Here is a 144,179-nt window from a genome sequence, read left to right on the forward strand (position 1 = left end):
CACTGCCAGAGTGTGGGATACCTCATTAGCAGCAGCACGATGCATAACACGAGAGCCATGGCATGGCTGTAAGATTGATATTGTTTTTCTGAGCGCAGACTAGCAATACGCTTGTACAAAGCCGCCGCTGCCCGACTGAAGCCTCCGGATGCGGACATCACCGCCTACTTATAAAGCCTCTTGTATGGGCAAAAATAAATAGATCGTGAAATCAATGTGAAAATCAATAGTGATGAAAACTACAACGCAAAGAGCAAGCAGAACACAATGTCATTGGTCCGTCTAACCAGCCACGGTAGTTAGAGCACATTAAACTTTATGTACACCAATACAGCATGGGCGTACAACAGCAAACCAGCTGTGCAAATAACGTTTAATACCACCATAAGGACCACTTAATGCTCCAGACATCACCCGACAATCATGCACAAAACTGTATCGACGTGACCGGTATGATGTCCGAGAGCCTCGCCGGCAGGTTATTCACCACCGAAGCAAACACAACGAAAGGCGGCATTGCAACTGGCTCACAACAACAGAATATGCTAAATCAGCATTCTTCTCCAAAATCTGGCACACCAAGGCCTTCAGGAAGATGGAGTATTCCTTGCCAAGCATGCCGCCTACTACTACTACTAGCAATAACCCCAAGAGTGTGCAACTTTTTATTTATTTTTTTGAAAAATAAATAAAAAGTTGCACACTCTTGGGGTTATTTCCTTATTTAAATATTCGACGAGGAGACAACAATAAGGAGGACGAGCTGAAGTGACATTTGGATTACTTTATTAAACAATGTTTTAAGTGACGGGGACGATGCGAAAACGATCTACATGTAAGGAGAATACAATGTAAGAAGAAAAAGCGATGGAAAATAAAGATGATTCGAATAAGTTTCCGTACAACACTCTTCAGGAATCACCCTTGTACTAAAGAACAAATAAGAACAAAGGAAATAATAATCATAGCAATCAAGCTAGAGTAGCAGGGTTCAATGTCAGCACTAAAATATCAAAGTGTGATACGTCTCACAAAGGTGTGCTCAAAACAAGGGTATGAGAATTACTTCAAGTATAAGCGTGGCGTGTGTGTATCAACAACAAAAGAAGGTGAGAATGAATAATACTAGTAATAATTTTAACCTACCGTTTCACACCGAGTATATCCACAACAAAATTCATAAATTACTCCGGAAGTACAAGATAAATGCCCAGCTGATTTACAGGAACCGCCGACTAAGTTCTATGATTTGCACGTCTGCCCTCGGCAAACCACCATGCCGCAGGTATGTAGACCCGTCCAGGCCCCGTAAACGGGGGCGGCCCAAAGCTGCTTGTGTCGCCTGCATGTCCGGTTCAGGGGCATGCACGGAGCGAAATGTTGTATACCACCTCGAGTGCAGGTGTGGTGATAAATATGTCGGAGAGACGTACCGCAGCCTCGCTACCAGGACAAAAGAACACAACGACGACGCACGCAACACAGTGAGCGGCACCGCGCTGGGTGAGCATTTCGCGGCCAAGCATGCATCTGACCCATTGCCATTGGGAGCAACGGCTTTCTCAGGTATCCGGGTTCTCGGTTCTGAGCGTGACCGCCCCAGGAGGAGGATCCGGGAGGCCATCAATATCAGGGAGCGATCCCCGGAAATTAACAATAACAGTGGCTGGGATCTGCTATAACACCACCTTACTGCGAGTGGCGCGGGGCTCTAGACACCTCACTGGTGGTGTGAGACTGGAACTGGGCTGTTATCACTGCTGTAGCGCAGTATCTACTTTCCTCACCGTTTGTGCTTGTGTTGTCATGTATATGTAGTAATGCACACCCGCCATGACGCGCTTTGCACTTCTCTACGCGCGCTGTCACTATGTACCGCGCTTTGCTTGCTTGCCTCCTTCTTTTATACTGCTGTTCTTTCCATGTCCACTTCATTCCTGATGATGGTCATAAAGACCGAAACGTTGTAACGATACCAATGGATTTGTGTGAAATGCAGTGCTCTCTTGAGTGTAGGCAGGTTGCCTGCAAACAATTCAAGTACAAGTATAATGAAGCTGCGTGAAGCGTCCTTCAAAATTTTGAAATAATTTTAACATGGCAATAAGTAGGACGAGCTGAAGCGACATTTGGATTACTTTATTAAACAATGTAAGCAATGGAGACGATGCAAAAACAATCTAAAGGGTAAGGCTAAATACATGCACGATCATACCCAAACAAATTGACGGGTTCGCGTACCAGGCAGGTTGTTTTTTTTGTTATTGTTTTTTTATTTGAATTCGCAATACCAAACCGGCAATAAGCCCAATTACATGGAAGCGAATAAAATAATGCTAAGAATGAGGCATTGGGGTGGATGTTATTTCAAGTGGAAAATACCCCACACCCCTCTACTCTGTTATCGGCCCTCTTAAGAGTTGTGTTCATCACTGTTGAGGCTTCCGATGGAAAATAAAAGAATACTACTACTACTACTACTACTACTGATCCCGGGAGGTACTACAAATAGGTACAATGAAAATCTGAAAAGGCCATGGTACTGTCGTGTACCATGCTGGAAGCAGCTACATGGAGAAGGAAAAACAACAAGAAAGACGTTTTATCTCATGTATTGGACAAACAGAGCTAACAGGAAAAGACCGTTCGTTATATCCCTATACATACTGTCCGTGTGTGTGTGTGGGGGGGGGGGGCATGTCACTGTTTCTCTTCTTTTAAAAACGTTTATGGCCTGAGAGTGTACGGGTACACGGCTGCTGCGAAATCGGCCACGGCTTTGCAGGAACGTACACTGGCTGGCAGAGTGTTCCACAGCGCAGGTCCACGGAAGAACGGTCGGCGAGTGCCTGTATTCGTCCTGGCCAGCGGGAGAATGAGCCCGGCGTTGGCTTGATGTCGAGTTGGGGCCGTGGTTGCGGGCGTCAGCTGCTTTGAAAGCGCTGTACTACATTGGCCGTTCAGGCCGCGCCAGATGAGATCGAGGAGTCGGTGGTGTTGTGTCTCCTCGATTTTCCGGAGGAATATGCTCTCCCTTTGGTGGCTTACCGAAGATGTGGGTGGTAGGCTGAACACAGCGCGGATGGCACGGTTCTGAAGACGTTGGAGTTTCCCTAGAGCGAAAGCTGAGAGGGACGTGCTATAGGCCACACTTCCATATAATAGGTCGGGCATCACAACGGATTTTAGGTATTGGACCCTGGCCTTCTGGGAAAGGGATCACCGGGCTCGCCACAATGCTCCGACTTTCCTGTTCACCTTCGCTGTAACATCGTGGATATGATGGTCCCAGGTCAGTTGCTCGGTGATGGTTAAAGGGGAAGTGCATCGATTTTTCGAGTAGGGTCCAGAAGAAAGACAATTTGATATCGGTTCGAATGGCATATCTCTCGTTTCCACACGATAAGCCAAACTTGCCAAATCGCCAATTGTATGCTCACGTTGCCATAGCGACCAGCGGAGTGATGACGTACGAAAGGCTTAGCTCCTCCACAGAGAAGGTCGATCACTGCAGAATTTGGTCATTTTCAATTGGTTTATTGTATTCACGATGTGAAAGAAGTGCTGTGTTCAATGCTGTTAGTGCCGTGAACTATTTGTCGCCCTTCTCATGCATTTCCCAAGGCTGACTGTGCCTAGGAAATGGTTTCCTCCAGGACAAGATGCTTGGAAGTCGCCGTCTCTCCTGAGACATTTTCAGCAAACTTTCAAACCTACTACATTATTTCATTCGTCAATCTCCACCACCCGTCGTCTCACCTGGCTTCAGAAGATGTTACGAAAGATAGGGAAGTCGCCAGGAAGCATCACAATCATCTTCAGGAAGTGGAAAGAGCAAACGGCATGGTCCTTGGTTGGGGGAAATGCTGAACGTCTGATTTGTCCCAACCAAGATTTCAGCATTTTGTTCGTCACTATTTTCGCTTGTTTGCTGGTGTCTCCGCGCTCCAGCTTTCTCCTGTCGGTGTCACGTCCAAGTACACAACCGAGAGGACTACTAACAAACAGTTCACTGCACTTACAGCATTGAACACAGCCCTTCTTTCACTTCGTGAATACAATAAACCAATTGAAAATGACCAAATTCTGCAGTGATCGACCTTCTCTGTGGTGGAGCTAAGCCTTTCGTACGTCATCACTGCGCTGGTCGCTATGGCAACGTGAGTATACAATTGGCGATTTGGCAAGTTTGGCTTATCGTATGGAAGCGAGAGATATGCCATTCGAACCGATATCAAATTGTCTTTCTTCTGGACCATACTCGAAAAATCGATGCACTTCCCCTTTAAACCCAAGTACTTGGCCGCAGTACAAGCAGGTAAGCGGGTCTGATGGCAATTTACAGCGATACTGGTTTGCGCATCCCTCCCACAGATGGACAGAACTTGACTTTTGCGTTCATTCAATATCAGGCCGCGGTTTTCGAGCCAGTCGGCCAGCGCAGTGACGGATGACGAGAGTCCCAGTGAAATAGTTGCCGTGTTGGAACCACTTTGGTACAGTGCAATATCGTCAGCAAATTGTATGCTAGGGGTCGGGTGAGCTACTGCAGCTACCGCTCGGGTGTATGATGGGCCCCAATACAGATCCCTGGGGTACTCCACTTGTGCATACTGTGATGTTGCTCAGTTCGCTACCGATGCGGACTTGTTGTGTCCGGTTTGTAAGGTAGCTAACGAGCCATTTCATCACCGTACCGCCAACTCCAATTTCAAAGCAGTCCTGGATCATACTTGGTCCGACTTATTAAAATGTGCGTTTCGCTTCGAACGTCAACCAAACAAATTCAAATAATCTCAGGATGGAATAAACTTCACAGCTACCTAACACTATCCTTCAGTTGTCAATTTGTGATGTTGAAGAAGAAATGGCTTCAACTCCAACGGAGGCAGCGGCTCGGGATCCTAGTCGACTCGAGAATTTTGCGTCCAAATTTTGTCGTCAGAGGACTCCTGTTGCTTCTCGCGCAACACAGAGAAGGCCTGGTGCTGAAATCAACACCCCGCTGCGATGGGGGATTGTCACGGAGTACCAGAACCTCCTGGACGATCGTGCTCGAGTGCCTCCTGGCGGATTGAAATCGCTGCAATCGCTGTTTCCTTGGCAGAATTTCAGCAAACGCGTCATCCAGAAACTCGTGCAGAAAGCACCAGCATCGCTCCGTCCAGTTTGCTGATCTGTCTCGCAGTCGTTCACGATGTGGCGGCCGACGAATCAAGATCACAGAAGTGATCGTCGAGAAGTTGATCGAAAAAAAATAACCGGCCTTGAGGTCGACTTTCAGGCGACAACCTGGCTGGAAAACTGAAGCGCAGAAAGGGTGAATTATCCGGCGGATACGGTGAAGAGTCCTCGGAGCCGCGATCGCGATGCGTCACAACTTACACAAGATCGCCAGTCTCCGGGGCCAGTGGATTCGTGAAACAGGCAGGGAAGAGCACGCATGGTCTGACTGCATGACAAGTCGACACAGATCAGACTCATGATCAGTAGACCTACGCGCGCGGTACACGGTGGTCAGAAGTGATTTTTTATGCGTGGTGGTTTACTTGTTCGCCTCATTTGAAGGTGTCGTGAGAGCTTCAGACGAAAACACCTACAGCCATCATTCTGGTAGTCGTACTGCACGAGGAGGAGGCGAAGTCGATCGTCTAAATCGTGCCTATGGAGTGAAACAATCAAAGAAGCGCAGTGTAGCTTGGAGGAGATGAAAAAAATGTCGACGTTTTGCAGGTTGACGCACTTGCAGATGCGCCCTGAGACACCAGCAGCGATGAAAACTAGAAGGTCAGGCCAAGAAACGACAGAGTAGTTATCTATCTAACGTCTCTTGGTTGATTTGTTAGTACAGGTGCTCCTTTGTACACATGCTTGAGTTTTGAAGTGAAGCGCACATTTTAATAAGTCGGACCAAGTAATTGCATGCCGCACTTTGTCAAAGGCCTTCGATATGTCAAGGAAGCACACTCCAGAGGAGTCCTTCTTGTCGCGAGCCATTTGCAGCTGATCAACCAGTAAGGCTAGTGCATCACCCGTCGAGTGCTGCCGGCGAAATTCAAACTGAGTTTCCGGGATAGCGTCGGTGTGGTCGAGGTGCCGTACAAGCTGCCGCTGGACCAGCTTTTCCAGCAACTTTGACAAAATCGGAAGTAGCGACACTGGCCTATAGTTTGTCGGCTGAGACGGATCCCCAGACTTGAACAGCGGGCTTACAGCCGCCAACTTGAAACCGGCAGGCACTGCACCAGATTTCAGTGACAGGTTGAAGAGTGTGGTGACAGATGGTGTGAGGACCTCGGCACAGGACTTCAGGAGGAATCCTGGGACACCGTCGCTGCCCGTTGCTTTCGCAGGGTTGACTTGACTTAGTAGACGGTAGATTACGGAACAAGAGGCTGGCTGGAACGTGTGCAGGCTACCCGATGGAAGTGGGCCGACGGGAGAGGCTAGGCATGATGGGCGCTTTGGATCCGTCACAATGTCATGAAACACGTTGGCTACCTCTTCGATGTTGCAGGTTGGTTCGGTTTTCTGCTTCCCGCGTCCGGTGACGGTATTGATGACTTTCCAAATCTGGCGGGGGTTTCTGGAATGTTCTTGGCATTGACGTGCGAAGTACTCATTCCTACAACGGCGATACATGTTCGTTGCCTGAGTTCGAACCTTCCGGTACTGCTGGTGGAGTTGAACATTTCCTTTGTCGGCCAGCCAAAGGCGATGATACCTTTTCTTCTTCTTGTCCAGCTGATAAATGTCGCGGTTTGACCAAGGCACAGGTTCTGCAGATTTCATTGCCCCTTGTACAAGCGGGGCATGTGTGTCCAACACAGTCATAAACCGATCGTGCCAGAGCTCCCAGTAAGTGTCGACATCGGCATCGGAGGGGAAGTCTTGCGCAAAGCAATATTTAAGGTCCTCGCGAAGGTCAAGAGCAAGGAGTCATACAACTCCCTGGTCAAGACCCACCTTTCCGCTTCCGTGGGACGCCACCACCCCATGATCAGGCGTCAGATGCGGCTCCTAAACGGTGGGGGAGGATAGATCAGATCCACCAACCATAGGCCAAAGGCCTAAATCCCATTTGCCTCATCCATGTTTTACTCATGCCAGGCCACGAGTTCCCAATTAACTGTGGGTCGCAGCACGGCAGGAAAAAATCCTTCCGCTTCCAAGCAGTACTTGAACCTGGTACCTCTCATTTCTCAATCATGGTCTTAGACCAACCCACTGTGCCTGCCTGCTGACGACGATCATACAAGTACATGTAATAATAATAACAAACAAAAATGTGACAAAAACACATTTAGGCGCAAATGGCAACAACTTTGCCACACTACAACACAAACATAATTTGAACAATTTTAGGATAATGATACTATCTTTCTGGACACACATAATGTTTATGAATACGCTGACAAATACGCCACTTCACACTCTTCCACCCAGCGCACGATCTAAGAGGCCCAAACGCTGGAGACCCAGGAAACAACCAATATTGTGTTGCATTGTGAAAAAATACCTCGAAAAAATGGAAGAAACATGCACAGTGTCATAGAATGTGTAAATGACATCGTTGACTGAGGCATTACGCACGAACAAGATCTATCCAGACAGCTCGAATCCTAGTTTCCAATGCACAAATGTGCAGAGCAGTATACACATGCGAGACAGCCACTGGTACTCGGCAACAGATTCCCTGTAATTTTCGAGCTCGTCGTTTGCCAGACCCGTTAACCGGCGTACCCGGCCTTGCTCAGCTGTGTTTTGCATACATGTACATGGTACATCCATCCAAACACTGATACAGTAATTCACAATCTCTTTGTATCTTGTCTTTTTCTCCCATCGCTTAGGAGCTTCATCTGCGCCTTTATCCTAGAGGGTGGTGGGCCTGGTGGCATTCCTACGGATACGGAAAACTCGGCCGAGTCTCACGAGAAACGTGATTTTTTCTTAACACAAACCCTCACATTTACCCATTCTCCTTCCCCAAAGCTAGATTTAGCTAGATCTAGCTAGATTTAGCCACGCTTTACATCTCTGTTTCTTTTTTCCTGGTGCGTGCTTGTGGTATTGAAGCCGAGACCTTTGGTCGGTGGAGCCCCTGGTACGTCACCATCACTGCTGCCCAGTGCAGGCCCTACTCAGTAGCTGTTTGTTTTTGTCCACCTACATTGTAATTATTTTTTACGAGTTTGGTTTGTGAATAATAGTAAAAAACAAAAGAACATGTACCATAATCAATATTGAACATCAACAGAATGTCAGGTCGGTAAACTGAAATGAAGAGATAACGTTGAATGTAAAATTTATTCTTCACTAGTTTGAGGGAAAGAGACGAACGGGAAAAGTCTGAAGAAAAAATTGACTGTCACCACCAGGACTCGAACCAGGGATCCTCGCTTGTAGCTAGCGATGCTCTAACCACTGAGCTATGGTGTAGTCGTTGGTTGTTGGTTGGTTGGTCGTCATCCCAGCAGAGACTGTTCAACATTTTCTTCAGACTTCGTAACTCCCACTTCCTGTAAAATTAATTATTGATAATCATGGAATATGGTTACGTTGGTAGACAGTTAGTTATACCTCGTAACATTCTGTCCTTCTTCTTTTTTACCGAAATGAAAAGATACGCCAGATATACTGCTAGCTGGTGATAGTCACCAAATGAATTATTGGCGTGGTAGCAAATTTTTCAGGCAGGCATAGCGGGATGGTCTAAGACCATGATTGAGAAACAGAGGGTACCAGATTCAAGTACTGCTTGGAAGCGGAAGTATTTTTCCAGTCGTGCTGCGACCCACAGTTAATGGGGAACTCGTGGCCTGGCACGAGGAGAACATGGATGCAGTGAATGTGATTTTCGGTCTTTGACCACTTGCTGGTGAGCTGATCTACTCACCTCCCACCGCTTCAGGAGCTGCATCTGCGTCTTGGTCCTTGAAGGGTGATGGCGTTTCTACGGATGCGGAAAACTCGGTTTCCAGCCGAGACTCACGCAAATCGTGAATGTTAATTTAGCAATTTATTGTTGTTGTTTTCTTTATATGAATTTGCAAAACCAAATGGACACAACTGTCTCCAGTGACAAGAGAACGAAGGATGAGCATCAGATCACTATGCAATAAAGGATTTCAGGGCAAAATGGGACAGAATTCTAAGAATAGAAAGAGGGTTTGTACAACGATAGTGCAGAGAGGGGAGTACGAGAGCGAGGGAGTTTAGGGACTCTAGGCAGGAAAGCAACAACCCCTTGAGTTGTTCTTGTGTACCAAACAATCAGTGAGAGGGAGAGAGAGAGAGAAATCGGGAAGAAAAGCAAGAGAGAAAGCGATAGCGCGAGAGAGGGAGAGAGTAAGTTACATTGAATTTGACAAAGTCTAGCAAATGAGGACTGAGACGTCTGCAACATGGTTTCACGCCCGACGGCAGGTGCATGACTTAACAAGAAGGTTGTCAGAGGCTGCGTTTACACGGAGACGAAACGAAACGAAACGAAAGAAAACGGAATGAAAACGGGCTGGCCTCGAATCGTTTTCAAACCGTTTACACGAGAACGGCAAAATTGTTTTGAACCGTTCACACGAAAACGGAAACGGGCGATCAGGCTGGAGTTAGCACGTGCTGGCTTGGCGCAAGGGCGGGAAGTAACACGTTAGTTGGAGTTGGTACGTGCTGGTGGTCGCAAAGGTCAGGTATTTCCCGCGAAATATAGTCCCGCGCGGAATGGTTTCCATGACCGCGCTCCCTTTCCAATCGTTTTCACTGTTTTCACCGTTCACACGAGAACGAAAACGTTTTGAAAACGTTTTGAAAACATTTCAAAACACGTTTCCATTTCGTTCCGTTTAGGTATCGTTTTCGGGCGTTGTCGTGTAAATGATAGTAGTAAACGCAACGATTTCGTTCCGTTTAGGTCCTACTTCGTTGTCGTGTAAACGCAAATCGTTTTCAATCGTTGTCGTGTAAACGCAGCCAGAGGCTGCGTTTACACGGAGACGAAACGAAACGAAACGGAACGAAACGGATCGAAAACGGGCTGGCCTCGAATCGTTTTCAAACCGTTTACACGAGAACGGCAAATCGTTTTGAACCGTTCACACGAAAACGGAAAACGGGCGAGCAGGCTGGAGTTAGTACGTGCTGGCTTGGCGCAAGGGCGGGAAGTAACACGTTAGTTGGAGTTGGTACGCGCTGGTGGTCGCAAAGGTCAGGTATTTCCCGCGAAATATAGTCCCGCGCGGAATGGTTTCCATGACCGCGCTCCGTTTCCAATCGTTTTCACTGTTTTCACCGTTTACACGAGAACGAAAACGTTTTGAAAACGTTTTGAAAACGTTTCAAAACACTTTGAAGTGCGTTTCCATTTCGTTCCGTTTAGGTATCGTTTTCGGGCGTTGTCGTGTAAACGATAGTAGTAAACGCAACGATTTCGTTCCGTTTAGGTCCTACTTCGTTGTCGTGTAAACGCAAATCGTTTTCAATCGTTGTCGTGTAAACGCAGCCTGAGAGACAGGGAGAGATACAGGCCGGCATGCCGACAGATCGACATAATAAATATAATGAGAATATGGCGATACAGTCAACTTCGCTAATAACGACTGCGGATATAACGACAATTCGCGAATAACGACATAATTTTCATGCCCGGAGCAAAGTCCCATCTAACTGTGACTCATAATAATGAGACTTCGGATATAACGACACTTCGCGAATAACGACACTTTTCTGATGCCCCGCCGAGTGTCGTTATAAGCGAAGTTGACTGTAGTGATCGGATTGATCTCAAAAATGTATGCTGTGTGGCATAGCTGCAGTCTATGAAATTGGGCTGGTTGGGTTATGGCCTGTACCCTGCTGCATGGTCAACACATTCTAGAGCCTAGCTCAATGGAGGGCGAGACCATCCTTTCCCAGCTCAGTGTGGGTTGGCGGTGGTCTCAGGGGCCGTTTACATGACAAAAATAAGTCCGAACTTGTTCGCCTCGGGCTTGTTTTTCAACCGTTTACATGAAGGATGTACGGCGCTGAGTTCAGGTGAGTGACTGCGAGTTCTGCGCGCATTTTATTATTTTTCAAATCGCACATGAATGCAGTGGTAAATGTTCGTGTATGATGAACTTGGGATCAACAAGTGCCAACTGTCTTCCGATAGTCGCTTATTCTTCGAGAAGGGGAAGCATTGGCCAGGACCTTCCACTGAAAGACAAATCAGAAGAAAAAATGCCAAGGAAGAAACAAAGGAGACGCACTGTCCACGGCGACATCCTCTCTGGTTCTCGAGGCAAAATCGAAAAATACGGAAAAACTCGCGTATAAGCCCTGGAGGTTGAATAATCTCGGGGTTCAAGGGTAGGGCTAGGGACGAGCTTAATAAACCCGCCTCAACATTTCATTTTACCTAATCCGTATTGCGATAGGCAATCACTAGCTGTAGTAGCTGTGAGGCGTCTTACATCCGGAGGATGGTCGAGAGCTTCATTTTAGCGCGTTGTCGCCGGCTATGTTTCTTTCAGGAGGAGTGTGGTCCCCTTTGCACATCAGTGCTACAATAGTGGCACTTCGTGCTCGAAAGTAGTTAGGCCCTGGCGGATAATGCCGGCAGAATTTCGAGCAGAATATGGGTTATTTTAGAAAAGGAGCAGAATGAGCAGAATTCGGCAGAAAAGTGCAGAAGAAGGAGCAGATACTCTGCAGAACCAGCTACGAAGTGCGGAGAGGGCTGCTGGCGCCTATTTATGGCTCCATTGTGTTCACAAGACACAAGCACGTGAACTCACTGGCACAAGGTCCCTTTTTGATACCTTATGGCCGCATTTGATAATTTCGCGTCGTCGGATAATGCCGGCAGAATTTCGAGCAGAATATGGGTTATTTTAGAAAAGGAGCAGAATTCGGCAGAAAAGTGCAGAAGAAGGAGCAGATACTCTGCAGAACCAGCTACGAAGTGCGGAGACTCGGGGGAAAGGGCTGCTTGCGCCTATTTACGGCTCCATTGTGTTCGCAAGCACGTGAGAATCCGGCAGAATACGAGCAGAATGGGGCAGAACATCAGCAGAATACGAGCAGAATGTGGAGCAGAAAACGCTACTTTTCCGAGCATTACCCGCCAGGGCCTAACCGTAGTACAGATTCTAGCTGCCTTTATCAATTCTTGGCAATGTACACGCGCGTGCTGGGTTTTGATATTGTGCGCTCGCCAAGATGTGGTCTGGTCAAACAACAACACCAACAACAACAACAACAACAACAACAACAACAACAACAACAACAACAACAACAACAACAACAACAACAACAACAACAACAACAACAACAACAACAACAACAACAACAACAACAACAACAACAACAACAACAACAACAACAACAACAACAACAACAACAACAACAACAACAACAACAACAACAACAACAACAACAACAACAACAACAACAACAACAACAACAACAACAACAACAACAACAACAACAACAACAACAACAACAACAACAACAACAACAACAACAACAACAACAACAACAACAACAACAACAGCAACAGCAACAACAACAACAACAACAACAACAACAACAACAACAACAACAACAACAACAACAACAACAACAACAACAACAACAACAACAACAACAACAACAACAACAACAACAACAACAACAACAACAACAACAACAACAACAACAACAACAACAACAACAACAACAACAACAACAACAACAACAACAACAACAACAACAACAACAACAACAACAACAACAACAACAACAACAACAACAACAACAACAGCGACGAAAAATGTTTCTTCTGGAGCGAAAAACTGACCAGCTAGGCCAGCATTAGCCACGTTAATTCTCGTTCTTGCTTTCTGCGAAGAATTCAAAAACAGCATGTGTCACCCGGAAACATTATCTTCTTCTTCTAGACGGCAGTGTGACAACATGTTTAGAACAATATCCAAACAGCAATGGATATTGGGAAGGACAACGAGTTTTGAATGTTATTATGACTAGCTGGCCACCAATGTAAACAGATATTGTACAGTCATCTTGAGTTCATACATGTTGCGATTTTCTTCCCCTTAAAAAAAAATCTTTCCTGAACCTTTCCTAACCTGAGGGTTCCAAGCCTTCCTTTCTCGGAGACGTGTTGGAGATAGGTGTCAGTTCATTGAATGGCTGGGTAATCCTTGTCAGTTTTGTGCCATTATGTTGCATCAGCGGACCGTATATTATTATTATTATTATAATTATTATATTAACTGGTTTGAGGGAAAGAGACAATTATTATTATTAATTATTATTATAGGCTTTTCCGCGTTGGCATCGCCAAGCAAGCTTGACTAGCCTTCGCATAAGCTGCTCTATAATGATGAGACGAAACAATGAATGCATGTATAATTATGATCTAGGACAGAACCAAGGGACCGTATAACGATCTGTTTTCATTGGTGGACAGGTCATAAAATTTGACTTCCGTTTATCCATTACAGTCAACTTCGCTAATAATGACTGCGGATATAACGACAATTCGCGAATAACGACAGAATTCCCATGCCCAGAGTAAAGTTCCATCTCACTGTAATACATTATAATGAGACTTCAGGTATAAGGACACTTCGCGAATATGGGCACATTTCTGATGCCCCGCCGAGTGTCGTTACGCGCGAAGTTGACTGTATTACACTGGTTCAACATGCGAGTTCAAACAGCAATGCTGCTACCAAGTCTTTCTGTGCCGTTACTCCGCGTGTCCTGCCTACATCACCGAGAGCATGTGAAGGATTGTGCTACTGACTATCATTCGGATATACAGAGCACTACCGTATACGCACCAGACATCTGACACTTTGTTATGATAGCCACTGCCAGCAGCAGGCAAAGCAGCCGATCAAGTCAACTCTACGTCTCTTCTATATATTATTCGGTTATTGTGCGCTCATTGTTATTCTCAACTTTGATAAATGTGGGAAAAGAAGCAAATGTAGCTGGTGTATTCTACTTCTTCAATTGTATTACCCACTAAGAAGTAGATCCGTTCCTATCTATAGATATGGCGAGTACTTCTCGGGTTAGTATGGCGTCTGTCGCACAGGACCAATACCATCGATTTGGTAATGCTGTGCGCGTATCCTCTGTGCCGAGTACCCTTGCTCGAGATGTGGAAGCAGACGCGCTTGTCTGCCCGAGCGATACTCCGCTGGTTGGGCTGGACGCAGAGCGGTGCGATTACAGCGAGGTGCTGGAGTGTGCGCCCAGTCCCCAGGCGAATCCCATTCTGCGATACAGCTTCGCGATGGCGTTCGGCACCGGCTGGAAAGTCAGGCGATGCCATCCACTGAGTGTAATGTTGTTGTTCCTGATGCTGGTTGGCTATGCCGTGTGGATACGAATAGCTGTGTACAATGTTCAGTGCGAATGGACAGAGACCATAGCCCGTCATGGGAACAGCATCAAAGCTACAGCTGCATCTCTGCTCCTCTGGGCGTCAAAGTTCTTGGCAGTGACCGTGTTGCTGTGGTCGTTCACATGCTCCGTACTCTACATCCACCTAAAGAGATACTCATATTGTCCATTTTCCAGTCGTTTCCACACGTCGCACTTGCGACGTGGGTGCAGTACGTCAAATCGGGTGTCTGGCATCAACACCCAGCATTCATCTGGTCACACGAAGTGGTGTTGGCTTCACGCTTTACCGGATGTTATTTCTCTTTGGAGTCTGGCCATTACGGTAGCTATCTCTTGGGATTACATCTGTCGTATGGACATGAGCAATGTCCGCTTTCCCGAGACAGGGCGTTGGTGGAAAGTCTTGGAATCTGTGTTCTACGTGCATCAAATCTGGTTATCGCTTGGTGCATTCTCTGGCTTGGCGGTATTCGCCGCAATTTGCAATGACGTCATCGTAGTCATCCGAAGCAACGGGCAGGTTCTCTTGGGCATGGCGTCATTGGATACGGTGATAGCACGATCGGGGGTGCTGGAGAGCGGGCAATACCATCCCGGGCTGCTTGACTCGATGGGCGGCCGACCATGGCCTACAGTGTGTGATCCATCTCGGCCACTGTCCCCGTCTGCTAGACCACCTGAGCCTTGTTCCGGCCTTGTCAACTGCACATCTCGATGCCAGGAGGCAAACACTTCTCTCGACCTGGTCCATCCAGTTTCCGAAAGCATCGTACGACTTTTGACCTTGCAGCGATACGTAGAGGATGCGACTAAGCTACCGTGTCACTGGTTCGCAGTGCACTTCTGCCTGTGTGTGTTATCCTTCGCGTCGTATGTTGGTGGGCAGCTACTGTTTTACCTGGCACGTGAAAAGAGAACGGAAGGAGGAGACTACGTGTTCGTCGGCATACTCATGCTGGGGATGATGGCTTCTTTCTGCATGCCTCTGTTTGCAGCTTCGCGCGTCACTAACACTATGGATGACTTGGTGAGGGACATGCAGCGAAGCTTACTGCTGGCCCGCTGCCTCAAGGCTGACGACCACACACGCCTGCTCACCTTCCTGCATACGTTCCGCCGCGGCCTGTATGTATGCGGTGCGCGAATCACGACCCTGCGCACACTGGAGGCTTTGGTTGTGGTGGCGGGCGCTATTGGCCTGACCCGATCCATATGATTTTACTTGGGTAGTATGCACGAGAATATCTGCAAGTAAGTTCATTGGCTGCGCCCTATCGTATTCTGGGAACACAATGTAAAGTTCAATATCCTGTGTGCGTTTATTTGCTACAGCATTCGATCTACATGTACATCTTCCGCATCCATCCTTTTTGGCCGATTTTAATGATTTGATTTTAGTATAGCTGAATGCTGTGTGTGACCGTCTCATATCGTTGAGACACCATATCGGGTGCCCTTAGGAAGAAAGAGAGAGAGTACTGTTTAGGGTGCAGAAAAGGAAATTGCCTGAAGGTAAAATTGAGTGTCACCGCTTGTCAGCATGTACGATTCAATTGTTATTTTCGCAATTAGTGTTCATACATGTAGATGGTTACGTAATTTACGTCCATACAGGTCAACCACTTTGACGAGGTGTGTTGTGTTCCATTAGCCTTTCTATGCTTGCATGCACTGGCGAATGTTCCTCCTCTCAGTATATGTTTGTTTTGCGAATGACTCAATCTCTACTAATAGTATTAGACAGAAAAAGGACTGAGAAAGAGAAGAAAAGATAACGACGAACGACTGTCTGTACAGGCAGCTAGGGTATCAGAATGAGAAGTGCAGGCGGGGTGTAGTGGGCTCCCCTTTCCACTTATCTCGGGTTCCTGGCCGTACTACTCGCACCCAAGATGATAATGATAGTAGTAATGGAGTACAGGAAATAAGAAAGATCGTTCTTAGAAGTACATGTATAGGTGGTCTCTATTAATAATAATATCTTTATTAGGATGACCGAGAGGCTTGTCGCCTATCAAGGGGTTCACGATGATGACAGCAATGAGGGAGAAAGAAAACGAACTGTGAAACGGTGACGGGCACTAGTATGTAGGTGGGTCCACAGGCATACTGTTCATGCAATCTGCTACAACAACTGTGTTCTTTATTCAATGTTCGCTGTGACGAGCATGAAATACCTGAACCTGTTCCACTAATCAGTGCGAGAACGTGGTGAATTAGAACAACGAAGGCTGCGAATATTACGCCACCCATTTCTTAACCTCACACCGCATGGCGATATGCTTCACGAAGCATAGCCGCGCTGTGTTTCCAGACGCGCCTTTTCACGATAGCAAGCAACCAACAGATGCGTCGAACGCATTGCCTGGCAGCAAGGTGTTCTTCTGTGTCCGTTCGTACTTCAAGCCGCTCCCGTTCAAGTGTCTCTGTACTGGACGGAACTTGCGAAGGTGATAATTATCATCATTATGCTAGCCTGCTCACTTTACCTGCAGACCCAGAAAATACAATACGATTGCAATTACAATTACCGGTTCTACGAGTCTGAAGGATCCGATCTACGAGCCATGTCCTACATCCTAGACGGGGTTCGGTTGGCAGATTCACAAAGTTCGTTATGATCCACGAGAGAATTCACCCATCATCTTTTCTACGAGAGGGACTCTGCGGGCACAAAGAATACAGTATTGGGTGCGTTGAAGGGATAAAAGGGCCCTTGCGTGACTAGACTACCGACAGTGCACTTATCATCTAATGAAGAAGGCTACCCTAGACTCTCCGAACGTAGATTGATCTAAGATGTTACGGTAACCAGGGAAGAAAGTGGCTTCTCAAAACCTAATAATGACTGACTCACTACTGCGTCTGGAGCACAAGTGAAGCCCGTCAAACCTTCCACTGGATTGGTTACATTTATCCCGCTGACGAGATCTAAAAAAGATCGACACAGTTAGCTGTATGGAGATTGAGTGTTAAGCTTCACGTACTGTGATCGCCACATCACTTCCCAGACAGCAAAGCTGCACGTCTAGCCCAGGATCAAGCTATCACTCGGATGACCACCGCCATTGCAGCACCTGTGGACCCGAGTGTCGATCACAGCGATAGTGAGGCAGTGGGTGCCCAGCGATTGAGCGATGTCGACGGGTCGGCACCGCAGTCCATTACAACCTGCGACCCTCGTAGCGTGCTCGAGTGTGCTCCTTCTCCGGAATCTCATCGTTGTGTGCGCTACTGCTTTGCCTTGGCCCTCGGCGCCGGCTTGAAGAGAGGTCGTGTGTACCCGTTGAGCCTGCTGATTATTCTTCTCATTCTGTTCGGACTGGCAGTTTGGATTCACGTAGCCATTTGGTCTTGCAGCCACGTCTGGTCACAGAAGCGAGAAAAGCACTGGTTAAGGTCGACCATTGCGTACCTGTTACTGTGGGTGTCGAAAGGATGTATCGAAGTGGCTTTTACCTGGGCGACGGTCTGCGCCGTGATCTACATACACCATCGCGGGTTCAACTATGACCCATTTGCCAACACATTCACCACATGCCCAGATCGCCTGACTACTATCGACTGTGTGATCAGACCGCACCGTGGGCAACGTCGGCTGGGAGATCGTCTACATGCGTTTTGGCCCGACACTCTAGCACTATTGTCCGTTTTCTTCAGCGCTGCGCTAGCATGGGACTATATACAGCGATATCACATGAGTATGACCCACTTTCCGCCCGGCAAGATGTCGACGGTTTGGAAGGTTGTTTTCTACACGCAGCAGGTGTGGCTGGCCTTCGCCGCCGTGAATGGGATTGCCGTTTTCGCCGCCCTATGTGAGGACACAGTGAGCGTCATACGATGCAATTCAGAAAGGCTGATGCATAGAGTTGCACAGACTGCGTCTTCTGTCCGCACGGAGGAAGGAGTCTCCAGTCCGTGCCAGAACCGCATCGCTCCGAGAGTCATGATCGAGAGTTTGATGGTTCTGCAGCACTATATTGACTTTTCCATGTGTCTGCCCCTACGTTGGTTCGCTGGAAATGTTGTTCTGTGTGTTATAGCAATGCTTTCTTACGTCGCTGGACAAATTCTGTATGTGCTGGCGGGAGAAAAGGAACTGGAAGGGGGAGACTACGTATTTGTCGCTTTGATTATGCTTCTGGGTATCATGGCTACTTTCTTTGCTCCGATGTATTCAGCCAGTCGTGTTACCAGCACAATGGAACAACTCCGAAGAGACCTTCAGGAAAACATTCAGCTCCCCCGCAGCTTATCCACAACTGAATACACCTGTTTGCTGACATTTTTGCAGTCCTTTCGCTGCGGACTGCATATTTTCGGTGCCAAGGTGACCAACCGGCGAAGCATTCAGTTTATTGCACTTGTGTTTACCGCGGTTAGCGTGGGGCGCTCACTGTGAGCGTAGCCCCTTTCGAGATAAGAGTAGGGGCTAGCCACCACCCATATCCATAATATAATATTGGACGACCAGATGCCGGCAGATGTACTTTCCTTATAACCCGTATTTAATCTGGCATTTCGTTTCCATGCGCTGACACGGAGGCTGGACGTCGTTGGCGAAAAGAAAAGAAGAAGAAAAATATAACAATCGGAAATCAGACCAGCTGCTCCATTTTTTCAAAATAAAGCAGTAATATCGAAAGGTGATGGTTTTTGGTTATCTTGTAAAAAAAAAAATACATAATGATGTATTATGTATCATGTCCTTCTTGTACTGATTTCCCTATACATGCTTATACGTGCGTAAGAACTTTATCACTATCTTAAAGGCGATATGGCCGAGTGTTAGGTAGAGTCACAACTCATACAAAGTGTTCGTGTTTCACACTAGTAGTACATGTATACAATTTTTGCGCTCCAAATCGAAGCTGAGATCTGCCGGTAAATAGTTAGACGGGAATGGTTCCTTTGCACCCTAAATCCTATCGGATTGTTTTAACAATAGTTCTCTGCCAGGTTGTAAGGAATTGACTGCTTCGACACATCATCGGTCATTTACACTTCATGTGTTTGGTTTTCCAACAGGTTTTTCAGTTACCTTCCATGATTTCTTTCTCTTGTCATTTTACCTTATCCCCTCCACAGTACTATTATTAGTATACATTTTTATGTAGCTCACATGTATAAAAGGAGGCGCCATTGCCTGTGTGTTTCGAATTTTGAATAAAATTCAGCAACAACACAACAGCAACACCTGTGAAGCTTCATTAACCTCGCTATTCATGCTCCGAAATATGGTATGGCCAGTTGTGCTCGTTGTTCGAAAAGTGTTCAGCAGCCTCCAGTACCATCCAGTGCCATGTTGGAACAACTCTCGTTGTGGATGTACATTCATGTTGCAGTCAGTCGCTGTGGTAGGTTGCCGCTTAATTTCCGTCACCATTTTTCGTACATTTGCATTGACGTCATCCGCATTTAAATTAGCTGCACTGAAAAAATTGAGGGTGGTTGCTGACGCCATGACATCCTTCTGCGACAGATACGAACGGCTGGTTTTAGCCATTTATTCCGGAAAGTCAAACACACATTATCATTGATGTACATAATGCTTTACATTACATTTACACAAGCACCAAGTCATTCCTAGGGTTCCCAGTAAAAAGGCAACACCTGTTGGGAGTTCCCTAGTAAAATTATAAATTCTACTACTACTACTACTACTACTACTACTACTACTACTGAAATGTGTCATGCCTTGGTTGCATTCAACTGTACTTGATCAACTCAAGCACTGATGCAGGGAACAGAGTTGTTGGGAGCATCGCGAATGTCTCTGACCTGACACAGGTATCTGGACGGCCTTTATCGCAGAAGGCATCGACTGCATTCGAGACTCTTTGAAGCACATACATGTACATGTACGTGTCGTCCGGATGGAATTATTATTATTTTTATTATTACGCAAACACTCATGGCCAAGGCCAATCATTGGCAATCAAGGAGGTGTCGAGGGCGATTATAGCCAGCCATGGCAAAAAAACACAAAAACAAAACAAGAAAGTGGAAAGAAATGGTTTGCTCCCCACACCGGAGCTCGCGCTATTCCGCCGACTTTACTTGTTGTTGTTGTTGTTTGGCTTTATTTAAAGTGGAGTTCCAAAACAGGCCTAAACCTAATGACAATGGTCCCACTGATAATAAGAGAAAAGAAAATATAATAATAAGCGGACAAACAGAACCAAGAAGAAGATACAGCTGTAGTTAGATAACTAATATGAGCACGGCAGCAGGGGAAAAAAAGTCTTGACACTTGACTGACTCACGACTGCCATCCAGAGCACACGAGAAGTCCATCGAACCTTCGACTCGGCAAACCTGCAAGAAAGCACCACTCCCTGCTCAATACACAGTGTTTCGGGGAATTCACCCCTCATCAGTTGAGCTTGAGTAGGCTGAGGAAGATTGTGCCTGAAGAGCACCACTTATATAGTGCTCTCCAGGCACAAACATCACCAGGGATACAAACTTACAGAGACGCTCCATTTCAAGCGCGACAAACACCTCGTGAACACCAGATAGCAGCGTGAGTCAGTGTCGCTCCTGGACGGTGGGACAGACGTCGAGGACCCTCGGTCATTCGCAACGCTGTCACCTCCAAACCAACTAGTCGCAAGCCCGCGCTGGGCACAACAGTACGAAGTAGTGGTTGCGACTTCGGCGGAAGAAAGTGGAAATCAGAACAACAACAATAAAAGAACTATCTTCCCATATCCCTTCTCTCAACGATATCAAAGCTGTGTGAGCGAATAATATATGACAAGTTATATGCACATGTAGATCCATATCTCCATCAATCACAGTCCGGATTCCGTCGAGGTGATTCAACAGCCTGGCAGCTATTTCGAGTTGTTCAATCCCTGCATGACAATCGCCATCGTAGCGAGTACAGCCTAGTCTGCTTCTTCGATTTATCTAAAGCCTTTGGTACTGTGTGGCACCGTGGGCTGATGGCTAAGATAGCATCATTCTCGATTCAAGGACGCATACTGCGGTGGCTTGAGAGTTACCTGTGTGGCCGCTCACAGCAAGTATATATCTCGTGTCAATTGTCCCACCCTGAACGCGTGTGGTCTGGTGTCCCCCAGGGATCAATTCTCTGGCCCCTGCTTTTTCTAATGTATGTGAATGATATCGGTGCAATTCCCAACACCTCGCTATATGCGGACGACACCACTCTGCTGGCTAGTCACGGGGTCGCTCCCCGTCGCGTGTCAAGACCTGCAGGTAGGAATAGACTGTGTGGTCAAGTGGATGCGAAGGTGGAAACTCCGGCCGAACTCCGCCAAGACCGAGGTCATGTGTGTCGTCCCCAACGCGTCATCAGATGTTGCACATCTCCAAACTTTTATTTTCCATTTCCCCGATGATCCTACCCCGATACCTATAACCTCTCGTCACAAGCACCTTGGCGTTACATTTGATAGCAAATTGGACTGGTCCCACCATTTCCAGAATCTGGAAAAGCGGGCAAGCTCAGTCGTCGGTATTCTTTGTGGCCATCTCCCCTACATTTCACCAGAATGCCGAAAGACCTTTTATCATACATACGTTTTGCCTATTTTTTTGTTTTGCTGTGTGGTGTGGCGCTGGTAATGGCCTCTTTGCAAAGCTGGAGATTGTGCATCGACGGATTCTCCGGGCAATACTTCGTTTGCCGCCCGAGACCAACATAGCCGTTCTCTATGAAAATTGCTGTACATTTCCTCTGAAACATTACATTGACCGATCCTCCTGCGTATACATTCACAAAATCAAACTTATCACTGCCCCTCAGCATGTGCAGCATTCCTTAAACTGGTTCAATGAATCCTCAACAAGCCGGAACTCGCTTCGTTTCCCGATTGCAAGAAACAATTCCATGAGCAAACCGCCTGTATTCCTAGCATTCTAATTATGGGATTCTCTTCCTCAGCAATTAAAGTCCAGCAACACCCTCAATGCGTGTTTAAAAGCTTAATATACACGTACGTCGATCTTCATTTACTAATCATTGATTTTCATTCTCTTTGTGTATTACTTCAAGCTCCAAAGTAAATCACATACGCTACCTGTACAATTCATTTGGGTTTTGGATTGATTTTTAAAATTGATTTTGGTTTTGGATTGATTTACTTTTTATTTCATTTTCATTTTCATTTAGCTTGCCATATTTTGCGTGTGCATTTTTGCCTCTTCTTGTTTTTTTATTCCATGGCTGGTAGCGCTCATTCATAATATTGGTTGACACCATGTCATCCATGAATTGAGAATAATAATCATAATAATAATAATAAAAAGAAGAGATTGGGCTGCAAATCAAGTTGTATTATTAGGTTTACGGGAAATGGTCCGAGAGATCACGAACAAAGGCAGAAATGTTTTCACATGATTTCAGTTTTTGGGGAAGCGAGTTCCAGACACAATAGCTAATGAAAACAGAATCCTTCTCGGGGAAGTAGACAATTTTTGACTCCGTGTCGAAGCACAACAGCATAGTAATGTACAGACCTACATGTACTTACAGGATAGTATTTCAATGCTAGGATTTTAGTATGGCTGTACCCAGTGTGTAACCGCCCCCCTGATGTTCGGACACCATTCCTGGTGTACTCAGCGAGAGAGACTTGATGGTGCAGAAAATGGAATGGCATGCAGAAAATATTGAGTATCATCGCTTTTTCCTAATATGTTTGATTCAATTGTTATCTTCGCAAACAGTGTTTACAAAATAATTCTGAATTTACGTACATATACGAAGTAGTGGGTGCGACTTCGGCGATGATTTTTATATTGCAGGTTTGCCGAGTCGAAGGTTCGATGGACGTTTCGTGTGCTCTAGATGGCAGTTGTGAGTCAGTCAAGTGTCAAGTCAAGTCGGCGCAATAGCGCGAGCTCCAGTGTGGGAGCAAACACATCCCCATGTACATATACGTTGATCATTGTTTACTTTGGCACCGTATTATGATCTGTGCGATTACTCTCTCGATGCTGGCATGTACTGGTGTATATTCCTCACTGCATGTTCATGCCATTTCCTACCGGAATTGTGCTCTTCATTCAAGGTTGGCTGTGATACTCCTGAAATACCGTACTCGCGCGATTAGAGCCCTCTCTTGAATAGTGCCCTATCTCGAATAGTGCCCTAGTCTCCAAGAGCCAGTGAAAAATAAAGCCTTCTCTTTAATAGTGCCCCCCCCCCGGTCTTGTAACCAAGCCCATGTGCAAGTTTGGTGTTCTTTTGCTAATGTTCTTGGCCATTGCTTTGCACTGGTGTTTTCAGGTACAAAATCGCAGGTATTGTTCCCGTTTCTGTGGAGTCGTGAGCGTTTACAGTACACTTAAGGTGGCAGACTACCCAAAAATTCGCTGAAGAATCGAATTTGTAAATTCATATTGAGTGCAACGTCAGTTGAAAGAGCATGAATAGCTGCAAAGTCTCTGAAAATTGTGTTTCGATCTGACAAGCCGTTCAAGAGTTATGGCCGAAAATGTGCCCTTGCAAGGAAAGATTTTTTGTTGCACGCTGTCATTTGTTGGCAGCAATGTATTTGAATGTGAGCAGACCGTGCGCAACTTGTCGTATCATGGAAACACGCGGAAGTGTGCAGAATTTTGCTCCAAGTCCAAAAAAGTCCAAAAAATCACGTTAAAAACCACGTATTGGGCTGTACGGCGCGGGCGAAGCCCGCCGCCGTGCAGCAGGACCTTTGCCAGCACCCTCGTGACGTTGCAGATATGCGTCTTGATTATTGATTGATTGATTGATTTTATTTGGATTCGCGAGACCAAACGAGCAGGAGTGCTCAATAACAGGGTAGAGAATGGTTGAGTTGTGCTATGTGACAATGTAGTGTGTGCGTGGAGGGGGGGGGGGGAGCTGCGGAGGCCCAATACAATGTAAGGGGATGGGAGGAGAGAAGGCCAGCGGAGAGTCAAATTCAGAAGAGGGAGGAGAGAATAGCTGAAGTACACGTTACTGAGCGAATTCAAATAAACCAAACAAACAGCAAAACAAGTACACAGCTCACGAGAATAAAGAGGACTGGAGCACAGAATTGAACTGCTGATGTACACAGCTGACGAGAATAAAGACAGGAGCACAGAAATGAACGGGAGGCAGTCTACGAAGTGGTGGTACCATCGGTGCATGCACCACGGTACATTATCATATTATCGGCGCGGCTTTGCAAAGTTCGTGGGTACTGAATACCATGGTATGACCAACTGTGTAGCAGTCCACAACGTGTAGGGAATGACAGCTCGGCGGAATGCTGGGATGTTGCCCATGGCTCGCACTGTGTCAGGTATATGGTTCCATAACAGGCAACCGCGAGATGCCGGTCGGCATTGGCCTGCTCGGCTTCTGGCTATTGGTTGTTGCAGGCCCAGACTGCGCTGAAGGCGAGTTGCTCCGCAGTTGCTGACAAACAGTGCCTGCAGAGCAGGACTGGCACGGTTATGAACGCACCGCCATACCAGCACGAGCAGGTTCTGGCGATATACCTCGTCCACGCGATGAACAGAGAGCCTCTCCAAGAGGTCACTGGCCCTGGTAAACCGTGGTCGTCCGAACACCGCCCTTGCTGCGCGGTTTTGGGCTACCTGCAAGCGGTTTAGCTGGTTGTGGGTCAAGCCAGAGCCATAGGCGGACGATCCATATATCAAATCCGGCATGATGACAGATAGGAAGTACTTTCTTCGACTAGCTAGAGTGAGGCAACGTCGCGCCCGCCACAGACTACCAATCTTCCTAGCAGTGCGTGAGATGCACCGGTCAACTTGCGGTTGCCAGGCCATTCGTTCATCGATCAAGATGCCGAGGTATTTCGCGCTGGTGGTGTGCGGAAGGACATCATTACGACAGCGTACAACCACGTCCGGCTGCTGCCTACTGTTGCTGGTAAAAACCAATACATTGCTCTTCTTTGCATTTAGTACAAGACCGCGAGCGTCCAGCCAACTTGAGAGGGAGGTAACCGCCAAGCTGAGCGCATCAGAGACCTCTTGCGCTGTCCGTCTTGCACATGTCAGGGCGATGTCGTCCGCAAACTGCAGTGATGATGCCGGCATAGATTCAGAGGGGACATCTCTGGTGTATATGGAGAACAGCATGGGTCCTAGTACAGAGCCCTGTGGCACACCACAAGTGCACGGTACAGTTCTGCCCAGTCGGGAGCCCATACGAACGCGTTGATGGCGCCCAGACAAATAGTCCCGAAACCATTTCAGGGCTGTGCCGGAGATACCGATGCTGAACAAGTCCTGGATGAGGGTGGCATGCTTCACCTTGTCGAAGGCTTTACTCATATCTAACAGGCATGTTGCTACAACAGAACCATTGTCTCTTGCTTGGAGGACGGTGTCCGAGAGCAGTGCCAGTGCATCTTCGGTCGAGTGTCCAGGGCGGAATGCAAACTGGGTGTTAGGGAGAGCTGGGTCGACGAAGTCAACCAGGGCTTTCTGCACCAGCTTTTCGAGTAGCTCAGAGATCACGGGTAACAGCGACACAGGGCGGTAGTTTGTGGGCACGGATGGGTCTCTAGCCTTGAACAGGGGTGTGACGTGTGCTAGCTTGAAACCTCTTGGCACTTCCCCGCTGGATTATTGTAGTTGATGTTGATTTAGTAATTTGGCAAGTTTAAGTCGTGTCAAGAACCCAGGTAGGATTCAGTACTAGGCAGTAGTGGAACGTGAGTGGCAGTCTTTGCCGATTTGCGAGGGTCTCCTGGATTTGGTGTGCAGCGCTGTGGAAATGGCTTGCTGTGGACGTCCCAGCACTGGATGTTGTATCACAGGTACGACCTCGTAGCACGTACTTAACCTAAAAAAATTCAAAAATTAACTTGCGTCTGTGGGAGTCTGTGACAGAACGCCCACTCCTGCCGTTGTGACAGATTGCAGGGCCACGTTGAGGGGCCCTACCCCACCACCCATGGCTGCTTCTGGACTTGTTTTAGGTTTGGGTCCCGCGCACGGACAGAATGGGCACGAAAATGTGAAAAATTTGTAAATGCATTTGTTTGGCTCCTGGGTGGCTCGCACACCGTGACATTATGCCGGAAATTGTTTGAGTTTTTGGCACTATGCCGGAAATTTGAGTTTTCCCGGAAAAACTCAAATTTCCGGCATAGTGCCACGGTGTGCGAGCCACCAAGGAGCAAAACAAATGCATTTACCATTTTTTCACATTTTCGTGCCCATTCTGTCCGTGCGCGGGACCCAAACCTAAAACAAGTCCAGAAGCAGCCATGGGTGGTATCCTACCTGACTTCTTGACACGACTCAAACTCGCCAAAGTCACTAAATCAACGTCAACTACAATAATCAAGCCACATATCTGCAACGTCACGAGGGTGCTGGCAAAAGTCCTGCTGCACGGCGGCGGGCAAAGCCCGCCGCCGTGCAGCCCAATACGTGTCTCAAAAACGTGACTTTTTGGACTTGGAGCAAAATTCTGCACACTTTCGCGTGTTTCCGTGATACGACAAGTTGCGCACGGTCTGCTCACATTCAAATACAGTGCTGCCAACAAATGACAGCGTGCAACAAAAAATCTTTCCTTGCAAGGGCACATTTTCGGCCATAACTCTTGAACGGCTTGTCAGATCGGGACACAATTTTCAGAGAATTTGCAGCTATTCAAGCTCTTTCAACTGACGTAGCACTCGATATGAATTTACAGATTCGATTTTTCCAGCGAATTTTTGGGTAGTCTGCCACCTTAAGGCTCTGTTTTTCTTGGTTTTATGCTGGATGACGCAAACGTACCAGCAATGAAAAAATAGTGCCCTCTCTTGAATACTGCCTCATCTGTGATGGACATTGAAAACATTGTGCTCCATGGGCACTAATCGCGCGAGTACAGTAACTGAAACTGTCATTTAGAGTGATGATGTGTTAAATCAAAACAACGAAGGGAAACGAATATCATGCTCTCTTTTTTTCAACCTCACACCGCATGGCGATATGCTTCACGTAGGATCGCCGTGCTGTGTTTTCAGATGCAGCACTCAACGATACTAGGCAAACAACAGATGAATCGAACGTTCTGTCTGGCGGCACGGTGTTCCTCTGTGTCCATTCGCACTTTCAACCGTTCCCACGCAGGTGCTTCTACTGAACGGAACTTCCCAAGGCGATATAACAGCTTGCCAACTTTACGTTCACGCCGGTGCTAAGAGTTTGTGGGATCCGATCTGCCATCCATACCTTGCTTCCTGGACGGGGTTCGGTGGGCAGATTCACAGAGTTCGGCAATATGCACGAGAAATTTCACCCATCAATATCATTCTGCTCTAAGAGCGAGGTTCCCTGCGGGCACAAAGCCTATAGTATTGGGTGTGATAAACGTATAAAAGAGCACCTAGGTGACTAGACTACCGACAGTGGACTTCACATGAAATGAAGAAGGCTATCCTAGATTCTCCCAAACTAGATTGAACTAAGATGTTACGACATCAGCGGTAATTGGTAAAGAAAGTGGCTGCTCAGAAGCTGACTTGACCCTGGACTCACTGATGATTGTGTCTGGAGCAAAGGTGAATCTTGTCCAACTTTCCTAGATTGGTTTCATTCATCACGCTGACGAAATCTAAAAGGATTAACACATTTGAGTGGTCCGGAGATCGAGTATTACATTTCACGTACCGTGATGAACAGCAAATCTCCTCCCAGACAGCAAAGCAGCTCAACTAGCCCAGGGCCAAGCTATCTGATCACCTACAAAGTCGCAGAACCTGTGCAGTTGGTTGTCCAGCCCAGCGACGGTGACGTAGAGGCTGCACATCGACTGAGCGATGTCGATGGGTCGAAACTGCAGGCCTTTGAAACCGGCGATCTTCGTAGTGTGCTAGCTTGTGCTCCTTCACCACAATCTCATCGCTGTGTGTGCTACTGCTTCGCTCTGGCCCTCGGAGCGGGCTTGAGGAGAGGTCGTGTGTACCCGTTGACTCTGCTGATTCTTCTGTTCATGCTGTTCGGACTGGCAGTTTGGATTCACGTAGCTGTTTGGTCTTGTAGCCAGGTCTGGTCGCAGAGGCAAGGAAAGCATTGGTTAAGGTCGACCCTGCCGTACCTGCTTCTGTGGGTGGCGAAAGGATGTGTCGAAGTGGCTTTCACCTGGGCGACGGTGTGCGCCGTGATCTACATACACCATCGCGGGTTCAACTATGACCCATTTGCCAACACATTCCGCACATCCCGAGCTCGCCTGACTGCTATGGAGAGTGTGATCAGACTGTATCGTCAGCAACGTCGGCTGGGAGATCGTCTACATGCGTTGTGGCCCGACGCTCTAGCACTATTGTCTGTGCTGCTCGGCGCTGGACTAGCATGGGACTATATACAGCGACAGGACATGACTACAACCCACTTTCCGCCGGGCAAGTTGTCGACGGTTTGGAAGGTTGTTTTCTACAGCAGCAGGTTTGGCTGTCATTCGCCGCCGTGAATGCGATTGCCGTTTTTGCCACCCTGTGCGAGGAGACAGTGAGCGTCATACGATGTTATTCAGAAAGGCTGATGCACGGAATTGCACAAACTGCGTCTTCTGTCCCCACGGAGGAAGGGATCTCGAGTACGTGCCAGAATAGAATCTCTAGGAGAGTCGTGATCGAGAGTTTGATGGTTTTGCAACAATCCATCGACTTTTCCATGTGTCTGCCCCTACGTTGGTTCGTTGGAAATGTTGTTCTGTGTGTTATAGCAATGTTCTCTTACGTCGCTGGTCAAATTCTGTATTTGCTGGCGGGAGAAAAGGAACTGGAAGAGGGAGACTACGTATTTGTCGCTTTGATTATGCTCGTGGGTATCATGGCTACTTTCTTTGCTCCGATGTATTCAGCCAGTCGCGTTACCAGCACAATGGAAGAACTCCGAAGAGACCTTCAGGAAAACATTCAGCTCCCCCGCAGCTTTTCCACAACTGAATACACCTGTTTGCTGACATTTTTGCAGTCCTTTCGCTGCGGACTGCATATTTTCGGTGCCAAGGTGACCAACCGGCGAAGCATTCAGTTTATTGCACTTGTATTTACCGCGGTTAGCGTGGGGCACTCACTGTAAGCGTAGCTCCTTTCGAGATAAGAGTAGGGGCTAGCGAGCACCGATATCCTGTAGTGGACGACCAGATGCCGGCAGCTGCACTTTCTTTTTAATACTTATTCAATCTTGCATTTCGTTTCCATGCGCTGACACGGAGGCTGGACGTCGTTGGCGAAAAGAAAAGAAAAAAACCAAGAATTGGAAACCAAACCAGCTGCTCCATTTTCTCAACACAGGGCAGTAGTATCGAAAGGAGAACATGTGTATCATGTCCTTCTTGTACTGATTTCCCAAAACATGCTTAGACGTGCGTATGAACTTTATCACTATCTTAAAAGTGATATTGCCGAGACATCAGTGTTAGGAGCACACTTTTCGTACACCGTGTGCGTGTTTCACACTGTAAAGTAAAAAAGTAAATTATCGTGCCCGTTCCCGAAGCTGGGAACTCACGACGGCCGCTAACACCCGGTAAACCCTGGACTGTAGTTGTATGCAATTTTTGCACTCCAAGTCAAAGCTGAGATCTGCCGGTAAACAGTTAGAAGGAAAATTGGTTTCTTTGCACCTCAAATCCTATCGGGTTGTTTCAACAATAATGCTCTGTCAGGTTGTAAGGAATTGACTGCATCGACACCTCATCGGTCATTTAGACTCCATGTGTTTGGTTTGTCAACAGGTTTTCAGTTTCCTTCGATAATTTCACTTGTCATTTTTGCCTCATCCCTCCACAGCACTATTACTGATATACTTTTTTTATATATGTATACACGTACCTCACATCTACATGTATAAGGAGGCGCCATCGCCTGTTTGTGCTTCGACTTTGAATAAAATTCAACAAAAACACAACAGCAACACCTGTGAAGCTTCATTAACCTCGCTATTCATGCTCGGAAGTATGGTGTGGCCAGTTGAGCTCGTTGCTCGAAAAGTGTTCAGCAACCTCCAGTTCCATCCAGTGCCATGTTGAAACAACTCTCGTTGTGGATGTACGTGCATGTTGCAGTCAGTCGCTGTGGTAGGCTGCCGCTTAATTTCCGTCACCATTTTTCGTACATTTGCATTGACGTCATCCGCATTTAAAGTAGCTGCACTGAAAAAATTGAGGGTGGTTCCTGACGTCATAACATCCTTCTGCGACAGATGCGAACGGCTGGCTTTAGCCATTTATTCCGGAAAGTCAAACAAACATTATCATTGATCTACATAATGCTTTACATAACATTTACATTCACACCAATCAGAGTGATTTTGTTTACAGCCAACAGTATCTCCTGTACCCGGTGCGTGAAGCACTGTATGAGTATTGGAAAACAATATTTCTTATTACACTACCCGTTTTTTTTCTGTGCACGTCACGTGCCTACAGTCATACCTTGGTCGCATTCAGCTGTACTTGACTCGAGCACTGATGCAGGGAACAGAGTTGTTGGGAGCATCTCGAATGTCTCTGACCTGTCACAGGCATCTGGAAGGCCTTTATCGCAGAAGGCATCGACTGCATTCGAGACCTTTTGAAGCCAACACGTGTCGTCCGAGTGGAATCCTTCTTGGGGACGTAGACAATTCTGACTCCGTGTCAACCACAACAGCGTAATAATGTATAGACCTACTTACAGGTAGATAATCAGCAACAAGTTAGTAATCAAGTCAAATGAAATAATAATTATACATAAGGAACGTAAACCTGAAAAATCCGCTCCTGCCGTGTAATATTTCCACGATAGGATTTTAGTATGGCGGAACCCAGTGTGTAACCGTCCCCTGAGGTTCAGACACCATTTCGGGTGTCCTCAGCGAGAGAGGCTTGATGGTGCAGAAAAGTGAATGGCCTGCAGAAGATATTGAGTATCATGGCTTTTCCATGATATGTTAAATTCAATTGTTATCTTCGCAACCTGTGTGTGCAAAAGACTTCTATTTACGTGCATAGAGGAAGATAATAGCTATGAAAAGTATGAATGCCGCAGACATCACCACGCAACATGACAATTTGTTCAAGGTTTGGTTTTGTGTGTTTCCAAAATCGATTTTCACGCTCCGATCATCAGTGGAAATACGGAACTAAAGAGATCAAGGGAAAAACAAAGGTATGTATTTGCATACCTTGCATTTGTTATCTCGTCCCGATTGTTTGAGTGTGTATGATGATTCCCACTTCTCTGTACTGTGTCGTGCCCGTTATGTCCAACAGTTGAAGGTCCTAGAAGCTGTTTGTATTCGTACGCATAAGCCCGATTTGTGTAAGCAAAAAGAACATGTTTTAGCACTTAGGTTATTTTCGTGAGTTTGCACCCCGTGTTCATGAGTTGTTTCTGCACTGTTCATGCCCGTTTGTCACACTTACTCTTTATTTTAGTTCTCACTTTTTGTAATACTTACCACAAGTTACCCGTCATGTGTCACACTTCTTTGGATTTTTAACCTTTGTTTTTCCCTTGATCTCTTTAGTTCCGTATTTCCACTGATGATCGGAGCGTGAAAATCGATTTTGGAAACACACAAAACCAAACCTTGAACAAATTGTCATGTTGCGTGGTGATGTCTGCGGCATTCATACTTTTCATAGCTATTATTGAACTTTTATCTCCACGTAGATTATTTGTATAGAGGAAGATCATTGTTTATTTTGGCACCCTCTCATCTCTGTGCGAGTAGTGTTTCAATGCTATATTCAATGTTGACTGTGATAAGCGTGCAATAACTGAGCCTGTTCCACAGTGCAGTGTGAGCGTGTGTTAAAAATCAAAACAAAGAATGGGAAACGAATGTCACGCTACCCATTGTTCAACCTCACAGTGTATGGCGACATGCTTCACGCAGCATAGCAGCATAGTGTTTCCAGACACAGCACTCAACGATACTAGGTAGTAAGCAAACAACAGATGAATCGAACGTATTGTCTGGCGGCAAGGTGTTCCTTTGTGTCCATTCGCACTTTAAACCGTTCCCGCGCAGGTGCCCCTACTGGACGGAACTTGCCAAGGCGATATAACAGTTTGCACGCTTTACGTGCACGTCGGTGCTTAGAGTCCGTAGAATCCGACCTTCCATCCATACCTTACTTCCTGGACGGGGTTCGGTGGGCAAATTCACAAAGTTCGGTAGGATCCACGAGGGAACTCACCCATCAATATCTTTTCTAAGAACGAGGCTCTCTGTGGGCACAAAAGCTGTAGTATTGGGCGTGATACACGTATAAAATACCAGCTAGATGACTAGACTACCGACAGTAGACTTCACATGAAAATAATGAAAAAGACTATCCTAGACTCTTCGAAACTAGATTGAACTAAGATGTTACGACATCAGCGGTAATTGGTAAAGAAAGTGGCTGACTTGACACTGGAATCACTAATGATTGTGTCTGGAGAACAGGTGAATCTCGTCCAACTTTCCACTAGATTTGTTTCGTTTATCACGCTGCTGCCATCGAGATCTAAAAGGATTGACACAGTTAGCTGGTCCGGAGATCGAGTACCACGCTTCACGTACTGTGATGAACAGCAAATCTCTTCCCAGACAGCAAAGCAGCTCATCTAGTCTAGGGCGAAGCTATCTGATGACGACCAAAGTCGCAGCAACCGTGGAGTTGGTTGTGCAGCCCAGCGACGGTGACGTAGAGGCTGCACATCGACTGAGCGATGTCGATGGGTCGAAACTGCAGGCCTTTGAAACCAGCGATCTTCGCAGCGTGCTAGCTTGTGCACCTTCACCACAATCTCATCGTTGTGTGCGCTACTGCTTCGCCCTGGCCCTCGGAGCGGGCTTGAGGAGAGGTCGTGCGTACCCGTTGAGCCTGCTGATTCTTCTGTTCATGGTGTTCGGACTGGCAGTTTGGATTCACGTAGCTGCTTGGTCTTGTAGCCAGGTCTGGTCGCAGAGGCAAGGAAAGCACTGGTTAAGGTCGACCCTGGCATACCTGCTTCTGTGGGTGGCGAAGGGATGTGCCGAATTGGCTTACGTCTGGGCGACAGTGTGTGCTGTGATCTACATACACCATCGTGGGTTCAACTATGACCCATTTTCCAACACATTCACCACCTCCTCAGCTCGCCTAACTGCTATAGACTGTGCAATCAGACCGCACCGTCAGCAACGTCGGCTGCGAGCTCGTCTACATGCGTTGTGGCCCGACGCTCTAGCACTATTGTCCGTGTTTTTCAGCGTAGCGCTAGCATGGGACTACATAGAGCGACATCACCTGACTATCACCCACTTTCCGCCCGGCAAGATGTCAACTGTTTGGATGGTTGTATTCTACACGCAGCAGGTCTGGCTGGTCTTTGCCTCCGTGGCTGCGTTTGCCGTTTTCGCCGCACTATGCGAGGACACTGTGATCGTCATACGAAGCAATTCAAAAAGGCTGATGCATAGAATTGCACAGACTGCATCTTCTGTCCGCACAGAGGAAGGAGTCTCCAGTCCGTGCCAGAACCGCATCGCTCCGAGAGTCATGATCGAGAGTTTGATGGTTCTGCAGCAATGCATTGAATTTTCCATGTGTCTGCCCCTACGTTGGTTCGCTGGAAATGTTGTTCTGTGCGTTCTGACAATGCTCTTTTACGTCGCTGGTCAGATTCTCTATGTGCTGGCGGGCGAAAAGGAATTGGAAGGGGGAGACCACGTATTTGTCGCGTTGATACTCCTGGGCATCATGACTACTTTCTTTGCTCCGATGTATTCAGCCAGTCGCGTTACCAGCACAATGGAACAGCTCAGAGGAGACCTTCAGGCGAACATTCAGCTCGCCCGCAGCTTATCCACAACTGAATACACCTGTCTGCTGACATTTCTGCAGTCCTTTCGCTGCGGACTGCACGTTTTCGGTGCCAAGGTGACCAATCGGCGAAGCATACAGTTTCTTGCACTTGTATTTACCGCGGTTAGCGTGGTGCGCTCACTGTGAGGGTAGTCCTTTTCAGCATAAGAACACGGGCTAATAAGCACCGATATCCTGCAGTGGACACCCATCAACCGGCAGTTCTACTTTTGTATGATTAATATTCAATCCTTCATATCCTGTCCATACGCTAAATACACGGAAGCTTGACGGCATTTGACAAAAGAAAACAAATGGAAGCCCAATCTCCTACTCCGTTTCCTCAACAAAAGACAACAGCTTTGGTTGGAGTAGGTGTCCTCTTTGACTGATTTTGTTTTGCATGCTTGGACGTGCGTATGAACTTTACCACTAATCACCATTACTTATAAAATTGATAATACCTAGACGTCAGTATTATTTTTAGTGCCCACACTTCCCGCAACTTGTACGTGTCTCACACTGCTAGTACATGTATACCATTTGGACACTCCAGCTCAAAGTCGACATATGCCGGTAAATAGTTGGAAGGAAATGTTTTCTTCGCACCTGTGAAGCTTCATTACCCTCGCCGATCGTGCACAGAAATGTGGCGGGGTCAGTTGTGACCGTTGTTCTAAAAAAATTTCAGCAACCTCCCATGCCATGTTGAGACAGTCCTTGTTGTGGGTGTATGCTGCAGTCAGACGCTGAGACAGGTTGCGCTTGATTTCCATCACCATTTTTATTCGCATTGGCGTCATGAAAATGTAAAGTAAAAGTTGCCGTTTCATATTGCACTAGCTGCACCTGAAAAACTGCTGGGGGTGCTTTCGTCAAGAAGTCCCTTTGCGACAGACACGTTGAACGCCTGACGTTAGCCATATTCCCCTGAAATTCAAACTCACCACAGCATTGATCTACATCTGCTTTACATTGTCAGTTACACAGATAAAACACACGGTAATCAGACAACAATTATCTAGGCTGTACCCGGACTGTGCGGCACAGTGTGAGCACTGGAAAGCAAAATTAGTTACGTGTATTCGTCCGTTTGTGAGCAGGGGAAGCCTGCTGTACAAGTTGAATTCAAATTAAAATCATTTTTTAAACTGTGCAACATATCCTTGCACTCTACTCCGCTGCCTGTTTCCTTCTGTGCACGAAACGTACCTACCTAATGTCACGTTTCGCGTTACGCGGAGTCAGAATTGTCTACGTCCCTGGGAAGGCTTTCAAACGAACGATCCATTTAGGTTTCTAAAAAGTCTCAAACGCAGTCGATGCCTTCTGCGACAAAAGAAATCGAGCAGTACCTGTGTCAGCTCAGCTCCCAAGATAGGTACAATACATGTCTTGGTCGCATACAGCTGTACTTGACGCGGGCACTGAAGTAGGCAACACATTTGCTGGTACATGTACCATCGCGAACGTCTCTGAGCTGACACAGGTACCGCTTCCTTTTGTCGCAGAAGGCATCAACTGCGTTTGAGGTGTTTTAGAAACTTAAAAGGATCGTCTGGTTGTTAGCCTTCCCAGGGACGTAGACAATTCTGACTCCGCGTCACGCGAAACGTGAAATTCTAAATGCAGTCCCTGTTGAACTGCATCTCTGTGGCAATTCACGGGTGGTTATAATGTGAGAACCTGATAAGAAACTCTACGACTCGTAGTTGTGCATTACGTAATGGTACGTGGTTTTTGTCCCATTTCACTTTTTGCATTGGAAAGATAATGCCTACTAATGGACTCGTGGTTTTGGATCAATAAAAATGTATTGAAGTTGTACATGTACGTGTCGATTTCCACCTCTGATGTAGCCATTTGAACACGAATGCCTAAGTTTGAAATGATGAAAGCAGAATGCTTTTATCTGGGTGCACTACAAAAGCTTTTGAGCATGTGTTTTTGTAGTTAACCAAGCATTGCCGCTCTCGGCAAAAGCATGATCGCGAAGGGAATTAGGGCATGTTAGCACATCACCAGCCTACTGGTTTGCTGTGGCTTCTTGAAAATCTCCATGAAAGCAACCACGACTGTCCTGCATGGCTGTCACTTTGGGAATCCTTTCAGTCACGCCACCACTCCCCTTATTCATGGCTCACACATGACGGGTTTACGTGGCTCTAGTAAAAAATGAAATAAAATAAAGAAAGTCAGAAGTATGGCCAGCTAAGTTTTACAGGCACGTTTGACGGGTTTGTTAGAATACGAAATCTAAGGAAATCAATTCTAAGCCCATAAGCAGTATTGTTCTCAGGTGTGACCCATGATGTTGAGACTAGCCAGCTCCTCCTTTTTGAATTTTGAACATGATTCCTAAACAGCATTTCAAAAGAAAGATGAAGAACGCTCGAACTGTCACAAAAATACTGTCAGGACAAGCTCAAAAAGAGACATGACATGATTGTATCAACATCAAAAATGTTCCGTCACTATTCAAAAGTGAAAACTGTTTCATCACGTAAGGGCAGGGTTTATTCGCTTTTTTGTCTTTGTCCTGGTGCAATTGGCTGTATCTGAACTGAACTGAAACTGAACTCACACTGCTCAAGTGAATAGCATAGATTCTAAGCAGACCACGTGAATATGCAATGAACATGATTGTGCCTGTCACATGATTACGCCATTTATTCGTGTCCAACGTTCATAAATGAAGAACTTGCAGCTGAGGATCACACTTTACTGTGAGCTGCAGTAACACATACATGTACATGTACATGTACATGTGCATATCATTAATTTTATATTTAGCTAGTTTTGACAACTCACATTATACATGTGGTTTAGCAAAATTAGTTCAACATACGAGTGGGGGATCAATCCCTTTGCAGCACACTGCATGAACTCATTCATTGCATATCAAAAAATGGGGAATAGACGTTGACTCAATGCTGCTTGAATCTTAGGAGAAGAACATAATTTAAATTATGGAGCTACTGACAACATTCTTGCCAAGATTGACTGCATGCACTGATATAATTATGGCACTGATGCACTGCATGCACATTTGTACCTCCCCTTTAGAAACAAAGTTTCCAAATGCCCTGTAGCCCAATGGACAAGCCAGCAGTCTTGACATCAGACACTGCTAGCCGTTGCAGTGCTGGTCCAGCTACTTGTACATGTACGTAACTACAGTACAGCCTTGACTAGAAACACTTGAAGGTATGGTAATTTGTTGCAATATTCTCAAGTGATTCAAGTGCATCCTCACAGACCTACACTCATCAAGCAGTGCAGGAGTATCACTTGCAGTACATATACGCCCAACAAGTCACACTATTGTAGTATTCACTCTTACCTATGGTATAGCTAGCTGCACTCATGTCATACCTACAGTGAAACCTCGTTAAGAAGAACACTGATAAGACAAACTTTCGCTTTAGAACAACTAGTGTTCATAGCTCTATTGGATAAATCACTGTGTATTCACTGGGTATAAAATATGGATAAGAAGAACTCCCGTTATTACGAACAAATACCATCGGTCCCTTGGTGTTCGTCCTAAAGAGGTTTGACTGCATTTCTCCTGGCAGAGGATACGTAGTGTGTGTGTTTCTGAACATTCAAGCGATGCCAATGCGAATCCCGCGAATTATTATTATTATTTAGACGATACGTCTCGGTACTGTTTGCCAACGCTACAGAACTCTCAGTCATATCAGGACGATGCGAAAACAATAGTGGAATCAATTTTTTATTACTTGGACAGACTTGGAAAAAAATTCGCTGCCTGGCTGCTACGAGCTAAAACAGTTCTGCAAACTACAAAGCAATCACTGGACACGGGTGGGATACATTTCTCTCAGGTCCTGACGACTATGTAGTCACTTGAGAACTCGTACCTCCGTGGATGAAGAGGCTACTTGACAACTCGACTACTTTCCCAAACATCAGTATTGTCAACGAGCGACATTTTTTCCAACCATTGCTAGCTTGTCCTTGGTGCCCAACGTCTTGACGAAGTGCAGGGGAATAACTGAAGCCATTCCTCCTCCCAGCACACACCTCCAGCACTTGGGCGCGGCACAGATGTCCAAAAGGGAGAAGGATAACTGCAAAACCTAATCTGAAAAGAACAAGCACGAAGGCTACTTGAAGCGAAAAAGTGACAAAGCATTCTGATACCGGATACCACGGCCCCGATGGCCGCGGACTCTGCAAAGACAAGACTGGTACTTAGTTTGTCGATCGTGATGCGCAATAAACTGCGCAGTGGATTGGGGAAGCACGCCTCGTATAAATAGACTGTACATCAATGCTTCATACCATGTACTGCATGCAGGAAATGTCCTGCTTGCTCTTGATTCTATTCTGATGTGTGTGAGTCCTGTCTGAAAATCTCCCCGCGCCTCCTAAGACAGTCCTGGAAAGGCTTGTGTAAGGGAAGCACCTGTGTTCCACGAGTCACAGGCTGTAATTCCCTTCTCTCATTGCTATATAATTTGCCACGTAGTGTAGTCGAGTGAACATGAGAGCAGTGCTCTAACGAGTATAATTATGCCGTGAATCTAGGAAAATCATCTCCGGCGGATCATTGCGCCTCCATCACCGCCCGTACCTTACACGAGATGGACAGTTCTCCCGAGCGGCCAGACAACCATCTCAACATCGCCAGTTATCAGGTGAATGGCGCAGTCATGCCGCTGGAGCTAACGGCCCCTGCCCTGTACAAGGACGGTGAACATGAAGAAGACGAGGCGACACCTAGCTTAGTTGAAGCGTACGATTATCGAAGAGTGCTGAGTTTTGTACCAAGTCCGAAGTCTCACCATTGCGTTCGCTATTGCTTTGCCTTGGCTGCAGGAACAGGAATAAAGTTCAGAAGCATATTCCCGTTGAGCATTTTCCTGCTTGTCCTTATGCTGTTCGGATTCGCTGGGTGGATTTACGTAGCCGTTTGGTCCTGCGCCCAAACGTTATACAACGCGCAAGACAAGCAGTGGACAAAGACGACGACAGCATACATCCTGCTCTGGCTGGCCAAGGGCTGCGCTGAATTGGCGTATCTCTGGAGTTTCCTGTGCTCCGTGATCTACGCTCATCATGTCAGGTATAACTATAGCCCTTTTCGAAGCAGTTTCTGCGCATCTTCACTGCGTCTAAATGCTGGTGGCTGCAATGTAGAAAGCAGGCTCTATAGGTCAACATTCGGAGGTCGAGTGCACTCCTTCTTGCCCGACGCCATAGCATTGTCCTCCATCATTTTCTCTGCTGCACTTGCTTGGGACTACACCTGTCGCCTGTACTTGACTAGCACGTACTTTCCGCCGGGCAGTTTCTGGAATATCCTGTTCCACACGTATCAGGTGTGGCTTCTCTTCGCTGGTGTGTCTGGAGTCAGTTTGTTCACCGTGCTGTGTGACGATACCGTCTTCGTCATTCACTCCAATCAACAGAAGCTGATGCACGGCATTGCGCTTAAGGCAGCAGCCGTGGAAAACGGAGGCGATGCTTCTGGATGCTGTTGCCAGACCGCCATCACAAATCCGAGAGCCATTATAGAGCATATGCTGACCTTGCAGCGCTACGTGGAGGTGAGCATGAAGGCACCAATGCGATGGCTGGTTGGAAACACTGTCCTGTGTGTATTGGGCATGCTGATTGATGTGGCCGGGCAGATTATGTACCTGCTGTCGGGCGACAAGCAAGCAGAAGGTGGTGACAGCGCGTTCGTCCTGTTGATGCTCCTGGGAATAGTCGCCACGTTCTTCGTTCCAATGTACTGTGCTAGTCGTGTCACCAATGCCATCGAGCGACTCCGGGCGAACCTTCAAGCCAACATCCACCTGGCGCGGCTCCTCTCCGCTGCCGACCATAGCTATCTGTTGCTGTTCCTGCAGTCGTATCGCTGTGGTCTGCATGTGTTCGGGGCTAGAGTGAGTCACCGGCAAAGTGTCCAGTTAATGGCGCTGATATTGACTGTCGCTAGTCTGCGGCGCTCGTTGTAAAGCACTTGGGTCTCCAACTACCCTCTGGACCACGGTCATACATGTAGGAAGGAAGCACAGTCGCCAGAAATCCCCCCCCCCCCCCGCCACAGAAGTTGCGGATATGCGCCCAGATTTTCCGCTAGCCGCCACCTGTGCTATGCCCTGTTCCTTACATGCAGAGGAACTTCACAATAGCCCATGCACCATGTACATGTACATGGTGGCTGGAGGTTAAGCGTGTATCACTCAACAACATTGTTTACCAATTCCAATGCACCTTAACTCCCGCAGGGACTTGATAGCTCGGCAAAATTGTCATGAGCTCGAACTGGGTGCATTTGAATCGTATAAAATGAAGTCTGCGATCGTACGCTGCACAAACATCCCAATGCTGGATGTGGCACTGAGCACAACAATCCTGTAGAGGACGAGCAGTTATACTTGTCGCTACTGTACAAGGAACTCAGAGTTTCCCCGTAGAGGGTTCATTAGACTATCTACACCCTTCCTGGTGCGCGCATCCACTGCTGACTCCCAGACCTCTGGTCGGACTCGCTGGACTCGCCTCACCTGAACCTTGCTTTTGCATGCCCTACCTCTTTGGTCTGTTTGTCCTAGTCGTCTGTCCCAGTTTACTGTTACCCCACATCATCAGTAGGACCGTGTGCTTTAAACAAAACAATATTAATTTTAAAACATGTATCAATAATTACTAAAGTATATGTACTTTTTTTTTGTTGTTTTTTTTTGGTTTCCCGTTCTCGGGGCCTTCTATTCGGTACTCTTTGTAGTTGTACTTCTGTACTGTTGAGCTATCCGAATTCAAATAAACATTAAAAAAAAAAAAAATGTACATCTGCAGTGTCTAATAGCCCATGGCGGATAATGCCGGCAGGAAATTGGCAAAATTTGTATGTCATGTTTTGGTATTTGTTTCATGGATTTTGGTATGTGGATAAAGATATGAAGCCGAATTCAAAAAGTGCCTAGTCAAAACGTTTGTATGGTTCTGCCAATTTCACTGGTTTTCGAGCGGAATCTGCCAATTCCTCCAGCATTATCTGCCTAGGGCTGGTGTCAGTGGGCCTGCATTATGCATGCACATGTACATGTACGTACATGTACATGTACATGTACATGTACATGTACGTACATGTACATGTACATGTAGGTCTACATGAATGTCGGTGAAAAAAAGTGCATGTACAATGTACAGTGCTGGCAACTGAAATCCGACCCCCTAGCGGTCCGCTAGCCGCGTTAGCGATTCGTACGAGACGGTAGGGGGTCGGATTTCAGTTGCCAACACTGTAGGTTGAGGATGTTTTTTATTTTTTTTAATTTATTTTTTTTATTTTTATTTTTTACTATGTTCACACTCCCAGCTCGAAAATAATAAAGAAAGACAATGATACTGAGACTAGGACGAACGTGACAACTATTGAGCAGGGGCTGCACCGAGGCGCAGCAGTGATGGTGGGGCATTGATGGCTCTGCCGACCTGAGGTCTCCGCATCAAGGCCAAAAACACGCACCAAAAACAAAAGATAGAGCTGTACGAGTCAGCAAAATGAAAAGAAAGGAAGGGTTAACATCAGCGAGTGTGCGGGAGAAACTGTGAGACTATTAACAAATTACAAGGGCTGTTACTGAGAGGAGCATCATCATGGCTGATCATGGCGAGTCGGTTGTCTGAGCCAGTTGTGGTGCATAGATAGGGATAGAGGAGAACGACGAGAGCATCATCATAGCGAGTCGACTGCCCAGAGCCAGTTTGTGCTTCGCAGATGGCGATAAACATTAGTTTTGAATGCTTGCATTCCCTTGCTGTGGGGAGGCTGGGACAGAAGAGCGGCGGGGAGGGAGTTCCAGTCATTAATACTGCAGTGTGGGAACGAGCGCTTTAATGCCAGCGGGACAGATGCAAGCAGCTGGTGTTGGAGCCGGTGGTCATGGCCAATGACGTTACCATGCTCGCTGCGAGTTCTGGGGCTGGATGAGGGGAAATGGCGCGGTGGCAAAACAGAGAGCAGCTGTGTAGGGCCAGGCAGGTAATGCAGCTTGTATAGGCAGGCAAGCGAGGCAACAGTACGACGGATGGCCAGGCTAGGTAATAGTGCACCTGGACCGATGATTCGCTGAGCACAGCGTTGGATATGATCCAGGCGTTGCAGGTAGCTGGGCGGAGCACCTATCCAGACGAGGGGGGCATACTCCATAACTGGTCGAACAAATGCCTTGTATACTGTGGTGCGGCCGGCTGGAGAGAGAATGTGCGCTGCACGGCGCAGGAAGCCCAGGCGTTGTTTGGCTCGAGTGGCAACCTTCCGGAGATGAGTGCTGAATGACAGCTTCGAGTCAAAGGTCACTCCAAGTAAAGAGAGAGCCTTCTCCTCAAGGACAGGAGTGCCGCCGAAGACAATGCGAGGCAAATTGATGGGGGATCTGCGGATGTACATTGTACATGTAGGTTGAGTTGTATTAGATAACATGGTTGAGTTGTTCTAGACTACAGCACCGGGTGTTAGCGGCCGTCGTGAGTTCCCTTCGGGAACGGACACGATAATTTACTTTTTTAATTTTTAATTTTACAGCACTGGGAGTCCTCTAATGATAATAATAATTACTAGTATACGTACATGTATGCCTGTGACAACATGGTTGAGTTGTTCTACAGCACTGTGGGTCCCCTTAACTATGCCTGTGTATGACACATCTAAACAATCGTACACATGATGTACATCTCTGGCCAGAGAAGTCCGACCACATGAGTAGCGCCGCGCTCAAGTGAGTAGAGCTAGAGGGGAGGCTAGGCCTATGCTAGAACGGTGTAGCCCTCGGCGCTATTATGAGTAAAAAAGATATAAGTCATACATGTACGGTTGGATTTCTCTGACCAGAACTGTCATTCTACCACAATTATGCATGTCCAATTATGCATGTCCAATCATGCATGTCCAATTATGCATGTCCAATCATGCATGTCCAATTATGCATGTGCACACACGTGCACGTCCAATTATGCATGTCCATACATGTACATGTGCATGTCTATGGCATTGCCAACGCTGCTGATGCATTAGCTGATCACGCACAATAATAATAATTATTATTATTGGATACCTCCAGGGGGAGCGCCGTACAAAACATGAATTCCTACGCTGTATGGCCTACTCACTACTCCTAGTACTAGTACGGTGACTACTGAGTACTGCTAGTATTGTGAAACGATTTGCCCAGTTGCGGTGTTATAATGATAAACCCTAGGCGAAGTGCTACGTGCCAAGCAATATAAACTATCCTCGAGTCCATACCACTTAGCGCATGTGACGAATCCTAAGACTTAGTGATATCTGTCCAGCCTGAGCTTCAGTGGCAACGTTTTGTGCAACGAACCATCTGTGATAGACAGTAAGGATCCTAAGGACCGCTCGCCAGGACTGTCATCTTTGAAGTCGAGTGTGTGATCGTCTTTGACGATCACAGGTTTCGCCCGAGATCAAAACCAAAAAACTCGTTGCTTCGAAATCTCCAGCATTACTATTGATTACAGTAAAGTGCAGGTGAATAGGTTCGTGCTGTATGCATGTACAATGCACGCATATACAATGACAACAAAATACATGTACATGTACATGTACATACATTTGTTAGATTGACAGCATGAAACAAGGAGGAGGACACTGTGTTCGAAAACAGTGACCTTACTACAACCTTCCGCAGTGGGCAGAGCCCCGGTCCCTGCGGACCATTTAAACCATATGGGTATCGCACCCGGAACTTCTGACCATCGTTATGCTTGGGGGTTAGGAGACTACTCCTGATGTCGTCTTGTTATCTTCGCTCTTTTTAACTTGTATAAAAACAAAACTTTTTTTTCTTTCCAACTTTTGGCCGAAAAAGAGCGAAGACAACAAGACGACATCAGGAGTAGTCTCCTAACCCCCTAGCATAACGAGGGTCAGACCAGGGTGCGATACCCATAATTATGGTTCAAATGGTCCGCTGGGACCGGGGCTCTGCCAACCGCGGAAGGTTGTAGTAAGGTCACTGTTTTCGAACACAGTGTCCTCCTCCTTGTTTCAGGCTGTCAATCTAACAATTGCGTGAACTACAACAAGATTAATCTAATACTGGTTTACCAGTTTTTGGATTATATCATATGTACATACATGTACGTACAATGTACATACATGTACACCCACATGCGCCAGAACGACCCAGAAGCCAGATTCGCCCGGATGGCTCACTTGTTGACGAACACACACCTACCTTGTACATGACATGTAGACGGCAGAACAGTTTCGGATTGTTACCTTGATTTTGAGCTAGAGCGGCCATTATACTAGGAATCATAATTATAATTCCTACCGCAGTTGGGGCCCACTGGAATCCGACCCTCGTTTCATAGCGAATAGCTCCGCGGCCGGGCCAAGTGCAGCAGAGCAAACTCCCACAATGACGCCACAACTCCCCCAAAAGTCAAAAAGTGCCTAAATCTAACACTGGAGAGCGCATAACAATCATGACATTGTAATAGCATTGAGGCATCATTCTACAGCTTCACAATTCCATGGAAAATGGCGAGCACACAGGATCCTTCCCTGGCCACTGAAAATTCACAACTCAGTTCGATGATAATGATACAGTTGAACATCGATTATCCGACCACCTCTGGGCAGACAACTGTCAGGCGGTGTTCAGATAAGGCAAATGTTCCGGATAAGAAAACACACTGTAAATACATGGTCATGTACATTGTAAATAGAATAGAGTGCTACTTTTCAAAATTTTCGTATTTTTGAATGGCTCACTACATGCACAGTGCGTACTCTACGGCACGTGCGCCCAAAAAACTGTTACGGATAATCGAATGGTCGGATAGTCGACGTGCGGATAATCGATGTTCAACTGTAAAATAATAATAATACTCAGTAACCAGGTAACTGTCATGTACAGTGAACTGAGTTGTGAATTTGCAGTGCCCGGGGAAGGAGCATGACTGTTTTCTCATTGAAGCGGATAATACTTCAGAATTGTCATCAATATGAATGTTGCATGGCAACGGGGGGCTGGAGTTTATTGGCACTGCACATGGCCAAAATTCTGCTGCAGTACTTTCACGACAAGTAAAACCACATTTTGTTTAAATCGTATGATGGTCAGCAAAGCAAACCAAGCAACGTCGTTGAATCCTGCCGGTCTGCTACTGCTTCAATACAGTGCATTGACCCACGCAAGCACCATATAGCCGCGAACTACTAAAAGTCCGCTCGTACTCTCCAATTCAACCGTTCATGGATTTTACAGGTCCCCCAGTACTCAATTCTGCTAATCAACCTCAACAAGTCTGACCCTGGGAAAACTGGTTTTGCTCCGCGCACTGTCGGGCTACGCCGCACATTTCGCAATCCTTGTGTATAGAAATACAATGTGCACTCAGAAGCGTAATGGAAGCGGCAGTGCCATACTCCTATCTAGCATAATTCACAGGCAACCAGTGAGCCATTTTCTACGGTTTATCAAAGAGCAGGATTCCAGGCGTAGACGACTACCCTACAAAACCAACCAACTGCTCTGCGCTATCCTCGAGCTGTAATGGCATGCTGCAGACCCTGGTAAACTCTGTTGTTGTTGTGTTGTGTGTCGTGATTGTGTAGCGCCGTGCATGCTTGAATCGCGTGAGCTTCCGTGACTGCAGCGTGACATGCACTTTGCGGTACGGTGTACGGTGCAGTGAGGGGACCGGCGGTGTGGAAACGTTGCTAGCTGCAACGCAAAGTGCGCTAGTCACACAAGGTCAAGCACCAGGCACGGTTCACCTAGGTCACATCCAAGGCAGGTATACGCACGAGGAGTGTAGATTTACGCTCTTGCACTTTGCAGCCGAGGATCCTTCGCCGAAAAGACTAGTAGTAGAATCTACGATCCAAAGGAAGGTATGGCTTGCTGGATACTAGTACTGTAGTGTAGTGGAGCGTCGACTACCAGTGCCAACACTCGACCGCGGTACCGAGGTGTCGCATGTGTTCATTCGTGGTCGGGAGTGCAGCGGACATCCTCGGTGTCTTGAGGCGGCATCAGTACCTAGCGTCACTTCCACAACAAGGAAGCTGCGTGTCAGCAGTGTTTTCTTGGCTTATTGAACCACGAGACTCTCTGGGGCTACCGTAACACACTATTGATAGCCGTTCTACTGCTGGGATTGCCAGTGAATGCCTGCATCTTTACATCTGAATTAGAACGGTAAGCGAAGAAAGGAAGAAAGCTCGAGGGTTGCTCTCCAAGTAAACCTCGCCATGGATCGACAAAAAACTGGTGAGCTTTTCAGGCGAATTGCCAGCAACGAGGCAAGCCGTGAAGAGCTGGACGAGATGCTGCAGAGCTTCCCCAGCGACGCGACCATTGTGGACGGATTTGGCTTTCCCGCCATCAACTCAGCGGCCATGCATGGCAATCACACTGCCATCGCTGCACTACTCGACTGTGGAGTTGACCCGCACACCAGAGATCCGAATGGACACACGCCACTGATGATCGCGCTGCGAGGCAGAGGCGACGGGTTCACACGGACAGTGGATGCCATTCTGGAGGCCTCTACTAAAAAAAGCAGTGAAGAGAGCAGTGATAGTGGAGATTGGATTCACCTGACGGACAACCAGGATATGACTGCGCTGCACTTCGCTGCTAGGTCAGGCGACTCGAACACTGTGGAGAGGCTTGTGGCTCTGGGAGCTGACTTACAGAGAAAGGATAGCAAGCGACGCACGCCACTGCACTACGCCGCACTGAAGGCCCGCTTCCATGCCGTACAGACTCTGCTCCGCCTGGGCTCCAAGGTGGACGCTACGGATAACGAGGGCAACACGGCCGCAGTGTGCTGTGCCTTGGAGCTGCCGCACGTACACGAGGCGGCTTATCGTCGGCGCCTGAGCAGTGTCGGCGATATGAACATGCCCGCTGGCATCGGTCTCACTTCCGAAGACAAACGCGAAGAGGACTGGAGAAGGGCAGTCGTGGAGGTCCTACTTGCCGCTGGTACGGAAGTTGACCGGGCGAACAAGTGGGGACAGTCGCTGGAGCTCCTCGGCAAACGCCACCGCTGGGTTCGTGTTGCACTAGGGGAGGAGAATGAGGATAGCTGCTCATCCCAGGACAGCGAGAACGGCACCCCGAACAAGCTGCGGAGACGAAGCCGGCGAGGCAGTAGCAATGTTGCCTCTCTGAGTGTTCCTCAGCTGCGGAAACGCCACGGAAAGCTCTCCGGCGGTGGATCTGGTGTGCAAGAAGTCGGAACGGACACACGCAATACGCCAACGCCACTGCGAGACAGCTCTGTGGAAGACGATGCATTTGATGAGGTCACAAACTCTGATGAGAAGCCAGCAGAAGCGGATACTACGCCCAGCCTACAAGAAGAGGAAAGTGCTGAAAAGCCAAAAAAGCTGTCGTGGGAGGATATAAAGCGCACTGTGAAGATTGTCGCTTTCTTTGTTGCTGCTCGCTACATTGCTTTTCATGTGGTTGGCTGGTGGCATTCAAGTAGTGGAGAAAGCAACTCAACCCCAATTGAGGCCATGGAGTGATTTATCTCTCCCTCTTTGGTCAACATTCTCTCAACGCCCCTATTTATCATTTCCCAGATATGAGGAAGAATATAGAGACTTTACCGACCCTTACTTCAAAACAATGTTTTCACCATTGAATGTTGATTTTATGTATACTATTATTTTCGATGTTGCTGATCTGATCAGAAGGTAGAGAGAATGTGGATACTCTGCCCTTGCTAAAGCATAGATAACTATTCGCAACAACTATCCTGGACACGTTGGCAAAGAGCATGTGCGTCACACCAATTCACCCTTAGGTTCTCACCAAACATTAGATATATGTACATCATATCAATGCTATGACTGGACTTGTTCATTATCAATTTTTAGAAAAAACACACTCGCGATTGTGGCACAACATGGTGCAGTTTCGAATCTATGATTTAGTAGCAAGCCTGCAACAGAGTCAAACACCACTTCTAGTCATTTCTCCAACCTTGAGCACACGCTCTCAGAACAGAGAGCAGTGGCGGTTCACTGAATTTGTATCATTCAGGTGATTGAGATACTCGCACAATACGTCTATAAACATTTTTTAACTCCTTCCAGGATTGTAGATGAACTCTGAAACCTTCATGCCAACAATGGCATTTTGATGAACTCTGCGTAAAGTCACTCTTGACATGATCGTTTGTGTGTGCGTACGTGTCCTATTGTATGTGTCGGGGGGGGGGGGGGGATTTCAGGATTATCCGAACCCTGCCGCCCATTGAATGGGGGGATCAATCCCATAGATAATGATCGTGTGAAACCGAAAATGGGGACCGGGGGGGGGGCTTGTGAGGTGAAGAGCAAGACCAAAGATTTCATACATAGGGTGGTGTGTACACATACATGTACAATGTTTTCAATGAGTGATGTGTCGCTTTGTTTTGCTTTAATTGGTGCTTTCCTCCAATGTCATGCAGTCGTATTTATTCAGCTTTTATTTCTTGTGTACTTGTATACTGGTATTAGTTTAGTCCCACAACTTGCGATAAAATGATCAGCTGCAGCACCTACTCCACTTTTATGTTTATGTATCTATGTCATTCGGATCTTCCCAAGTTGTACAATGTACTGTTGAGATCATACCGAATTCAAATACATCAATACCAATACAATACAATGTACGTCGAGCACTTTCAACTAAAGGATTCCACAGTACAGATATCCGTACCCAAGAGGAACTGAACCAATAGGCAATACTACTTTGCCACTATTTGATCATGTACTGGTTGGTTTTACCTAGAACGTACCTGTCTATGAAAACCATGCCTAGGGGAGATCACTACTCCTTTTCTTCTTGTCGACGATGCACTTACTTGTTTCGGAGAATGGCTTGGTGTTTTATTTTATTTTTGTTATTTTTACAAAGACCACTTAAATGCCAAACATGAGATGCAGCTAGGGGAAGCACGCACAACCTGAATCGTGGCAGTGGTGGTGAGGTTTAGGGAGCTCTGCCGACCTAGGGTCTCGACTTCATGGCCACCTAGACGCACCAAGAGTTGCTCGTTGCATGCTGTTATGGAGAGGTGGGTAGCTCGAAACGCTGAATTGGAATGTCCCATTCTTGTACAGGAAGAGCACGAATGACCTGTCAAGCCTGCTTGCTGGATGGCCAAAACACCTTGTTAGCAGGCAATTGAGAGTACACGGATCCACGCAAGATGTTGTAGTACGATCATGGTTGGAAATACGGTGCAGCTCAATGAAATCCGAGCGACGGAGTGAATGCCACCAAGGGCGCTCTGCATCCCTAGACCTGAGAGCACTGCCGGGCCTGGGTTGGTGAACTGGTGCAGAACGCTAACCTGACTCACACGATCGGATTTCATTGAGCAGCACTTTACTGAAATCCTATGAACCAAGGAACGGATGAGCGCCTTTTTACCAGCACACTTACCGAGATCAGGCTCGAGATCGTCGATGATGACAGGGATAAAACCGGTTTCTTGTTCACTTTCCTCGACGACTTGATGTAAACAAAACGCTCCCTAACGATTCCAGTGCCCTCAGCTCGAAGTGACTTGCATTTGCCTACCTCCGGCCACAACTCACAAGGGTGACTTGCAGCGGAGAGCCTGTGCACGGGACACAATTGAGAATGAGTACCGTGCAGGCAGAGGGACCCCAGCTTCATCCAAACGATCATGATCTTTGAGTAGGTCTACTTAAAGCCTTTGGGCCGGCTGTAAGTGGTAGAATCTACCATTGCTCGGGCTGGGTGGCGTAGCCGGGCGCGGCGTTACGAAGAATGCCTCATGAGATCACAGACCAGCGTCCATGTTCATGCAGACGCGTAATTTTGCATCCGTGATCAGGGCGACAAGTGGTTCCTTCCTGATATTATGCGCTACACGTGGCTTGCGCCACCCGTTCCTCTACTCTAGCTCTGCGTGTCACCCTACTCCACAGGAAACACCAGACTACAGTATTATTATAGTAGTACGCACCGCTTCAAACGGGGCCACTTGCGTAAATCAGAAAGGCTGCGATCGCTTGCTTGAGCCACACCACCCAACCAATCTCTCAGTTCAGGGCTGAGAAGTCAACACTGCCATGCTATTTTGGAGGAAAAAGCTGAGGTCTTGGCAATGTACATGTATATAACGCAACGGCTTGGAGGCATACAGTATGGGGTGGACACAAATTGTGAGGAATGCCACCCTATTTCCGCAGATTGAATTACTCCCGAAAGATACGGATCATTGTTGATAGAGATGACGCTTGCATTTCACCATTGCAGTCATTCTATTGCCTTGCCATGACGCCATAATTATCATGGATGATCTCTTTGGCTCTGCCCTGACTGCCAACTTGTCACGAAACATTTTCCGCTCGCTGTCTGAGGTACAAGTACATGCACGTGTAAACATGTTGATAATGATTGCATGTACGAGAGTTGGAATGATGATTTGACTTTTAAAATTTTCATGACCACCAAAAATGGCAAACAGGCCATCCTCAGCACGCAGCACAGCGCTACTGCACAACATAATTATGTCAGGAAATGCCCGTCTAACTTGTGGGCACTGTCACCGTCAGAATGTTTTACATGACGAGGAACATGTCCGATGTAGGTATGGTGCAGTCCATTTTGATTCGGTGCTTCAAACAAAACTGCCGGCTACTAACAGAGATCCGACTCGGGAGAAATGAGGATGTCCAGTACTACACAGAAACAGTTGAAAAGAAATGGAGCAGAATACACGGAGGAGTCTGCCATTCGGTTTGTATGGTTCGGACAATTTCACTGCTCTTGGAGCATTATCGCATTACATGTATATTTCGTAAGCTTTTCAAAGACTATTCATTTATAATGGACACACTCGCCGCCTCCATGTTCGTTACTTCAAGCCAGGTAATTTCAACATCGACGTACTAGTATAGTCCAATATGTATTCATTAGTTGAGGGAAATCAGGGAATAGAAAAAGGGAAATCTGAAGAAACAAATTGACTGCCACCACCAGGACACCAACCAGGGACCTTGTCTTGAGGCCAGCGATGCTTCAAACACTGAGCGATGGTGTAGCTATCATCCCAGGGGAGACTGCTCAACATTATCTCTCATTAATTTGTGTGCGAGTGTCTTTTTATAATTAGCTTTCCTGAGCTACATGTGCGTGGAAGTCTGCGTTGTGCAGAGCTCACCCACTCTTGAGTTTGAGCACTCTGGCAAGGAACGTTCAGGTCTGGTTTAAATCTGGCTTTGGAAATTTAGTTTTTCATTGGTATCAGGTTCGGCCTCATATTCTCTGTGCATGCTGCGCTAACGAGCGCACAAAGGGACGAAACAGTTCTATACGCAGATTGTGTACTTAGAAGTATATGCCCATGTGTAGTTGTTTCGTTTTGTTATGATTGTATGATTACCGGGTGTTAGCGGCCGTCGTGAGTTCCCTTTGGGAACGGACACGATAATTTACTTTTTTTTATGATTATGACAGATCCACAGCTCAATGGTGAAGAGTCGATGCTTGTCAGTTTATTCGCTACTACCGGCATAATAACATTGCTCAATGTCGTAGACAGAGCGTCGGACCTAGCAGACTCAGCGGAGGACCCGGTACCCAGGTGTGTTCCGTGTGTACCGAATCATGCCAATTTTTTCTGCCGGCATTATCCGCATATGCCTATTCATCACTCCACATTGCGCTCCTGGCCCACAGTCACGACACAATAGCGAGGGAAATCGGTTTGGAATAGATGTTGTATATTTTCTGGACAGCTGTTACGATATACCCCACCTTGTATACATGTATGTACAATGTAATACAAAAAATATTTCTTGCGAAGTGATGCTTCCCCCCCCCCCCCCCTGGCATGATGATCTTGCTGCACCTCTGTCAATCTGATGAGTATGACTTTCGTCATACCTCATGACCACGTGATTGGCATAGTAAGCTCTGAACATGCTGTGCACCAAGTACACTCAAAGACTGTACAGTACATTCGGACTCAGCACATCTCACGTTACACTTAGATCTACATGTACATACATTTTTTTTCTTTTTTTCTTTTGAACACTCACTGCATGATGAGCTAAAATGAGGAGAAGAACATGTACTAACAAATTCAACTGCCTCAGATCAAAGTTACTTACGAATAAAAAAACTAACTATCAAAACCCTTATTCATTCATTCATTACACCTTGATCCAATCACGTAGTGTCAGTGAAAGGTGTGAGTGCATAAAATTTAATAATAATTATGACTGTGACGTCCGTCCTGTCTCAAAATTGTTACGAAACCCCGACCCAAGGACATTATTGCTTTTGCGACTGCAGCATTCAGCTAACCGAGGTCAGCGGCTCAGCTGCCTGGAACCAGTTTCGGCCAGATATCTGTGCACCTACACGATACAAGCTATCATTATCGATTGTACCAACGTGGAGATCATTTTGTTTGATCACCTACATAAAGATGACAATAAATTAATCATTAGAGAGGTTTCGCTTCACGTTGTTCTGCACTACGCCGTGAAACTCGCGTTCACGTCTAACGTGAGTTGACCTCAGCTCACGTCATGAACGGGAGTTTCGACGCCAAAATTTGCCACACCGACGTGAAATTTCACGGTGTAGTGCAGAACAACGTGAAGCGAAACCTATCCAAAGAGATTCGGACAGCCCCTGGAGTGTTTTCGTTATGCAAAGAGACTACACAGCGAGACAGCTCGCAACTTACTCAAAGGTTTCTACGAGTAGGAGGTCTAAATATTTCCACGGGACTGAGGAGTGTCTCATCTGCTGGAATTTGAAGCGCTCACCTGCCAATGTGACGCTAGCAGCACGATAGGAGATCTGGATCATTATTATTACTTTTAAAATTATATTGCGCTCAGTGTCACTGTGTGGATATGTCATTCATTCGACGATTAGCACCGCTGTTTAGGTTCGTGCTCATAGATCTACTATGGACGGCATGCATTTTGGCAGGGCCTACTGTCGGAGCCGGCACACAACAGTCCGTGCCCATTAGTAGTCCCATTACGTTGGAGTACAAGCGAGTCAACAATGTCCCTTTGAAAGTCGACGTCTACCCGGTGGGAGATCATCTGGTGACAAACGTTTCCGAGTCATGCCTGAAGGAGATCGTCAGGTACTGTCCAAAGTCGTATGATAGCGATCCGACGTGCAGCGAGTGCATCGGCGATCATCAGATCCACATCAAAGCATCTGGATGCCCACAAGACTTGTATCTCATTCAGAACTTCTATTGTAGTACGATGCCTAACGGGACTGTGGATACTGGTGGCAAAAGAACAGGTACAGAGCACAGAGGTGGCAGTGAACTGCGTCCCCTGCTTATATACATTCATGGCGGTGGCTGGTCACATGAATCAAAAGAGCAGGTGCCCGATTACGTGCGTCAGCTGGCCGAAGCCCAACGTTATGTTCTAGCCAGTATTGAATACCGGCTGACGAGTCAAGCTGAAGTATACGGGGGAGACGAGGCAGTGATCTGGCCGGCGCAGCGCGACGACTGCATGGACGCAGTGCGAGTGCTCCACGAGAAAGCGGCACAGTACGGTGCGGACAACCAGCGTATGGCCTGCATCGGCACGTCGGCGGGCGGGCAGCTGTGCTCGGTGACGGCAGCGTACGGACGACAGCAGAGCACGACGACATCGCTCAAGCTTGCCGCACCCCTATACGGTCCAACGAACCTCGTGAACATGACGCTGGACATCGACCCGAGTGTCGGTTGCCGTATCGACCACGATGCGGTGGGCTCGTTCGAGAGTCGATTGCTTGGATCGGCAATCACGAACATCAGTGTTGCTGAAATCAGACACAATCTGCAGAATGCAAGCCAGCCTTGGCCACGCCTAGTGGCACTGGCAAACAGTGCTAATGCAGTGAACTTCGTTGACAAAAGCACGCCACCGATGTTCCTTGCCCACGGCACAAGGGACGGCATCGTACCGTACGAGCAGACGCAGCGGCTCGTGGCGGCGCTTCAGACGGCCGGAGTACGTCACGCGTTTGCGCCGGCGGTAGGCTGCGATCACGCATCTGAGCCACGTGACTGCTGGCAGGATGCAGTGAATGCAGCACAACTATGGATTACCGACAATCTGTAACCATGGTAACCTGTGTACATGTTTACAGTCTGTGATTGGTGGTCACCTGACCTCCGGACGGATGTGTGTGTGTGGGGGGGGGGCTAGATTTCATTTTAGTCTGGCTGATTTGCAAGTATATTTCAGTACTGCAGTGATCCTACCACACCATGAGGTACATGTACGCACAAAGAGAGAGAGAGAGAGATAGAGAGAGAGAGAGAGAGAAAGAGAGAGAAAACAGGGTTCTGTTTTAATCTTCGTCTGCACACTTCTTCTTGACATGACAACTCTTTGCATCTTTCCTCAACCATACTGTCATTGCTGTTTGCAAAGCTGAACCATTCTACTGGAAATTGTCATGAAAGTATGGAAGCTCTGAAACAGAGGGCCTAGTTAGGTTTTTAGGACACTCCTCGTTGCCACAAAAGTGGGAGCTAACATGGATAAATGTGTTCTCCTCTTTCTCGCCTTTTTGTACTTGTTGCCGCCTTATAGCACTCCAGGCCAGCACTAGATGTGCCCGTATAAAAGATGCGTGCCTGTCACCAGTCTGTCCTGCCCCAATCCCCCCCCCCCCCTCCGTGTCATGTTTGATGGGGTCATGCCGAGTAATTTGTGAGCCCTGCATTGATGCTGACCTGAACTCTAATTTGGATTCTATATTTTGCTCTAGCGTTTATGCAGACTTGTTAGAATCACATAGAACCTCACCTTCTCCTTAGCTCAACCCGGTTTGCTTTTGTTTTCATGCTGTTGCATTCAGATCCATACAGCTATCTACTGTCGTGGACATGGAGATCAAGTCGAGTGACCGTGACCGGCGCTCAGTGCATACAGAATGCGGCATGTGTGTACCGTATGTACTCAAGGCTTCACGGCCAGCGCCCTGGGGCCACTTGACTTCCGACTTGATTTCCATGTCCACGACAGTAGGAGAAAATGTCGCCTCATTGATTGGTACTGTGTGGAGCACACACCATCCGGGGCGTTTTGTTCCACAGCATAACCGGAAAACACCTCTTGCCAAAAGAATCACCACACATACTTGAAATGTACACAATGCTATCATTCCTTTGCCCAGCCAACGCATTTAGATGCAGAAGAACACTCCGCTATGAAAAAAGGAATCACATTCTATGCGAGAAGATACGGAAAATAAAATACGCGCGGCGATTAGAAAATGATACAGTTCACCAGTCACGTATGGTTACCTAAGAAGGTATGACAGGTGCAGCGTGGGAATGCAAATGGGGTCATACTCGAGGATAGAGAGAAGAAGACATGCACAGTATGCTGAAGCAGGCGGTAAGGAAATTGTACAATTACGTCATATTATTATTATTATTATTATTATTATTATTGCAAGGCTGTTCCTTAGCATATACCTACTCTCTTTCTCTCTCTCTCTCTCTCTCTCTCTCTCTCTCTCTCTCTCATACACCTGACACACATATACAAACACACCCTCACACACATATATACACATACACCCATGCACACATACACACATAAAACTGCTCTGGCCTGAAGTGGGGAAGAAGACAAATTGAGTGCTCTATAATTATTGTTCGACTCTCTCTCTCTCTCTCTCTCTCTCTCTCTCTCTCTCTCTCTCTCTCTCTCTCTCTCTCTCTCTCTCTCTCTCTCTCTCCTTCTAGATCTAATGATGGCTTTACAGTGCGGCAAAATGTATCAGGAAAAGTATGACTAAAAATGATCTTATTGAAAATTTATAGTTCAAAAACTATGTAATTGGGTATTAAAAAAAACTATCAATTTCGAACTGAACGTCTCCTTGGGCTCTGAGGGGAAGAAATCATTGCCCTGAATGATTTCAGTATCTAGAGACGCTAGTTGTGAAATGATTAGAACATTATTCTGTCCGGACAATACTCCTTTAGATGACCGTGTGCTAGAAAACCATTTCGGCGAACGGATAGCCTCAGAATACTAGGGAATACCTTGACTCGCAATGCTATAGGCAATATTCATCGTATGCGTCTGCCCATTGCCAATTGCCTTACCATTCAAGCAGACTTGGATTTCTATTGGCTGACAGAAATACCTCTTTGGGATGTAGAACACAGCATCAAATGTTGGCGCTGGCAAGTCTGCCTTCCGGACATCGTTGCTTGGCCTACATTGGATGTGCTGCAAGGATAGGTTGGAAGGATTCTCCAAACGGGCGCTAGATGAGGTTTGCTGGACGGTTGCAGAAGCACCGCCGAGAGATAAACCTGCGAGGGGAGAATAGAAACGAGAGAGCTTGGAAGCTCAGAGCCCTACGCTATGCTTTTTTTGCCTTGATGACCTAGACAAAAAAAAGCATAGGGATGTTATAAATTCTTTTAAAAAATCCTTTTTTTTAAGACATAACCTGGGATTCGAACCCGCACTATCGCGCGCCCTGCATGCATCCCCCGATACACTTCGCATACATTTGTTTGTTTGTGTCACGCCTGGCACTATCCGTATCTACCGGCAAAAAAAGCATAGGATGTTATAAATTTTTCAATTCTCCTATTTTTTTTTCAGGCATATCCTGGGATTCGAACCCGCACTATCGCCCTACATGCATTCCCCCATACACTTCGCATTCATACCCATTCTTCCAAGTTGTTTCACATTGTGATCTTGCATTTGAAAGCCCTATTTGAATATGCATTGTGGCCAGCCGTCTTTGAAGCCTAGTTCACATTCGACGGGGCGCGACGGGACGCGACGTAAGGATCGACGGGAAGCGACGGGACGGACTGACGGCGTCCAATGTGAACAACAGGAACGGGAACGCAACCGTACTACCGTACAGATCAGGAAGCAACGGGAAGAGTTGGATCGAAACAAATTTTCATACCGTAGACGGGCGTAGACGGGGACGCAAGCGTACAAAACGGCTGCAATTCGAGTGTGAACAGGAGACGGCGTCGTGCGCCGACTACTCCCGATTCGTACTTGGAATTTTTTAGCATTTCGAACACTGCGCTTCCCATGATAAGTCACAGAATGGCTAGCACGACTTCAGTTGAATTTTAGCAACATAAGATCTCATGTCACCTATTGTATTTAGGGATAGTTCAGAAGCGTGACAGACGAACTATTCTATCATTTCTTGGGGCTATTATTTGAATGCCACAACTTTCAGGGCTAATTTTTTGGTCTTCATGAAAAACTGGTATTGTGAACTTGTTTCCGCTTCTTTCAAGGAGAAATAATTGAATAGAAGTCCCGAAAAACGAGAAATTAGGTCCGAAAGTCACCCCGTGACGAACCGTGCCTTATGACTCGCGCCGTTCGACGTTGAACGTCGCAACGACTGCTGCATGTCGTGTCGTACCAATCGTACAGGATTTTACAGCTCACCCCAGCCCTCCCGACAAGCCCTTACGTCCCGTACTGTCGGCGTTGCGTCGAATGTGAACTAGGCTTGATGGCACGGTACGGTAGGGGATAAGTACGGGACAGGTACGATCGAGGGTAATACGACACCGTCTCCCGTACCGTACCGTACCATCAAACACAGCTGGCCACATACAGCTGCCCGCAATATTCAAATAGGGCTTTCAAACGCAAGATAATAACGTGAAGCAACTTGGAAGAATGGGTATGAATGCGAAGTGTATGGGGGAATGCATGTAGGGCGATAGTGCGGGTTCGAATCCCGGGATATGCCTGAAAAAAAAATAGGAGAATTGAAAAAATTATAACATCCTATGCTTTTTTGCCGTCAGATACGGATAGCGCCAGGCGTGACACAAACACACAAACAAATACCAAATTAAAGCTGTGTGGACCCTGGCTAGCGCCAGACGTTACTGAAGTAACGTCTTCTGCATAGCTACCGGAATAAATTAATTTAGTGTCCTGATTGCAGAAATAAATTAATTTAGTGTCCTGATTGTAGAAATAAATTAATTTAGTGTCCTGATTGTAGAAATAAATTAATTTAGTGTCCTGATTGAATTAGGGTAACCACCTGTCTGCTAGTATCAGCGACATTTGGTAGCCTTTGGTGGATAATGCTTGGAAAATTGGCAGAAACATACAAACATTATGGCAGGCAATACCCTGAATTCTGCTTCATTTCTTTATCCACATATGCAACATGCAAGAAACAAACCAAACAAAAAAATTCCAAGTTCTGCCAATTTTTCTGCCGTCATTATCCACCATAGAACTATTGACAGTTGAAGTTTTAAAAAATAATTAAAGAAGACATAAGCCTGGGTCACACCGCGCCACTTTTTTGGCCGCTGCTCCCACACCGGACCGCCTCCAACATGACATCAGCAGGCTGTGTGGGATGACATGGCCTAACCGTTCACACACCACCTAAAGCGATTTCTCTAGTAATCCTATCTGTACAAACAATAGGGAGGTTCCGGAGTACGATTTTTCGTGCCAAAATTCGTAGAGGCGCCACGGATTTTTTATACGTCGTTTTCGAGCAGTGAAATGTTCCGGAGTACGGAACTTATGTGTTTGCCGTCATTGCCTAGGTTACGATCGCAAGCAAGTCACATTCCCGCGCCATGTCTTGTTATTTTGAAAGTTTGTACCGAAATCAAAACTTCCCGCCGAAAATCAATGTTTCTCGTACCAAATTTGCACGGTTAAAATCTTCCTACACCGATGACCCAAAATCTCCATACGAAACATAGTTCGTATCAAAGCCAGTCCACACGGATTCTTCGCGCCGAAAATCGTATGGAGCACGCCTCGAAAAAATCCGTAGCGCCCAAACGGATTTTGGCACGGAAAATCGTTGCCCGGAGCCTCCCTACTGTAGCTTCACTAGACCGTAGTAAACCACGGTCGACTCTAGGGAGAAATTGACATCTTTTTTACACGAGCTATTTGGCGAAAAGCGCGTTATTAGCCATCCAGTCCTACCAGTTCACCGTCTGCATTATCGTTCTCTGCTGTCATGATGAAAATCCGTCAGTGATTGTTCGGAAACCCTCTCCGCCATGTGTAAGCACTAAAATCGGCCGACGTTTCGGCCAAATATCGACCAGTTGACACTTGGCTGAAAAATTGCACGATAAGAAAATTACCAGAAATGTGTAGAATTTTGTACTACAAATCCGTTCACACAGGGTGCATTTTGCATCTTTGATCTTGACAATTTTTCATAAAACTCCTGGTAGGAAGAAAAATTGGCCTCGTGTGAACCAGGCAATAGTCCACTCCGGAGAAAAGAGTGGGAGACGAAAACAAAAAATACGACAGTGGAGATAATGGAGGTCCCAGATTGGATCCTGTTTTGGAGAAGAATTGGTCAAAGATACTGAAGTGAATAAAAGAATGTTCCAAAAACATATATGCCATATCCATATTCCTTAGTGGAAACCATTTACCCAGCACCTTAAAAGCTACGGAGTTCTAGAAAGCGCAAAAAAACAAAATGCGTACATTTCTGCATGCCGTTTTGCAGATGCATTTCATCAATTCACATGCACCACATGCATTCTCATCTCTAATTCAAAGTTGCACTTCAAATCTAGGTTTGTGCACTGGTTTCCGCGTTATGAGCACTCGTGGTATCTGCTCACCCAGTCATTGTTCTAAAAAAAGGAATTTTTTGAACAAACCCAAAAAATCAGGAAAAGTAGGTGAAAAGGCCGCCGCAGTCGGCGAATAAAGTTGGATGTTTGGCTTCTTCCTTGACCTCCCTGGATCAGTTTTGACTGGTCCAATAAGTGGAAACCGTTTGAGGATACCATTGTGAAGCGGTGTGCTGAAGGACGATTTGTACCTCTCATGGTCCAACGGTCGATGCTAAAAGTAAAACGGCAAATTAGGAGATATATATAGCTCACGGAATATTTCTAAAATTTGTGGCTAAGCATCCTTTTCACGTGCTCTGGCTCATATTAATCTGTTTCGAATTACGTACATTCCTGCACACGCTTACCTAGGAACTGGGACGTTCCTAGCTTTGGTACCTGGATCTGTTGTGGCAGGGGCGTAGCACCCACTACGACTGGTACGACCATGGCCGTACCAGCAAAACCGTGCAAAACCGTGATAAAAAAATCAGGATCCATCGATGCATATGCGCATCAGACTTTGACCTTTTTCTAGACTCGTACTCGTAGATCTGCAATCCATCTGCAGTCGTACTGTACTCGACTCGACTCGACTGCACACTGCGCTGCTGCGCAAGAAGTGTGCCAGAAGTTCCCAGAACGCAGGATTTTGTGTCTTTTTTACAAAATTTTCCCGGGGGATGTCCCCCGCCCCCCCCCTCCAACACGCCCTTCAGCCGCACCGACCTTCGGTCGTACCACTTCCAAAACCCCTCCTACGCCCCTGTGTGGTGTCTGTTTAGCAGCGGCACTTGCAGGGGATGACAAAGGAAGGTGGCCGGATGAACCTCCTGCAAAGGGCAAATGAAATAAACAAATTTATCCTCCATATTGAATTGGGTAAACACATAATTATACTATGCTGGTTCTAGTGATCTTCGGCCACTTTCGCTACGCAGAAATCCGTTTGTACCACGTATTAGCATACACGGAATATTGACAACATGACACACCAGTGGAAGCTTTTACAAGTCAAAGCTATTCACACGGCACGCTACAAGTTAATATCTCATCAAGTTAAAGGGGAAGCATACCCTAAAATCAAATCTTCGCCGGTTGTAGTCTTCGGGGTGCTGAGTCGAATGGTCTTGGTCCGAGGAAGCTGGGACCCTCCCTTCCTCCTTTATTGCCAATCGAACTCGCGCACTTCCACCGAAACTGGGTGACTGCGCCCTACTAGATAGGGATTTGTATGGAAAAAGTCACTAAAAACGTCGTTTTGTTTTTATAAAAGCGCAGATGACCGCGATCGGTCCATATGTTGTAGTCTCTTGGCCGCTGAGTCGACTGGTGTTGGTCCGAAAAGGCTGCGATGCAGCGTTCGGCCCTTATTCCCAATCGACACGGTTGAGTAAGGTGTCACGTGCTCATTTACAGCCTGGTTGGGCCCGTTTATGTCTCTCGAGTTGAACCTTCGAACCAGGGAGTTGTAAAAGCCTCTTATGACTCCCTGCTTTGAACCTTTGAGTTGAACCTTGATGTGAAAATTGTAGCCTGCAGCCACGGTGACCAGGCGACTGGTGTATGCATGAGCACGTGACCGCTTATTCAAGCGTGTTCGATTGGTAATAAGATCCGAACATTGCTTCGCAGCCTTTTCAGACCACAACCAGACGACTCCGCGGCCAAAAAGCTGCAACATATGGACCAATCGCGGTCATCCGTGCTTTTATAAGAACGAAACAGCGTTTTTAGTGACTTTTTCCATACAAATCCCTATCTAGTAGGGCACAGTCACCCAGTTTCGGTGGAAGTATGCGAGTTCGATAGGGAATAATGGAGGAAGGAAGTGTCTCAGCTTCCTTGGACCAAGACCATTCGACTCAGCACGCCGAAGAGTGGGGTATACTTCCCCTTTAACATCTCATCAGTTAAATTGCAAAATGTGAAAACATCATCTCTAATTCCAAGCTGACAGTACCTATATTGATCTGTTTTTAATTACGTACATTCCTGCGCACACTTACCTAAGGACCTTGAAGTTCCAAGCTTTGGTACCTGGGGCTGTTGCGGTGTCTGTTGGAGAGCGGCACTTGCAGAAGGTGAGAAAGAAGATAGGCCGGAAAATACGCCGGATGAACCTTTTGCAAAGGGCAAATGAAATAAGCAAATTTATCCTCCATATTGAATTGGGGGAAACACATAACTATACTATGCTTGTTCAAGTGATATTCGGCCACTTGAACTAAGCAGAAATCCTGTTGTACCATGCATTAGCTTACGCGGAACATTGACAACATGACACACCAGTGGAAGCTTTTACAAGTCAAAGCTATTTTCACAGCACGCTACGAGTTGACATCTGACCAGCTATATTGCAACACGTGCAAACATCATCTCTAATTCCAAGCTGACATGACCTATATTGATCTGTTTCGAATTACGTACATTTCTGCGCACACTTACCTGGGGACTTTGAAGTTCCAAGCTTTGGTACCTGGGGCTGTTGCGGTGTCTTTTTAGCAGTGGCACCTGCAGGAGATGACAAAGAAAACTGGCTGGATAAACCTCCTGCAAAGGGCAAAATAAAATGAACAAATTTATCGTCAAATAATCGACGTGGAGACAACAATTTTATAATAGCAATAAAAAGAACAAATTCTGCAGTCATCGCCACACTACAACGAAGTCATGTAAGTTTACCAGAATTAATTTTCTTGTCACATTCATCAGTGGAAAGTCGTGACTGAAGAGTCACTAGAGCGCGCAATGTCGTCTTTGAGGAATACTCTTTCTATTGCTAAGGAGTGATAAGCACGGGCTTTGTGCACCCGATTCTGGATGGAAGGTTTGCATATTTTAAACGGAGATACTCTAGGAGTCAGGTTGAAACCCTGAATGATGCTCTGCGCAAACGCTACTTGGCTAGAAACATTTCACATAATATTATCTTTTTGAAGCGCTGTAAGGAAAATGGAGTGTGCCCTACTTCCATCCAGAATCGGGTGCACAAAGCCCGTGCTTATCACTCCTTAGCAATAGAAAGAGTATTCCTCAAAGACGACATTGCGCGCTCTAGTGACTCTTCAGTCACGACTTTCCACTGATGAATGTGACAAGAAAATTAATTCTGGTAAACTTACATGACTTCGTTGTAGTGTGGCGATGACTGCAGAATTTGTTCTTTTTATTGCTATTATAAAATTTATCGTCCATATTAGATTGGGACATATACCTATACTTTGCTGGTTCTAGTGATTTTCGCCACTTTAACTAAGCAGAAATCCTTTTGTACCACACATTAGCATACACGGAACATTGATCACATGACACGCCAGTGGAAGCTTTTACAAGTCAAAGCCATTCACACGGCACGCTACAAGTTAACATCTCATCAAGTTAAAGGGGAAGTATACCCTAAAATCAAATCTTCACCGCTTGTAGTCTTCAGAGTGCTGAATCGAATGGTCTTGGTCCGAGGAAGCTGAGACGCTCCCTTCCTCCTTTATTCCCAATCGAATTCGCACACTTTCACCGAAACTGGGTGACTGCGCCCTACTAGATAGGGATTGGTATGGAAAAGTCACTCAAAACGCCGTTTTGTTTTTATAAAAGCCCAGTCTCTTGGTCGCTGAGTCGACTGGTGTTGGTCCGAAAAGGCTGCGATGCAGCGTTCGGCCCTTATTCCCAATCGAACACGGTTGAGTAAGCTGTCACGTGCTCATTCACAGCCTGGTTGGGCCCGTTTATGGCACTCGAGTTGAACCTTCGAACCAGGGATTCGTAAAAGCCTCTTATGACTCCCTGCTTTGAACCTTTGAGTTGAACCTTGATGTGAAAATTGTAGCCTGCAGGCACAGTGACCAGGCAACTGGTGTATGCATGAGCACGTGACCACTTATTCAACCCAGTTCGATAGGGAATAAGGGCCGAACATTGCTTCGCAGCCTTTTCGGACCGCAACCAGTCGACTCAGCGGCCAAAAGGCTACAATTTATGGACCAATCGCGGTCATCCGTGCTTTTATAAGAACGAAACAGCGTTTTTAGTGACTTTTTCCATACAAATCCCTATCTAGTAGGGCGCAGTCACCCAGTTTCGGTGGAAGTACGCGAGTTTGATAGGGAATAATGGAGGAAGGGAGCGTCTCAGCTTCCTTGGACCAAGACCATTGGACTCAGCACCCCGAAGAGTGGGATATACCTACGGTATACTCCCCCTTTAACATCTCATCAGTTAGATTGCAAAACGTGCAAACATCATCTCTAATTCCAAGCTGACAGTACCTATATTGATCTGTTTAGAATTACGTACATTTTTGCGCACACTTACCTGAGGACTTTGAAGTTCCAAGCTTTGGTACCTGGGGCTGTTGCGGTGTCTGTTGGAGAGCGGCACTTGCAGAAGGTGAGAAAGTAGATAGGCTGAAAAATAGGCCGGATGAACCTCCTGCAAAGGGCAAATGAAATAAGCAAATTTATCCTCCATATTGAATTGGGGGAAACACATCCCTATACTATGCTGGTTCTAGTGATCTTCGGCCACTTTAACTATGCAGAAATTCCTTTGTACCACACATTAGCATACACGGAACATTGATCACATGACACACCAGTGGAAGCTTTTACAAGTCAAAGCTATTCACACGGAACGCTACTAGTTAACATCTCATCAAGTTAAAGGGGAAGTATACCCTAAAATCAAATCTTCGCCGGTTGTAGTCTTCGGGGTGCTGAGTCGAATGGTCTTGGTCCGAGGAAGCTGAGACCCTCCCTTCCTCCTTTATTCCCAATCGAACTCGCGCACTTCCACCGAAACTGGGTGACTGCGCCCTACTAGACAGGGATTTGTATGGAAAAAGTCACTAAAAACGCCGTTTTGTTTTTATAAAAGCGCAGATGACCGCGATCGGTCCATATGTTGTAGTCTCTTGGCCGCTGAGTCGACTGGTGTTGGTCCGAAAAGGCTGCGATGCAGCGTTCGGCCCTTATTCCCAATCGAACACGGTTGAGTAAGGTGTCACGTGCTCATTTACAGCCTGGTTGGGCCCGTTTATGTCTCTCGAGTTGAACCTTCAAACCAGGGAGTCGTAAAAGCCTCTTATGACTCCCTGCTTTGAACCTTTGAGTTGAACCTTGATGTGAAAATTGTAGCCTGCAGCTACGGTGACCATGCGACTGGTGTATGCATGAGCACGTGACCGTTTATTCAAACGTGTTCGATTGGGAATAAGGGCCGAACATGGCTTCGCAGCCTTTTCAGACCACAACCAGTCGACTCAGTGGCCAAAAAGCTGCAACATATGGACCAATCGCGGTCATCCGTGCTTTTATAAGAACGAAACGGCGTTTTTAGTGACTTTTTCCACACAAATCCCTATCTAGTAGGGCGCAGTCACCCAGTTTCGGTGGAAGTACGCGAGTTCGATAGGGAATAAAGGAGAAAGGGAGTGTCTCAGCTTCCTTGGACCAAGACCATTCGACTCAGCACGCCGAAGAGTGGGGTATACCTAGGGTATACTTCCCCTTTAACATCTCATCAGTTAGATTGCAAAACGTGCAAACATCATCTCTTATTTCAGGCTGACATTACCTATGTTGATCTGTTTCGAATTACGTACATTCCTGCGCACACTTACCTGGGGACTTTGAAGTTCCAAGCTGTGCTGCCTGGAGCTCTGGTGCCAGCAGCTGTTGCATTTTCTGCTGGGCAGCGGTACTTGTAAGAGATGACAAAGAAAGCTGGCTGAATCTCCAATGGTCACTTGTACCAGTTCCAGAAGAAATGGAAACACACCACTCATCGTCAGGCGAGAGATGAGTGCACAGGAGCGGTGTCTTGTCGGCATTGCGGGCGAAAACTCCTACCCAGACTGGGCATTCTCTATTGGTCGGTGGGAGTATTTCAACTTGGAACGAAGATGGTGATGCCACTGTTGTCTGCTCAATAATAGCGCAGTTGAAGTATGTAGATAGCATTCTGGGTACGAATGTAACCTTGGGAGTGATGCAGGGCTTTTGTCCAGACTCCTTCTCCTGTCGGGTGTGTAGATCCTTCAACCACTTAGAAAGGAGCAAAAGAGGCAACTTGTCCGTTCCTGTCTCTGAGAAGAATTGGAAGAGGCGAGTCGCCCTTTCCATTGCCAGCAAGGTGTGCCGAGCTGTTTCCTTCTGCTCCTCAATGGGCTTCATGATGCGCCAAATAACTTTGTCCAGTCTTGCCCGCAGTGTCGCCTCTTGCTCGTCGATGGATTTCCGTACCTCTGCAAACGCAGATGTGATCTCTTCTGACAAGGTTTGGTGGACCTCGGTAACGGTGTCAAGTGTATTCTCAAGCTGGTCTTGATAATTCCCAAAATGGACATTCCAAGCCACATTGTCTTCCGGTACATATGGTTCGGGTGCTAACAGCTGGGGTCGTAGACTTGCAGGTGCGGGCTCCATACTTAGATTTCCCAAGTGAAGAGAACCATGTTCTGGTTCTGACACTTCCTCCTGGGCGATTCTGTCATTGTCGTCTTCATTGCTGTCTCCAGCGATGTTAACGTCGTCGGTGCGATCTCCCTCACTAGCGTTGTCATCATCAGAGGAGTAAGCAGTATGGTGACTATCGTCAGTAGCAGGCATGCCAAACTTTCCCCTCAGATTAGCAAGGCATTCTCCAGCAGAATGCAGAGCATCTTGAACACAACTCCCATCACAGCAACAGGAACCGACAGTAGCTTCCAGGCAGCGCTTGCAAAATGGCTGGTCGCACGTCATGCAGAATTTTTCGACAGCTCTCTGCGGGTGCAGCATGCACATCGTTGCAACCTTGTTCTTCATTTTCGGCGGCTGCCCTTTCGCCACAGAGATATCGTCTGCAGCCTGCCATGGTTCGACCTGATGTCCGGCGTAGGCTCGCTTCCTTCCATGTCCGCTTGCATGGTCGTCGCAGAGTAGGAATGAGCAATCAGCACAGCGGTGGCCGGCCTTCGACTCATCCACGCACTCGTCGCACAGCGACTTGGCCTGCCGTTCGCGTTCAGTCTCTTCGCCGCCCTTGTCATCATGGGCAGGCGTGGCATTCCCTAAAATGGGCAACAGAACACAAAAAGACAAATTCCCAGGTTAATTCTGGGGGCTTGAAAGTTGCCAGCAAATTTGGTAAGTGGAAATCCAGTTCACCAGAGGCAGCAGGGAAATTTTTAATAGTGCGTTAGTCTTGAGGTTCTAAGACCCCATTACCTTCCACCCCAGGCATACAAGTCAAGTTAAATTGAAAGTAGGGTTGCATCTTTGTTACTTTGCAAGTTTATGTCTGTGGATAAATGGCTACAAAAGTGCTGTAATGACATGAGAAGTGTTCGCTGTTCATGTGTGATATGTTGCTGTAAGGTAAAAATAGACTATGATTCCTAGGCTGTGTTAACATGAGGCGTTTCAACCAGGGTTGAGTTCGACCCGGGTCAGATTGCAACCCGCCATATTCACAAAATGAATGGCGCGTTTACATGACGCATTGCGCTTGACCCGGGTTGAAATTTCGCCCCGGGTTGATTTCAACCCGGGTCAAGAAAATCGTACAAACGTACTTCTGTGCGTATCTTGCGCCAGGTTTGAACGGCACTGCAGATGCAAATTTTGCGCGAACGGATTCACGTGACCATACAGGACTGTAGAAGTGGACTTTTGGCGGCATATCAGTATTTGACCCGGGTCAACTGTCTTCATGTAAACGCTCACCTCTGTTGTCTATCGTACAGACTTTCAACCCGGGCTGAACTCGACCCGGGTTGAAATTTCTCATGTATACACAGCCCTACTGTCAAGTTCTTCCTGCTATAAACCAGTGACGCAGTCTCTTAGTCTACAGTCCGAGGTGGTATTTTCTAGAAACTCGTAACCATTAGGAGCTCACAAATGTTTTAGAGCTGCTTCTGACTAAGTTCTGGCTGCTGAATACGATAAAAGTATCGGCAAGTCTGTACAGTGTCCGTTTGTTAGAAAAATCGATCTTCCGCTGCATACGGAAATTGTACATGTACTCTAACCCGGTCATTCTAGAGTATAGTGGGTTTCTGCATACAGAGTCCATTTTAGACTCCAGTTGGTGGAAGTCAGGGAGGGTACGACTCCCAGGTGGCAATAAAACATTATTCAGCTGAATATATTGAAGAAAAAAACAAAGCAAAATGTAAAATTTAGGTGGACTTGCAAGGTCGGTGCGAGCAACTGTACAAATACAATAAAATTGATTTTCATCCGAGTCTATGGCATGGCTGTCAAACTTCGAGTTGTTTAATGTGGCGCTCAGTCCCCGATACAAATTTAGTGTTGGTGCTACAAAAAATGAAAAGTACATTGGCTGTCGCAGTGTCATGTACTCAAGCGCAGCAGCAATTAGAATACAGTAGCAATGACTCTGAACCGACATAATTAAATACAAGTGAAAGGACAACCAAACTATTAACACGTCTGTCTCAAGCGGCGCAGCAGCAAAGAATAGCCAAGAGCGACCAAAATCATAATTATACAAGTGACACAACCAAATTATTTACATATTCAGCAGTTTGCAAGCTTTGAAGTATTTACATTATAGCAAAACAAAAAAACACTCGGTTCATGACACAGTAAACACATGCATCAGAGTTTGGCTCGCAATCCACAACACAGCAGGATGAAGTAGGTCAATACAGCTCTTGGATGTCAGTGTTGATGTCGTCATCATCATTGCAACAATCACTGCCAGCTCCATAGGAAAAAGTCACTTGTACGGGCAAGTCAACAAGCATATCTTTTGCTAGCTTATCTCGCCGCTCTCCACCATGGTCAACATAGCGATACATTTCACCCCGCTGATGCATTATTTTCTTCCGATTATCATCTTCTTTCCTTCATTCTTTCTTCTTTTTTTTTCTTCTTGCCATGGCTGGCTAACGCCCCCTCCTTTGCATTGGCTTCTTCCATTGGACGGTGAAATAATAATAATAATAATAATAATATCATCAAACTAAAGTGATTCGGGAAATCGAATCAAAGTAAACAATTGAACACAAAGGCAATAAAACATTGGTCTTATTGTTTTGACCAGGTGGTGATCAGGAAAATCAACTCAAACTCTTCTCAAAACCAATTTGTGAATGATTGAACACAACAGCCTAAACATTGATGATATTATTTTGAACTGGTATAGGTATTGGAGTAAAATAAAGTAGGAATAAGGCCATGGATGAATTTACTGTCATTTTTTTGCATAGCAGTTTTCGCGACGCAAACGCCAAAATGCGTAGCAGCCCTTGACTTTTGATTAGCACTTTTTCTTCCACGAAGACCGACTAAAATTTCTCAGTCCACGGAGGGAGGACTCGTGCTGTCTGCATAGCTGGCAGAAAATTAGCGTCACCGCTGCACCTGTAGCTTTCTCAGAACCAAGCCATTTCTTCTGGACATCGACCTCTGCCACCCACTTCTCAAAGGTACTCTGTCGTACAGACATGTTGGAGGCAGAACCAGACTAGACAAAAACTACAGCTTGGGCAATTGTCAGAGAGAAGGACGAACGTGATTCCAAAAGTTCCTTACGACCAGAAAGACCGACTGGCTACAAGCAGAAAGCTATAGTATCACGAAAAGAGGTAAGTGAACCTGAAAGAAGAAAACAAACAACAAGACCTCCGCCGGGATCGTGGAGGAAAGATGATAATCGTCAGTACGGAAAGTACATGTACATGAACTTACTGAACTTACTGAATGAAAGCCGCGCAAAGTGGTACGTGTAGTACAGTTCAAGTAGGACACCAGTACAGTCAGTATGTGCACGCGGAGCCAGCCACAGTTCACAGGTACATGTACTAGAAATCACACCTTCCCGAGAAAAAAGCGGGGTCCGTGCACTGTACACAATGGTACAGGTGTAGTGAGTGTACAACATAGTCACAGCATCACTTTTACTGACTGCGCGAGCTAGTATGCAGTGCCGTTTATGCATCACAGTTTCCTGCGAGTCGCTGTGATTTTTGAGTCGCACTCGATCGATTTTGAATCGCAAACTGCGATGCGATACCGGATAAATTCATCCCTGAAGGCCATGGTAAAAAATATCTTTGATTCTCAAGTACGCGCGCATCGATTTTTGGCGGCGCACCGACGATTTTTTTTATTTCTATGCATGCATATGCGTGCATGAAAACGGTCAATGCGAAAGGCATGAATCCGGGAGTAGTAAAATACCGGTATTTTTCTACTCCCTGGCCTGAATAATAAAATAATTATAAATTAATTATGAACCTGTGACGTACACATGTGTGACCCTATCTTTGGAAATAAAAAAATTGTGGGAATTAAAATAAAAAATCGCTCGCTCGCACTGATTTTCACAGGCTCATGACCTGAGAATCAACTTTATATTTTACCATGGCCTAACACCAAGTACATAATGTCCCGGCCCAGGGCAAGTGCCTACTCAGCCTGGCGATACTGGGCAACAAACAAGTTCAACCGTGGCCTGTCACTGTATGATGGGAGGCATCAACTGAAGCAAGTGACGGCCCATCTAAGCAAATAAAATGACAACCTTGTGCGCAACAAGCCCATCACCACTAAATAGTTCAGTCCACTGTTCCGCTCCACGAACAGCGACGCTAAGGACCTTCGGCACACCTGTTGACGGATGGCCCTACCGGGATGTCCCTGCCGGCACGATGCAACAATCTCGGCTCTGTCTCGACGTCCACCGTCCCGGCTTCTCGGAGCAGATGCGTGATCAAATCGCACACCTCATTATGGCGCGCTATTATATAGCTACCAGTCCACCGTCCCAGCCTCTCGGAGCAGATGCGCGATCAAATCGCGCACCTCATTATGGCGCGCTATCATATAGCCACCAGTTGTGTGGGTGAGCGCATGCCGTGCGGTGAGTTCTGCACCGCAAACACATGTATCCGGAAGACCCACCAAACGGCGGCCGTATCGAATGCAGAGTGCATCCCTGAAGTAAGTCTTTTTCAGAACTGTTCCGTCCTGGAACCTGGGCACTACCGTAAGCCAAGATGAGAGTCCCTTCTCATCGCAGACCTCAACCAGGAGCTGCTGCTCCGGGCTTAGACTCGCCATAATCTTCTGCTGGCAGCCGCATATTGTCCGTACTTAAGCCGACCGCGCTAATCGCGCAAGTTGGAGAGTGTCGCCAATGGCATCCAGCACCTGGTCTCTGCCAGTCAGCTGCAAACTGCCAGCCGCATGTGCAATTGGCAGTGTGGATATGCCATCTTGAAATATGTACGACACTGGACCAGGGACAATGCTGCACGAGTGCCATCTGCCAGGTCGCCCGCCACAGCCGGCACCGAACCAGGCGATAACGCGGCACACGTGCCATCCACCGGGTCCCCCGTGGGCTCTCATAGGTTCCGGTAAGCAGGAGCTGCACGAGTGGCTTGGTCGGTCGGATAGATGCAGCCAGCTTTACCGGGGCGGTGTTCTTGAGAACCGGGATAGCCAGAACACCAAATCGCAGGTTGAACACCATCCCCCAGCAGGGCCGGCAATAGGCACTCGTTCATCTTCCTCTTGAGCTCAGTCAACAGCCCAGGCGCGCACAGTGAGCAGCGCAGGTGATAAGCCCAGATCCCAGCCAAGCCTTTGGTGAATACAGCACTGAAAGGCAGCCTGCAGTTGGGTCAGTGCCATGCCAGAGAGGTCATCTAAGGCCTTCTGCCACAGTTCTGGTTCCCTACGGAATGCAGGCCGATGGAACTGCAACCGGTTGCCGACGTGTTCCATGAGGCGTTGCTTCACCGCGAAGGACCTCTGAACATGACCAATCAATCCTAGTTCGTCCAGGAATCGACTGTAACGTTTACATATTTCAGTCATATCTGTTGCGGAGTTACTCTGAGTCAGCACACTAATTTCAATCCACTCACACAATTTCATGAATGCCTGCGCCTTCACATCGCCATTCTGGGCCAGATCAGAATCCACTGCATCATTAGCAAGACGTTTCAGAGACTTCTTGTTTACGTACAGTGAAAAACAGCTACGGTGATACTTGATCTCATTCGCTGTACCATCCTGATTTTCAAGTTCGTTCAATATTCTAGCGTGTTGGCGTGCACGAGCAGCATCGAGCAGACTAAACTCTGCCTCGTATGTGGCGCACTGAGTAAATTTCTCTGCCAAGCGCCTGTTCTTCGCGTCAGGTTTATAATCCTGGCACACCACACACTTGCTCAGATCGTGCCTGTTGCGCTTCGGGTCTGCCTGCCTGATTCGGCTCCAAAACACTCTAGAGCAATCTTTTCTTCAAACGTCAAAGGCTTCTTGACGGACTCTGTATGCAGAAACCCACTATCTTAGAATGACTGGGTTCGAGTACATGTACAATTTCCGTATGCAGCGGAAGATTGCCATATCTAACAAATGGACAACTGTACAGACTTGCCGATACTTTTATCGTCTTCAGCAGCCACAACTTAGTCAGAAACAGCTCTAAAACATTTGTGAGCTCCTGGAACTTGCCACGAAACTTCTAAAATATGACTGTTTTTCGAAATGGGACCGCGCACTATCTGGGCACGTGCGGCGCTCCAGCAACATAGTGTGGTGCCCTATTGCTGGTACCCAGGGCAGGCACTGACCGAGGGGCCTCTAGATAAGGACAGACTTTTTTGCAAAACCAATTAGGTGGAGAGGACGGAACTCTCCAAAAACAACAAGTTACTCCAAAGCACGAAAAAAGGCCAAAAACTAAACCAAGAACATGTGCATTAACATGTTATTTAGAAAGACAGGACAAGTGAAGGACTGCCTCTCTCCCCCTTAACCATTACCGGTCTCAAAATATCGCACCAAAGAGTGCAGGCCCTCATAATTATACAAAAAATGGGTGAATGTTCCCGTATTCGGGCCGTCATGATGCTTCCCATCATAATCCTTCTCATCGAGTTTCCTATCACACGCTCTGGAATTGTGTTGCGCCAGGAGGAGACCCACTAACTGCCTACTGAAGACGGCATTCAGCACTGATATTACTGGAATTTCGACCAAAGAAGGCCTTAAGACCATACAAAATGTTCGCAGCGGATCTGTGACCACTGTTTACAAAATATGTAGGTTAGAGTGTATGAAAAATTCACTGACTTGTATATGCACGCTGTGACTGACGCCTTGTACTGTCGTGGGCATTGAAACGAGATGGGATGACCTGGGCCAGAGCCTTTCCTGCTTTCAGCGCGTACATGTACTGCAGTACACGCACACTCTGGAAAACTGGACCAGCAGCGCTCACGGTGGCAAGGCCACCAGTGGTGGATGGTATCTCACGGTCAGTAGTTTGAGTGAAAGCATTGTTGGCAGTGAACCATGCTTTGGGGGTGTGAGCATGTGCCTGCGCATGCTGAACTGCTTTTGGCTGCCACAATTAGCGATTGAGCAGCATGGCATATACAAATGTACATGTACATTGTAAATGTATTGCCACATGCATGCAGATAATGTTTGGCTGATTAAATGGACGCCTGCGACCTGGTGCCTCCCCTCCCTCTGGCCCTCCCTCCTTCCCTCCCTACCTCCCCTCCGCAATTGATCACTCGCAATTTCAGCGCTTAGTGGGCGCAGCTGAAGTGAAATAAAAATGTATAAAGTGCTCACAATGTCTCATACCTTGTTCTTGTTGGCTGTGGCCTACGTGCTGTTCGCAGTACTCCACCAAGCCTTCTGGCACCCTGGGTAGCCGCCCGCTAGGCTGACTCTCCGTCGTGCTGGTGCAGCGAGGACACAATCGCGCTCCTTCGCTGTCGGTGTGTTCGTCCATGCACGCACCACAGGCGATATGCAGGCACTTCAGGAATCTTCCCCCGCGAGGTCGTCGGCCGCACGACACGCATACGCACATGGCATCTACGGGATCCATGGCTGGAGCCAAGTACAGATCTGCGTGCAGCTAAACAAAGAACTACCGATTGAAAGCACACACACTCTACTCTAGATCTCTGGTTCTCTGTCGTTCGAAGCAACAAACTTTTACAAAGTAACAGGGAAGGTTATCATGGTTTTCTCCCTTTCACATCTCAGTTTGATATCAAAATCATGTGCGAGCTAGGTAATAGGCTGCTACATATGCATATATGCCATGTATACCTGACTGAGAGGCTGAAGATCCAGGCCAGATGAACAATGATTATGATCTTCGGCATCTGCGTTACAAGACTGAAGTATAAAAATGGTCTTCATAGTTCATGTGAGTTTCGGTCGGTGGCATTTTGTTGACGCGAACGAAATCGAAACTCCTATGCTTGATGCGTTTCGTTTCTTCGATTTCGATTTCGCTCCGGTCTAGTAGAAAGCAAGCCACCGCAGTGCACCACATCTACGGGTACATGACTAAACAGTAGCGCTACTATTAGTACTAGGCTAGACTACAATGTTATCATGGTTATCATGGTTATGCCGCCTGCAAACAAGTGCCATGGAGAGTCGAATAACATTTGGGCACTAACACTGAGTCTGTGAAGTCAGGCACAGATCCTGCAGAGTCGAGTCTTGAAGAATGAGTGTGGATGACCTATACTATGTTTTTGTGTTATGTGAATCGATCGTCAAGGCCAAGAAAGACATTTTGCCTTCCTGCCTCTTGGCACATTGCTTGGCATAGAGACATGTCATTATCGACACGTAACGACGTTACGTACATGTATGTATCCGAGTCCCATGAATGTCAGACTCGTAGAACATCATTATCACTGGAGCTAAGCGGGACCATTGTCATTGATTTCAATTTTGTGTGATTGTTATGGATTTCACCAGCGGGAGAAAGGCTCCACTGATAGAGCAGCTCTGGCTCACTCTCCGTGAGACTTCGAAGGCCATGGACTCGATGTCGCTGTGCGTGTCCTGCGGACAACGACCGCGCCGCGGCAGGTTCCTGAGCTGCTTGCATGTTGTGTGCTCGGCTTGTGTGGACGAGCACACGCACAGTGATGGAACGCGACTGTGTCCGCGCTGCACGCGCACGACGAAAAGTCGGCCAGGAGGTAGTCAGCTACCCAGGGCACCCGACGGTCTGGTGGAGTATTGTGGACGGAGCTCAGATGACGACCTTGGCACCAGTAAGTAGATTTCTGTTCATTGTTCCCCCCATGAGGAAATGTAGATATACGGCGTAAGTCCGACTCCCGCTACAGGGTCGAAAGTTCTACGCTAGACCGATTTCTCGGCCGATGCTCCGACATGAAATAATTCGCCGAATGTGTTGGGCGAGTCGGACACCAGCACTGCCTGGTTCACACTTGTACTAAGTAGCTACAGTCTGTCCACAAAAGGAATGCAGTGCATCTCATGAGAACTGAAAGTCATTCACTTTGTTTGCACTGGGCCAAGTCATCTTTTTTGATACTTTTTTTTTAACGAAGAGCACGCTCTATTGTGCATCCACCTCAATTTTGTCTGTGTTGTTCACATTTCCCACTTGCGAAATATATGAACAAGTCACACTGCATTCTTTTTGTGGACAGACTGTAGTTGTAGGCAGAGTTTTTCGGTGCGCATGGAGTTGTTCGAAAATTGTCAAGGCTTTTTTCTCGGCTTTCGTATCACAGCATGCATGTGGAGCTAGAGAGAGTTGAATTACTGGTAGAATAGACATGGTTAGCATTTTACCATTCACGCTATTTTCGACGGTCGGCGCGCAGAGGGCGAGTCTACTAAACAGAGCGTTCTATCGTCGAAACGGTACCAAACCGACGGTATTTTGGGTGTTGGGTACGAGTACCGTTGGATCTAGCGTGAGCGGTAAGATGTCATGTCTACACACACACACACACACACACACACACACACACACACACACACACACACACACACACACACACACACACACACACACACACACACAAAAACGTACAGGCCGACCGTCGAAAATAGCGTGAACGGCAAGATGCTGACCATGTCTATTGTGAACTCGCTGCACTGGATGATTACCATTGATTATGGCTTGCCTTTTCAGGCTCTTGGCCCTGTAGACTGTAGTGTAGCTCGTGTAGAAATGGGCTTGAAAGTGCTACGTCACAGCATAGGAACAATTTCAAAAATTCAAAAACTGGATGCAGTACCGTTTTCACCTACATAATCTTGTATATGGAAACGTGCATTTTTGTTATGACATGATTTTGAATAATCTTCATCTGTCCTGTGGGTTTTTTTCTTGGGATTCACAGGTCAATTGAGTGACGACACCGGCAGCAGCGGAGGAGGAAACACCGACCAGCAGTCGACAGTGTTTTGTGACGAGTGCGTTGCCGACACGGCAGCATCTCACTGCTGTGTGGACTGTGGGTTCTCACTCTGTACGTACCACTCACTCGATCACGCCATGAAGCGCGGATATGCTGGCCACCGCGTTGAGGCCCACGCGTCTGTTGCTACTCGTTCGCCCGCCGAAAAGCCGGAGAAGAAAGCCGAAGTGGCAACCGTGTGCATGGTGCATCCGAGCCGAACCGTGACGAGCTACTGCACGACGTGCGAGCTCCCACTCTGTGATCGCTGCCTCAGTGATGGTAGACACAAACAGCACGATGCCGTAGATGCAGTGGAGTTTGTTGACGAGTGCCTTGAGTCGCTGGTGGAGATGTTTGGCCTGCCAGCGAAGGCCGATTCACCAGCACTTGACCCAAGGACAGAGCGTGAGGGCACCGATCAGCCGTCATCGCAGCTCTACGGTGAAGATGGAGAGATGGCGCCAGATAAAGAAGACCCTGCAACAGACTATGCTGCATCAGCCGAGCTTCCTCTTTCCCCTGCTGCGAACGTCTTCACTGGCTCACTAGCGTCAGCCCTGAGCATGCCGACTGACCAGGGAGCCTGTGGAAATAACGAGAGTAATCACTTGACCTTCAGTGGGGCCGGTTCGCATGTTAATTCGGACGCGTCTTCTGTTGCTGACGAACGGTCGACCAGCCCAACCTCCTCTCGCCAGGAACATGATTCTCTGCAAGATGCTCTGGAATCTGTCGTGACACAGCAGGAACAACTATCCTCAGCTGTCAGCGATTTATTCCAAGAAATCAGAGATACCATCGCCAGGAAAGAGGCGGCACTGCTCGCAAGAATCGACCAAGTAGCATGGCGTGCCCTAAAGCCCCTAGAGCAGCAGAGGGACGCCGTTCAACAGACCTCGCTTGCAGTCGAGCGAGCAATTCACATCCTGAAATTCTACACCGAGTCTGGAGAGAGCAGGCTGCCACTGCTGCAAATCCTGGAGTGGCTGCAGGCACTAGATGTTGACGAGGGAGTAGTAGCCATTCCTGATCCCTGCGTTGTCCTGAACGTCAAGTTCGATGCAGAAATTTGCCGGCGCAATCTCCTGTTGCCAGATTCCACAGAAGCCATTGCAGACAACACAGCAATTCATGCAAAGTCGACGGCTGCCGTTCGTACCATTGCGCCACAACATCAGCGCCGGGACTGCACTGTCTGGATTGGAGTCGCCGCACGCACAGCAGACGGGACACTGATTGCGTGTGAAGACCTTGCCAGCGACGATTCGTGGCACTTCACCTTCAGAGAGGAGTCGGGCAACGAATACGTGTGGATGCTTGACACACCGTCCTTATCTACTGCAAATGTTACAGAGTGTAAGTGAAACAGCGGTACTAACGCACACTTTCGATAAGCAGATTCCAGCTTGTACAGTTACCACTGCAGTGCTGTCGGGCGCCGAAGAACACCCAGCCTAAAATTCCACCAAGCACAGCATAGCAATATGCACACATTAACTCATCGGTGCATAAACTGTAGTACATGAAAATAAAAACTGTCTAGGCTAGGAGGCTGACCCTCCAGTGCTTCGGCGACCGACAGTATTCTTTCCTCTATACATATAATTGTCCAGGAAGACAGCAGGATGGTGGCTATTGGCTATAATTTGGTTAATGTGATTATTAGGAATTCCACATATTTGAGGGCTACATAAGCTCAAGGGATTCGAAAAGGACCTGTATCTTATCTTCTTGACATATATTTTCTCCCAAAATTTAAAATTTGTACTGAGTGTCCAACTCACTCTATTCATTGCGTAAGTAATCTGCCTAAATGCCCTGTGTGTTTGTTGTCTTTTTGCTTGTAGACGCTGCACCGGCAGGAGTAATTATTTCATATTCATCTACGGCATGGGACATAGTGGAAGCAGGTCGGCAACAGGTTGGCATCAATTCGGGAATCAAGGTGCATCCCAAGGCACCGGTCCCAGTTCAGCAGGTGTCTCACAATTCTCAGCCAGCCGTTGCGATCGGGAGCACGGCTAGTCTTCCAGCGCGAAGTCAGGCATTTTCCGCAGCAACGGGGATGTGGGACAGCGGTAGTTCGGGAATCACATGCAAGCCTTGTGTTGGCTTTCGGCAGGACGAAGATCCCAGCTCCTCATTTGATGTGGTATTCCACATACCGAAGGATCTTTTCTGGACGCCACTGACGTTGCAGGTGTACTTGAACGGTAAGCCGATATCAGACGGTACCCCGACTGCTGTTCTCAATATTGCTCTTAGCATTGCACGTGCACAGTTTCAGTAGATCGTACCGCAGTTCAATCATGAAGAGAAACTCTTAGTGCGCTGCCATACTGAAATTCTGGGTCACTGACCGCTGATCCAGACTGTCAAAGCACTAGCTGGTCCAAATCACAGCTAGCTCAGCACCACCAGTTACTCTATGTGTTACAGGCCTGTATTCCCATTGCCTCATGCATTTCCTGCGACCTATTCTGTGAAAGCCAAGATGAACTGCATACAAGTCATCTTAAATCTTCACCTACATGTATTGCAGTCACTTGCAAGATAGTTCCTAAATAACATACACTAGCTGATGTTGGAAGATGATACTTCCCGTGAGCCAGTGGCTTTACTTTTAGTAGGCAGAACACTTTGCTCAGGTCATGCTTCAACAAGCCTGCTATTTGTTTGTTTTAAATCTCTTTTCTGCATACTTTCGAATGGACATGCATGACAATCAGCCACCTCCATGGCTGCTGCAATGCCGTTGCTGGTACCAAGGCTTTGTCACAAGAAAACGTTTTCGTTAACTCTGATTCGACTTTGCTTGAATATGTGTGTTTCGATAACAGCAGAACGAATTTTATTGCTAGCCAATGCTTCTTTTTTCTTTTCTTTTTTTTCTTTCTTTCGGACCATTTTCCGACACGGTTTGGGCATTTAGAAATGACCTGCAAAATGATCTCGCTTGTTTCAATGAATAGTTTCCGACATCACCCTGCATGTACATGTATAGTGCTGGCAACTGAAATCCGATCCTCCCCCCCCCCCCCCCCCTAGCGGTGCGCTAGCCGCGTTAGCGATTCGTACGAGACGCTATGGGGGTCGGATTTCAGTTGCCAGCACTGTACAATGTACAATGTACATGTATGTTCTTATGCGATGTAGAAAATCTGTGGTTGCACATCCAGTGCATTTGGAGATTTGCGTGCTTCTCTTGCAACGGGCGTATACATGGTACATGGTACATGGTACGTGGTACATGGTACATGGTACATGGTACATGGTACTTACCGTATTTTCCGGGGTATAAGCCGCACCCCCCTTTTTGAGGCAAAATATTGACTAAACGTTGATATTCGGAGTATAAGCCGCACCCACAAACCAAGATTTTTCACACTCATTGACAAATGGCCTTTCTACAAATTTATTATGGTTATTGAGCTAAATACCTTGTTAGATCAAATTATGAAGTGTTAGTGCACCACAGGTTGCTGCAGAGATGTTGGTGTATTGCTGTGTTGACCATGGTTGACTACAGATCACGCCATGTCATCTGCACTATCTTCAGTCTCGCTGCCACTGATGTTGATCAGCAACACAGGCGCGAAGCTGAGTCGAATGACATGTCACATGACGTCAGCATGCATACTGATGTATGCTAAGCATTCATTCGCGCAAGCATATTCGGTGTATAAGCCGCAGGGGCGATTTAGGTCCGATTTTTAGCGAAAAAAAGTGCGGCTTATACCCCGGAAAATACGGTATGTGATGTACATGAACATTGCAAATGTTGATGAGCATTTCGGTGTGTTGCGTTAATTCCATAATAGTGCCGCGCAATCTACGCTACACACAGGACTTTCCAGTTTTGAGCTTGAACTGGTTCAAAATATAGTCTTTGAGTCATAGCTGCACAAACGCATCAGGCGGAGAAAACTCTGTGACTGGTGTACAAGTATTAAAAACGCTGTAACTGTGGGACTGGAGTGGTGCAGGCGAATATGTAATTCTGCTCCAGTGCCAGTGGATATTGAGCACCAGCCCTTCTCAGATTGTGCCGGCAGGAAAATTGACAGAATCTCGTGCATTTTCTGGTATGTTTTCTGGATGTTTGGCACATGTACTGTCTTGGACATGGAAATCCAATCGAAAGACCGGGGCCGGCCCCCTCCGAACGTTGCATGCATGTCATGTTGATCGGATGCGACCAGGGCGCTGCAGCCCAAAAATGCATGTGTGTAGATCTACAACTTACCCACGGCTGCATGGCCAGCGCCCTGGGGCCGCCAGACGTGCGACCGGATTTCCACCTCCAAGACAGTACCTTGTACATGCATAAAGAAATAATACTACTTGAACTAATTATTACTAGTATAGGGCTTGAAAGTGATGACGTCAAAAGCGCCCAGGGAGTAGTAAATTGACATCAGATTTCTATTTTGGATCCACTAAGGTGTGACTTTGCTATTGCCTAAGTATGTGGGTGCATAGCAGCCCACTCATGTCGCATGCAGGTGTGACTTTTATTTCGCCACCAGTTGTCACCCCGCCCCCATTAGCCAAATCAGTCAGTTTCACTGGCTAGATCACCTTGTTGTGAGTAAGACCGCTTGAAATGTGCTTGGATCCATACGTGGATCCAGTTTTTAAATTTTTGAAATTGTTGCTATGCTGTGACGTAGCACTTTCAAGCCCTATTGTGTGGCAGAGATCAAGGAAGTGTGTGCCATGAGGCTTGTACCATGTTCTACAATGTACATGTAGTTCTGACACTTCCGTGGACCTGCGCTGTGGAACACTCTGCCAGCCAGCGTACGTTCCTGCGAAGCCGTGGCCGATTTCGCAGCAGCCGTGTACACTCTCAGGCCATAAACGTTTTTAAAGAAGAGAAGCAGTGATATGCACACACACACACACACACACACACACACACACACACACACACACACACACACACACACACACACACACACACACACACACACACACACACACACACACACACACACACACACACACACACACACACACACACACACACACACACACACACACACACACACACACACACACACACACACACACACACACACACACACACACCATGTGCCATGTACCATGTATACGCCCGTCGCAAGAGAAGCACGCAAATCTGCAAATGCACTGGATGTGCACCCACAGACTTTCTCTTTATAGCAACGATAGTGGATCTGATTCTGATTGAAACAGATCAAGACAAGCGCCAGATAACTGTCTAATCCACACAACTGGCGAAGCCATGTGAATCAACCCCCAATGCACACCTGGTCTACACCACACGGAGTACATCGGAATAGGACGGCCAAGACAGATACCTATGCACACCCTACACTTGCTGGGGTAGCCAGTATAGACAGCACGCTGCTTTGATCAAAGCAGACACTAGATGCACTGGTACCTTGAGGTGGAATTGGAGCACACACACACACACACACACACACACACACACACACACACACACACACACACACACACACACACACACACACACACACACACACACACACACACACACACTCACACACACACATACACACACACGTACACACACACACACACACACACACACACACACACACACACACACACACACACACACACACAAGGACAGTATGTATAGGCATATAACGAACGGTCTTTTCCTGTTAGCTCTGTTTGTCCAGCACATGAGATACAACGTCTTTCTTGTTGTTTTTCTTTCTGCATGTAGCTGCTTGCAGCATGGTAAACGACAGTACCATGGCCTTTTCAGATTTTCATTGTACCTATTTGTAGTACCTCCCGGGATCAGTATCTCCACTTGAAATAATATTCACCCAAATGCCTCATTCTTAGCATTCTTTTATTCGCTTCCGTGTAATTGGGCTTATTGCCCGTTTGGTATTGCGAATTCAAATAAAAAGAACAACAACACTTCGAGCTTTATCCGCCCAGGGCAGTCTATCGAATCGGAGGACTACCATTATGCACAAGTCCATGATTGTAGATCTACGTCACGTACATGTACATGTACGGTACATGATTGTCATGTATGAAATCGGACAGCCTGAATCTTCGCATTCACCTTTTCGAAGATACCAAAAGCTTTCGCGTCATAAATGTTTCGGTTGTCGCCATAAAGTTAGTCTATTGGACATACATGGTATGTTAGGTGGAGATGGAAATGGAAATACCCTATTAGTATTGGACATACAGGAGAGAATGAAAAACAGTCAAACGTCGTGGAATACGCAATTCGCCTATAGCCCTTTCCCAAAGATGCCATAAGTTCTCGCAACCTATGCTTTTTGCAAACGTGCCAAAACAAGTGCAAGTTGCTGAAATCGCATCCATACTACGTCGTGGAATACGCAATAGCCCCTTCCCAAAGGTGCCATACGTATTCGCAATTTATGCGTTTTGCAAACGTGCCAAAACAAGTGCAAGTTGCTGAAATCGCACCCATATTTATATCAGAGAAAGTAGCGCGGGGACAGCAAAATCGCACACCTCTTCCTAGATCCTGCTGTGAACCACAACTGTACACAGTGCCAGTAGCCTGTGGCTAGTCATCGGCGGATAATGCCGGCATCGAGCATAATCACGGCTTTCTGAAAAATAGCATTGCCAAACATAATTTTAGTTGATCCTTCAGCATAACTGCTGCATAAAACCGCTAGAGCCTCAAAGGTCAAACGTTCACCGTCCAGAGTCCGTTTGTTTCTCTCCTGCCTTAGTTCTAGGTACATGTACATGCACAGTCATTGTTGTCATGTACCATGTGTACTGGCACAACATGGCTGATTGTACATAAAGATTTCGAAGAAGAGAACTACTTTCGAAAACCAGCGGAGGGGAAAACCCTTTTGGCCTTTTGTCCTTCCCCTGCACCTGTGTCGTACTCCGCCGGCGACGAAGCACGCCCGTGCTGAGCTGCTGAGCCAGCCAGTACAGTGTCCAGTGAGCATGGTGAGCGCGAGCGTGGTCTAGCACAAGCGAAGCCAAGGTTCGCCACTACATGCAGGTATGTACTACCATGGCACTAGCATAGCACTGACAGAGTTTGTAGTAGGCACTTCAGTCACGTGACAAGACCTGTCAAATTTTGCTGAGGTCTGAGTGCATACTTGCGTGGTATCAGCCAAGTGCATGCGCAAAACTGTACAGGTACGCACCATGCTTCGTTGTACGGGCATGTAGTTCAGTGCATCATGCTGCTCTGACGTTCAGCTTTCAGTAGAGCCTACATACGTCATAGTGCGTACATTTTTACGACTTGCAGGTCATGTACACTTCCAGCAAAGAGTTTTTTCACAAGGAAATGTTGTTAGTACGCGTTGGAAACGTTGCCTATCGTCTTCAGCGTCGTGTTTCCATTCAGAAACAGTTGAGTTCTTGTTCACCAGGGTTTGCGCATAGCTGCGCAAGGAGGAAATATGGACGTAGATAGTGAGGAGAAGGGCTTGAGGCGGAGGAGAAAGATGCGTCGTCGTCCTACCTGAGCCAGTTTCAAAGCGTGCTGAAAGCCAATGTTTGACCCTGTTGTGCTTGAACGGCTACTGATGTTTACGAACAATCAAACGGCACAGTGGCTACAGGAGAAATCCTCCGATGAGAGGGACACTTTGATCGACGCATCCAGGCGCGCTGCACCAAAATTCTGTTCGAATTTCGAGGCTCGCCAGCAGACAATTCATGACTGCTGTATGGAGCAAGTGAAGGAGAAGGATCAGGTAGCACACGCAAGAGAGAACAACATCAAAAGGAAATGGAGACTTTGACGAAGATCACGGCTGTAGGTGGACTCTGGATCTCGAAGGAGGCAGCACAGGAGCAGCTCTCAAAAATGTTCTGTGTCACTGGCGAACGCCTTGCTCTCAATTCGCAGTTTCACTTCTGCAAGTTTGTTCTGCTGCAGAAGGTCCGAAGTAATTTAGTTTGCACTTTCTACTGGTACAAAGGAGCTGCCAATAGAGAAACTGGTTTCCAACATCGAACCTCTGTTTGAAGTGGCGTTAACGTGTGCACGTGCGTTGTGTATGCAGAAATTCCGCTTTCAATTCATTTAGCGGATGCTATCTCTGTGTGCTTACCTTCTGAGTGCCAGAAGAATGTCTTTTATAGCATTTAGCAGCGGCAGTTGCCTGCTGGTGAACTCTAATGTCGATACTAGCTTATTTCACAGCAAACCGAAGCTGTTACTATGGGGTTGCCATGGGTTACTATGGGTTGCTATGGGGTTGCTATGGTGATTGTGGTAACAATTGCCGTATTCTGGACTATTGTGAACTTTGATAAGTAATTTGTTGATCCATAAACGGTTGTTGGTGTTTGTGAGAGCCGTGTGTTTGAAAATGCCACTCTGATGTTTTGTAACTATATCCACTGATAACACTTTGGGGATGCTGTTGATACCACAAATTGTATTGCTTTCGCCTCGTGCAATTGCCTCTCTTCAACCCTTCATATCTCACTTGTGTCTTTGTGGATTTCAATGACCTCGTGATACCCACCACTGTCGATTTACGATGCTAAACCTGGGAGAAACCCAACTTGAAAAAACCGGCTGAAGTGCCTATTTGTAGATCTACTAAGTACTAGTCTATCAGCTGAGTAGAACACCTCAACCGGCACGGCTCAGTGTTATAACTAATTACTTATATGATTAGCATGCCAAATTTTGGCATGACCATGGCCCGGGTAGATCGACGCCTACGGCCGGCTACGGATGTGGATGGCGAGGCCAACACAGGGCTAGGGACGCGGCGTAGACTAGACATCTACTATTATGTAGATCTACATCATAATCTTTCACTCTACAACACTACAGACCCAGTCATAATGATTTTTGTAGTGTAGGAGGGCTTGGCTACAAACAAATCTTCAACTTCAAGTCGGGTCAGTCCTCCATGGTCCTCTGTTGTAGCTCTAGTCGATCCAGTCTGTGCGCGCAGCTTGCGACAAGGTATATCGTAACTATTAGTATTACATCAGTGTGTTATCATGGTTATGACATAGGTGTGTGTTCAGTGAGCATGAGTCTTCCACAGAGCAATGATTCTGCATACGAGTAGTAAACAAATTAGACCCGCTCTGCATACTGACTGAGCCACAGTGCAAGCCCGTCCCTTTGTTTTACTTGTGCAGTTTTAGACCTTCGTGCAAAACACAGGTCCCTCTGGTTTGAGTAACGTCCAAGCGCCTTTCAGGATTCTTGCACAATCATAGTCATTAGTGACCCGTCGAGCGGATCTTTGACTTTGGCACGATGGACACCATGTTACTGTGCGTGTCGTGTGGCCAACCACCTCGTGGCGGTAGGTTCCTGAAGTGCCTGCACGTCGCCTGCTCGGCATGCGTGGACGAGCACACGCACAGCGATGGATCGCGTCTGTGCCCGCGCTGCACGAGCACGACGGAGAGTCAGCCAGGGGGTCAGCTACCAAGAGCACCGGAGTGTCTGACTGACGGAGCCGTGCGAGGCTCGGACCACTATCATTCAGGTAATACCAAGAAATGTTACAAACAATAGACACCATCCAGAACAGGGTTACAAACTCCTCTCCGTCGTATTTGTCACATTCCACTACAAAAATGATTGCATGAAAATAAATATGACATATTTATTTCATTGTAAATAATCGTCGAGGAGGCAAAAACCATGGTACAGTAAAACGGGAAAGTCTAACGAGTCGCAAAGTCGAACGTTTTAACGACCAGTTTTTTTTCTTCGTTATTTGAAGAAACGGTATCCTGAACCCAGTTTGAGATTGAAGAAGGGTTGAGGCTTCCTGCAGCTTCATCTGTGAAAAGAATTCGGGTGGACACACCCATTCCCATAGCGCTGCATATCACATCCGAACCAGTTCCGTTATTTTACAACGTTTCGGCACTTGGCCATCATCAGGTAATAACAATGAATACCGTGGAAGCCACACAAGAGCAGTATATACGCAGAGTGTAGCGCCAAAAAAGATGCGAATTATGTCACCTAGTATGACAGAGAGAGAGAAAAAGGCGCAACTAGCACATCACGGAGGAGAAGCAGCAAAAGGTAGCGCGCATTGTGCTCTGTGAATGGCGTTGCACAGAGTGTAGCGCCAAAAAATAAAATGATGCGAGTTATGTCACCTCTATACAGAGGAGGGGGGGGGGGGGGGGAGAGAGAGAAGGTGCAACTGTGCACATCACGGAGAAGAAGAGCGCGCCGTTGTGCTCTACGAAGTGAGGGTACATGCCAAATAATTATGGTGTTAATTCTAGCACAGGATCTAGGAGGGGAGCACGGAGCCCCATGAGTCAATGCACTATGAGGTTAAAACTTCCATGCCAAACTGTTACCACCAGGGACGCGACGAGGCATCAGGAATAGAATGGTTTTGAGTGACCCGCCTCATATTATAATTATTCAGTGATATTGAAGTAGCAGCAGGGGAAGCTGAGAAAATTCACAACAAATCCCATCCGGTGCTTATGTTCACATGGGGCTTGGCATCACGAATCTCAATCGCCTCGCGCAGTTTTCGACGGGCTCGATCAGGCTCTCTTCCTATTACTTCAACTGCAGAGAATGCACTTTGCCCATAGTTAAGCTTACATCCAGGGTGAGTGGTGCGAAAATGTTGGCCCCATGGCTTGTCGAGTTCCTGGCGTCTTGCCTCACCATTATGTTCTTCCAGGCGAGTTTCCAGAAAGCGGCCAGTCTCACCAACATATTGTTCCGGACATTCTTTGCACTTCAGCTGATATACAACATTCTTCTGCATACATACATCCTGTCCCCCGGATATACACGAGATACATGGCCCCTTTGGGCGACCTCTCTTTTTCGGTTGTAGCGGATTTGCAGCCTTGACACATAGAGGAGGAACGAGGGCGGAGCGACACAATGTGCGCCTCAGGCTACCAGTGTGCTCATATACGACTCTAACCGGAATTTTATACTTTCTGATTGCTTTATTCACTGCTTGATGTACTTTATCTGACTTATATGGAAGCTTTAGAAATGCGCAGCATGGGTTGGCATGGCGACGACGCTTTGGCCTTATGGAGGCAGTGCGTGCCTCTTCAATGATTTTCTCTGGGTAATTGTTCAATCTTAATTGCTCATGAACCATCGCTTCACTTTCTGCACGCATTCTGGTATTCGATGAGAGCCTCTGAGCTCTTAGGAATTGTGACGAAGCAACTGCCAATTTGATATGGTGGGGAACTGCCGAAGTATAATCAATGAGTAGACCACTAGCACATGCCTTCTGGTACAGCTTGTATGCCAGCTTGCCTTCCTGGATCATAATTGTGATATCCATATAATTTATGGAGCCACTCACCTCGCTGAGCTCATATGTGAAGTTGATACTTGGGTGTGCAGAGTTGAAATGCTGCACAAACCGCATCAAGCTCTCTCTGCCGTGGGTCCATAGCAGCAGGATATCGTCGATGTAGCGTTTGTAGAGGAGCGGTACTAACGGAGAATCCTGCAGAAGCCTGGCCTCAACCGTATGCATGAATAGAATCGCAAATGGGGGTGCAAGATTGTTACCCATTGCAACCCCGTCCACTTGGTGATAGATCTGATGGCCGAATCTGAAATAGTTGTGGCTGAGAACAAACAGCAGCAGATTCCGTACCCCGCTCACACTCAGCCCAAACATGTCGATCCGCTGGGAATACTGCTGCAGCATATCCACCACTGCCTGAACGCCCTCCCGAATAGGTATGCTCGGATATAACCCGACTACATCCATGGACATAACAATGGTGCCATCGGGGGCGTTCAATCCCGGACATGCGTCACAGATGTGGGTTATTGCTTCCGTCGTGTTAGCCAGGTGGGCCGGGACAAATTGAATGAGCTGCTGTAGGATGCGCTCCAATACAATAGATACTCCAGTCGTTGGGCTGTCGCACGCTGCTACCACGGGTCGCAATGGTAAGTTCTGCTTATGGTCCTTTGGAAGACCGTACCACTCGGGGAACTTCGTACTGCTTGGTAGGATTGACTTTAGGAGTTTTGAATCCATGTTCTTGCACTCTGACAGTATTACTTCTCGTGTCTTGGTCTCGTAGGACTCTATGGTCAAATCTACTTTCTCATACATGGTCATGTTCGATAATATGTCTTCTGCTTTCTGCAAATACAGCTCCTGTCTCATAGCAACGAGTTTTTTACTTTTATCCGATGGTTTGATGATGGTTTCTTGGTCTGTGCGAAGTCGCTTCAGCTCCACCCGCTCCTCCTGCGTCAGATTGGGCTTAGCGGGTGTGTGTCTGTCGTAAGCTCGTAACACCTCGTCGCGGAAGTTGGCCATGTTCCTTTCGTCTTTGTCGTCCATCTGTGGGGGCTGCTTAAAGCCACGCTTCATCAGCTTCCACAATTTCTTGTCCTGTCTGATCTCTGGCGGTGGGTCCTCCTCTTTGAGGTCCACACCCTGAGGCTGGGGCTGTTGCCACCGGAGGGTGAACGCCATCCTCTCAACCGATGTCTCAACATCTGTTCGTTCTTGCTTGGTGAGCCTCCCCGTCGACGGGACAAAGCTAGGTCCATGTTCCAGCAGACGCCTTGTCTGGTCGGACACACAGTCGCCCACCACCAACGCCCGCTCATTGACTGGCTCAGCATTGGTCGTATGCCCACCGGGTGACGCAACACCAACGGCGGCAACAGGAGTTGGGCCGCGGGGTGAGCTGTTGGTTCCTGCCACACGTTGATCCGCCTCTCGAAGCCCAGAAATCTTCCGATTTAGTCTGGCGTTGGAACTTATTCGTTCTTCGGTAACCACTGCACGTTGAAGAGAACGGATCAATAGGTAGTCCGACTGTGTAAACGTCCACAGTTGCTCTCTCTCTCCCCCCCCCCCCCCCCTCCTCTGTATAGAGGTGACATAACTCGCATCATTTTATTTTTTGGCGCTACACTCTGTGCAACGCCATTCACAGAGCACAATGCGCGCTACCTTTTGCTGCTTCTCCTCCGTGATGTGCTAGTTGCGCCTTTTTCTCTCTCTCTGTCATACTAGGTGACATAATTCGCATCTTTTTTGGCGCTACACTCTGCGTATATACTGCTCTTGTGTGGCTTCCACGGTATTCATTGTTATTACCTGATGATGGCCAAGTGCCGAAACGTTGTAAAATAACGGAACTGGTTCGGATGTGATATGCAGCGCTATGGGAATGGGTGTGTCCACCCGAATTCTTTTCCCAGTTTGAGATGTCTGTGTAAAGGTGTGCATACATCGATGCATGTATGCATGTTCTTTCCGTTCTACAAACATCATTTTAAACTTTCTGCACGTTATCATGCCAAAATTAGAACAAACTTGAACAAAGTTACACTTTTCGATCGTTTTTAAAAACTTTCCGGTTTTACAGTGTTGAAATAAAGCCTGTAAGCGCGCTCATTAGCAGTGCAAATGCAACAGTCGAGTCGAAAAGAGCGTGTTTACAGTCTTTATTTCAATACTATTGTAAATGGATGTTCGTGGTAGAACTTGCATGTGGTAATTTTAGATGGATTTTACATGTCAAAATTTCAACAAACAATGGATCACTCCTGTGTTTTTTTTGTTTGTTTTTTGGCTACTCTGAGTAACGAAACACTACGAGTGATCCATTGTTTGTTGACATCTGTCATTGCTCCCCCCCCCCCCAGAATTTGGATGTTGAGCACTTTTTCTGCAGCTGCAGGCATAGTCTTACTGAGATGGATGTATTTTAGTGATGTAACGAACCATGAATTATACGAACGAATGATCTAGCGAATACCACTCGAGCAAACGAACGATTATTCTACTATTTGAATGCAAAGTGTACATGTCAAGTAGCAAACACACAGCACAAGCGCTCAGACTCTGCTCAGACTCTGCTCAGACTCTGCTCAGACTCGAGTCAGAGTAGAGTCAACCATCCCCGACTGTCCTTGGTCTACCGCGCGCAGTCTATGCTATCGTAGTCTGCAACACAGTACAAAGCAAATTGATGCATTCAAGTCGAGAGATCTAGGGTCGCGCGCGCGGATATGCAGCGCACGGACTTCGCCCGTCCATGAATATTCAAATTTTCAAACCTTCGACCTAGATTAGATCCGATCGATTATTCGTTGAGGTCCAAGAGATCGAGTAAATTCGAATGATCGATTCTTCGTTACAACACTATTATTTTTCCAAGAGACATGCCCCGCAAATGTGACTCTGGCTTAGGAAATACGATAGTAAAGTTATGACCGACAGGCAAGGTGATCACCACAATCACCATGCCCGAAATTGTGCAGCCTAAGAAGTACAGACTAATGGAGTCGGTGAAAACTGGCCCAAGGCACACTTCCAGCGCTGAAGGTCACACACACTGGCACTATCGAAATCAGTCCACTCAGTGTTTGCTCCAGGGTATCAAGCCCACCGGGTGCACGTGCAACTGGCACAACTCTAGAAACCGGGCCAGAGCCGGGGATGTTCAGCTGCGGCTACTGTCTGTACATCAGGGAGTCGTAAATACTTGTTTGGTGTATTGAAATTTTAGGTATGAAACAGACGCAGCGAAAGCACCGAAAATAAAAGTACAAAGAAAATTTGTGAAATTACAATTACACCTGGTCACGGTACTACTCCTTTTGTATTTCATCTTTTTGAGAGGGAAAAGAAAGGAGAAGAAACTTTGTTTACACAAGGCATTTTATTGTGCGTGATTTTTTGGCGTTTGCTTGTAGGTGACTCCTATGCTCAATGGAGCGGGCGAAATGACCGGGTTGCCAGCAGTGCTGCCGCAGCAGCGGAACAGCATCTGTGTGACGAGTGCATAGAAGACAAGCCAGCGACGCATCGGTGTGAGGACTGTGACTCGGTGCTGTGCAGCAGACATGCTGGCAGCCATCCCAAGCGTCGGCGATTCGTAGGCCATCGGGTCGAAGAACTCTCGGCAGCAGCCCACCGAACTCTGAGTCCAACCGAGCAGCTTCCAACTGCCCGCCCCAGGGTGGAAACGATGTGCCCTCTGCATACCCACCTGCCGTCAGACAAGTACTGCAAGTCCTGCCGCGAGGTCGCCTGCGCTCGCTGCCTGGCAACCGGTGCCCACGGCGACAGTGCCAAACACGAAGTAGTAGCCGTTGGGGACTACGCTGCAGAGTGGCTGCAGGAACTCGTCAAGCTGTTCGGCGCACCTGGCAGCGAGCCCGATGATGTTTCCCGAGCCACGAGTAGAAACCACAGTGTGTACGTCCCCAAGAAAGGAGATGGTGACGACGTCAGCTTGGATGACGATGATGCAGATCACCTGGACGGTGGATTGGAGAGCGATGTGGCAGTGTGTCCGTACACCAAGCCGGCTGCTGAGTGGGGCAGCCTGCTGGGAATTCAGTCTATCCAGAACGAAGTTGAGTCCGTCCTCGACTCCGTTCTCCAACAGCACGAGACCCTGTCACAGGCAGTCGGTGGTGTTTTCGAGAAGGTGCGTGCCCAACTTGATCAGAACGAAGCACGTCTGCACACCAAGATCGATCAGATGACGTGGCACGCCATGAAGCCACTGGAGGATCAAAAGGAGGCCCTGAACCAGTCGATGCTCGCGTGCGAGCGAGCTATCAGCCTTCTTCAGTTCTGCTCCGCTCAAACGGAACAAACCGCACTGCTGCTGCGTCTTTCCAAGTGGCTGCTGGCGCTGAAGGAGAGGTGTGACGTGATGGGCAAACAGATTCCTCACGTCAAACAGCACGTACAGTTCAATGCACAACTGTGTGAAACCAGCATCCTGGCGTTCGACATCGCCGAGAGCATAACCGATCGGACCGTGGCCGCTTCGGCGTCGACTGCACACGTGCATGTGCTTCCACCTAGCCTGGACACGTGCAAAGTGTGGGTTGGGGTATGCGCCTGCACCGCTGACGGCAGATCCGTTGTCTCATGGCTGCTGTCCGATCAGGACGCGTGGCACGTCGACATGACGACCGGGTCGGGCGGCGACTTCACGTGGCGCGTCCAGGTGCCTAGGTTGCCATTATCAACCGCCATGGACAAGACCCTGGGTGAGCGGAAAGGTGAGATTCACCTTGTGTCTCTTCAGCCGCCCATGCCATACAGTAGGATCGGGCGCCTCATAGCAATTTTTTTGAGGTTTTGGTATAACAAAAAAATATTCAAAATAGTGCTAGTGATTTCAGAGATAATTATAAGAAAGTTGGTGGCTTCCACCACTGCACCTCAATCTTTCCCTCTCTGACTTGACACTTGATGGACTCGCTTCTGCCATCCAGAGTACACGAGACATCCGTCAAAAATCCGACTCGGAAACCCTGCAACTAAACATCCCTTCTTGCTCAATATAGGCATATTGGTTCAGGGAAGTCACCCCTCATGAGTTGAGCTTTAGTTGCCTGAGAAGGATTTTGCCTGGAGAGCATCACTTTTGTAGTGCTCTCCAGGCCAAAACATGACCATTGATACAATCTTCTAGAGAAACTCTGTTTCTTGCTCTACACATCGATGAGCAACACGAACTCATACTGCTGTCTAGTGCTAACAAGGTGTTTCTCGTGGTGGGAACAGAGTTTTGCTTCAAGTTTGTATCAATGGCAATGTGAATCTCACATATTTCCCGCCAACTTGATTTGAGACTTGACTGACTCACGAGTGCTATCCGGAGCACACGAGAAGTCCATCAAACCTTCGACATGGCATACCTGTAAGAAAGCACCACTCCCTGCTCAATACCCAGTGTTTCGGGGAATTTCCCCCGACTTTTTGGGTACTCTCCAGGCCAACACATTCGCATTGATACAAACTTGAAGCAAAACTCTGTTCCCACCATGAGAAATACCTTGTTTGCACTAGACAGCAGTATGCGTCCGTGTTGCTCATCGATTTATAGAGCAAGAAACAGATTTTCTCTCCAAGTTTGTACTTGGTCCGCATCAGCGATATTGTCGCTAATCTTTCAGCTTTGTGTTATGTCGCCAAGGCTCACTTGGCAGCCCATTTCATCCCAATTTTGGTTAGTAAGTTAGTTTACTTGTACCTGAAAGGTCTAGCTAGATTTCGAGTGGATTTCGAGAGCGACGGGTGGGTGATTTTGATTGATACAGCGCCGCATCAAAATAGATGATCTTGTTACGCTGTGCAGGCAAGAGCGGCGCAAGCCACAAGAAAGTAATCGGCTACTCGGAATCAGCTCCATTTTGCTGAACGGCCGAGATCACTCACCTCAGGGAGCGCTCGTCAAGCTGAGATCGCAGCTCCCTTACCTCCAGCTCAACGCCCAGAGTGACCAGCGCGACAAGGAGATTTGCAAGTACTGTACGCGTTGTCGTCGTTCACAATAAAATCTTGCAAAGAACGGCGTCTGATTAGAACCACACAGACAGTCGTGCTGCCCACGTGAAGTCCTATAGAGAAGGTAACCGTCACGATCGACTTCTCTTTAGAAAATAGCCAGGCAGCGGAGAGGAAGAGAGATGAGCTTGCAAAAGCAAGAGAGTCGATCCCGAGCAAAAAATATTTGTCACCAGCGCCGAGAGCAGCGACGAGGAGGACCGAAAAAAGTATAAAGCCTTCCTTGGACAATAAATTCCTCATAGCTAGTTGTCATTCTATACCTTACCTTCCATTGTAACAAGTTTTGTGACTTCAAGTGCACGCGTTGATGTCCAAAGTCTCAGTTCAAATTGTCGAAAGATAAGCGACAATATTGCTGACGCGGACTCAGGTATCAATGCCATTGTGTTGGCCTGGAGAGCACCCTAAAAGTTGGGGGATATCCCCCAAAACACTGAGTATTATGCAGGGAGTGGTGCTATCTTACAGGTTTGCCATGTTGAAGGTTCGATGGACTTCTCATGTGCTCCGGATAGCACTCGTGAGTCACTCAAGTTTCAAATCAAGTCGGTGAGAAATATGTGAGATTCAGTGTTGGGTAGGGGTGAAACGAACATTGAATTTTGCTTTCAGGAACAGATGTCACAAGCGACTCGACTCCTTTCACTGCGAGTACAAATCTACCTCAAACGGACACACAGACTCCTTCAACTTGCTTCAAGTGCAGTTCATCAGCATGCATGCTCGCGATCTCCCGACCTCCGGCTCCTTCATCATCTAGTCACAAGAGATCTACATGCGTGCTTGCTGTGTTCGTTTATCAATCTTGCTAGTTTGTTCGTTCGTTTTCAAATTCTGCGAACGAATATTCAAACTTTCGTTCGTTCGTTTCACCCCTAGTGTTGGGAGCAACTAAGTTCCTTAAAAAATATGTAGCTATACCAAACACCGATCAGACTTATCTCCCATTCGTATTTCAGTGCTTGATTTATTTATATAAATCCTTTCTGGGCACATTTTTTGTTTCTTTTCTTTCAACTGCTCTGCAGCCAAGATGTCAGCAAAACCCAAAACGACACAGGAGAAGAGTGGCAAAGGATCCACTGGCAGCATTTCCCCTCTCCCACCAGCCACTGCAGCACCGATAGCCGTTCCCTCCGGAGAGGGAATCAAAACCGCTAGCCCTACCCCACCAGTTTCGGCGGCAGCAAAGCCTGTACAGTCTCGCAGAGCTGGTGCTACGGCCACCAAGACGGACACGGCAACACAGCCTGCAACGTCTGCCGAACCTACTGAGTCATTCACGTTTTTAAATGGAGGCTTATTTCACGCTGCTGATCGTCACACCGCCGGGCTCCCTAATAAACCGTCAGCGTCCGGAACGAAATTGCTTGTGGGTGGTTTCGGAGGACAACTACCTGGTTCTGTAGCTCCGACCGCAGACAGCCCTAAAAAACCGCCAGCGTTCGGAGGAAAATCGCTGGTCCGAGGGCTCGGAAATCAAGTGACTGGTTCGGTAGCTGCAGAGCTCCCCACCGCAGAGCTCCGTAAAAAGCCACCAGCGCTTGGAGGGATGTCGTCTGTGAGAGGATCTGCATCTCAACGACCTGGTATAAGTGCTGGAGAACCTGCTGTCCCTCTCGGCTTTGACTTCTCGGCATCTGTAAGCACGAGCAGCTCTTCCAGTGGCAGAAGTAAGGACCCTCTTCCCAAGCTTGTATTTGGTTCGGCAACTTCTGCACCATCTATTGCAACACAGGCACCAGAAACTGGTCCTTTCAAGTTCGGATCGTCCCCCTCGGCCAATCTTGAGCCTGGTTCGGCAACTTCTGCACCATCTATTGCAACACAGGCACCAGAAACTGGTCCTTTCAAGTTCGGATCGTCCCCCTCGGCCAATCTTGAGCCCGTAACGGCCGTCGGGCTTGGACAACAGCAATCCTCTAGTGGCTTGACTAGTCTGCAAGTCTTCAAGAGCCCGGTACCTGCAGCTCGCTCCACGGTAACGGAAGTGTTGGACGACGATGCAGTGATCACGTACGATGCCGACAGTACACTGCGCCCAAGCATGGACTTACCAGGATCACTTCGGGTGTCGTTCAGTGCCGTGTTCAGCGTCCCACGTCGGTTCTTTTGCACGCCGATCACTATTCAAGTACGGCTGAACGGCAAGCCGATATCGTGCGTCGAGCCACAGGTCGTGAACATCGCCTACGACATTGCCGGTTCACAATTTGGCATGCGCACGGATAAGCGCGGGTTATCGTAACAAACGCTGTGCAACTGCACCAACTCTTCAAGCCGACAATGTGTGTCAAGCCCGAGGTCGTGCACATTGTTAACATCATTGCAGGCGCACACTTTGGCATGCCCACGTGGTTCACTGGGATTATCATGACACAATCTGTTCAACTGGACCAGCTCTGCAGCTGCATCGTAAAGTAGTGGGGTGATATTAGCTACATCTAGATGATGGTAATGTGTGATCTTTTTTTTATCTTTCTGCTACACGTTTGATAGGGAAGGAGGTGGCTCTACATTGAAACTGGCTATGCTGGAGTGTTGATGCAGTCATAAAGATCCTACTGTGCATTTTCATATCAATTGATTATAATTTTGTTGTAGATAATTATACTGCTCGCACTCCTGAATATTTGCCGCAAGTCTTGGACACAAGTTAGTGGTAGGGACATAGGTGAAGGCACTGATACATCTAAGAAGGTTAGTTCTCCCTCTCACTCTCACCCGCTCTTTCCCTGTCCACTTGACTGGACATTTGACTCGTTCAAAGTTGTCTTTAATTAAAGAAGATAAGCTCCCCAATTACCCCCCACCCCCCATGGCTCTCACCTTTTCCCATCCCACTAGTCTCATGTAGCCTAGTCTATGCATAGTGGTACATGAGCTATGTAACAGTCAAACACATACTGACAATGCGACTATTGCGAGTACTCTTGGTGACCAAAGAGTTTGTCCAACCATGGCCTGAATAACTGGGCCGGTTCCGCCGGGCCTGTGTACACTTCTTGAAATAATAAAATGTATTCTTTTGTGCTATTATTGATGTATTTGGCAACTCTTATAACGTTATCAGCACTTTGACATTGGCGGATCGTTCCGTGCAATAGTCATCACATCTGCATTATACTTCTCTTCGCTCCCTCAATGTATATCAGTGTATGTGGCAGAGGGTCTATCTTGATAAGCACTGGGTGCTGTCAACGAAGCAGAATGAATGACTTGACCATGCAATCATGAGTTAAGATTTAAAAAAATATGCAAGGAGTGTTTATAGAGGGTGTAATGAATGCAATTGGATGTCTCAACGTTGTTGTTCCACAATGCATATTTACATCTGGGTATTGGTGTATTGCCATGTTGGCTTGTTGAGGGCTGGGCCAAATAGAAAAAATATACACACAAACACACACACACAAACACACACGCACACGCACACACACACACACACACACACACACACACACACACACACACACACTGTTCAGTGGACGTCAATTCCCCTTCAGCAGCATCATGCGCTGCATAGATGGGCGGAGAAGACCGGGATTGGGGACAGGGGTGATGGAGATGCAACCACTCAAATCTGTGGAACAGTCTCATCGAAAGGCACCGTCAGGTTGATTCAGGGAACGTCTAAAATGTTTTGTAATCAGCACCATGTATCTTCACCTGCCAGTCTCTGTATGATGGAGAGCTGGCGTTTGGGCTCTCTCACCTTCCACTCGACGCGCACCTTGTCGCCGTCCACCTCCACCAGGCCGCTGTACAGCTCCGCCTTGGACGCATGCCATTGATCCACGGCGCGCCGTACGCACGCGGATAGCTGCTCGATCGTTCTCGACTGTGGATTCTGCAACCACAGGTCGCCGCTGGCGGTGGGACCGTGCTTGAGTACCATGCTTAGATCGTCGATCAGCGACTGCTTGGCGGCTATCTGCGCGGCAGTCATGTCCAGCGCTCTGGCCATGTAGACTAAGTTGAGAGGATGGTAGCGCTGCATCTCCGGTGTCCACGGCGCGTTGACACGGGTCAGGTCCTCCACAGGGTTTCTGGACCGGCCCAGCATGAACTCGCCCATCTTCTTCTCAGGGTCACGGAGCACGTACAGATAGCCTTCGGTGGTCCGGCTGCTCGGCGGCTGATTCTCTGATCTGGCATCCTCACCGCTCTGTCTCTTCGGAGACATCGGGAGTGGTGACTTCTCATAGATTTCGCTATCGCTGCTATCGTCATCCATGATTCTTTCGCTCGGAGTATGATATTTTACCCTCTGCCAACTACCAGAATACCTACTACAATTGGTCCTCCACCCCCTTTCGTAGAATTGCGGTTGCCAACAAATCGAAGTGAGACTCGGCGCGCAACAGCTCAGAACCAGTCTCCCAGTCTTACTCTACGCTAGAAAAGTGTCACTCCACGGGTGTGTTCATGAACATGTCCATTGAGCGTGATCTCCAGAAAGAAATTATGTGGAGCTGGGACCAGTTCCTTGCTCACACTGTATATGAATGGTGGTCCAGTCCGCGAAACCAGACCAAACCTCCTGTCCAATGTCAGTAATACCAGCGTAGCAAGACGTTACATACATACACCTTACACACATACACCAGGCACGTCGACGGCAGCGTTGGTTCCACGTAGATCTACGTGCGGATGGAAAGCAAGAATGCACGCGCTCGTGTGACAGCGGAGTGAATATCGTCTGCGATCTGAAAAGGTGCGTTACAGCTGTGTCTACCAGCGAGCTGTGCTGCTCGCTAGCCCGGCTCGGCTTTCCGGGCTTGCAGGACAGCTTGTAAACAGTGCAGAGTCTCGAGACCCCTTCACTGCGGCCTCATCTCGTCCCTATCAAGCGGATGCAACCGTGCAGGGTAGATCCACGGAGAAATCGGCGGCGTAAATACTAGTTATTCATTCTACGTGCTATAATACTGGTACTGCTATAGACTAAAATTTTAATGAATGTTTAGTAGTAGTAGCAAAACGTATTCCAATCAACTATTCAATTAAACACACGGAGAGTTTTTAAATGCGTGTTGGGCTCGGATCTTCAGCAAAATGAAAACACAATTTGATCACGGGCAGATTTCATGTACATCAAGAGCAGATAAACACATAATAAGGTGATAAAATCTCTCACACATAATGTAGGCAAATGATTTTCGCAAATACTCGTGTGTTGGTTGGTCCAGTGGCAAGAGATCCTTAGACCTTACTGGTAGATGTCATGTACATGGCATAGCAGGTAACCGTACGCAGATCTGCGCGGCACGAGCAATCCTAATAAAACTGACAGACATCGCTTGCGCTTACAAGCAGCAGCTTGCTAGATGCGTGTTACTTCGAAAGGGGGCTTTCTTGGCCAAAACCATTGTGGGATTCGCAGCTGGTGCGACATCATCGCGGTAAAAGGTGGCGGAAGACCTTGAGACAAACACCAAGCAATCGAACCATTCCTGCCGCAAAGAGAAAGGTGATGTGTTTCACTCCCGGACAGAGATAACAAGGAGGAAGTCAACTAGCAAGAGGAGCCATCTGGCATTCGCACTTCGATGCGACAAGTTCGACACCCTCGTACAGCACTGTCGTCTGTCTTGATTCAGGTACATGACAATCATGTATTCTGTGCATGAACATTAAAAAATTTTAGGACCTGGTGCTCTTTTGCAATACGGTGAAACCTGTCTAAGACGACCGCTCATGGGACCTTTACAAGGTGGTCTCTGTTACCAGGTGGTCTCCTTATCCAGGGTCAGTTGACTGGAAATAGCATCCATTGGTCGTGGTTTTTGTGATCTTCTAGGACAGGTGGTCGCCTTGACAGGTTGTACTGTACAGTGAAACCTGTCTAAGACGACCGCTCAAGGAACATTCAAAACGTGGCCTGACTCCCTGTAAACCAGGTTGTCTCCTTATCCAGAGGGTCATTTGACTGGAATAGCATTCCTTGGTCCTGGTTGAATTGATCCCCATTTCGCTGTGGATTACTTTCATTCTTAGGGTATCCCGTAAGAAGACCTTGAGTCTGTGGGGACTGCCCTATTAAAATATGAATAAATAATAGTAATAGTAATAATAATCTTCTAGGACAGGGGTCTCCTTATCCGAGTGGCCGCTTTGGCAGGTTTTACTGTTCAGGTACATATCTAGAGTCTTTACGGCTTCGTTTGGATGGCTATTGCTGCATTACAATTCTGCGTCCACTTCACCACCACAACCATTGCGTTCTGCGGCCGACCACGTTCATTTCCTACTACAGCAACAAGAAGCTCCTTCAGTACTGAGCATATTTTTTAATTCCTTCTGACAGCTGTTTCGGGCAATTACCTATATAATAATACTCTCTTACTTTCTTGTTGCATTATAATTCGAGAAACAAACGAGCAGATGTGCCACATAAAAACGTTACGAATGCAGTAATGACGTTTTAAAGATGATCATGAAAACTACAGTATTTAAAATGGCAAAATGAATATTATGGACGGGACGGGGGAAGGGGGCAATCACACGAGTGGATGGGGCATCATAATATCAGGAAAAGGTGACGCAAGTTAGTTAGAAGTTGTCGAAGTATGCATGCGCGTGCGCCTGTGCCCTTCAGGGGGGGGGGGGGGGTTCCGGGGGCCTCCCGCGGGAAAAAATTCAAAAAATGATGCAAAATCCTGCATTTTGACCGAATAAAGAGGGTTCCGGGCACCCAGGAACCCATACGGGGCACGCGCCTGGTATGACACAATGTATACAATTAGTTTTACCGTATAGACCGCTCTCCACCTTCCTAGCCCCGCCACCATCCCCTCTATATAACTTCATTCTCACATTCGCTTCCATGTATTTTAAAAAGAATTACACACAAATACAAAGAGCGAGGTGAGAACGCATTCGCCAGTCAGTATGTGACAAGGTACAAGTCAGTATGTGACAAGGTACAAGTACAGTCATGTACACTGGAATCGTGTCTGACATCACACTCGTTTGGAAAACATGGCACCGTACATGCACCATTGTATTGTATTGTATTGTATTGTATTGTATTTATTTAAAAGGATTCTCCAAAAGCAAATGGATGCTTATCACGGAAGTCTCCCACATAAATATCGCAAGAAAAATGGGGAAATGGGGAGAGGAGAGTGGAAGATGAAGCATGGGAAGAAGGGAAACAAGTGGGAGTGGCAGTTTGGCTAAAAAAAGTAAAATGTTTTTACTGTGCTATTATGATAATTGCGACGCCGTATCATCGTGCTCAGGTACTCTAATGGCCTAGGCGAGTGCCCGCATGGGTTCTTGCGTGCCCGAAACCCCCCTTTTTTCGCTCAAAATGCAGGATTTTGCTTAATTTTTTGAAAATTTTCTCGGGAGGACCCGGTACCCCCCCCCCGCCCCCCTTGTAGGGCACCAGCGCACGCGCCTGTGGGCGATTCATCCCGCGTACGGGAAAGCCATCGCGCGACCGTCGCGCGATGACTTTCCCGTCCGCAAAATAGTTGAGCTCAGATCAACTTTTTGGCGATGCGATGCTTTTCCCGTACGCGAAATGAAGTATGAATCGGCCTCGCGGCCGTTATATGCAAGGAAAAGGACTACCAACTGTAAACTAGAGAGGGAACTGACGGAATCCTGGCATCGGTCCTTGGGTCCGATTACAATTCAAGCGGCTCACATCACACATAGGCACATGCATGCCGAGGGCACACATGCATACACACTGGCACAGGAACACTCACGGACGGACACACATACAGACACATGCACGCGCGCGGGCGCGCGCACACACACACACATCATCATCATCATCATCATCATCATCATCATCACGGTCCTGGACATTGTGTTTCACTACCTAAGCTGAGGGGTCGAGAGACGAAATATATATCAATGCGTAGCAGGTACCGGTAAGTTGAGTATGCATGGTACGTACACTCTACAGCCAGCCCTGTGTCCGGCGACGCAGCCTATACGCTTGGTGCTGCTGTGAAGCTAGAACCGTCTTTCTGGACCTGCAGAGCCAGCCACCGGCACTTCAGTATGCCTTGCAGAATATCATTGGGACCTGCTTCCTTGAAGATATTGAAACATGGCCGCTTGTGATTGTCAGCTACCAGGGGGGTTGTCCAGTGGGTGGGAATGTCAGGATCGCCACATGCGGACTGCGCGTCAGTGCGCGAACAGCAATACATAATTTTATCACATGGCACGTGATTGTTGCCCGTACTCCAGCGAATCAGCACCTTTCGCGCCGCGGGCAATAATATGCGATATTGCCCGCAAAAAAATTGTTTATTTGCCCGCAAAAAAATAGTTTATTTCAGTGATCGCGGGACTACGAAGACTGTAGACTCTACGACTCTACGACGAGTCGCAGTGTAGCATTGAGAAGATGGAATTCTTTTTGGAGATGGACATCCCGGCAATGGACATGGCCTCGGACGTCTGCCGTGTGGTGCTTGCAGGGATCATTTGTTCAGTCATGTTGGCAGCCTGACCGTCGGTAAGCTTGTGGATAAGATTCAGTTCTGCTCGAAGTGGTACTGTGATCACAAACAATTATTTGAAATAACACAAATTCAACTCAGCGTCGTGCGTTTTCAGATCCTCGCAAAGTCACTGCCTGTGTGTGGTCTTCATGTGCCACGCAAAACTCTTACCAGGCTCATATGTCCTCTGCCTTCACCTTTGCTTGAACAACAAACACAACAATTCAGGAATGTTTTGCAATGAAAAACACAGCTATCTGGAGCTGAAAAAAAGAAGAAAAATTGTCCTCAGAATTGCACACCAGGGAGTCGTCAAATGCTTGCACTTGTTGCAGTACTGTATTTGACAACTTCCTGATACACATGTAAACATGAAGAAACTCTTTGTGGTAGCACTCTTTTTAATTTTTCAACTGAAATTATGATTCTGCTGTATTTTATTGTCGTTGCCATGTCTATTGCTATGACGATGCGGTGCCGGCACTTTTTTTCTGTCTCCGTCTTTCAGTGCTGTATACTCTCTGATGGCCTGTAGCAGACTTTTGTTAGGGTGTAGGAGAAATATCTTCATTTTTCCTGTTTTGATAATGATAGCACATCAATATACATTGTGGTCATAATGTGTTGGCATTTGGGCTAATTTCAACAGCAGCCCAATGGTCTGCTCTGTGGGCCATGTGATAAATTTGTTATAGCATGGTTGCTGCGGGCCTTATGGCATATTATTGCCCCTCGAGGTTAGCCCTCGGGCCTACGGCCCTCGGGCTAACCTCTCGGGGCAATAATATGCCATAAGGCCCTTGCAACCATGCGATAACATATACATATTCCTCGCAATGTCTTGTGGACGTTGAAAACTGTGCGCACCGGGTTCACAGGTGAGGGACTTCGCTGCAGCTCCATACGGAAGCGCGGAAGGCATCAGGGCATTTAACCCGCCACTTCTACTGATCCTGGACAATTGCACTGAGCTGCTAAAGAGGGACACACACAAAAACACCCAGAGAAACACACATTATGTGCAGACACGCACCCCCCCCCCCCACACACACACGTGCACCCACACACACGTGCACCCACACACACACACACACACACGCACCCCCCCCCCCCCCGAAACACACACGCACCACCACCACACCCCCCCCCCCTCCCCGAAACACACACACACGCACCACCACACCCCCCCCCCCCCTAAAAACACACACGTTCACACACACAATACAAACTCAGAGGTAACATATGACGTACACCCGCGCTCTCTGACACAGCCAGCAACACCAACGCTTGGTACAAAATATCGACTTTTCGCATGGGACAATAATACCCGATCGCACCTCCATACAGGCAGGCTTACATTGAATCAAGTTGTACAAAGTCCAGTATATACAGTAATTACGGGTGAAACGATTACACTTTTCAGCTATCGGTTAACCTATCCTTGTGACGATTCGATTATCGATTATGATATCGATAATTCGGTACGATCCACGCCAAACCCAGAGTGCTGACACACAGAAGTAGTCAGGAGGTATTGCAACATAGTTAAAACATCTTCCAATTGCAGAACAGTTTGCTCTCGGCAAGCGTGGCAGAGAAACAAAAATATTATTCATTTATAGCCACCAAGAGCGGAGTGATAAGACTTAAAATAGGTCAGCATAGACACCTTTCTGCGATTTATGATAAGAAAGACAAACATCATGACATTGTCACTGATACACACCTCTAGAGACCAGCTCTTAAAGAGGAGCGTTCATAATTCAAGAAAGATGGCTGAACACTTCTATAGCGGGTTCAAGGATAGAGAGGCATAGAGGCATGGGGGACGTCAGCGGAGTAGCGTAGGCAGGGGGATGTCTGCAAATCGGCGGGGGTATGGGGTTGGGTATGTCAGCAAAACAGCCACTCAATAATATGTAACAGGATAACGTTGTTCAGCAGAAAACACAGGTGGGTGGGACAGACAGTGACAGTGAGCAGATGAGCCAGAAAACGTCAAGATAAACTCTCACAGCTAAGCGCATGTATGTAAAGACAGACAAAGAAGACAAGACAGACAAATATACATGGACGTACTCGCAGAAGTGTGTGTGTGGGGGGGGGGGGGGCACATGATGACACACACAAACAAACACACGCACAGACGAGTGTGTGTACACACACACACACACACGCACACATAGACCAGAGTGACCAAACAAACACACACACACACACACACACACACACACACACACACACACACACACACACACACACACACACACATACACACACTGATGAAGCATACATGTGCAGACATATACAGATATGCACGAACATCCACACGGTAACGGATAAACCCCCGGACACCTGCCCATACACACACACACATACATACTCTCTCTCTCTCTCTCTCTCTCTCTCTCTCTCTCTCTCTCTCTCTCTCTCTCTCTCTCTCTCTCTCTCTCTCTCTCTCTCTCTCTCTCTCTCTGTCTCTCTCTGACTCTCTCTGTCTCTCTCTCTCTCTCTCTGTCTCTCTCTCTCTCTCTCTCTGTCTCTCTCCCTGTCTCTGTTTCTCCTTCTTCCTCTCACTGTGCATGTGAATATGAACAGCAGCTGCTGCAGAGTCAGTTGCGAGTCAACACACACTCATTCATCATCTCACGTATGCACACATCTCATTGTATCGAGTTCAAGCTCAGCTCCCGTCGCAGTGCAATTTCACGACGGCGTACCCGCTCGGCATCCCGTGCCCTCTCCGCCTTCGTCTTTCTCAGCTTCGGTGGCTTGCTACGATCGAGCCTGGTCTCATCCAACTCGTTAGCTTTGAAATGCGTGATCCGGCGGACAGTTTCTTCGCGGGGAGCTTTCTGACCCAGTCCTGCACGGCTACGTTTCAGTGCTGTGCTCACAGGCAGCTTACGTCCGTCCTCGTGTGGACCCAGGCCACGTTGCGGCTGCCAGCCGTTGCGCACCAACAGCCGATAGCCGCGGTTGTGAGCGGGAATCTCGTAGAACGTCGGTGGTCGCTCGTCGCCGTGCTCGTGCACGTTGAGGCGGTGCACCGTCGATGCCAGGTGACTCTCCTGCTCGCCGTACGCGAACTCCAGCTTACACAGGTCGCACTGCACGATGCGCTCTGCGTCCGAGTTAGCATGCTGAGCCTGCTCCGTATCATCACTGTGTCCTCCTGTGGACACGGTGCATCGTGGAGAAGTCTCCATTTCACGCCGGTGTGCATCCAGCAATGATACCACGTCGGCATGCTGGGACTGTGCTGCTAGATGGCGTGCAGTTCGTCCTTTCTTGTCTGCAACGTTCCACCAGTGAAGATCCGCGTTGCTTGCGTTAGTGACACTGTACCCACTACTCCCTGTACCAGTGGTGTGTACGTGTGGGGTTTGCACTTGTGACTCAATGTACATGTTATGACACTGCAGGAGTGTGCGGACAATCTCTACATTGCCTGAGCAGCTGGCCGACATCAGGGGAGTCCAGCCAAACGCATCGCGGCGCAGCAGCACACCGTATGCAGCCACTTTCAGGCGATCGTCACACAGTATACGATTCACTGCCGCCGTGTCACCGTTCTGGCAAGCTTTGAAAATCTCCTCCAAGCTGATGGACGCAGCACGAGCTCGCCGCTTTGCTCTCCGAGAAAGTTTACTGCACTCCTCTGACTTCAAGGCACGTTGGAAAACAGCGTCGCAGCCATCGTTCACCGTTGATGCTTCTGCTGTGGTTGAGGAGCTTGTAAGATTCTCGTAGAAATTCTTAGCTTCATCACCAGTGAATGATACATCGTCCAAATCACCACGTCGCTGACTGCGAGACGTTGATGGCGAGCAATGGTCTCCATCGGCAGCAGGTTTGAAGTTGATGTAAAGTAAACTCGACATTGTAATCCATTATCAAATTTCGCAAAGTGAATGAAGCACCAAAAGGCAAAACTCAAAACACACAAAAACTCCAATCTCACAAACAAAGCTGAACAGCCAGCTGCATGCAGAACGTTTGAATCACGAAGTAGACTGACGTCACAATGACGTTCTTTACGATTTTTTGTTCAAAAGATTTTTGGAAGGGGAGCGTACTAGCGTGACGTAATGACTTCTTTTTTTTTTCCTGGTCCAAAGCCTCTTTTTAATACGGGCAAGATTAAAATTAAAAGCAACACAATGATGAGAAAACAAGAGGGGTAAACACAATACTGACTCACTTTATCAAAGCTGTTGACTCACGCATACACACACACACACACACACACACACACACACACACACACACACACACACACACACACACACACACACACACACACACACACACACACACACACACACACACACACACACACACACACACACACACACACACACACACACACACACACACACACACACACACACACACACACACACACACACACACACACACACACACACACACACACACACACACACACACACACACACACACACACACACACACACACACACACACACACACACACACACACACACACACACACACACACACACACACACACACACACACACACACACACACACACACACACACACACACACACACACACACACACACACACACACACACACACACACACACACACACACACACACACACACACACACACACACACACACACACACACACACACACACACACACACACACACACACACACACACACACACACACACACACACACACACTACTACTACTACTATTGACAGCTGCCAGAAATGGCCACGCCGCTCCCCAAAGGGAGGAACTGTCAGAGAGGTTAGGGGGGAGGAAGGCAATGCTCCAAGTGGCGTTCCAGATCTTGCCGCCTCCGGAACCGTCGGTTGTGGCAAACTTGGCAGTGAAACTTGAATTGTTGGCGTTCAGCCACAGTAGGGCGCTTTGGACAGGTTCCACAACGGTGACGCTTGAGACCCGCAGCCGATTTAAATGAACGCTGACAGTTCGTGCAAGTTACACCAGGAACAACAAGAGGAGCAGGGGCAGGGGCCGGCGGCTGGTCGACATCGCCTAGCCGACACTTATGCACCGCAAAGCCTCCTCTGCTACGTAGCCATCGGTTGCATGTTGGACACTGTACTGATCCAGGCTGCTCCGATACCGGGAGCTGACGGATTGCTGAACACTTGTGACGGACCATGTCGGAACTACGGCGGAACAGACGGTTGCAGGTTGGGCACTCGATGCTCTTCGGGGCGGGTTCCTTGTCCTCACCTGCTGCTGTCACCACTCCACGCCACTCTCCACGATCGCTTGCCAACTCAAACCAGTTACGCACTCCAGCCACGGATAGGTCCGTGTGAATGGTGTCCTTCCAGCGACGACGAGGTCCACAGAATGGCCGAGACTGAGGGAGACAGGCAAACAGCAACTGCTTCGGTACTCTGGTGTCATCAAGACGAGCCAGGTGCCCAAGCCACTCCAACCGTCTCTGCTGCACCATGCGTGACAATGGTGTGGGATCACCCCACTGTGCTCGCAGTTCTTGTGAAGAGATGCGCTGTTCCCACTGTCGGCCTCGCGATACGCCAAGGATGGAGCGAATGTTGGCATGGTGAAACCGGTCCATTCTATCTAAATCTGCCTTCAACGGCGTCCAGCATTCTGAACCATACAGAACCGTTGACAGTACGCAAACGACATACAGGTGGCGCCTGGTAGGGAGGTTCAGGCTCCGGTCATGTAGGATGCGCCGAAGACCACCAAAGGCCCCTGCACCCTTTGCTAGACGGCTCCGAATGTCCGCTTGCGACCGCGAGTCTGGAGTGATGGTGGAACCAAGATAGGGGAATGAGGTGACTGCTTCAACCCTATCACTGCCAATGACCAAATCAGAGCAATCAGCAGGGCAAACTCCGAAACCTGCAACGAGAAGCTTGGTCTTGGTCATGCTCACTGTGAGACCCAAGCTGGATGCGACCTCACAAAAGGCACACAGGGATTGATCGGCTGCGTTGCGAGTTGTAGCGAGCAGTACAGCATCATCCGCAAACTCGAAGTCATCAGCATGGCCGGACTCGGAGTGGGGACGACGCCTAGTGACACGAGGGAACAGCTGGCCATCAATTGTGAAGCTGAAGTCCACACCAGACTCTATTCCACGCTCAACGAGAAGGGATCGCCAACGCTCAATAACTAAGCCGAAGTACAAGTTAAACAGTACAGGTGCCATAACGCACCCTTGGCGCAGCCCATTCTTGACAGATATCGGATCCGTGCAACCACCGGCAACGCGAACGCAAGCTGACATGTCTGTATGGAATGATTTGATGATGGCCACAGTCGGGGGCGGCACACCCAGCCGCAGCAATGCCTGCCAAAGAGCTTCGCGAGGGACAGAGTCGTATGCTTTGCGGAGATCCACAAATACGCAGAAGAGCTTCGATCGATGTTCGTACGACTTCTCGACAAGTTGACGGACAGAGAAGATGGCGTCCGCACAACCACGGTGCCGCCGAAACCCGCATTGGGATTCAGGCAGTTCCGCCTCAGCAATACCTTGCAATCGGTTTTGCATGATCCGAGCAGCCAACTTGCCGACAACCTCCAGCAATGCGATCCCTCGCCAATTATCGCAACGAGAGAGGTCGCCCTTCTTTGGAATCGGTACCAGCAGTGCATCGCGCCAGTCCTGGGGCACGCAACCCCCCGACCAGACAGATTGGAGTAGGTCCAGGAGGAGTGGATGGAGGACAGGCACACCAACCTTCAGCAGCTCCGGCACAATCTGTGACATACCACCAGCTTTGCCATTCTGTAGGTGCCTAATTGCCTGAGTCAGCTCATCCTCCGATGGTGGCAGTGAGAGGGAGTCCTCGACCTCACGCTGAGGGATAAGTTGGAAGACATGCGGATCGTACACACTGCAGACATTCAAGACACCCGAGAAATGCCCATGCCACGTGCCCTGCTGCTCCTGAACAGATTCGCAAAGAACTCCATCGGCATTGCGGATGGATTGGACAGACAGGGGTTGCAAGCCCCCAAAGCAGCGTTGCATGTCGCGAATGGCAGACCAGACAGCTTTGCCACTGAAACGTCCACGGTGCACCACCGCCGCTTTGTCCATCAACCAAGTTGTTTTTGCCTTCCGGATACCAGTACGAGCCCGGCCACGCGCTTCTTTGAATGCCCGGTGATCAGAGTCCCTGCCGCTTCTCAGCCATTGGCTATACAGGGTATTACGAGACTCCAGTAGAGGCTCCAATACAAGGGCATTGTCACGGAACCAATCTGGCATCCGCCGCTTGTCCCGACCAACCACCTGCTCCGCCGCGTCAACAACAGCCGACTTCACGGTACTCCACTTACAGTCCACAGACGAGGCGCGGTCATACGTGGCTAAACGAGATTCAAGACTAGCACAGTACTCAGCACGTACAGTAGCCACACGCTCAGCCTCCTCTTCACTCATGAATGGCTTCCGATTGAATTGGTGAACAGCAAACTTCCGCGGCCTGGAACGTGCATCATGATGGTACCGTTGCTGCACAACGTCAGGTAGCCGGTATTTCATGCGGACAAGACGGTGGTCTGTGCTACACTCTGCAGTGCGCATCACTTGACAGTCCATGCAACGTTTACGGTGTTGTTGGCGTACGAACACATAATCTATACAATGCCACTTCTGTGATCCAGGGTGTTGCCAGGTGTACATGTGAATGCGTTTCTTGGGAAACAGTGTGTTACATACTGTGAGCTGTTGACACGCCAAGAATGTGAGTAGTCGATGACCAGCATCGTTCACATCACCAACACCATGTGATCCATGCACTCCCTGCCACATCTCTAGTTGCAGTGGGCCAAAACCAACACGAGCGTTGAAATCCCCCAGGACGATGACGTCATCAGCAGAGTTGACATCGCTGAGAGCAGACTGGAACTGAGCAAAGAACTCTTCCTTGTCAGCATGGGGGGATCGAAACGTAGGAGCGTAACATGAAATCACTGACATCCACCCGTGCTCAAATCTCAACCTGGCCGTCACGATGCGCGACGAGACGGGCCTCCACTGGCAGCCTGCACGTTCAAATGCCTGCTTGGCCCTCCGACGCAGAACCAGCGCAACACCCTCGCCACGACGAAAATTTTCGTCAGGTACGGGGCGACCAGAGGCGAGTACAATCGAATCGCCGATGTTGAAAGAGTCTCTCCCAAACCATTTGGTTTCCTGCAGGCCAGCCACTTCCACGTCAAACCTGGACAGCTCACGGATAACCAAGTCGATCTTTCTGTCCTCCACGACGGGCACAAAATTCAAATTTTCAAAATTCACTCGTCTCTTTGCCGTCTCGACCGGTCCGTCATTGTTGACCAGAGTGCGGACGTTCCAAGATCCAAAGGCCAATGTTCGCAGCCTTCCTCTCCTCCGCCTTCCTGACAGTACTCTCTGAGCTTCGCAGTTTGGAACCATTCGGGGGTCAGCTACACCACCGCGAATGGAGAGGCGAGGACGACAACGGTCGTGACAGAAAAGAAACTGCCCTGGCGACCGCGCCGCGGAACCCTCGCCCCAGGAAATTTAGGAACACGCCAGGGGCGACTCTGGTGAACCCAGAGCCACCCCGTGGCCTAAGACTAGTAAGAAGAACGACGGAAAAAACTCAGATAAATCGGAGCTACAAAAAGTGCAACCGTCCCCTTCAAACACAAGGGACACACACACACACACACACACACACACACACACACACACACACACACACACACACACACACACACACACACACACACACACACACACACACACACACACACACACACACACACACACACACACACACACACACACACACACACACACACACACACACACACACACACACACACACACACACACACACACACACACACACACACACACACACACACACACACACACACACACACACACACACACACACACACACACACACACACACACACACACACACACACACACACACACACACACACACACACACACACACACACACACACACACACACACACACACACACACACACACACACACACACACACACACACACACACACACACACACACACACACACACACACACACACACACACACACACACACACACACACACACACACACACACACACACACACACACACACACACACACACACACACACACACACACACACACACACACACACACACACACACACACACACACACACACACACACACACACACACACACACACACACACACACACACACACACACACACACACACACACACACACACACACACACACACACACACACACACACACACACACACACACACACACACACACACACACACACACACACACACACACACACACACACACACACACACACACACACACACACACACACACACACACACACACACACACACACACACACACACACACACACACACACACACACACACACACACACACACACACACACACACACACACACACACACACACACACACACACACACACACACACACACACACACACACACACACACACACACACACACACACACACACACACACACACACACACACACACACACACACACACACACACACACACACACACACACACACACACACACACACACACACACACACACACACACACACACACACACACACACACACACACACACACACACACACACACACACACACACACACACACACACACACACACACACACACACACACACACACACACACACACACACACACACACACACACACACACACACACACACACACACACACACACACACACACACACACACACACACACACACACACACACACACACACACACACACACACACACACACACACACACACACACACACACACACACACACACACACACACACACACACACACACACACACACACACACACACACACACACACACACACACACACACACACACACACACACACACACACACACACACACACACACACACACACACACACACACACACACACACACACACACACACACACACACACACACACACACACACACACACACACACACACACACACACACACACACACACACACACACACACACACACACACACACACACACACACACACACACACACACACACACACACACACACACACACACACACACACACACACACACACACACACACACACACACACACACACACACACACACACACACACACACACACACACACACACACACACACACACACACACACACACACACACACACACACACACACACACACACACACACACACACACACACACACACACACACACACACACACACACACACACACACACACACACACACACACACACACACACACACACACACACACACACACACACACACACACACACACACACACACACACACACACACACACACACACACACACACACACACACACACACACACACACACACACACACACACACACACACACACACACACACACACACACACACACACACACACACACACACACACACACACACACACACACACACACACACACACACACACACACACACACACACACACACACACACACACACACACACACACACACACACACACACACACACACACACACACACACACACACACACACACACACACACACACACACACACACACACACACACACACACACACACACACACACACACACACACACACACACACACACACACACACACACACACACACACACACACACACACACACACACACACACACACACACACACACACACACACACACACACACACACACACACACACACACACACACACACACACACACACACACACACACACACTACTACTACTACTATTGACAGCTGCCAGAAATGGCCACGCCGCTCCCCAAAGGGAGGTACTGTCAGAGAGGTTAGGGGAGAGGTAGGCAGTGCTTCAAATGGCGCTCCAGGTCCTGTCGCCTCCGAAACTGGCGTTGACTACAGACTCGGCAATGATGTTCAAAGTGCTGGCGATCAGTCACTGTAGGGCGCTTCGGGCGGGGTCCACAGCGATGGCGCTTGAGGCCAGCAGTAGACATGAAAGCACGCTGGCAGGCAGTACACACCGGGACCTCGGCAACAGGAGGAGCATCAAAAGGCGGTCGGTCGTCACAGTTGTCACTCCCTAGGCACTTATGCACTGCAAGCCCACCCCTGCTCCGGAGCCATCTACTGCAGGCAGGACACTGCACCGACCCAGGCTGCTGTGATACGGGGAGCTGTCGGACTGCTGTGCACTTGTGCCGGGCCATGTCGGCGCGCCGACGAAACAGGCGGCCGCAAACGTGGCACACAATCGTCTTCGGGGCAGGCTCCTTCACCCCCGCTGCTGCCGACACTATGTCACGCCACTCTCCGCGATCATTGGCTGATTGGAACCAATTGTGCACACCGGCCACAGTCAGATCAGCCTGGACAACGTCCTTCCAGCGATGTCGGGGGCCGCAAAACGGGCGGGTTCGTGGAAGATGAGCGAAGAGCAACTGCTTGGGTAACCGATTGTTATCAAGCCGAGCTAGGTGCCCAAGCCACTCCAAGCGTCTTCGCTGTACCATGCACGACAGTGGAGTAGGGTCACCCCACTGTGTGCGTAGTTGCTCCGATGTAATGTGCTGCTCCCACTGGCGGCCGCGCGAAATGCCAAGGATTGACCGTAGGTTGGCGTGATGGAACCTGTCCAGCTTGTCCAAGTCCGACTTCAATGGGGTCCAACACTCCGAGCCATACAAAACCGTGGTGAGAACACATACCACATACAAATGCCGTCGAGTAGGCAGGTTCAGGCTCTGATCATGCAAAATCCGCCGAAGACAGCCAAAGGCCCTGGCACCCTTCGCAAGGCGGGTCAACTCCTCTCCCGACGGTGGCTGCGTTAGCGAGTGCATGATCTCCCGCTGGGGGATTTGCTGGAATACCTCTGCATCGTAAGTACTGCAGACATTCAAACACACACACACACACACACACACACACACACACACACACACACACACACACACACACACACACACACACACACACACACACACACACACACGTAATGACTTTGAACATGCCAGTGTCTTACGTCACTGTCCCGTTATGTACATGTACATGACGAGCACAATAATTATTTTTTTGGCACCTACATGAAATGTATGATCAGGGGATGGCCCACGCTTGGTAAAAAAAAAACAATGAGAAGTTGCGTACAAATCATGTACAGACAGACTATGGACTCGAACATAACAGAGTGGAAAACCGGAATCCGAGAAAATGATAACATACAAAATCATAAAGGGGGGGGGGGGGGGGGGGAATGAAGCAGAACAGTAGCGCACTAGCCAAACACACCACTACTGGCACCAGTATCGTAGTGAGTACTACAATTAGGGCGCGCTCACACTGCGACCAAAACCAGCGTCCATGCGGCCATGCGGCCAAGTTGCATGGCAACGGCATGAACTTGACCAAAACGTCGCGGCCACGTTTCAAATCGTGACCGCGACCCCCGGAGGGGGGTGCCACGACCAGTCCATCCTCAAGCGTGCAAAAAACATATCTCTGCCACTAATCGAGACTTACACTGATTTTTGCGCTTTTGGGCCCAAATAAGTCTTGATGACGGCAAAAAATAATTGTCAACTGAATACGGAAGTGAACGAATTTGGTCGAAAGTGTCGAACCACCTTCATGACGAGTAACCGTTTGTGGCCACTGTTTGTGAACTTGGAGCTTGTTATGGTGTGTGTTGGCAGGAATTTTTTTATGGCGATCAGGAAACGTTTTTCACATCGAAATCAGTGGTTACCCTTTGAAATTGAGATGTTCAAACAGCGAATTTTCTACGTCGAAATGAAGTTGGAGCACCATCGAGTTTGATTATTCCGATTTCCTTGGTGGGCTAAGGTAAGGGTAATTAACAGCTAGACATAAAAATCTCACCTGTTCACGCCCTGTATAATCCAACTTCGACCTTCAAAGTGGGCGTACTCAAGCAACATAAATTATACATGCCGTATACATAAACCTTTGAAGGGAGCATGAAAACACGCAAACGCATAGCTGTGTATACATGTACATTGTAGACCCTAGTTTGTGTTCCTCTGTGTGTCTCGGTGTGTCGTCAATGCTGTATTCGACAACCGTAAGCATAAGGAGAAAGTTGCCGCTGTACGCGCTCTTGTGTGTAGTATGTGTGCCGCGTTCAGTTGCTGTCTAGTATGAGATATCGGTACATGTAGCTGGGCTGGTGGTGCGTATTGCCTTGATGTGGATCACCTAACTCGTGGCCTTCTAAAGCCTGTCGAAACGCATGCCGTTTCAGATGTATGGTCTCGTGGTGTGTGTGTGTGTGTGTGTGTGTGTGTGTGTGTGTGTGTGTTGTGTGTGTGACTGTGTGTGTGTGTGTGTGTGTGTGTGTGTGTGCGTGTGTGCATGTGTGCGTGTGTGTGTCAAAATGCATGCCGTTTCACATGTATGGTCTCGTGGTGTGTGTCTGTGGTAGGAACCGGTGGATTCTGCTCGAAAAGGTGGCAGATTCTGCTCGAAAAGCAGTGAAATTGGCAGAACCATACAAACCTTATGGCGGGCAATTCCTCGAATTCTGCTCCATTTCTTTGTCCACATACCAAACATGCATGAAACTTACCAGAAAAAGTACCGAATTCTGCCAATTTTCTGCCGGCAGAATCCGCCGGACCCTAGTCTGTGGGGGGGGGGGGGGGGTGTGCGTGTGTGTGCGCGCGCGCGTGTGTGTGTGTGTGTGTGTGTGAGTCTGTCGCGCTCACAATATCTCGTTTTCTGCTTATGAAGCTACATGACTATATGTATGTGTTATTTGTAGGAGATTACAATGTAGAGGTGATTGTCTGCTTTGCGTTCCTCTCTGCTTGGCCTGCATTATCAATTTATCAGTACTGGTTTTTGCTCTTCACACGTACACGTACCCCCCCCCCGCACACAAACAAACATACACACACACACACACACACACACGCACACACGCGCACGCATGCTTATGTATACGGTTTCAGTTTGAAAAATGCAAAGTGTCCTGTACATGTGTGCGTCTGATGCATTCACACGAACTTCAACGGTCTATGATGCACGCGTCACTTCTCCTTTGACTCTGAGTTTGAGGAAAGAAAACCAAAGCTTATCAATACAATCACATACATGTGTACAAACTTTTAAAAGTGTGTGAATGTACAACGTACGTTTGTCTTGTTTATGCTGTGTGTCACTTTGCTCTGGGCATGGAAATTCTGTCGTATTTGTGAATTGTCGTTATATACGCAGTGGTTATTAGAGAAGTTGACTGTGTGTGAATGTACAAAGTACGTTTGTCTTGTTTATGCTGTATGTCACTTGCTCGGCCACCCGTGTTGCGTTCTATCTGTTTCGGCTATTGCTACTGCACTGTTCTAGCCAGAAATTATTGTTGATAGGGAAACCGAGTGCGAACCTGGCTAGGCTTTGTTGGTGAGGTACTCTCATATGTGCGTATCCGTGCTCGTTTGTATTCCTCCGACGGTGTGGCACGTGCGCGCACACACATGTGATGTATGCGAAGTGTATCCGGCATGTATGAACAATGTGTGTGCATCCGCGGCACGCATGTTTGACATGTTTGTGCTCCACGTGTGCATGTAGGATCTAAACGTGTGTAACGCAAGCGTGTGGGGCACGCCCATTACGTCTGCGGCACCGTGACATGGCCAGTATGTGATGTCCGACACGGGTGTGCAGGAGTGGCGCGTGGGCGTGTTCGCAGTGTGCACGTCTATACTCCAGCGTATTGTCCACTTTCCTGGTCCCAGGAGGGTTTTGGATCTGTGGAAAACACGTGAACTGAATACAGTGGAGTTAGTTTGAACTCTTGTGTGCTTTCTGTGCACAGGTTTATCTACGGAATTGAGTATGGTCAAGAAATGCGTCTGAAAAACCTGGAGCACCATCGATTTTGCCATAACCATTACTCGAATGTCCGAGAGCAGGGTCGAGGGCAACCACATTGTCGAAAATTACACCTGTTCACGCCCTCCTTTCAGGTTACTGGCTCGTTTTCGCCGACTGCTCTGAATCGTACGAAAAATTCAAATGTTCTCCGCCGAACGGCACCATCACAAAGTCTTTCGGATCATTTTCGATATGCACCTCGCGAACATACCACCTTCCTGCACCCATACACCACAAACAATGCATGCTCCATTCGACGAGGTGGGTGTCATGAGTGTTCTTTCACGTCAGTCGCCGAAAGTCATTTCAGGGTGAGAATCGTTCTCAAGAAAAAGATCGCAAAAATCAGTGTAAGTCTCGATCGAACGCTTGAGGATGGACTGGACTTGGCGGCAACATGATCGTAGACGTGAAGCGTATTTGTGTACAACCTGGCCTGAAGTATGTTCAATTTCTCAAATTCCGGTGTGTTGATTCATGAACATCGGCGGTTGTCGATGTCACCTCGACATTTGCACATTTTTAAAATTTTGTAGTTGTGGTCCTGCACGCACGCACCGCCATAATATGCATTCTTTGGCCTTTTTGGACGATGTCGATTTTGTTTTTGTAGTTGCTTCGTTGTGATCGGGTCAGTGACCAATTTCTACAGTGTACTCGTTCAATACGATGGCTTTTCAGTTTCGGAAATTATCTTTCTCTACTTTTCTGCGATGATGGAATGCCATACCTCAAGACATTTCAGTTACATATCATCGGAAAATACAGTTCTCATCTCGGCAACAGACGAAAGAAACCACTACCGGAATTTCCACTGCACTGGCACTTGCTCTGACCACGAGGTCAGGAAAGCGAAAGCGCTTGGATGTCAGCGGCAGTCCCTCAAGAGTCCAAACCTACCTGATTGTATGAATTATTTTCGTCGACTTCAAGAATACGAGCCACGAGGCACTTCCTCCAACATGCAACATGCGAAAAATTACATCCAAAACGGGCCACAACTTTATTAGGAAACGCACGGACTCTTTTGGATACGAACTGCAATTCGTAAAGTTTGTGTGACAACTTCACGTCTACGCGTGTACGAGGCCTAGTGTGAGCACGACTCCCACGTTTCTGCGTTTTGCTGACGCATGGACGCGTGCTCATGGTCGCAGTGTGAGCGCGCCCTTAGGGAGGTTTCGCTCTACGTAATTACGTATGAAAATCCGTATGTCGTACGCGCCGGGGAGCGAGGGCAACTTTCATACGTACATGTAAGTCTCTCTTCGGATTTGTAGGAAAGCTCTCCTACGCTGGGTCCTCCGTAGGACTTTTTGAAATATTTTTCGCATTTTCCGGATTTATCCAGGGCTAAGTTCAAGCCGCGCGAAACACAAGGTACACACACCGTACACCACATACAAAATAAGGCTGCGTTTACACGACAACGCTGGGGCCGAAAACGCAACGAAATCCTTTCGGATCCATGGTTCATAAAGGGCGCGCTCACACTGCGACCAAAACCAGCGTCCATGCGGCCATGCGGCCAAGTTGCATGGCAACGGCATGAACTTGACCAAAACGTCGCGGCCACGTTTCAAATCGTGACCGCGACCCCCGGATAGGCCTAGCCCAAATTTGCTCGGGGCGCTTCGATATTTTGCCGGCAAAATTTGCCCGATCACTTTCCATATTTTGCTTGGCATTGCCTTTCGTTTCCGATATTTTGCTCCATTTTGCTCCTGCTTTGTGGCAAAAATGGCTTCGAATGAACCGTCTACTTTGGTAAAAGTGGATGGTGACTCTGACGAGGAAAGCAAAACTTATAATGGTGTCAGTATTACGGATGTTGGAGCATGATTTCAAATTTATGTACCCCTGACAACCTGCACGAGCTATTTCAGCACGACGTTGGCCCAATGAAACCAACGAAATTTGAATAAAATTACCAAAACACACCCGGATCCTCTGTAAATTCGATATTTTGCTCGGAATTTGCCAGCAATTTCTTTTTGTTGGAAAATTCGATATTTTGCTGGAAGAATTGCCGGCAAATTTGGGCTAGGCCTACCCCCGGAGGGGGGTGCCACGACTTGGCGGCAACATGATCGTAGACGTGAAGCGTATTTGTGTACAACCTGGCCTGAAGTATGTTCAATTTCTCAAATTCCGGTGTGTTGATTCATGAACATCGGCGGTTGTCGATGTCACCTCGACATTTGCACATTTTTAAAATTTTGTAGTTGTGGTCCTGCACGCACGCACCGCCATAATATGCATTCTTTGGCCTTTTTGGACGATGTCGATTTTGTTTTTGTAGTTGCTTCGTTGTGATCGGGTCAGTGACCAATTTCTACAGTGTACTCGTTCAATACGATGGCTTTTCAGTTTCGGAAATTATCTTTCTCTACTTTTCTGCGATGATGGAATGCCATACCTCAAGACATTTCAGTTACATATCATCGGAAAATACAGTTCTCATCTCGGCAACAGACGAAAGAAACCACTACCGGAATTTCCACTGCACTGGCACTTGCTCTGACCACGAGGTCAGGAAAGCGAAAGCGCTTGGATGTCAGCGGCAGTCCCTCAAGAGTCCAAACCTACCTGATTGTATGAATTATTTTCGTCGACTTCAAGAATACGAGCCACGAGGCACTTCCTCCAACATGCAACATGCGAAAAATTACATCCAAAACGGGCCACAACTTTATTAGGAAACGCACGGACTCTTTTGGATACGAACTGCAATTCGTAAAGTTTGTGTGACAACTTCACGTCTACGCGTGTACGAGGCCTAGTGTGAGCACGACTCCCACGTTTCTGCGTTTTGCTGACGCATGGACGCGTGCTCATGGTCGCAGTGTGAGCGCGCCCTTACACGGTACGCGGAGCAAAACGTAAAAGTTGTACACGAAAACGGAAGAAAACCAAAACGCTGGCCAAGGTGGAAGAATTTGAAAACGGAAATGTTCTGCCGGATATATTGGGGTGTGTAAACAGTCGAAACGGTGTGCTGGCCTCGTTTTCCGTCACGTTTGTTTCGTTTTCGGCCGTTTACACGGATCCGACAATCCAAAATTTTTTTTTTACAATTTTCGTCATGTGACGTGTGTTGTCGTGTGCCTGTTTTCAACCATTACTTGAGTGTGATTGGTGCTTCCACGGCAACACTTGGCACATGACGAACTTTGGCGGATCCTTTGCTCTCGTGTAGACGCTTGAAAACGGTACAAACGGAGACCACCTCGGATCAGCTTTGATCGTGTAAACGTACGAAAACGAAAAAAGAAATGCGGGACTGAAAACGGAAAACTGGCCGTGCGTTGTCGTGTAAACGCAGCCTGAGATGGAAACGCGGTTTCGGTTCGTAGTGTATGCGGTGGGCGCATGCAGCCAACTCGTCTCCAAGCAACAAGGCATATACATTTTAGCAGTCGCGGAGAAATCACGTCGAGCGAAACCCAACAGCTCTGATTTTTACGTATGAAAATTACGTGCAGTTCCTACGTAATAACCCGCGACTGCTAAAATTTATATGCCTTGTTGCTTGGAGACGCGTTGGCTGCATGCGCCCACCGCATGCACTACGAACCGAAACCGCGTGTTTCCATCTTATTTTGCATGTGTTGTACGTAATTCCGTAGAGCGAAACCTCCCTAGTGCCACAGTGTGTATATTGATGATTATAATTATTTTAATGGTGAAAATAAGAAAGACAAAATGTTACGAGTTATGACTACATGTAACTGTCCACCAACGTAACCAGATCTCATACAGTCAGCGAGTGCGACAAAATGGCACAGAACTGACAAGGAGTACTGAGACATTCGGCGACCTGACACCTAGCTCCAACACTTCTCCAAGGCGCAAACCAACAACCTTCCAACTTGGAAGGCTCAGGTTCGAAAAGGTCCAAGAGGGGAAGGAAAGCGCGACGAAGAAGAGCACGAGCTATGCATCACGGCAGCAAAGAATGCCGAAAGTTACTGGATGATGACGAAACTAGTAAGACTATTGGACATACCGGCCTTACTACAAGTCGACGACGCAAAGCAACAGACCACCCAACTTGGGAGGCTCAAGTTTATGTAATAAGCTTTGTTGCCGTGATGCGTAGTCCGTGTTCTTCTTCGTCGCGCTTTCGTTCCCCTTTTGGACCTTTCCGAACCTGAGCCTTCCAAGTTGGAAGGTTGTTGGTTTGCGCCTTGGAGAAGTGTTGGAGCTAGGTTTCAGGTCGCCGAATGTCTCAGTACTCCTTGTCAGTTTTGTGCCATTTTGTCGCACTCGCTGACTGTATAAGATCTGGTTACGTTGGTGGACAGTTAGTCATAAAATTAATGTAACTCGTAACATTTTGTCCTTCTTCTTTTCACAATAATTTATTTGGCTCACCATCCGAGTTTTTTTTTTTTTTTTTTTACGATGTTGCAAGCCTCTTTTACGGGCAAAAATTAACACAATGTATTAAAATGCAATACAACATACACTGGAGAAGAAATCAGGAAAATAAAATATGAGCTCAAAAATGGAACGAAAAATAGCAAATAGAATCAAAACTCACGATGGAATCAAACTCACGATGGAATCAAACTCATGATGGAAACTACAAAACCCAATGAGTTGGAAAACCAACCACAGAATTAGATATTGGGAATAGAGTCAGACACAACAACGACCGAAATCAGTACACCAATATGTCCTACAAAAAACAAAGGAACAAGAAAAACAAGAAAGACGAAGTACAAAGAATCCCCCCAAAAAAAGAGGGGAGAACGGGATGAAAGAGAAAAGAAATAATTATTATTTATTAAATTTTAACGGCCTAATTTATACACTATCCTCCAGAAAACAGCTTCGGAGCTGGATAGGCCTGGGTGGATAGAGCTAGTTACATTTGTATTTAGCGGGATAATGCTAATGGCAATGGCAGAAAAACTGTATCTTAAGGCTACTTACATGTACAAGTTTAAAGCTGTCTTTCCTCTGTAATGCCTGCAATTCACCAGCAGTAGTAAGTATGGAAAAATGGCTTGGTTTGGGCAGTATTGTGCACGTTTCGTAGTTCTACGTAGACGGCATGGAAAATGCTAGAAAATCATGATCATAATGCTAATTTTATGCTGCTATTGCTTTATAATGCCAACAAAACCGCAATAGTATGCATGGAAAATAGTTTAGTTTGGCCGCCCTCCCACCATGGCCAATGCACTAATGCTACATGACTGTACAAACATCAGCAGCACCCACCCCACATTTGACTTGTAGTGGCCAAAATTTCCATATTTTGAGTATAACGCCACTTTTGTGGAAATGTAGTGTTATAATGCTAGCATATTGCTCGTTGCAAATCACACACTATAATACTACTTATAATGCTAGCATTATCCGCCCAGGCCTAGAGCTGGATAACGCAACCTTGGATTTGGACTTCTTCGAAGTTGTACTACCGTATTTCCCCGAAAGTTAGTTCTCCCCAATGACTAGTACCCCCTATAATTTTTTTTGAAAGTCGCTAAAGCCTCTTGTATGGGCAAAGCAAAATAAAAAGAAGAAGAGAAGAAAAACTAACCTAAAAAGAAGAAGAAACTAAACTACTTCAAGTAAAAAGGAGCACCCATTTTGTTAAGCCAGGGGCTGGCTCACGCCTGGCATGAAAATGATAGATTGAGAACTTCTCAGAAATTAAACATGATAACAACTGTCTAGCTGACCACCAGCTGTGCCTCTGCTCGGACCAGGTCGACAGGGGCATGGTCAAAGTGACGGCGGCGAATTGAGCGTGATCCACGGACACAGCGAATAGTAGACCTGGCTAGCGAAAAGCTTAGCATGCATCTGAGCCAACACACCATCTGTCTGTACGGCGCATGCCTCTTCACGGCTAAAGCACTTGCCAGCCTCTTTACCGTGATGGCAGCTTCGTGGCCCATCCCCCCGCAGGAAGAGAAGACCAGAGTGGTGAGGAAGGGGTGAAGGAACCATGCTCGACGTGGAGAATTCTCTCCCCATACGCACGCTTCTTCTCCCCTTCAAAGCTTCGGTACAGAGAGGAGAGGGATCTGGAGCGGTAGCTTGACGCATGGGGATAGAACACCCTTGTATCAAAGAATGCGTTTCTGCTATCCGTCCACTCTCAGGTCAGCGCGGGCATCCGGATCGGTGTTGGCGGTGCGTCGCTGGAGGACCTCACCGGTGAGAGGTTGGAGCTTCAGCTCCACCTCAACGTCACAATGCACCTCCTTCATACATGAGGCGATAAAGTCGGTAGGATCGTTGTGACGCATATGGATGAAGCCGGAGAATTTACAAATCTGCGCATGATCCACCGAGTAGCGTGCTCCACATGGGCAAGAAGGCGGCAGGTTGTCCAGTGGCTACCAATATCGCATGCGCACGTGGTCATGGAAGTCGGACTTGACGTCGAAGCAGAATCCGTGCTCAGCCACCGGTATTGTTGTGAGCGTGCTGGAGGCTCCCTTCTCTCTTGCCAACGCCATGGCCCGTTGTTGCGGCTCGGGCAGCCGAGACTGGATTTCGTTAGCCTTGGTGTCGAGGGTGGCGCGGTGACGCTGTTGCACGGCAGTCTTTGCTTCATGGTCTTGTCAGATGCTCCCTATCAGGTCCGAGCCGCCTGTGGCGATCTGGGTTGCAAGATTAGCGGTGCACTCAACCGATGCCGTGTTTTTGCGGGAGGAATCGATGACGGGGTTGTCCAACGACAGACCTCCATATCGAGCTGGAAGCGCAACCATATCCATCTCGACGTCACTGGCCTCATTCTTGGTCAGGGCGGGAAACAAATGGCTGCGAATAGCACTGAGCAAGGGATCCATATGAGTGCCCATTGTAGGCATGGTACGCTGAAGGAAGGTCCAACGATGTCGGAGGCCAAAGACATAGCCAGCAAATGCAGCATGGGGTTGTGTTGCGGCAATGTCGGCGAGGCGGTCCACTTGTGCTGTCCATGCATCAACTTTCGAGTCGAGGTACCTCTCGATGAACGCATTTGAGCCTATGGCTGCACCCAGATGACGCTGTCCAGCTTTGTGGGCCAGGTTGTCACCATCACCGGCTATCTTGCCCTATAAAAAATACACTTTCCACTGCCGAGGTTATCACCCCAAAAGACAGTTCCCCCCGAAAGATAGTAAGTTCAGCGTTTGCTTGTGAATGTGGTATTCCTCTTGCATAACAGCCTGTCACTCTGACGCACTTTACTCGATTTGCTGTGTGATGCCATAAGCACCCTTTTCGCATCTGACGGCTCATATTACTGTATTGTACTTCCACAAAGCTCCCAGTCCACATCATGACAATGATCTGAGTCCTTTATTCATGACGATTATCTATTCTTTTGGTCTTTTTGGTGAAGCATATAAAAGTATTGGCTGTTTTCACCAGCATCCTGCGAGCATACGCTAGAGCATAATCTGGTCATTTCCCGAGCATAATCGGTCCTGGAGTACGGCATGCTCGTGTGGGTGAGCGCTACACCCACCACCTTATTACTATTATTTATACTATGTTCACATTCCCAGCTCGAAAATAATAAAGAAAGACAATGATACTGAGACTAGGACGAACGTGACAACTATTGAGCAGGGGCTGCAGCCTGGCTCGCCTCACTGCCATCCAACGCCGTGGGTTTCGCCTAATCGGTGATGGAGCCTACCTCCTTAGCTTGGACATCCGCAGAATGGTCGGAGCACTCTGCTTTCTATAAAAGCTCCACTTTTCAACTGGCCAGACATGCTTCTCACCCTTCTTCCATCCAAGCGACCAACAAATCACGCCATAGCCAACGCACACAACAGCATCCCTCAGACCAGTTTCAGCTCACTTCCACTCTTCCGCGCAGAGCACGGAATGATGTCCTTTGGTCCTTCCCTGGCACTGTTTTGGTGGTTTGGAACCAGCGTGCGTTCTGCTGAACCAGCCAAGGAAAGGACTGCAGACGTTCACAGAGAAAGTCAACGCCCACCTGCACCTTACCAGCTGGGAGTGGGCAACGGACAGGCTATGAACCAAAGAAAAAGACGAAAAAAGCTCTAACTCTGTTCCGTCCTCCATTCACTTCTTTGACTCTCTGATATTGTGCATACTTTTCCCCGTAATCCCCAGTTATCCCCCCCCCTGCGTATTTTCTGTATTATTTTGTTTTTGTGGTTGCAATGAATCCGAGACCCTATAGTCAGTCAAGCTGTCCCGCCTCAATAAGAAATTTCAGCCTTTTAGTCCTATCGCTCAATCCACTGCTCTTATCCAATACCGGTACTCCCCCATTGGCAACGTCGAGCACAAAGTAGAGAAAACTGACGATCTAGGGAAGCACACCGACAACTCGTCTCGAAACGTATCCCTCTAAATGGTAGAATGCCTGTTTCTCTTGCATGTAAGGGCTGTTCCCATGGCAAACGGTTGCATTTCAAGAGGCTGCAATTCTTTCCGCCTCTATCTGCTCGTTGCTTTTGCATGAAACTACATGTAAAAGTTTAAAAACCCTAACTGTTGATCCCTTGTTTCAGCATGGACCGGCGAGTTTATCAGGCCTGTGACTGACATCAAGCGTTCCAAACATGGGCATGGTGGTTACTCTAGAAGGAGCGAGATCAGTGGGGCGGAGAGATAGCTAGCCACAACCCGCATGTTAGTGTTGAGGTGGCCACTTTGTCGTGCACTGGCCACACACGCAAGAACTCTACTGGTGAGCATGTCTTGCTTCCGCGCTAGCAGCAGCCAGGCGAATCTCCTTGTCACCGGTCTGATGCAGCGTAGGTGGAAGAAACATGTTATCTAACTCCAGGTACGCATTTTTCCGGGTGAAAACTAGTGGCTCACCTACTCATCATACATGTACATGTAGGTGATGGTATACTGTCGGCGAGATCTAGGGTCTCATAGCCGAGTGCTGGACATGAGCTGCACCAGCACACACATACATGTACATGTAGTTACAATGCACTTTATAGATGATCGGTAACAGTCGGCATTGGAATTGTAATTCCGATGACCATGAGATGTTTCGGTATGGTGCGGATGAGTGTGAGTATACTCTAACAGGATCCACGCTTGGTGAGTAAAAGCAACTACATTGTACACATACATTGCTCTTGCCCAATTTGGTCAAGTATTGATGCGCGGTTTCACAGTGCTCGCTCGGTATCAACGGCTATCGGACACCGTTGTCCACATGCACAGTGACACTGGCAATGCGAGCAGACCAGATCGAACACAGATCCAACACTGACCTGTGAAGCGAACTGCGCCAAACATACCCTACCCTGCTGTAATACTAAGCACACCAAGCATTCTCCCTTAATGCCACCAGTTCCCAGTCTGCATGAGCACGCTCTCCGACCCAAGGAGTCCCCTTTCGAGATCAGAGCCTGCATGCGGTTTCCAAAGCAAAGACGATGTTGGAGGTCAACATTTCCCCTTCATTACATCAAGTTCCTTGAAACAGGAGCTCTTTTAAACTTCTAGCAGGATACGGGCAAAATTGGTTTTCACACAAAAGAGGAGACGCTGACAGTCATAGCTCACAGTTCAAAAATTTAAAGATCATGAGTAGTTTTTATCGAACCCAAAATATGCAGGATTGGAAGGAGAGAACCAATTATATCCATATCAGAACGACTAAAGTAACACAAAGTCATTGAGAAATTAACAGCAGCCGGATATTGACCATTGCAAATACATTTCACGAGATTGCACGGCAAGGTCGGGCGCAGTTCTTGTTGGGTTTGTGTATGTGGGTTTATGTGGATTGAGAATTATTTTTGCAGCGAAGAGACCACTTGGATTGAAGATGGTGTGTGCAAGGTTTTCCATTTAACCGGTTTGTATAGATGCGACAATCCTCGGGATTGGTGCTAGGTATTATTTGCTTCTACATGTACATGTACGTCAACACATCCGGTGTGATTGGTTGACGGTTTGCTATTCAACCCATCCGAGTTGAGACTTTCGCTACCATTGCTTCGTACAACTAACCAGACAATCCGGTGAATAGTGTCACTTTGTGCGATAGCTGTGAGTTATAAAAAGTGAAGAATTCCTGTGACAGGAGGCGTGAGAGCACACGTGCTCGTGCTGTTCTAGCATTTCTGGATTAGCTGGATGGATGATAGAAGGGGTCCACATGGCGACAAGCAAGGTGTGATACTGTCTTTGAATAACCGTTAACGGTGCTGACTTGTGATACAACGATCCAGACCCGATGTTAGGTGTCCAAATCCTCTCTGTATACACGCAGAGCAAGTTATGGCGGCGCGTATGAAACAAACCTCATATACAGAACACTAGCTTGTGTTCTACCCGTCATCAAAGCCAGGACGGCCGCTGAGGCTGCTACAACTAGTACAAGCAATTATTGTGCCGCTTTTAATGCCACAATCTAGTTCGTTGTTGTCGCATTGTAACCCAGCCAGGGATCCCTTGTCTGCTGTATATGCAAGCTACATGATGTAACGTAACATCTCTTTTGCTAGATCTTCATATTCCTATCATGTACACAATCCGGGCAAAGCCTAAGACTGCATCAAACACTGCGATAGCTTGTACATGTATCCTACAAGTTAGCTTTCATGAAGAAAATTAATGGTGTACTTTTCTGGTAACTGGCAGGGCTGTGTTGCTCCCATAGTGGTGAGAGATGCTGCCTGAAGACGCAGACATGTTTGCTGACAGGGTTGAGAGGTTGGAGATCAAGAATTTCTCGTCTATGGAAAAATAAGTCGACTTGATGTAAGCATGGACTCGGATGGAGAGCCAAGGATAAATTTATAGAAAGGAAGGAGGACCAAGGAACTACAAGTTACCCTCTTATGTTATCATGATTATAACTTAGAACCTTCCAAGTTGGAAGGCTGTTGAAGTGCGCATCCAAGATGTGCTAGAGCTGTTAGCCAGTTAGTTGTAGAACGTCAGTACCGTCGGTCGGTGTCGTTCAATGTTATGGCATGAGCTGATTGTTTAGTAACTGGTGGTGTTAGTGGACATTATAGCGTATCTTGTAGTTCCTCTGTCCTTTTTCTTTTCAATAAACCTCATGTAAGACAGCTTATTTTCCTGTTTGGAGTGGCAATAAAAATATACAACAACATTACTTCTAAATCTTTATGCACCACAAAATATTGGTCCCTGATGAAATCGCTGCTTTTACTTCTTGGAAGCATTTGTCGTGCGAGTCAGTTATACATTTCAGCAAAGCCTTCCTACCAGATCACGATTCACCAGTGCCTCATTCTCTATCAACCTGTCACTCACCCACAACTTCCCCTTCCTCTCCCCACTTCACTTCGTTCCGAAAAAGGTCCTTTCGTACACCAGTAAATACGCTGCCCACACTGTTGGGGTCCCTACCTCGACCAAGTACCCTTTATCAGTTAGTACACAAAGTCTCTGGAACGGTTCACTTTGAAACTGGGATTGGAAGGAGATTGCCGGTGTAGACGAACAGACATGAAGGAGATCCAGGGAAAGTAAACAAAAAAGTTGGATGTCATAATACAATTTTGATCCGCAATATTCCGTAGACAAGTGTTGTGGCTGCACTTCGTTTCCGATAGCAGTTTTCTGCGGTCAGATAGGACCATACAGCCGCTAAGGTTACATTCGATAATTGCGCCTTCAGCAATTTTATAATCGACTAGCAACCTCGAGGTCGGAGGCTGTGAAGAGATGTCAATCGCCACATACGGATGCCACATCACATTGTACCCCTGACACTACCGGTTTACGCGCACAGAGCATGTATCTAGTTGGCCAAAATCTCCTGACACCGTTTAGAAAAAGCTTTGCTTTCAGGTCATTGCAGGGCTGCTGGACCCGCTACCACCGTCAACAACTGTGATGAGATACGCGAGATCGCGGAGGAAGATGTGAAGTGGCTACCCCCGCAAGCAAAGTTCACCACCTGGAAATTGCTGTGGCTGTAGGAAAGCTTGTGTTAAAGCATTGGTGTAGTTAGACGAGTAATGCTGGCACTGGCTGTGGCTCCGAGATGGAGCAAGCTTCAGTGTCAAATGTGTACTCATGCAGTGTTTGTCGGTCTCTTGTCTTGACCCTATTGCTAGCCAAGCGTTTGGAGGTACATCGTACACACTGCCGCACGGAAGACACCGATGCTCTAGCGCTGCCAGCCTCGCAACCCTGACCAGCCAGACGAGGCACGTCCTGCAGCAGACATTCTTTATTCGCTGTCAAACCCCTGCATATTGAAGTGATACAGGCCCAGAAAAACATGTTACCTTGCTTTCTACAGCCACAAGGCCAGATGCCAGAGAGACGGGAACAGCGATACAGCACTCCTGCTAGTAGATATTTGGGAATTAATATAAGCACAGTGCCTTATGCACATGAACATCCCCAAGAACGGGTACCAATCCATATACATGTATCACCTAATTTTGATTACTTGTACGGTTTCTCCTTGCTAAAGTACATTGCCCCTTTGCAGCTTTTAACAGCCTAAAATAATGTCATTTGCATTCTGCAGCGACTCTGCCCAAGAGAGTTCGCCCTGACCCTTCTGACCTTAGTTACATGTACATGTATCATTGTATGTACGGTACGTGCATGTACCGCATGGATATGGGCAGTCAAACAATCTTGTGCTGTCCTGTCCAAGCTGCGCCTCCAAACAATGATTTCTGAGCATTGCATTCCTTTCTGGACCTGGCACTAGACAAAACTAAAGGCATTTTGGGTGTCTTCGCTAGGTAAGGAACATAACACCTCAGCTCCGGAGCTTTCATACGTCATAATGAGGCGCTTGGTTTGTGCTTGAACTATCGCTGTATCGATGCAATAACAGGGCCTGCTAATCTAAAGTCAAACCTGTCGTAGCCTGAGAAACACCAAGGAAATTGAAGAAAACCTTTAACACTGTCAACTTGCCCTCAACGTCACAGGAATAAGCTCAGCGTTAATGTTCATGCATGTCTCGCAACTGATGTTACCCGCAATATGCTCAAAAGGTTACTGAGCTTTGCAAGTAGAATGCAAGACTATAGCTTACCACCAAAACGTGCAGGTTCACCATCACAGGTGATTTGTAAATCGTTAGCGCATTGTCAATGCTGACAGTAATTGGCAGAATCAGCGGAGAAAAGGCAAAGCTGAGAGTGTAAAAAAACTAATCACATATTGACTGAAGCGCAGGAGAGTGTGTGCGTGTGTGCGTGTGTGTGTGTCTGAGGTCTGAGGTGTGTGTGTGTGTGTGTGTGTGGTGTGCGTGTGATCAGGGGATGTTTGTCCCACCATTGAAGCACCAGGTAGGAAGAGAGCGCTTTTTGTTGTCTAAGCTACATGTCGGTTTCATACACTTTTCCAGCAACTGAAGGTGGCTGAAGTTTGACAGCATCCATGATCCCAAAGTTTGAAGGAAGTTGTAATGGATGGTGCCGGTTATGCGGAGCCAGGCATGCATATAACACATGCAGTTGAGCCTCGCACATTGCAGAGTTGAGTTGATGAGCGCCAGTGGTCCTGGAGTCATCTGGCCTTCCTTCACGGTCTAAGCGCTCCCAATGTGCTGGATAGTAGATTGCCCACCACACGTTTGGATAGTTGATGGCGTTCCTGGGCCGTGTGTCGACCACCCGCTCTTTAGCTCTAGCACAACAAATATATTCAAGATACAACCGATAAAATACAACCGAACCAATGCTGAGAGTATGGTTTGCCATGACTCTTTCTGCATACACTCAGTGCCTACACTGCCTACGTGTACATGTAAATAGAAGCCACTCCACTCGATTCGACTCGACTAAGAGAACGAACTGCAACCGGCAAATGTCGGTGATGTAGATGGCTTGCGAGCGCGCTAGGCCAACTGGGGCTCACGGCGACTTGCCGATGGTCATCAGCGCCAAGAGGAGTTATGTGCTTGCGCCTAGGACGTTCGATACGGCGAGGAGTTATTTTGAAGGTTTGACCTCCACCATGGCTACCATGCAGCTGTTGCTCTTGATAGGGCTTTCTGAACGCTCACATACATTGTACCGCTGACACAGTCCTGCCACTTTCGCTACCAGGGGATCACGCGAACACAGAATCTGGCTCACGTGCCCTCTGCGGGACGTCTCTTGGCCAAGTACTGAAGTAGTGTCAGCGCGGATTTTTGATCCAGCTTATAAAAAATATCCGCCGCAGAAGTCGCTGCCATCAGCTCGGTAATGACGCTGCTTCACGGTCAAGCGCTGAAGCAGCTCCGGTGACCACCTCTACACAGTTAGGTTCCCGTCGTGTGCGGCATTTCGAGAGTGAGTCCAACCCGCTGACAGGAGAAACAAGACGAGTGGCGGATAGAAAAGAACCTAGGCGCTAACGTTAGGGGTGTATCAACAGTGTCGGTTTGCGTAGCACTTGGTTCCAAGGACTTGTGAGCGTGTCGTTCCTGACCTGCGAAGTGCGAGTGTGAAGATTAGTTTGGACGTCAGATGAGGCATCCGTACGCAACGTACACGCAGTCCAGCGAGGTATAAAACCACGTATCGATACCATTAACGCCTCATACGTCCCGTCAGGTGTACGCGCAGAGCTTCAAAATTCCTGCGAAGTAGCAGCAGTGGCGGTGAAGGTATTGGCTTAGACAATTATACAACTAGAAGATCTAGGAGAGGTTTCAGCCGTTTGTTCATCTGCTCCTGTTCCTGGTGGTGGATGGTGTCTTCTAGTTCCTTTTCTGTTAGCAACTAAGCTAGGCTTTACTGGTAAGTTTATGTTGGCGTATATGGTTTTCACCAGCCAATTGAACAATAACAGGCATTACCTTTTCAGTTGTCCATGGAAAGTAGCTTTGCTCTCAGGAGATTGCGAGAGCCTTATCTTCTGTGGTATGGGTAGGAAATAGCTAAGCAAGTAAACAACTTCGACGTACAGTAGCTGCGTTGTGTACATGTGTGGGTGTTTTCTAGCTTCAACTAATAATGCCTGACCCACTCTTTAGATTCACACCTACAACGTACACCTGTTGTACAATCATGTACATGTAAAAAGCCTGAAGAATCCCTATACATGTGCCCGTCTATTCTGTCTCTACCTTATCCCCCTCATGGCTCATGATGACGTGTGTGGTTGGCATGATGTGTGACGGCTGTTTACAACAAGTAAGCTTATTAGGGTTTGCAAAGAACCTAGACTTGTGCCACATTAGAGCTTGCCCTCTGGACAAACATTCGTCCTCGTTCCAGCAAGCCCCTTGAGCTGATTAATCGATCTCCATGTGCGCCCTCTCTTAGTCATGTCAGCTTCACTGATACCTGCTGTGTGCTCACACTTCACTACTCTCTGTATAATAGATTCACGTGAGGAAGTAGGGATACCGTGCGGAGGAGATGGCGACCGCTGTGGTGAACATAATGGATTCGTGTGTGATAGTGGCTGGCTTACTGCTCATGGTGTCGGTCGGTACGATGGCAAACCAAGACGCACAGTGCCCAAAGGTAGGAGTTCTGATCCTGAGTACTTTTTATGTGTTGTGGATTCTTAACTTTGATGATTAGGCGTACAGGGCGTGTAAAGAAGGCCCAGGGCCCAGGGGATACTGGTTGAGGTTTGTTGTGCCAGGATACAAACATCCGTGTAATGTACCAAAATGCTCCCATACTTTAGTAATACTCATAGGGCCACTAATGGCACTATGGGGCCGAATTGGTGCTGGGACTTTGTGTGCATGTAGCCAGGCATGCATGTGAGCACACAGACTCCTTGAACGGTGAAACGATGGAACTTCCCCCTCTACATGATTGTACATGTAGGTTTGCATTTTGTAGATCTACATGACTGTGTATGCGTGGGGTTAGCACTGATATTTTGAAAAGATGCACCAGTTCTGGCAGTAGTGCAACATGTACAATCGTATCTTCTCAATGCGCTTTGATTCAAGCGCTTTTGGGGTTCAGGCCAGCAGCCAGCCATTCCATGCCATGCTACGGTTGCGACGGCAACAAACTGTCACGCAAATAATTATAATAAGGTGCTAAGTGTGGACGCCCTGTCAGCTCCAACATGAACTCTGCAACGAGTAAGGAGCGCATTCCGATCACACGATACGCCCGTTACCTGGACAAAACGGCCACGCGTAAGTAGCCCACAAACCCGTGTACGACTCGAGTCGCAAGCATTCCATGAAGTATTGTTGTTTCATACCCACCGTCACTCTTGTTCGTCTGTATCGGTTGTTGTGACTTACGTAGACGGCACAGTGTCTTGACTGGCTTCTCAGCCAGCTGCAAGTGTACAATGTAGGTTTTGCACAAGCAAAACTCACTGTTTCCGGCCTACAGCTTCGCACGCAAGACATCCTAATACTCGTAATAGTAATGCTTGGCGTGTACAGTAACACCATACGTCACGTTCCTGCGTGACAGAAAACCTTGTCGACACTCAGTGAAAACACGCTGAGATCTCGTCAAGAACTCGGTGCATCGTCATCGCTGCTGCGGTCAACGAATAATTTCAGAAGTAAGTTGTGTCTACCACAACGGGCCACCCAGTCAAGATGCGCTCTCGAAAGCGACCGATTGGATTACTTGCCTGTAAATGAGCATTGACCATGCGATGATGAGAAGAAATGGGACGGGGTCCTCAAGTCCAGGTTCTTATCTGATGTCCTCCATAAAACAGCAGGGGTGTAGGCTCTGGAACGCCTGCGAGTGTATGCAATGAGAAGGAATACGGGTGATAACGTTACGAGGTTCCCGATGTGTGACTCTACTCTGAGCCTGATTCATTCTGACCGGTGCAGACCACATGCTGAAAGCACTTTATACCGTAATCATATTGCATGGAAGTACCATGAAATGAAATTTTCCCAAACACGTACAGAGCGTCCCTGTCTCGCGCAGCTGGTTCAGGAAGCAGCTAAGCCCGGGGCTAGTTTGAACCTGCCGTACCCCAGTGGTCTGATAAACTAGATTACGATTATAATTCTAAAACATCTTCTGGATGGAGGTGAGTTTTGAACAAGGAACCTGTTTATGGCGGGTCAGGATGCACCTGGAGATGAGGAAATGGGTTGCAAGTACTTCATTACCACACGAAGAAGGGGAAGTATGCTCTGATCAACTCTGCACCTGTTGAAGTAGACAATATTCATTCCAATTATTAGTAGCGATCGGTTCCTCACAACAGCTAATACTTATTTTTATAGATCATAATATTATCAAAGACATAGTGTATCGAAGGCCATAGCGCCTACTGTACTTGTGCCATCACACTCTGACAAACTCCAGGAACCCGTCCCAGATGTGGATGACCAGTTTGAGAGCAGACCATTCAACCAAAGTGATATCTAAGGCATCAGTGGCCCTTACTTGTGGAACCCGAACCCGAAACAGAAAATACCCATAGAATATGAAAGTGCGCCATGCCCTCTCCAGGTTTCCTCTTTTTGAAGTCCTTCTGATGTCATGCCTAACTTTGGGGCCCAAGCAGAAACGTGCCCCCCCCCCTCCCCTCCACATCACTTCAAGCTCTGATCCCAGGCTGAAGATGTTAGCATTTTGCCTATCAATGGGCGCGCAAGTTTGCCTGAATGCTGCGCACTGCTTGCAAATGATTACACACTGTTTTGACCACTTGTGCCCGTACCTTGTCCAGTGAAAAAATCGGAATTTCCTCGCGTAATTCAACTGTCTGCTTCAGTACAAGCGCGACTGCGAGCACCTCACTTCGGGCACTAGGGGGAAAAGGGAAATCCTGAGTATTGTACCTCGTCGAGGTTGCATGTGTGTGTATGTGTGTGTGCGTGTGTGTGTGTGTGTGTGTGTGTGTGTGTGTGTTTTATTTTTATTTTTATTTTTTATACGAAAGTCCACTATATTCCCGAATATGTGCGAGAAGTGGTGGCGGGGCCAGGCTGCTCTGCCGACCTCAAAGGTGTAGGAGATAATTGTCATCACGGTCAATTGGCCTCGGGGAACCAACACTTGATCTTCACAATCATGTCCTGTAGGAATGGAAATACTCAGGGTTATGTCTTCAGTGCACACTGCACAGTGCTAGTTCCGCAGCCTGTGCAATTACTGTCAGCATTCACAATCATGTAGATCAGTATTGTAACAGGCACAATGGAAGCAGAAGTGCACAATACTAGTTTTCTGATTACGTGAAGCATACCTGTGCGGTGCACTGTACTTGTACTTTACCGTTCCTAAGTTATTATTATAACTCGTGTAACAGACCCAGCACTGCAGCACTGACGCTAATTACGCGTGCTTCGAGTGTAATAGGGGAATGTCTGCGCATTTTTAGACCTCCCGTCCTTGTTTCTTAGTACTTGCAAGTTCATGTACATTGTACATGTACATGTAGGTGCTCGGAGCTGCAAAGTCCATTGGGTCGCGTACGTCTTTGATGGTGGCCCTGCGTTAGCTGTGAACAAATCGTGCTGTCACCCCACAAGCTACTAACCTGATTCCAACGTTACCCTACATGGAAACCGTGTTGCGATTTGTGCGTGTAGAAAAAGTAGCGTTGTAACATGTTCGTTGCTCGTTTGGGAACGACACCATATCGCTGTTAGGTTAACAGGACGTCGCAGCCTTTGGCACCTAGTTGGTACACGCACCTCGCTGGACGTGTAAACATGAGAACTCGCAATCAAGGCGACCCGCTGTGACCCTTGGTATGATACCGACAACGGCCTCTTACTATTGCTCTTACTAATGCTAGCACTAGTAAGCATTTAGGATAGGCGATCAGTCGAGGCTCTGATAGTGTTAGGGTTCGACACATTTCCCCAAAGGCCTTAACAGCCATCTCAGCATGAACTCCCAGAGGGCGAACAACGCTATGCTTGCATCCTCCGTGCATGTGCAGCAACCCTGCAATCTGATCAAGCATCGCAGACACCTCACTCCTTAGTTAGCCTGCTCTTGCGCGGGACAGAAGGCAGCATGTCGGCGCGAGATGCGAGCGATAGTGGTGGCCTGTGGGCGCTTCATTTCCACCTCAGGTCATGTGCCGGCGCTCTCTAGCAAGCTTGTAAATTTGCGACCTTGTGAGACCAATGTAATGTCGTTCACGGTTCAAAAAGACCATGTATGCAGCTTACTATCACTAAACAATTCTCCTTTTATAGACTACATGGCTCATCGGTGATCCCGCCGATAGCCCCACTGCCAACGAATACACAAGCTGTTCAACCCTCCCAACTTACATGGTTTTTCAGGCTCACCCAACTGCACGGGAAATGATGGCTCTAAGCTCATCCATGTTGAAGCCCTGGAGTTGGTGCAGTCCTGGGCTAACCGGTCATTACGATTCCATTGTCTTCTTTGCATACACAGGCTGCGGGCGCTGCGGTTGCTAGCGCCTGTGTAGAGGGCTTGGAATTTGTTTCTTAGAAAATGCCTGATCGTCAACAAAACGAACATAATAATAATATTATGTTGTCCTCCTCACCCTCTAGTGTGCATGTGGATTCCAAGTCGCTGATGGCTTCAAACACCATTAATTGAATGTTTTGATGGAATAGCGCATTATCGCAAATCTAAACGTGCCACAATCACATGTACATGGAGGTTCAACCATATCACTTCATTACATACAAATGATACAATTTTGTACATGTGCACTGTATGATCTGAGCACCGCGAACATTCGTAAACAGCATTACAGGGCGCAAATAAATCTCTACCGACGTCTTTGGCCTTGTACTAGATCACTTGTATTGCAACCGAGGACGGTGTACCTGACACTGGAATATGTAGCGGACATGACATAATTGCAAACCCGGTTCATACTGTTTTCTTTGCTGAGGTTCATCTGTCACGGCGAAGTGCCCTTGGTCGTAATCAAACAATCGTGCGCTTCAGTAACAGTTCAGAATGTTTGCTTTGGACTCTGGTTAGCTCTACATGCATGTACATGCAGGGGTTAAAACAGGTTCCTCTGGATCGACGTTACTATCACGGTCTAATAGAAAATGGAATGAAGCCCCTTTACTGTACTAAACACCAATGATCCAGGCTGCCAACTCAGAATTTTCGTATACAATGCAGCTGGGTTCTGTAAATGGCATAGTGTGTATGCCTATGGCTATGGCACAGCTCTGTTGTAAAGTGTACGAAAGAATGATGCACTGACGACGGTACATTGGTCTTATGTACTGGTAGTAATGGCTGTGTTTGTGTCAGGTCCAGAGCCAGAGGTGCTCACGCCACTGATCAATGAAGTCGTCTGGGAAAGAAAGGCGAGGCCTTCCGAAAGGGTGTCTGATAACTCAAACTCTTGACTGCCTCTATTAGCCCATAGAGCTAGGGAAGGGGGAATGTGTCCTGTGATAATGAAAATTAATGCAATAACTATTAACATGTACATTTAGGTGCTGACTGAGCACTTGGGATCTTGCGGAGGAGTTCAAGCCATGATCCAAAGCTATAATTGAATAATATTATGGGTTTAGCTGCTGCGACTACGCCCTTCCGAAGAACGCAAAGAGAGACAGAAAATGAGAGTTTAAATCCGATCCCCAGTGCCAGTACCGAACACTAGGAAGAGTCTGTGCTGTCCGCTTGAAAAGCCGAAACCTTCCACATGGCAATGCGGCAGCGGGCATGGGGTTGTGCAGTGCTTGTTAATAGGATCATGGCACTTGGGCAAAGCCAGAGGCACTCTATGCATGTATTGAACTGCTATGCAGTATTGATGTAGTCCTAGGGTGGAGTATTGAGTGAAGTGTTTGCTAAGTAGGCATAAGTATCCTGCTTTTGTCCCACTAGGGGCAGTACAAGAAATCGTTTATAGAGTTTTCAAACAATAAAGCATTGTTGAAGCATTGCCTGATGATTTCCATTCTGTGAGGAATGAAACTACACACTGTAGTCAAATATCGCAGTATGCAGGGGCTAGGGCCAGCGAAGTTCGACCAATCTACTATCTAGGTCTACGTAATCTAGGTCTACGTATTGGCATTACAACCACGCCAAAGCACTATACAGTGAGCGACAGACCCAGCAGCGGAAACAGGGAAGCCAGAGAGGATGAGATAGGAATGGACGTTAATACGATGCAATGTACTGTGCTCAAGCTGCGGTATGCTGCTGGTGATGGGGATGAGAGGGAGAGTCGGCATACTAGTATTAATTCCAAAATGTCCCTCCTTATTAGCATCTGTGGTTGCTTCTGTCGACGGAAGGTATCCAATTGCATAATGTTGCCATGGAGATTAGGGAATGTTGAACAAACATGAAATTACAAATGATAGTCCGCGTAAGCAGCTCGCGTAGCACCCACTTCACGGTGGGTTCGTAGTCCGATGCTAGAATCCCAGTGCGCCAACGCCTTTCTACCGTACAGGAGCATTGCAGGCTAATAATTAGCTACCCCAGCCCTTGCAGACAGTGTAGGCGAGAACCCTAAGAACAACGTACATATACATTTACGTGCATCCTGAAAGACATTAGTGTTTACTCAAGGCAAATAGCTGGCTCCGTGGCGAGACGGTAGCGCGTCTGACTCCAGCTCAGAGTGTTTTATTCGAACTACATTGCATAATCAACATCAGGAATACTCAACCCCAATCAGAGTGTAAGTTTTTTTTCGGACGAGCAATGGGCGTTGGTCGCATAAAAGCGATGCCTACAAGGGGCCGACATAATTGCTATGTAAATCCAGAACTCCACACGATCCCCATGATGGATTTTGCTCCGGGGTGATGGTCTATCAAGTGTTCATCCAGTTTTCTCATGGGACACGTATCACTGGGGTAATTAGTGGGATAATGAATGTAAAGTACTAGTGTGCGAAGCAGTACAGTCAAATCTGCCGTTAGCGACCTCTGCTGTAGGCGACCATCTACAGTTAGCGACCGATTTTCCGTGCACCGACGGTTTCACATACAAATTGATCTGTCCAGAGCGACCATCTGCTGTGCGCGACCAGCGACCGCGATTTCATGCACGGTGGCTGCATTCAAATCTGCTGTAAGCGACCGCAGCCCACATAAGTCGTTCAGTCAGGTGCGAAACTGTACTTGCCAGTGTGCTGTCAACTGCATGCAAGGTGTGAAAATGCGCTGTCTTGCAAGTGCGCCCCAATATCCAATAAAATGATATGAAAAATCACATTATTCTCGTCGATTTGAGTACATGGAAGCATAATTATATGCATGCCCGGTATGCCGGATTTACCATACATCTGCCGTAAGAGACCATCTGCCGTAAGAGACCGCTTTTTCTTGCACCAAGGGGCGGTCGCTTACGACAGATTTGACTGTACCTGCATCATTTTATGAAATGACCAGGATCTAGTCATCTTTATCATGCTATTCAATGAAAAAAGCTTGCTAGCATTCATAGAATCCATTGCGTTGCGCGTCGAGTTGAGTAAGAGTTTAGACGTGACAATCCGCATGAATAAAGATCTGTATTTTACGTGTATCTCCTTGTCTCCTCCTGATCAGCTCATGATATTGGCAACTGAGACTCATGCTGAACTGATCTTTATTATGCGTGTTTGTCTTGTTACTTGCTCCCACAGGGTCCTGCCCAGTCATATCTATGGCGAGTCAGAGACTTTCCCCCGGCATACGTCTTCGGCACGGTTCACGTGTCTAACGATGCCGTCTGGCCCCATGTCCCAGGCAACGTGAAGACTGCATGGCGAGACAGCGACGCCGTATTTGCCGAGCTGGACTGGAGCGACAGCCAAACGCAGGAGGAAGTGCGCCGATGTCGGCAGCTGCCCGAGGGGCAAACGATCGATGGCGTATTGCCTCCTGATGTGTTCGAACGCCTGAAGCTGTTCATGAGGCACGTCCGTAATGCCCTACCTGAATGGGTGCAGAACTCGGACCACCTGTCATCGTTCCTAATCAACTGGAAAATGCAGAAGAAACAGTTGTTCAAGACGTACGTCGGAGACTGGAGGAGAAAGCGGCCAATCTGGGCCCTACTGTTGGTGAACGACTTGACCCGTGAGAAAGTTGAGGGCAGTGGCAGCACAGTGCTAGATGAGAACTTGCTGAATGTGGCTCGTACCCGCGGGCAGGTAACTGGTGCGTTGGAAACTGCCTCGGAGCAGTGCAACCCACTCAACAGGCTCAATCAAAGCGTGGTAAGGCCGTAGACCTTTCTTGTGTCTGTATCGCCTGTTCATCGCCTAACAGAATCATTACAAGTACTAAAAAGACTAAAAACGTGAATAAATGTTTTGCTTTTGGAGAACAGTGTAGAAACTCCATAAGTTGAGATTACGAAAACCAGGTTTGTATTATTGATAACATAGTAGTGTGGTCCTAAGAGTACATGCATGTGAATTATTCTTGGTTAATGACCATGGTGTGGTTGATAATAGGAGTTACCTGGTTCAAGAGGGCAACCAGGTAGGAATTGCAGGTTAGTGCATGACCCTGGCATGAACAAGGTTCAGGCTCTGCCTCTAGACTAGAAGCAGGGGTTCCATTATTGTCTTGACACCCACTCTAACTGAGCTCAATCCTACTTACCAACTACTGGTATACCAATATCAAAAGCCATCCGAGTACATGTAACTGTGTCCCTAGTGGTAGCACTGATAGAACGGATGAAAAAAAGAGGTGAACATGTGAAAACTATACCGCCTGGATAGAGTGGTTTGGTGGGATGTAGTGGCTTAATAGGTATATTTTGATTACAAGTACTTATTTTACCCTTCTTCCTTTTCCTGTTGGTTTCAGGTGATCCAAGCCCTCAATAAAACGCTTGAAATTCGGCTCAGAGAACACAGTACTGCCAATGCACCAACAAGGGCGCCTGGTGTGATGTCGGACACTGATGCACTCATCCTGGCCTACAACTGTGGCCAATTCGACAACAAGAAATTTCTGCGAAAGGTAAGTTAATGAAATGATTTCCGTGCAAAATACATTTGATGAGCAAGAGCAAGGCAGAGAATAGTTTAGAACAGTCGCTGGCATACTAAATAATTGATGATGTTATCACTGTTGTGGTGCTCTGTCCAGTTGATGGGAAAGAAGAAGAAGAGACAGGCGATGGAGTCGGCACTGCTCAAGGAGTTTGATTACCTGGTGGAGTCGTCGCTGGTGATTGGCCGGAACAGAGATATGGCTAACACGGTCAGCAGACTGCTGCGTCTACACAAGGGAAAGACGCTTTTCTTTGCGATGGGAGTAGGTAAGATATGAAGTGAAAATTAGATCATTTACAAACGAAATTCGAAATCTAAATTAGAACAATGGGTACGCATCAGTTTGAAGTAAAGTTCAAGTTGCAATCGTGAAAAGTCTGAAAGAAATATTAGCTGTAACCATCAGGACTCGAAACAATTTTGATTTCCACTATAAATAAAGTATATAACAACAACATAAAAAAAGGAACTTCCATGCTCAATGCTCTAACACTATGCTATGGTGTAGTCGTCGTCCAAGCAGCGACTGTTCGATATCTTCTTCAGACTTCGAACACAATGGGTTCCTAACGATTTGAATGAACATGCTGCTTATCACTTCTAAATGAGATAAAATGATGCTTGGAGGCAGTAGGTATACGCTGGCCGTCTGGGTAACTTTTTAATGTTACGTTTGTTCTGCTCTGTTACATTGTGCAGCACATTTAGTTGGCAACAGCACTGTGCTGACCAACCTAAAGGCGATGGGGCACAGCGTGGAGCCTATGGCGCGGACGGAAGCTATCAACCAGTAAGTTTTTGATGGAGGAAAACATGATCGTGTGAGTACACTCTAGATTAATAATGCAGTGACGATCTCTGCTGATGTCGATGAATCTAAGCCGAATATCTTGACATGCTTGCTTTAAATGTTCAACACTAAAACGTGTTACTGTATCTCTGCAACCCTTTATAGAAGACCAAAACTGGAGGCTACGATGAATGACCTCCAAGCTCCACCTCGGATTCAAGGCTCAAGTCATGCCACTCAATCCGCACAGAGTCCTTCAGGAAAGAAAGGTCCCTGGAAACCAACGTTCGTGGCAGTAGAGAATGACTGGTAAGTAAGACTCATACATAAGTCAACTCAAGATCACTGACACCGCAGATACCGTATATAGATTTGTCAGAGGGGGAAATGGGATACATGTAATGTTAAATGTACAACGTCGTAATGGTAGCTCCACTGTACTGTCGCAAGAAATAAGTAGAGACGGCACAATCCCCTCACAACGATACTCCTGTGTGATCTTTTCACACCACATTAATTTTGTGAGTTTAAATTTCTCCCCGGAGGCCCAAATGATGATTGTTTAGAATATTTTCTCTCAATTTGTCTCTCAACTTGCTTTCTGTGAACAGGGCTAGCATGTTCACGGATCGATTGAACAAGATCGTAAAGACCTCGACCCGCAAAAGCCCTCCGTCAACGCCACTCAACGCCATTCCCATACGCAAGTCGGAGCGCGCTAACACAGCTACACCAGTGGCCGTGGAGGTCTACTGGAGTTCAGGAACATCGTCGTCCACGACTAGCAAGCCGTATTTTGCACTCTTGTTGTACATGACAATAGTACTCTATCTAGCATAGGTAGATCTTATTTGAGTTAATGAAATGACGTTATGAAGATAGTCTTGAGATACTACCACGTTATCCGACCGAGAATTGCAAAAGTTCTGTGAAAATCTTAACTGGATCAATATTATAGTTACTGTTTCGTCCTTGGAAGGATCACATTATTTTAAATTGGAGCCTATAATTATGGTAAGGTTGGATTCTAGTTACATTGTATCTTCAAAGACATCGCAGAACTTTGAAAACGCTTGATATGTATTATAAAATTTGTCATCTTCTTTTCCCATTAAAAATCCTGTATTCCTCCCGTATTCCACCAGTTCTCACATTGAGATTTTATTCCTTGCGAATGAGAATTGGACTTATTTTGGATGTTTTCCCAATAGGCAGGCACAGTGGGTTGGTCTAAGACCATGATTGAGAAGCGAGAGGTACCAGGGTTCAAGTCCTGCTTGGAAGCGGAAGATAGGAGAGGGTTTATGAAGAAAAAAATCACCCCCAAAGGGTTGGAGCCTCCTGAAGCTACTGCGACCAGGCTAGTAGATGTGATTTTTTTCTTCATAAACCCTCTCCTTTTTGTGGATGAGTGTGCTTTATATCATCCCATGTTACTCCACAAACAAATTCAGGGTGTGTTTCCGCGGAGATAAGGCTGTTTGAGGTGTATTTCTAGGGGTGGGTGTATTTATCGATTTCGGCCTAAATTTGCTTGTTTTGGGGTCATATTTCAGATTTACCAGTTGTCTGGCTTCTCTTTGTGATTGCAAGTCCTTTCACACATCACAGTGAAGCATTTGAGCAAGAAAATCTGGCAATCAGCATTGACTACTCAGAAAAATAGTAATTTTGGTACAAAAATGAACTTCGCAGAAATGCCCGTCCGCGAAGTACAATTGGGTGCACAGCTTCATATTTTCTTCATGGACATGCCCCTTTTATTTTATTTTTGGGATCCTCATACTTCATAGAAACTAGAAATATATAATTTTAGGTGGGTTACCGTGCATTTTAGACCTCCACAAATAAAAATAGGACAGAAAATTGGCCGATTTTCCACCATTCTTGGAATTGTTATTTTTCAGGTAAGGTGATCATTCTATACATTCCTTGTGGTATTACTCCAATTTTTTGTGCCAAAAGCATTGAATGGTCCCCCAGATTGTTATAGTATACATGGAGACTAGATGAGGCCATGGTTCCTGGGCTTTTTAGCCCTTGATCTGGATATCGGCATGATCCATGCACAACGTTATTCATGATCCAGGCCGAGGCCTACTGACCCTGAGCGCAGTTCAGACCAGCTTTGCATCACAACTCTTGCAATATTTCACTCCTAGTATTTCTCATAAAGCAACAGGCAAAGAGCTTGAGGAGGATATTAATTATTATATTCTGGGGGGAGGGGGAGGGGGGGGGGCAGTTTCATGTTTGTAGTACATGTACAATGTAGATGCAGGTTCAACTCAATATTGGCAATGAACGACTGCTAGTAATTGTAGCACCCATTAGGTATAATCATAACACTATTCCCAATAACATGGAACAACCACAAGTGTATGTGGGTGCATGCGCATTGCACACATTGATACGTGTGCGGTCTTAGGTTCCGTTCGCGTTGCAACTAAGTAAATTTATGGCTGAAATGCCTATGAAGCAGAAGGGGAAAAACAATGTAGTTACAGGTTTGTAGGACTGAATACTCTCCGTTATCTCCGTTATCTAGGTATCAGTCTGTGTTCACAGCCCTTTTAGC

The 144,179-nt window shown here is 47.5% G+C and overlaps 7 protein-coding genes across 11 annotated transcripts; 4 read left to right on the forward strand and 3 right to left on the reverse strand.

Annotated features, from left to right (window-relative positions):
• The first annotated feature begins 46,067 nt into the window (after nt 1-46,067).
• LOC135819740 (serine/threonine-protein phosphatase 6 regulatory ankyrin repeat subunit C-like) lies at nt 46,068-48,395 on the forward strand. The gene has a single exon (XM_065332999.1). The coding sequence runs from the start codon at nt 46,470-46,472 to the stop codon at nt 47,754-47,756; it is 1,287 nt and encodes a 428-aa protein (XP_065189071.1). The 5' UTR covers nt 46,068-46,469; the 3' UTR covers nt 47,757-48,395.
• A 6,954-nt stretch (nt 48,396-55,349) lies between these two features.
• LOC135819741 (uncharacterized) lies at nt 55,350-73,979 on the reverse strand. Of its 4 annotated transcripts, none has more exons than XM_065333001.1 (6): nt 73,507-73,973; nt 65,502-66,932; nt 64,196-64,312; nt 62,330-62,395; nt 61,891-62,004; nt 55,350-56,572 (listed from the first exon to the last, which is right to left on the reverse strand). In XM_065333001.1, the coding sequence occupies exons 1-6, from the start codon at nt 73,754-73,756 to the stop codon at nt 56,286-56,288; spliced, it is 2,265 nt and encodes a 754-aa protein (XP_065189073.1). In that variant the 5' UTR covers nt 73,757-73,973; the 3' UTR covers nt 55,350-56,285. The 4 variants fall into 4 exon arrangements, with proteins under 4 accessions (XP_065189073.1, XP_065189072.1, XP_065189076.1 ...); XM_065333000.1 differs by having other exon boundaries at nt 62,330-62,434; XM_065333004.1 differs by having other exon boundaries at nt 56,438-56,572; nt 61,891-61,955; nt 73,507-73,979.
• A 549-nt stretch (nt 73,980-74,528) lies between these two features.
• On the forward strand, nt 74,529-79,102 carry LOC135819742 (uncharacterized). The gene is made up of 3 exons (XM_065333005.1): nt 74,529-74,951; nt 76,059-77,474; nt 77,966-79,102. Exons 1-3 carry the CDS (start codon nt 74,636-74,638, stop codon nt 78,406-78,408), a joined length of 2,175 nt encoding a protein of 724 aa, XP_065189077.1. The 5' UTR covers nt 74,529-74,635; the 3' UTR covers nt 78,409-79,102.
• Nucleotides 79,103-84,966: 5,864 nt separating this feature from the next.
• Nucleotides 84,967-96,294, forward strand: LOC135819743 (uncharacterized). 2 transcript variants are annotated; one of them, XM_065333006.1, is made up of 3 exons: nt 84,967-85,630; nt 90,835-92,202; nt 94,483-96,294. In XM_065333006.1, the coding sequence occupies exons 1-3, from the start codon at nt 85,396-85,398 to the stop codon at nt 95,700-95,702; spliced, it is 2,823 nt and encodes a 940-aa protein (XP_065189078.1). In that variant the 5' UTR covers nt 84,967-85,395; the 3' UTR covers nt 95,703-96,294. The 2 variants fall into 2 exon arrangements, with proteins under 2 accessions (XP_065189078.1, XP_065189079.1); XM_065333007.1 differs by having other exon boundaries at nt 84,969-85,630; nt 90,835-92,160.
• A 7,166-nt stretch (nt 96,295-103,460) lies between these two features.
• LOC135819744 (G patch domain and ankyrin repeat-containing protein 1 homolog) lies at nt 103,461-105,879 on the reverse strand. Its single transcript, XM_065333008.1, has one exon. It carries the CDS (start codon nt 105,810-105,812, stop codon nt 104,592-104,594), a length of 1,221 nt encoding a protein of 406 aa, XP_065189080.1. The 5' UTR covers nt 105,813-105,879; the 3' UTR covers nt 103,461-104,591.
• A 1,126-nt stretch (nt 105,880-107,005) lies between these two features.
• On the reverse strand, nt 107,006-110,373 carry LOC135820135 (uncharacterized). Its single transcript, XM_065333446.1, has 2 exons — nt 107,344-110,373; nt 107,006-107,107 (listed from the first exon to the last, which is right to left on the reverse strand). The coding sequence occupies exons 1-2, from the start codon at nt 110,371-110,373 to the stop codon at nt 107,006-107,008; spliced, it is 3,132 nt and encodes a 1,043-aa protein (XP_065189518.1).
• A 20,831-nt stretch (nt 110,374-131,204) lies between these two features.
• LOC135819745 (metalloprotease TIKI2-like) lies at nt 131,205-142,796 on the forward strand. Its single transcript, XM_065333009.1, has 8 exons — nt 131,205-131,669; nt 132,258-132,401; nt 139,444-140,019; nt 140,621-140,776; nt 140,906-141,077; nt 141,511-141,601; nt 141,767-141,910; nt 142,213-142,796. Exons 2-8 carry the CDS (start codon nt 132,294-132,296, stop codon nt 142,439-142,441), a joined length of 1,476 nt encoding a protein of 491 aa, XP_065189081.1. The 5' UTR covers nt 131,205-131,669; nt 132,258-132,293; the 3' UTR covers nt 142,442-142,796.
• The last annotated feature ends 1,383 nt before the right edge of the window (nt 142,797-144,179 follow it).

Source organism: Sycon ciliatum, chromosome 6 (genome assembly GCF_964019385.1).
Source record: "Sycon ciliatum chromosome 6, ocSycCili1.1, whole genome shotgun sequence".
Taxonomy (NCBI): domain Eukaryota; kingdom Metazoa; phylum Porifera; class Calcarea; order Leucosolenida; family Sycettidae; genus Sycon; species Sycon ciliatum.

Bases quoted from the DNA above. Each gene is read 5' to 3' on its own strand.
- LOC135819740 (XM_065332999.1), top strand. From the start codon at position 46,470: ATGGATCGACAAAAAACTGGTGAGCTTTTCAGGCGAATTGCCAGCAAC.
- LOC135819741 (XM_065333000.1), bottom strand. From the start codon at position 73,756: ATGGATCCCGTAGATGCCATGTGCGTATGCGTGTCGTGCGGCCGACGA. The intron at 66,933-73,506 runs GTATGAGACATT...TGCCCATTTTAG, and splicing joins CCACAGCCAACAAGAACAAG to GGAATGCCACGCCTGCCCAT. The intron at 62,435-64,195 runs GTAAGTGTGCGC...TGCCCTTTGCAG, and splicing joins TGGAACTTCAAAGTCCTCAG to GAGGTTTATCCAGCCAGTTT.
- LOC135819742 (XM_065333005.1), top strand. From the start codon at position 74,636: ATGGATTTCACCAGCGGGAGAAAGGCTCCACTGATAGAGCAGCTCTGG. The intron at 74,952-76,058 runs GTAAGTAGATTT...TGGGATTCACAG, and splicing joins AGATGACGACCTTGGCACCA to GTCAATTGAGTGACGACACC. The intron at 77,475-77,965 runs GTAAGTGAAACA...TTTTGCTTGTAG, and splicing joins TACTGCAAATGTTACAGAGT to ACGCTGCACCGGCAGGAGTA.
- LOC135819743 (XM_065333006.1), top strand. From the start codon at position 85,396: ATGGACACCATGTTACTGTGCGTGTCGTGTGGCCAACCACCTCGTGGC. The intron at 85,631-90,834 runs GTAATACCAAGA...GTTTGCTTGTAG, and splicing joins CTCGGACCACTATCATTCAG to GTGACTCCTATGCTCAATGG. The intron at 92,203-94,482 runs GTAGGATCGGGC...ACTGCTCTGCAG, and splicing joins TCAGCCGCCCATGCCATACA to CCAAGATGTCAGCAAAACCC.
- LOC135819744 (XM_065333008.1), bottom strand. From the start codon at position 105,812: ATGTCGAGTTTACTTTACATCAACTTCAAACCTGCTGCCGATGGAGAC.
- LOC135820135 (XM_065333446.1), bottom strand. From the start codon at position 110,373: ATGGTTCCAAACTGCGAAGCTCAGAGAGTACTGTCAGGAAGGCGGAGG. The intron at 107,108-107,343 runs GTACCGAAGCAG...GTTCCGCCGTAG, and splicing joins CTCGTCTTGATGACACCAGA to TTCCGACATGGTCCGTCACA.
- LOC135819745 (XM_065333009.1), top strand. From the start codon at position 132,294: ATGGCGACCGCTGTGGTGAACATAATGGATTCGTGTGTGATAGTGGCT. The intron at 132,402-139,443 runs GTAGGAGTTCTG...TTGCTCCCACAG, and splicing joins AAGACGCACAGTGCCCAAAG to GGTCCTGCCCAGTCATATCT. The intron at 141,078-141,510 runs GTAAGATATGAA...TACATTGTGCAG, and splicing joins TTTCTTTGCGATGGGAGTAG to CACATTTAGTTGGCAACAGC.